At 38.7% G+C, this 121,414-nt stretch overlaps 3 protein-coding genes across 9 annotated transcripts; 2 read left to right on the top strand and 1 right to left on the bottom strand.

Moving 5' to 3' along the window:
* The first annotated feature begins 827 nt into the window (after positions 1–827).
* LOC137287489 (serine/threonine-protein kinase LATS1-like) lies at positions 828–38,351 on the top strand. The gene is made up of 7 exons (XM_067819822.1): positions 828–900; positions 2,525–3,371; positions 25,063–25,177; positions 25,698–28,400; positions 35,250–35,426; positions 35,639–35,745; positions 36,223–38,351. The coding sequence occupies exons 2-7, from the start codon at positions 2,970–2,972 to the stop codon at positions 36,646–36,648; spliced, it is 3,930 nt and encodes a 1,309-aa protein (XP_067675923.1). The 5' UTR covers positions 828–900; positions 2,525–2,969; the 3' UTR covers positions 36,649–38,351.
* A 1,445-nt stretch (positions 38,352–39,796) lies between these two features.
* LOC137288132 (NADH dehydrogenase [ubiquinone] 1 alpha subcomplex assembly factor 4-like) lies at positions 39,797–44,710 on the top strand. Its single transcript, XM_067820539.1, has 3 exons — positions 39,797–40,078; positions 40,724–40,821; positions 43,405–44,710. Exons 1-3 carry the CDS (start codon positions 39,928–39,930, stop codon positions 43,777–43,779), a joined length of 624 nt encoding a protein of 207 aa, XP_067676640.1. The 5' UTR covers positions 39,797–39,927; the 3' UTR covers positions 43,780–44,710.
* LOC137288124 (phosphatidylinositol-binding clathrin assembly protein LAP-like) lies at positions 44,699–111,814 on the bottom strand. 7 transcript variants are annotated; one of them, XM_067820521.1, is made up of 24 exons: positions 111,535–111,814; positions 82,369–82,511; positions 81,494–81,569; positions 79,600–79,720; positions 78,717–78,756; positions 78,066–78,122; positions 74,770–74,881; positions 74,247–74,353; positions 73,776–73,817; positions 72,556–72,579; positions 70,892–70,983; positions 70,401–70,524; positions 67,170–67,470; positions 66,724–66,789; positions 64,109–64,159; positions 63,247–63,642; positions 61,988–62,035; positions 61,068–61,109; positions 59,785–59,835; positions 56,111–56,279; positions 52,991–53,162; positions 52,262–52,318; positions 49,758–49,935; positions 44,699–49,098 (listed from the first exon to the last, which is right to left on the bottom strand). In XM_067820521.1, the coding sequence occupies exons 1-23, from the start codon at positions 111,662–111,664 to the stop codon at positions 49,780–49,782; spliced, it is 2,577 nt and encodes an 858-aa protein (XP_067676622.1). In that variant the 5' UTR covers positions 111,665–111,814; the 3' UTR covers positions 44,699–49,098; positions 49,758–49,779. The 7 variants fall into 7 exon arrangements, with proteins under 7 accessions (XP_067676622.1, XP_067676623.1, XP_067676624.1 ...); XM_067820522.1 differs by lacking the exons at positions 63,247–63,642; positions 64,109–64,159; XM_067820523.1 differs by lacking the exons at positions 63,247–63,642; positions 64,109–64,159 and having other exon boundaries at positions 70,404–70,524.
* Between the last annotated feature and the right edge of the window lie 9,600 nt (positions 111,815–121,414).

Raw genomic sequence — 121,414 nt, 5'->3', positions numbered from 1 at the left:
TCAAACAGTGTAAACATGTTTCTTGTATCCAATACTGTAGACAATTAGTAATTATAGCCAGTGCAGTTATAACAAATGATAACTATTTATAAAATGCCATTTATATGTGTGGGTTTAAAAACAACTCATACATAAGTGAGCTATTTCGTAGAATTTGAACTTAAAATGTTATCAGTCGATGCACTTGCATTCCTTACAAAAAAATGCATACAAAAAAAAATAATGTAGCCACCCTCTTTTATATTAAATGAAATTACAAAATCAAGAAGTTAAAAGGAGACCATAAACGCGTATTGGTTAATAGAAACGACTTAACACAAACATGTATTTTTATTTTGACTAAATCCCGAACCAAAGCATGGACAAAAAACATGAGTCGACAACAGGTCACTTTTCCGCTATTTTGGTGTAGCGGCTCCAAGCGCCCAGGTCATTGTATCAGCTTTTGCCACTTGTTCAGCATTATGAATGGGGAATTTTACGCAGCATTTTCCTCGGCCTATCGCCATCAATACCACGTGGCCTCTCTCACAAGTAGATGGGGCACATGATCACTGAGGAATGTCAACAATGTAGAAAGGCGTGGCTTTGTGTCAATCACGGCGGGCGTCGAGTCTACTATCGCCATGGGGGAATAGGTGAGTCGATTTTTCGCACCTGCTGAGTTACAATGTTTGACAAAAGATAGTTAAATAACACAAATCAAACCTGTATTTGTATAGATTACATGTTTGAGAATGTGACCATGTTATTTTTCGTCGTGTTTGGGGCAATGAAAAAGGTAAAAATCAGCAAATTTGGTTCACACCTGACACCCCTATTTACGGTGACAAGTTAGTTGGTCGTGGCGTTGTTGGGAATAGGAGTCCGCAGGTTGTGTCGTCCAGCGAGTATATTCGCGTAAGTATTTATTGAACAGGAATTGTATAACCGTCAATGTATTTGCCGATTACCATTCTATCGTATGTTCCAAAATCCTTCGCGTTGTAGAGTTCTAAGTCTGCCATCTTGGCCAAAAGTTTCGGGGCATTTTGCGGTACAAAAACAACATGGCGGTGTTCGGTTCAGTGGAGGTTGTTCTGTAGTGCTGTCAAAATGTTTCAAAATATCCCGATTATCGTTCTGATAAGCTTACATATGTACACTTTTACTAGTTCTGCTTTTATACCAATGATATAAGCGCGTTGTTGCTACTTTCCAAAGCGAGCGACTACCTTGTTTCGTTGGCGCACGAAGTGTGAAGTTTGTTGTTGTATCGGCAGTGTACAGGCTATGCTGGGCTCACGTCGAGGTGATGCGAGAATTTCAGGTATGCCTGTTGCAGGAGCTGCTGGCGCCGCACACATCACAGCCTATCTAACACGTTAATGTCAGCCCCGTTTTACGGCTGGAAATGTCGGGGTACATCACGATGTTCCTGCAACCCTTGCAGCGAACCAGTTTCCTGTCCCAGTCTGTTAATGTTACATCACGGGGTGCTCGGCCAGACCAGCCACAACAACGTCCAGCTGACGCACTTAGCATTTTACTCAAATTATATGTTTGCTGCTAGACAACCCCTCAATAGTCAGAACAGGCCAGCGTCATTTCCTTTTCTAACATCGTGTGTGAGAGATAGCCACCGTTTCATCAGGTCAATATTTAACTTAGATAATGTTATATATTTACATTCATTCCGATGATGTCAACACTACGTATGGTAGAGGTGATTGAGTCATATTGTAGAGAAATATTGTTGAATGTGTTCATTGTGATAAAAGATTTGAATGGACGACATTGAATGTGTGTCAACTGTGTTGATACTGAAAGTTAACCACCATATGACAGTAACCTACTTTCAGCCTTCAGTGTATAAACACTGCAACAGCAGGCTGTTATTTCCTTGGTTTCAGTATTTAACGATTATTAAGTGCCTTTCATTTCAGTATGGAGATAGCCCTTGTTTTGGTCTTTGAAATGTCCTTCATTACAGTGTACATGTCATACAGACTAGCTAATGTAATATATATATATATATATATATATATATAGTGGATGTGTGTGCGTGTGTGTGTGTGTGTAGTAGGTATAACATCCTGTGTGTCAGTGTGTACAAACTAGATGTGTAATGTTTTTCAGTGTGTGTTGACTAGGATTATTCCCTATTTTCGGGATATATTGACTACATGTGTCCTATGATTGGTGTGTATTGTCAATGTTTTGTGTATCTTGTTGTATACAGTAGTTATATCCTACCTTTCAGAGCGTTATGGTTAAAATATTGACATCCACTATTAATACTAAGATGGTAAAGTGTTGTGTTTAGTGAATTTGCAAGGACATGTTAGTGATTGGGATAGTCTTGTGGTTATGTTATTGCTGACCATGAGGAAAGTGTTGTGTTTATTTCTCACATGTGTACTTTGTGTTCACAGATGCAATATTTGCTGGAAGCTTGCTTCATTCATAAGTGTAAAGACAATGAATACTGTTCCTCAAACAGTTCTGTCCAGTTGAGATAACTGTATTACTTCCCCTGTTTCAGTGTGCGCCAAGGTGTCTGCAGCCAAGACCGGATAGACCAAGAACGAGGCTGCACTCTGCATGAGATACCACAAGATCCCGGAATGTATATTATGTCGCTAGACAGTGTCACCTAGCGACAAATTCGTAGCCACAGCCCATTAGGGCTCTAATCCATTTCGAAGTTTATTGTTTATTGTTCCTTGCCAGAGGTTTTCAGTTGTGGAGTATTTATATGGATACCATTTCGTCCAACAGCACCATTCAATGTCAGTGGAGGATTTTACTTATGATACAAAGAAAAAACCTTAGTCTGGAGCTGGCGTAAGTTTGATATCCAGTCTCAGACAGTTTTCTGTTGCCATTTCAATACTTGTGTGAATCCAGCCTTCAGTAACCATATATGTACCACATGAAGGAATACACGTCATATTTGTTGGGAAATACTACACATTTGGACATACCCTATGAACCGGATGAGCGGAGAGCGAGCGGTACCACAGGCAGCAGGTAGGCGTCCACTTTTGTCCACGTTTGTCGGAAATAACCGGCACATGCTTCAAGAGATCAGAGACAATCTCAGCCATTTGAGAAAAAACCAAGAGGGAAATGCGGCAGATCTGGCTAACATCAAGCCTGAGTTATCCCAGAGTACACCAAACTTGGTGGATAAAAGTGCTGCAAAGATGACCCGTCTGGATTTATACCACCAGAAGGCATTGGCCGAGATTAGGGATAGTCTTCGGCCTTTCCAGACTGTGAGTGATACCAGTAGCACTGCCAGCAGTAGCTCCAGCTCACAGGCCAATGGAGACATCGATGTCAACAAGCAGATGCTGCAGCAGCTGGTGGCATGTGGGATTGACGAGGTGAGTACCTGCTGAAAGGGTTGTCCCCAGTACATGGTTGGTTTACAAGAACCAGGGCGTATTGATAGTTGGTTTCCAACAACATATGAGGGTTGTTTTGCAAGAACATGTTGGTGTTGGTTTAATGGAATCCTGTTACAAGGGTTGTTCCCCATACATGGTTGGTTGACAAAAACCTGAGAGTATTGGTTGGTTGGTTTCTAAAAATGTCAAAGTTGGTTTACAAGACCATGTTGATGTTTAATGGAACCCTGCTACTGGGTTTGTTCCCAGTGGTTTCTAACTACAGGATAGGATTGTTGTGCTGGAACCCCTGTTAATGGGGTTGTTCCTGAGTACATGTTTGGTTGACAGAAACCTGGGAGTGTTGGTTGGTTTAAAAGACCATGTTAGTTTTGGTTTACTGGAACCCATGCTGCTGGGGTTGTTCCCAAGTACTTGGTTGATTGATTGGTGTCCAGGAACATGTCATGGTTGGTTTACTGGAACCCCTGTTACTGGGGTTCTTTCCATTATTGATCTGAAGTACGCACTTGGTTGACAGAAACTAAGTATTTGTTGGTTACCATGAACATGATGACATTGGTTTTAAGAATATGGCAGGGTTAGCTGGTTTTTAGAAATATGGTATTGTTGCTCATGAACATAATAGAATGTGTGTAAGGTTGAGTGGGTGTGTAAGGTTGTTACCTTGACGGGTGGAGGATATGTGTCAGCTGGAGGGATGGGAATGGGACCTGCTGTAATTAATTAGGTAGCTGGTCTGACAGCATTGTTTGAGTGAGATGATTCAAAAAGCTATAACAGGAAGGATAGGATCAGGGTAGCCATGTACTCTTTTCCAGGTGTTGTTGGATTCCTCAAGTCAAACTGGGTTCTTTATCATTACTGTTATAAATGTTGTGTTTTACTGCTGTTGTTCCCAGAGCCTGCACAACACAGGGGAGGTCACTCTGACTTATTGAAGGCAACATTGACATGGGGCCTCTCTCCATAGTACAATCATATGAGAAGATCATACAAGAAATTTTTTAAAAAGAATTCTGCTATTTTTATCAAATAATACTACTAATGTGTTGTGTATATTACAGACGTCTCTGAATATAGATATGTATTAATGATGAGAATTATGTTGTAATTTACACTGATACGAAATACAGTATAGTATTGATTATGACATTTTCTAGTTTGTAGAGTTTAGATTACTCACCTAGTTGTATTGCTGTGAGATAATATTAATCAAACAGCAGAATGTGTAGAATTACCTTTAATGATACTGCCACACCTTGCCCAGCTAGATAAGCATGGAAACCCTCCCTGTTTAACATCCACCCAGCCTCTTAAGGTGTGGAATGGGGGAACATCAGGAAATTGTATATCTCATATTTAATTTCAGTCCTCTAAAACTTTGAATTTAGTTCGGAAATTTGTTGTAGATATTGTAGTAGTCATAAGAATTTTCTAAAAGTTGATTGTAATAAATAAGGTCAATATGCACTATTCTAGGTTAAATGTGGTGTTGTGATATGAAATGGTCCCTTGGTGATGGGTTTTGAGCCTGAGGTAATGATCAAGTGATGTACACCTTTGGGGGTACATAGATCAACAATACCCCCAGGTCATCCCATAGGGCATGCTGTGGATCCCAGTGTGGGGTGGGACCAACCAGGGACCGCTAGGAGAGGAGACAGTGTGAGATCCAGTTTTGGAAAGACCTTGACTTACCTACAGGAGGTACACAGTTGGACAGTGACCTACCTGGTGAAATAATGACAGTGTAAATTGTGGTCTGCCTATTTGTGGAACAGGACATTTTTACAATGTATATATATGCACCGTGCTGTGAACATAGTTGACAATGTCATGTGACACAGGGTGTTTTAGGAGTTTTTTGTTGTTGTTTTTTAATTTCAATGTTTTTATTGTCCAAAAACCCTGTTACAGGTTTTAGGATCACCCAGAGGATGACTTTCATTTTTAAAGAATTAAGTCTCACTTCTTAATTTGACATTTTCTAAAAGAATGTAAAAGAAAAAAAGAAAACCCATTCACACTCAAAATGTTGCGAGTTTTGATAGAGATCATACTAGCTGTTTTACAGTGGTTTTTTTTATATATTTGGTGATGCTCTTTCACGAAGGTTTTTAGATGATTTCACAATAAATGCTACGTAGGAGGAGTATTGTGATCCCTTTTGTCATGTTTATCAGAAATTTAGGTGCAAATTGTTATGTTTTAGGCAAGGCCATATAAATGTGATGAATACCTTCGAAATTCAACAAGCGGTAAAGAAGATATTTCTAACAAGGGAGATAAGTTTCAATGAAATGGGAAGGAACTGAACTGTTAAACAATGTTTTGTTTCAGTCTGTTGCAGATGTTTGCTTTAAAAATGTTTGACAATTATTACGAGTTATTGTTTTTTAAGATTCTGAAAAAAATATACGCAACCAGTTTACGAGTGGTAAATTTGATTTCTTCTATACGTGTAGGCTGTGTTCAAATCAAGACATTAAGCAGATCCCACCAGAGGACAATTAATTTTGTGTTTACCAGGGAGATCAAAAACAGAATGCAAAATAACTTAATCATTGTTTGTGAAATGAGAATAAATTTTTTAGATTGTATCATCATGATTGTGTATTCTGTAGTACCATTGCCTGACCTGTCTATTTGTAATATGTTGGTTTTAGAGAGAAACTGACACCCTCCTCCTCCCCCCCAACCCCCACAAAACCCCCCAAAACCACAAACACTTAACTTAGCTAAGAGAATTGGAAAAATGTTTTGACATGTGACAATATTCTCATCAGCCATCTCTTTCATTTTGATGAAATGAAAAAAGACAACATTTTATCACTGCTTATTGTACGAAATAGCAATTAAAAGACTTTTTTTGTAGCCTAAAAACACAGTCATTATCTTTTGGTATCTTGCCAGGTTAGAACTACACCTACTTTGAATTGAACGGCAAGACTTTTATAATCCGAGTGGTACAAAATGAAAGGCCAAAATTAATGTTCTGAGAATCTGAAAATAGCACAGTAATCATTTGTTTGCACAAGAAAATAGTGCAAATAAATGTGTATTTTTTCTGTTCCTGTAACCATTTATTTCCTGTAACTGGGTACTGTCATCTGTTTGAATGGTGCCTAATTATTGGGTGTTAGTTGCTGTAACAACCTCACAAAAGATGATGATATCTGATTATCAACAACAAAGTCTGTGATTGTGGGTCACTTGTATCCATGAGTTAGGCAGTCTACAGGTTTTGGGGATCAGGTCAGTGCCACATGTCTTAATTTGTGATGGTTCTGCTGTTATTAAGCTGAATGTGTACTGGTGGACAAGCCTGTCTGAATTCTGTCCCAGAAACGTTTCCATGTTTTGATTGATCATGTCCAACAGTGTTATCAGGAAAAAATATTTCATTTTCTCCAAGTATGGCAACAGTTTATACTGTTTCATCTTTGTGAGTGAGTTGGCTCTTATGCTCCTTTTATCAATGTTCAAGCAATATTATGGCAGGGGAACTCAAGAAATGTACCCATGTGGGAATCGAACTCTGGCCTTCAGTGTCACTGACAAATGCTTTAACCAACTCACCTTACCACCTCTTATCTTTGTGAACATGGTCAGTGATTGCACACTTGTGTATCATTGGTTTTGTAATGAGAGTATTCAGCCATGACACTGAGCCATTGATCACCTACTTGTAATTGTACTATTATCCACTGTATGGATTTGAAGTATTTAATTTTCTGAATTCTAACAAATACCTCAGGAGGTATTATCTGTTCACTGATCCCTTGATAAAGATTTCAGGTGTGATACCGAATTATTTAGGATTTTATGTGTGGTTTAGTTATGGCAATTGAATCACTGGAAGATTGAAATTACAACACTGACATGAAATGCCTAGTTATGACCTCATATATAAATGTTGTTTTTGGATTGGCTAATAGGGAACATAAACAAATATCGAGGGTCATCAACCCATGCCCCCTCATGAACATTGAAATATAGTATAACATTAAACCAATTTTTGTAATGGTCGATATTTTAAAATATAAGTTATAAACGGCAAATTTGACTGATAGTCACAGTTGCAGATAAGCTGTCTTCACGATATACGCACAATATATTACCTCAACCGTATCTATTGTCCTCATATAGTTTTAAAAATTACGAGTGAGCAGTAGTGTGATGACACTGTGCTTAAATAACCTTTGTGAACTTTCAGTCCCTCTTTGTCCTTACAGATCTTTAATTTTTTGTTGAGTGCAGGCTTCACATATATACATGAACATTACAACAGTGGATACTGAGACTTACATGAGTGGTGTGAACTTCACGTGCGACACACCGACAGCTTCGCATTAACTGAATGTTACCATCCCTTGAAATAGTATTGTTAGCATCACTTGAAATAGTATTGTAAAGTATCTTTAAATTATACATCCTTGACATATTTCCTGTAACTGTACTATTTTCAAGGTTTGATAAACATGGATATTAGCATTCCTGTTTTGGGTTAGGAGTGTAAGAGAATACAAAGTTAAAGGCTCCATTCACTAGCAACAATATCCCCAACTGTCTGTCACAGGAAGACAGTTCTCTACTCTCTACATATTCATGCAGTGTCATTATGAAGCTGATCCATCCCCTTTGTTAATAGTTATAGTTTAGAACTTTATCGAGAATGCAATCACTGACAAAGTAAATGTCAGATTTGATAGTGTGCCATGATAGGACTTATTAGGTATGTTAGAAGCGACCAGCTGATTGTGGAATGTGGACTATGTTTATCAGCATTAGCTGATGGATTGTGATAAACACTGAAACAGACTGGGTGTGTCTGATGGTGACAGATCAATCAGTGATGATATGCGCAAATTAGATATCTCCTTAGATTTATACACAGATAAAAGTCTGACCATTTTGGTTGCCTTGGGTGTGGTTTTAACCTTGCCAATGGAATTGTGTCCCTGCTAGCTGTGTAATGTAATATCATTACTGACAGACAGTTTGGTAGTATTCTAGTAAACTATTTTCACACCCCAGATCAACTTTACCAAGTGTTTTTACTCTGTGATTGACCGATTCTTAAATGCTGTGGTACGTGTATGAATGTTACTGCTCTTTGATTCTGTATGGGACCTGATGTTGTGATGCAAGGCAGAGGTATTCACAGATACACATGATTAATTAGATGTGGAAATAGATGTTTATATTCAATTTTCTCTTGCTTGTTAAAAAATTTGATCCAAATAGTCATGTATACAGAGAAATAATGTCCCACCATGTACACTGGGGAAATAACACTATGCCATCTACACAAGGAATAACACCACACTATCTGTACTGTTGAATAACACAATGCCCTGTATACTGTAGAGTAACACTGTCCCACACCACATTTTGAGGGGAATAACACTATCTATGTCATGTTTATTGGGAAATCACACTCAAGGTATTGAATCAGGAACAAAGAAAATAACAGGGAAAAAGGATATGTTGGGCTCATTCTAATTTTCTTTTCCACAACCCAAAAGAGAAACTTTTGCTTTTAGTGCTAAATTCATTTATTTCCTTTGTAGCAAGAAACCAGTTAAGTAGCAGCTAAGTGCTATGTCTATTGCCCGATTGTCTGTTAAAACATGTTCAGCAAATTTGGCTTGCCAAGAAGTTAGTTAACACCACTACACAAGTGATGGAAAGCGGCCAGGGTATAAACATGTTATCAGCCTACTTCCATGAGCAGTGATAACAAATATCTTATCCTGGTGTGACCTGATGTGATAAAATAGCGTACATTCCAGCCTATCTCTTGCCTGGGTTATATGCTGGGATGAAGATGGTTGTAGTGGGATGGACAGTATAATAAAGCCAGGTGGCTTGCACTTGGTCCGCAGGCTACAGGAAGGAGAGGCAGTTCCTTTCTGACAGCTACTGAATAGTCCACATACTGGCTCTGGGTCATTACCAGGAATCAATGGTTCACAGAAAGCAGCCACTCCTGTAACAATGATATATACACATGTACTAACCTAGGGGCAGAAGGACAAGAGTGGTAGTAGCTAGTTTATATCCCACTTTCATCATACTTTTGCTACCATGGAGTTGTTTGTTAACTTTCGTAACTACACTCTGATGGCGTTTCAAACCCCTCCTCTGACCATGTTTATGACTCGGTCTTGTCGAGTACTATTACCAAATAAAGATAAATCTGAATTTCCAAACATGGCTCGGAGAACATCATGTATCCTGAGGGCAAAGCAGTAATACAGTCATTCCATTTGTAAATATGTTTACCTTTGCCTCAAAGTTTATGTTTATGTTGTGCATTGCATAGTTTAGTGAAGCTTCAAAGCTCAGTGGTTCCACCATCCGTATCAATGGGGGTAAGCAGTTTTACTATTTGTTTCATGATAATTAACCCATTTGTTCATTTATTGTAGTAAGTGTATATCTGATATATTGTATGAGCCGTGTTTTGTTGCCTGATGCATATCTGATTTAGATGACCTTCCTTAAAACTGATAATTACTTACTAATCTGAGATAACCATAATGATATTGTGCACTATTTATCAGAGAGGATGTCAACAACCTCTTGACCTGGATCAAGCGTTATTGTGAAAGGGTATAAGTTGTTTGAAATATAGGTTGTGGATGCCCGTCATTTGTCTCTGCTCCTTGTCTTGCTGCAACTCAGTCCTGCTGGTGATGTTATCAGATATGCATTGAGTTGTCACTGATAATCACATCAAATGATACAGTGTGATAACATAGATATAACATGTCTACATTTACAGGGCAACACCTTCCAGCTTATCTGGCTCTTTATGTCAATTATCATTACGATTATCATTACGAGATGATTGGGTTTACATGTGTCAGTAAAAGTCTTGAACATTACTTTTGAAAATATTGTTCAGTGTTCACACATTCAAAATTTAGTGCATCTTACTGAACAATGACAGATATCTACTTCTACAATATATATCATTTAGAGATATCTGTAGATCCAGGAAGAAGAATGTACTTTCTGTCAAGGCAATACTGCGAAGTGTTATATGATATATTTACCAGGGAGTCATGTAGTATGCATGGCATTGGGCTATATATTGTGACTTCACCGTGGGTGAAGGTATGGGGTTTATACAACAGCTGGGAGTGCAGAGGAAGATACTGACTGTAACATTATATACTTGGAGGCGGCCATGACGTCATCCATCCCCACGTTAGCAGGTAGTTGTAGTCAGGTTACTGAAGCTGCTGCTGCTGCCACCAGGGGGCGATATGCTGGATTCGCTTACACACTTGCTGCTCTCCACATGTTGCATGCACTGCACACACATATGTATATCTGAATCTAAATAATAACATCTAGGGCAGATTTACTGCTTGTATGTGGGTCATTCTGAAGGGGCAAGTATGTTTATTAGAATGAAAAGTAATTTATGACTCTGTTATGAGTTTTAATGTGTTAAATCCAGATGGTTTATATATAATTATTGCCTACTGGAAAACAACACCTGCATCTATAGTATTTTGCAATTCGTAACCTGAATAACTGATCCAATTATTGGCCTGTAGTTCACCTCCAGCCAAGTCTGACTCATTTTTATCTGTTGTCATTTTGTCTGCTTTTCCACGGGAAATGATGTTGCAGTGGTTAATGATATGCACTTGAATCTCTGCTTTGATTGACGACATAGATAGAATGTCTGAAGCCCCATTTCTGGTGTCACCCACCAGCATGTATGGGATAACAGCATAGTCCCTCACTTCTATGCTTAAAATGTTAAACCAGCACTGAAAAGTTTGTGACAGAATGTGAAACCCAGTCTGATTATCTGACCCTTGTGGCACATGCGCCATTTTTCCATGCGACAACTACCCAACAGGAAATAGGAAGGCACAACAATTTTGATAATATAAATTTTGATAATATCGGTACATATTTGATCTGAAATGTTTTAAGCCTAGGTTAGTTGTGTGGAGTATTGAATCTCAGGCCCTGTTATGTTCTAATATGCCCAGGAATAAGTTTGGTATTATTGGTATTACTGCTGTGCAGTGTTTGGTTTAGGTGTAGCCATTAGCAGCATTGTAAACATACTTTCTCCATATGAGAATGAAATTACCAGGGTGTGTGTGGCTGTGTTGATGAGCAGGATTGGGAGCAGCGGTAGTAACAACACTGTTTGAGTCGCCACCTGCATCTGCTCTCTCTTAATATTCAGCCATGTTGACAGTAACATTTCTGTTCCTTGTGTGTGGGTTTTATCTGAGAAATAGTCAGTGTTTCTGTCACTCAGGACAAAACATGTGTTTATCAATACGGTATATATAGAGAGAAAGATATGTTGTAATATATGTATCTCTTGTACAAGGCATGTTGGTGTACTTCAAGTGGTGGAATACACGGTCCTTCCTGTGAGATACATTCATGTGTAATAAGTCTTCCTGATTGGAATAGGGGGTTGGGGAAATAAATTTTCCTGATTTTGAAGATTTATGTTTCATGTGTAAGTGTCTCTTGTAGCTATGTAATGCACAGTAGATAAGGTACAAGATAATCATTGCACACATGATCTATGTGGAAACCCTCAATTGCAGCTTTGTTTACAATTGTGTATATGATAGCAGATAATATCTATGCTACCTGATTGATTATTTGTAAAATTTGGCCTCCATATTTTAGTAGGGGCTGAAATATGTTTCCAGTTGACTCCAAATGAACGGCTGATGTCATCTTTCCGTGCAGAGGTTCTTTAGTGTCAAATCTTTTCAAACAGATTTTGGTACATAATGAGGCACATGTTGTTCTAGTGTGGCTTATGAAATACCTGGACCCAGTAACCGGCCATGTGTGACAGTGCCCCATCTGCCACCTTGTGTCCTTTCATCCCCTTCTATCCACCCCCCAGAACATTGAGAAATGTTTTCAGTCATACACAGAACCTGTCCAGCCTTGAGGGGTATTGAGAGTTTTTTGTATGGTATGAGTGAGTCCTTCAGTAGCCTGTTGACTGGCCTTAGTAGGGTGTTCATTGGAGCATGGCCCAGTTAGGGGGGCCATTGTTCAGTTCCACTGTTCGTAATGCATGGAATGTGTGCCCTGGGCTAACACGGGTCACCACCTTACCACAGGAAGTGACTTACAGTCACATTGAGTAAGTTCCGTTTACTTGGTGACTAGACAGTAGAATGTGATGCTTTGCAATAAATATGATAGGATGTAGTACTGTGGATGTGGAGAGTTTAAAGTACAACATAATAACTTGTGTTGATGTTATGAAGGGGTTGTGAAAAGAAGCGATCATTTGTGTGTTTTCATTATGTATAAAGTCGTGTTAACGTTGTCTATCACAAGGTAGCTGTCAGTATATAATAGTCTGGTTTTGGTACGTAAGTATAAGAACTTGGAAATAGCATGATTGGTATATATGCTGTATATCACGAGATAGCTGTCAGTGTATATAGTGTTTACTGCTTAGTGTTATTGGGGGTTACAAATAAAGCATGTTCGGTACATAAATTGTATATCACAAGGTGGCTGTCAGTAAGTATAATATTTACTGCATAGTGTGTAGTGTTATATGAACTTATCATGCTCAGTATATATCTTGTTTGAAAATTGCTAAAAGCAGCATAAAACTATACTTAGTCACTCACTCACTTACATACATTGTATATGACAAGGTAGTTTTCACTATATCTTCTATGTGTAGAAGTTAGCTCCCTTGTCTTTGTAGTGTGTAAGTGTAGTGCCAAGGTGTGACTCAGAGTAAATGGCTCCTCTGCTAATTACCCTCTCCACGGATGGTGGCAGTGGCTACAGTGTCAGACATGGAGAGTGCCTGATGCTTCATACCTGACATTCCATGAAGAGATGATCTGTGCGGGATCTGTGATGTGGTCCCCACAAGGAATGCCTCATAGCTTGAGTTCACTGTACAAAATATGTTGGCATATGGGGAAATGACTGGACATTTACTCACAAAACACTCTTTACAAACACTGTTTAGAAAGTCTACTGGAATAGTGGCTACTGTGTTATTGCTGAAACAGCCTTGGTAGAAACATTGCAGTTTTTGTGATGTTGGAGGGAATCTGTTTATTAATACAGTCATGTTTCATTAATCCTGTTTGTGTGTACTGAAGTATCTGTGGTTGATCTCATTTGATTGACTTTAATTCATTGCTGCATCTAAATACTTGTGGTTGATATGTACCTTCTCACTTGCATGTAGTTTGGCAGCAGTCCCCTTCATTCCATGTGGGTTTTTCACAGATGCCTTGGCATTTCTTCAGGTTGTATTTCTCATCAGAGCAACTGAATTACATTTTGTTTTTAAAGCACAGAAATTCAATTGAGCTCTCTCCACCTTGCTAAAGGACTGTTCTGCTCATTACATGTTAGCGGTTGGGTGAGTTGTATTTGTCATCCCTCTCAAGGAAGTTGGTGAATATAAGGACATTTCATTTATGGTAGCAATGGTACTGCACATAGAGCTTCATTGTTCTAACACAAAACTCTCAAAATGAAACAGATCTAGTTATACCTAGCCAATATATATCCTTCCATAGAGATTAATGGTTCAAAATTTGTCGCCAGCAATCAACCCTGGGTATTTGACAAGTTGAGTGAACGCTTTAATCACAGGGCTACCCAGCACCCTTGAATAATGCTAGAAGCATCATGAGACTTTGGTGATGCACTCTGTTTTATGATTGTTCTAAGGTTGTGTGTACCTTGTAATACCATTATGGAGCAAGTGATATACAAAACAGGCAGGTGATATATTTCTGAGAAGTATGATCAATCTCATCAAACATTATCAGCTTTGGATATGTTTCTTCTTTGTCCGTGTTACTGTCTCAGATGGGAAGGTATTGCGTGTTTCAAGGTACAGTGTTGAGATTGCCCAGCCTTACCTGCTGTCATGCACTACCTGTATCAGGTATGTAGAGATCCAGGTCACCTGGATCAATACTATACAGCATCAATATTGTAGGTGCAGTGTAGGGCTGACATTCCTACCCTACTGTTTGTGTAGCAAGGCCTTCCACTCTCTGAGTTATAGTAACATCTGCCTCTGCTTATGTGTTGCCATGGAAACCTGTTGGCGAGAATTTCTGTCTTTGTTACGAAAATATTTGTGGATACCATTGTTGTTATCCCTCATTGCTGCTTTGTTGGGGGGTTGGCAGAGTTTTGTGGGCAGATTGCTGGAGCATCCAGCACCTGACGGCTTACCTGTAGAGTCCATTCACTTTGTCTTCTGCTAGTTATTGCTTGCTGTCACAGTAGGTTTCCCATCACAACAGCTGTTGACCTACTGGACTTGATCTAATATGAGCTGCTTTCTACCTCCCTTCCCTTCCTACTGGAATATTGGCTGATGTTGGTGGCCATCCCAAACGTACCTGCATGGGTCGGGAGGTGTCCAATACACATTCACAGTATTGGTGGTCAGGTGTCCAGTCCAAACTTGCATATGTGGTTAGGCACCCAGTCCAAACTCACTTAGGTGATCAGGAGTCCTTTCCAAACTCACATAGGTGGTCAGGACTCCAGTCCAAATGCACATAGGTGGTCAGGTGTCCTGTCCAAACTTAAGGTGTGTATTATGAGGTGTCTTGTCCCAACGTGTGTTTTTGTTTGTGTCGTCACACTTACCTCCATGATGGAGGGGTGTCCTTAGGAGTCCTCTAGCCCTGTGCAGGTGCCATTAGCTCACAAACTGTTCCAGATTCCCATAAATCACATGTTTATTTATTGCTATTGGCAGATTGTTTATTTTGATATATAATAATATATTGTATTCTTAAATATCCTAAGGAGTTCAATAAGAACACAGTTAAAAATGCAGGTATAAAACCAGGTAAGAAAGTTACATTTGTACAGTGTGTGTGGAGAGGCAGAGATGTTACTGAATAACCTGCCCTACATTCCACATGTGCTGCCTTGTACATACTCAACATTCCCATCCCAGCTTAATTCCATGTAGGACAAGTTGTACACTACATCGACAGCCTGCTGATGAATATTCCTTTTATTACAATAGAGCTATAAAAATACCGCTATATGTACAGAGAGCATCATGTCAAGTGATAATGGAAACAACTTGTGTTTTCCAAACTGTCCAGGACTTTCTTTCTAATGGAAAATACCATGAATTATTTAATTTTAGCATCACATCTGTGCTTTGCACCCAAGCCTCTGTATATTACCCCAAATTTTCTACATTGTTTAAATAATGTGAATGGCTGTTGATCACCACAAAACTCTAAATTAATTGTTTGCAGTCTAGAACTTGGTGAGTCACTGGTGAAAAGATTTAGCTTGATAACAATGTCTACCTTGTTGTATGTAGTAAACAAAGAATTGTTACCCATAAAATTGTAAACCTCATCATTATCCTCTATGCTCTTAGCTAGGAATTGTTATCTATAAAGTTGTGTACTTCATTATTATCCTCTAAATTGTCAAAAGAACCTGTATTGCTTTTAGTGTTTCATGAATTACCACAAACTCTATACATCACCTCAGAAACTGTGCGTCTTGCCTCAGAGTCACTGAAGCCAGTTGATTTGCTGTCATACCACCATGTATTGGTGTGCAACTATATGCATGAATCCCCTGAGAGAGGTGTTGTGTACAGGGAGTGTATTGATGTTATCCCACCATTGTTCACAGGTCATATTGTTGATTGCTTGTGTAAGATAGACAGCTCAGGTGTGATGATATGCTTGGTTTGTTATCAGTGATGACTGGTATGTGGCAAGTCCAGACAGGTGGACACAGGTTCATGGGCCATGTACAATAAAATGATGCTTGTTTATCATGTTAATTGGCCGTGTTTATGTTATCTTTGTATGTTAATGAACACTGAATTGACAGTTCCAACAGACTGAATCAAGTTATTGAAGCCTGCTTTCTCGAGCAGACGACTGATATGTTATGTTATATATCCACTTGGTGTTTATGGTTGCCTGCATTACATAGAAACATTGTTCAAGTTTCACATGTTAGTCCTAGGCCAAATGTTAGAAAAGTCCCTATCTTTTAGGATCTCTCAGCAGCAGTGAACGTGTTACTCAGTAATTAGTATGACACCTCCCACCCTCCAAAAATTCTTGTTGATGTGGAACTAGCAACAGGAGGTATCAGGTTACTAAAAACTAACTGGGTTCAGTCCACTGTTGAAACAGTGTCCACATGTTCATAAACAAACTGCTTGAGAATGATCACATTGTCTAATGTGTGGTGACAAGCACTGGTGTTCAACATGGTCAAGATATGCAGTATGGGTGATAAGGCTGGGTGTATCATATTACCTGATTTTCATGATATCTCTACATTTGGCCTAGGAGTAATGTATCCCATCATGATCTTGAGCAGCACCATACTGGCAGAATGAGGCATGATTCCTACTGCAAGGACATTAGTGTAGTTGGCCCTTTTGTGTATTGAGTGGCGGGGTGTCACTTGAACAAATTCTTTGCCCTTTCAAATGATAAAATGTTGTTTATTCTTAGCATTTTTGTAGCTTTTCATGTTTACAGGGGTGTAGCTAGGATTCTGAACTTGGAGACATTATAATGTCCATTTTAATGTATGTGAACTTGGACCAGTAACCCTATTTGCAGGATGTTCTAAGGGATACCTGTTAGTTAAGTGGACATTCCTATGGTGTGTTCCACAAAGCATGTGGTAACTTTAGGAGATCAGAACTCCACATTAAACATAACCTTGTAACTGTCATACAATCAGTTAGTGTAACTTTTGTCCTAGTCTACATGGTCTTGGACACTGTTCAGTTAATTATTAACTACTAGGCTGGTACACATCACAATACAATACAGGGGTCCCTTTCACAAAACTCTCGTAAGTCTAAGGTCTCGTAAGTTTTCTCGTATCATTCCTACTTCATACGTTACAGTATAGGAGGTACGAATGCTACGAGAAAACTTACGAGACCTTAGGCTTACGAGAGTTTTGTGAAAGGGGCCCCAGGCAGACAAAGTTGGTCTTGAATGGTTTGAACTGGATAAGATTTGATGGCCAGTCTCGTGTCACTTAGTGCTGCGAGTGGTGACTCTTCAAAGAGAGATTTATGAGCTTCTTACAACACTGAAGACAATGAATGCCAGTCTCCATGTACTGATCAACAGCCCCCTCTCATCTTTATTTGGTCATTATTGTAGGCTAACGGATCCATATGTATATGACAGTCCAGCTTTTGGCTGTTATTAGTGACCCACTATATTTTGCCGCTTTGACATAAGAATGACATTTACACATCTTTCTTCAGGTTTGTATCCTGTCCTATTTTGGCAAATGGTAGTAATAGAGGAGCACAGAGGAGCTGCAAAGTTCCTGTCAAATTTTGATTTACTATTTAAATTTACGGACTGTTTGGATTGGTTATGTATGTCATTTTCTGCACCCGACAATCCTGTTTTGAAGCTGGTATTTGTGTTGTTCCCAACAATCTTGCACTGTAGCAGGTATTTGTGATGTTCCCAACAATCCTGCACTGTAGCTGGTATTTGTGATGTTCCCAACAATCCTGCACTGTAGCTGGTGTTTGTGATGTTCCCAACAATCCTGCATAGTAGCTGGTATTTGTAACGTTCCCCCCAATGGTGCACGGGGAACTGGTATTTGTAATGTTCCCGACAGTCATGCACTGTAGCTGGTATTTGTAATGCTCCCCCACAGTGGTGCACGGGAGCTGGTATTTGTAATGTTCCCGACAGTCATGCACTGTAGCTGTTATTTGATAGTTGAGCATTGTTGCTGGTCTATTGATAGTGGTAAATGTGTGGGTGTTCACTCAGCTCGGATTGATCAGCCATAAGTGAATTATTGTTGGCCCATGCAAAAACATGTTCATTAGTCAGCATCTCACTCTATTTAGGGTGCTGTCATCACAGTGTTAACTATAGTCATATATATTGCGATCTGCTTGATCGAATCATATGACTGTTTATTATCATAATGGTGATGTTTGGCGTACAGTGACTATATATGTTGTGTGTATTTACCACCGGATTCCAGATCCTTGTGTCATGTCTAGCAAACATTCTTGTGACGTACACGTCATTTGTTTATTATATGTATCCAGTGGAATTTGTACTTGGCACTTCCCCTCATGAGAGATCTTCCTGATCAGGTATCTTTTACATGAAACCATGAACATGCTTCTTGCCTCTGAAATAGAATTGGGTTAACCTTTCCTAACACTATTGAAAATCCTGTCATGTTAAGTCACTGGACACTGATGAGTGAATGTTGTTATCTGCTACACTGAAGGATATTTCAGCTGATCTGAAGGATCAAGGTTCAATCTGGAAAAGCAGTCTCTGATCTGGGTATTGATTATACACAGTTAGACAGATTTTTAGGGCTTCCTTTCAGAACAGGTGGTTTTTCAAGTGTCCCTAATGTTGTGTTCATGGCTGGATTGCTTGTGCTGTATTTCTCACCTATGTCCATGGGATAAATAATAAGCCACACTGCTTATTGTAAAATGGGTATTGGTAGGCCATAATGGCAGCTGAGCAGGGTTGATGGATTATGCCAGCAGGTCACTGAGCCATAAGCCAGCTGATTAGGATTATTCTAGCCGTAAGTCACAGAGCCGTAAGCCAGCTGATTAGGATTATTCTAGCCGTAAGTCACTGAGCCGTAAACCGGCTGATTAGGATTATTCTAGCCGTAAGTCACTGAGCCGTAAACCAGCTGATTAGGATTATTCTAGCTGTAAGTCACTGAGCCGTAAGCCGGCTGATTAGGATTATTCTAGCAGTAAGTCACTGAGCCGTAAGCTGGCTGATTAGGATCATTCTAGCCATAAGTCACAGAGCCGTAAGCCAGCTGATTAGGATTATTCTAGCCGTAAGTCACTGAGCCGTAAACCGGCTGATTAGGATTATTCTAGCCGTAAGTCACTGAGCCGTAAACCAGCTGATTAGGATTATTCTAGCTGTAAGTCACTGAGCCGTAAGGCGGCTGATTAGGATTATTCTAGCAGTAAGTCACTGAGCCGTAAGCTGGCTGATTAGGATCATTCTAGCCATAAGTCACAGAGCCGTAAGCCAGCTGATTAGGATTATTCTAGCCGTAAGTCACTGAGCCGTAAACCGGCTGATTAGGATTATTCTAGCCGTAAGTCACTGAGCCGTAAACCAGCTGATTAGGATTATTCTAGCCGTAAGTCACTGAGCCGTAACCCAGCTGATTAGGATTATACCAGCAAAACAGCACCCATTTGTTCATTTGTTCCCAGTTAACCTAATGCTTTCAAATGCCAACACAAACTATGCAGATTTAAATTAACAGTACTCCTCTTGCTGGTTGTAAGATAAAAAAGTCCTGAGAGTCTGGAGATAGTAATGTGAATAATACTGAATACTGATGACAGATGAGCTCATTAACTCCCACCATCACTCACTGATTCTCACTATCTCACTGATTCTCACTCATTCATCACACTCATTCTCACTATCTCACTTGTGACTGTGTGTTTGTGTTAATGCTGCTCTGAGAAATATCCCATGAATGTAATGACATCCGTAATCCCATGTGAAGCACTCTGTCACTTACATTATGAACTCAGTCCAAGGTCTGTGTAAGGTGATGTACGCTCTGTCCATATATTTGCCTTGTATGTCAAGCATTGGTAGCAGTGGACCAGTTCTAGTGCTGGTTTCTCTAATGCTAGACACTTGTTGACCTGTCAAAGTCCCGGGGTGGAATAGGCCTTCAGCAACCCATGCTTGCCATAAAAGGTGACTAACGGAATCGGGTGGTCAGTCTCACTGACTTGGTTGACACATGTCATCAGTTTCCAATTGCACAGATTGAAGCCTATGTTGTTGATCACTGGATTGTCTGGTCCCAACTCAATTATTTAGAGACCGCTGCCATACATGTAGCTGGAATACTACTGAGTGTGGCGTAAAACTAAACTAACTCACTCACTCAGGCAAGACACTTGTTAAAAAACGTTGAATATTTTTAGACCCAAATTGATAGATACAGTAATCTGAACCTATGGTTGTGCCTTTTGCTATTTATAGATTTTTGGCATTTTTATTTTTTTGTTTTTCCATGGAACATTTTTGGTCTTAGTCTAGTGGTGGGGTTTGTTCGTTTCCAGAGCATAACTAAAAAAACGTTCAATATTCTTCTGCAAAACTTGATAGATGTATCATTCAGAACCTAAGGTGGTGCCTTTTGCTATTTACAGGTGTGTGTGATTTATGGTTTTCTCGGTTTTCATGGAAACGTTAGTGTTTAACCTGGTCTCAAAAGTAAGAGTTGTGTTTCGTTTCCGGAGCACAACTCAAAAACCTCCCTAATATCTTTCAGCAAAACTTGGCAGATGTGTGTGGCAGACCCCAATGTGGTGCCTTTTGCTATTTGCAGGTTTTTGTGATTTATCATTTTCTGGGTTTCCATGGAAGCAATTCTGACTTAGTATCTTTCAACAAAACTTTGTAGATATTTGAGGTGGACCACAAAGTGGTGCCTTTTGCCATTTACATAGTTTTGGCATTTTTATTTTTACTCAGTTTCCATGGAAACAGTTTTGACTTGGTCTCAAAATGGAGGGATGGGCTTCATTTCTGGAGCACAACTAAAAAAGCATTTCAGATCTTTCAACAGATCGTGGCAGATATATGAGACAGATCTTGAAGTGGTGCCTTTTGCTGTTTACAGATATATGGTATTTATATTTTTCATGATTTCCATGGAAACGATTCAAACTTAGTCTAAAAAAATATCAAGTAGCCTTCAGATGATTTGTCCTTTCAAATATTTGGGGGCCGGGGGGATATGTCATCTTGTGATGACTTTGTTCATCTTCCCTGAAATTTATTGGGAACAAAAAGCACTTATTGTAACGTCAAACAAGACTTAAGTTTCACTTTCATTGAGAGTTTCATATAGGAACTCCAAAGTGCCTTGTGTCATGACACTCTATCAGACTGACATGGAGTAGTGGGAGGGGCAAGGGTGGCCTACTGGGTCAAGTGTTCACTGTAAATGTGACAGATCTAGGGTCAATTCCTGATTTCAGTACAAAATGTCCAATCCCTGGCATTTTGTTTCTTGAATTTCTTACCATTAACATTTGATGCATACTCTCTCGAAAGATGTGAAAGCACTTCACCCAATCAAAAAGCTGGGAATGAATTACGTTTTTAGTCCCTCCATGCACTAGGACAGCTAATTTCTTACAGTATCACCGAGTCAGTTGTAAACTTAAAATTTCTTTTTTCAAAAGTAGTTAAATGATATATAATAAGCATCACTTTCTTATCTTTGCTGCACTGGATGTGGTATTTCTACAGAATTTGGTATATTGATACTAGGCGTGAAACAAGCATTGCCAATGTACCCATTCTATATCACAGCTTCAGAACGTTTCCTTGAGTTGTGCTACATGCATGCTACAAGCGGCAATTTCTTTGCCCAGAACATACAGTATTGTTTGATGTTGAAATTGTGGCTAGTGAATAGATGTCAGTGAAAATATACAAATGTCAGTTTTTGAATAGCTTGGATTTTTAGTGTAGTAAATTTTTGTCTTGCTTAAGCGTTTCCATAAGTGTAAGCTAAAATATAATGTAAATGCTGCCATAAATACTTATTTTGGGAAGTTAGAGCAGGCTTCAATGGTTTGAGGAGAGATTGAAAGTGGATTTATTCTATCATGTTTAAAGTTGTAAAAATCATTTTGAAAAGTGTCATTTCAAAGCCAAAGTTCTCTCAGTAAGAAAGTTTATGGTTTCTGAATCTAGGCCTGTTATAACTTTTGTGGCATGTCGGCATGACATGACTCAACTTTTGGCCATTTTGTGTATGAATGGGGCTAGATAGCCTGGATTTTACTTTTCCCTTAATTGAATGATAAGCGTGTAATGGTGAGAGTAGAGGAAATGTCATATTGACACAAGTGCATCATGGGAGAGATTGTATAACAGCCAGGAGCTGCAGCTATTTGGGCTGTGTTGACTTTTACATACACTGGTGGAAGTTGCACACTTCTTCACGATGACTCACTTTACCTAGAGACCTGCACCATGTAGACTTGCTGCACTTACTCTTGGATACCTACAATGTACTTGCTACAGATATTGATGAGACATGGAAAATGTAGACTTACTACACCTACCCTTGGTTATATACAGTTTACTTTTTACAGCCATTGATAACCATGCACACATAATGTTGCCTTTTATGATTTTGATCAGGCAAGCTCAATGTAGACTTGCTACAGCTTTTTATGAGTGACTTGCTCAATGTACATGTACTGTAGCTATATATGCTACTGCTTTGTATGATCAGATATTCTCAATGTAGACTTAATGCAGCTCTGTATGATCAGATATTCTCAATGTAGACTTACTACAGCTCTTTATGATCAGATATTCTCAATGTAGACTTGCTCCAGCTCTGTATGATCAGACATACCCAGTGTAGACTACTACAGCTTTGACTATCAGGCATTGTCAATGTAGACTTGCTGTAGCTCTGTATGATCAGATATTCTCAATGTAGACTTGATGCAGCTCTGTATGATCAGACATTCTCAATGTCGACTTACTAGAGCTCTTTATGATCAGATATTCTCAATGTAGACTTGCTCCAGCTCTGTATGATCAGACATACTCAGTGTAGACTACTACAGCTTTGACTATCAGGCATTCTCAATGTAGACTTGCTGTAGCTCTGTATGATCAGACATACTCAATGTAGACTTGATGCAGCTCTGTATGATCAGACATACTCAATGTAGACTTGATACAGCTTGGTAGGATCAGACATTCTCAATGTAGACTTGCTACAGCTCTGTGTGATAAAACATTCAATGTAGACTCGTTTTATATTTGGTGGTCTTTTTTGTAAGTTTAGAGACATTTGAAATTACGTTTGCTGAATTTCTGTATGGTGATAGTGTAATAGGGGTATGTACGTCATCCATATCTCCACAAAAACTACTGTATGGAATTCATTCAGATTACGCATGTGCTGTATAGGGACCATGAAGGTGTGCATCTCATATTTTGATTTTGTATTTTGTTTATTTTTCAATTTTAGTGGCAATTGAACTTCCGTAAATTTTGTTGAATTTCTCTCTGAATATAGTGTTTTATGGGAGGTTACGTTATCCACTTCTCAGATACTTCTTTATGGAATTCATTTAGATTACACATGCTTTGTAGGGACACTAAAGGTGTGCATCTCATATTTTGATTTTGTATTGTATTTATTTTTCCAATTTTAATAGCGTTTGAACTTACATTAATTTTGTTGAATGTTTCTATTAATATTGTGTCATGGGGGATGAAGTCTATTCACTTCTCCACAAAAGCTGCTCAACAGAATTACAGTTTTTTGTAAGTTTTGAAACATTTCATAAATTAAGTCCACGTCCCCTGCTCAACAGGATTGATTAAGCTTATACATGTGTTTCATTGGGACTCAAAAGGTGTATATTCCTTAGTTGCATGGATGTTTATTGAACTTGTTTGGTAAAAATTAATCACGAAAGCACTCAGTGTGGAGGAACACTTCCTACAGCAACAGGGGCATCTGTGTCCCAGGACACAATTTTGTCTTGTTTAAGAGTTGGGATTGTGGTTCTTGATGGGTATTTGAGGGCTGGGATTGTGGTTCTTGATGGGTATTTGAGGGTTGGGATTGTGGTTCTTGATGGGTATTTGAGGGCTTGGATTGTAGTTCTTGATTGGTATTTGAGGGCTGGGATTGTGGTTCTTGATTGTTACCGGAGGGTTTGGATTGTGGTTCTTGATGGGTGCTTGAGGGCTGGGATTGTGGTTGCTGAAGAATATTTGATGGTTGTGTTTGTGGTCCTTTAGGGGTTGGGATTGTGGTTAATGAGAGGTATTTAAGGGTTGAGATTGTTGACTTTGAAGGGTATTTAGGAGTTTGTAAACAGGGTTGAGAACGTTTGAAAGTTGTAAAGAGAGTGAGTCACAGTCACCTACCCACTATACCTCATGTCTGTTTTGGTCTGTGCCACAGGACGTACCTAATTGCATCTGCCCGGACTGACTCAAGTCAATATTTATGTCTACACTCTGCCTTTATCTCTCGTGTCAATACTAGAGATGAATGGATGCAATACTGGGAATGGTGTTAATCATTTTACTGTCAGTTTTTCTCAGGCTCCTTCATGTAGCCACATTCAGATAGACATGTGTCATTGTGCTGCTGTGTCACCCTGCTTGAATCAGGCCTGAGAGTAGTTACAGTGAATGGCTCAAGTACTGGGTGGTGACCATTGTGGGGACACGTTTTTACATGGGAAAATTATCTTGTTGCAGATATTATTTTGTATAATGACAGTATATTTTGTGCTAGTTTTTTTGTCTTCATATTTGTCAGTGATAGGTTCTGGTTTATGGGTTTTTCGTTTCATCTGTATGATATGTCTATGTCTGTAGCGAAATCAAATTTTGGGGAGTAAAATTGTCAGGATCATATTTAAGGATTTAGAAACTAATTATAGAAAGCTACTTTTAAAGTATTTGGTGTATTTTTTGTTTATGAACTTCATACATATCTACTGTTTTTTAATAAAGAGAGAAGGGGAGTGAAATCAGTTGTTATGTGTCTGTGCTATTTGTTGCAGGATATTGCCAGTAAGGGGCTAAAGATGTGCAACAACCGCAGTGTTGAACTGGCAATCGAGAGCATCCACAAACTGCTGTGTCAGCAGAAGGAGGGCAAGAATGGAATCAACAAAGGTAAAGTACCTTGTCTGACTGTTTAGCATTCCATGAAGTAGTCACTTCAAGTAAGCCATGAAGTAGAAGACTTTTTGTAGTTGGAAATAACTAAAATCACTCACTATACTTGGAAATATTATTGAGATGACTATGATGAAAGTATCAGTGATTGTTTTCCTGTATGTAAATACTGATGTAAATCCAACATATGTCATATTTGGGATTTCACTTTCTTAGTAAAGTACAAATTCTAGTACTTTTTTCGGTTGAGTCCCATCCGGGATTTGAACCCGCACCCTCAGAGTCAGGCACCTAATCGCCAGCACACAAAGTCAGCCGCCTAGCCCGCTCAGCCACCGCGACTTCCACAAAAAATCCAGTTAGTGTATGTGGTTCTTTGCATCAGGACATTTCAAAATAGAGTCTAGGGATTGAGAAATACATGTACTTTAGTGTATATTCCTAGATGTAGTAAATGTTGTATTGTGCCCCATACATTGTGTGATGTTGCTTCATTGTGCTGTTTGTGTTTCTACAGTTTACAGTGGGTATAAAGTACATCGGAAACCCAGTTTCTCCAGTAGTCCTGCAGCATCAGACACAGCAAGCGTCCGATCGGACAGCCCAAGTCTCTCCAGTCTTGGCCGTCAGTACCCGGAATCATCACGCCAACAGACTACGATGATGAATGGTCATCAGACCCCACCCCCGCTGCCGCCACGTATGCCAATTGTGTCGCATACCCCACCCCGTGGACAGACACCCCCACCCCCTGGGCCACAACCGCAGTCTGACTCAGGGGGCAGTATGGGACATCCCTCCTCTGTGCTCAGCTCTGGTCAGTCAGGAAACCAACAAGTGGTCATCACCCAGGGCCATGTGAAAGAAATGATTAAAATCATGGGTAGAGAAGGGGGTAATGTAAGCAGACAGCAGCAGCAGCAGCAGCAGCAGCAGCAACAACAACAACAACAACATCAACATCAACAAACCATGTACCGCACAGGGCAGTATATTCATCCCCAACAATCAAGTCAAATCAACAGTGGGCCAGTGACTCCACAGCGCGGCATGAGTCCGGTGCCGTCTGGCAGACCTCCAGTAATAATGCATAATGGACAGCCACAGACTGTGCCGCAAAGTGCATCAGTGACCCAGCAATTCAAAGGTTTAACCATATCGCAGAATGGGGCGAATAGTAGCAATGGGAACACCAGGTTAACTATAAACTTTTCTCCTGGCCACCCGCCACCGCCCTATTCCCAGCCCCAGCCATCCCGCTCCACGGTCGTGCATATTCAGGGCAACCCCACTTCCTCGTCCTCCTCTTCCCATATTCCAGACTATTCAGTGAATGAAACTCAGATAACTGTCAAGAATGGAACATCACAAATGACAGGTGACAATGTGCAGATTCACTTCCCCAAGAAGGTGGCTGCTCCACCAGTGTCAGCAGCCATGCGTGCATTTGATCAACGACATGCACCAATTATTATGCAATCGGTGAAAAGTGAGAAGGTGACAAAACCGCAGCCACAAACGGCCACAGGTCCCATGTCTCCCCCAAGTCAGCCCACGAGCTCGACAGGGGGGTCCTACATATCATCTGTTCAAGCTCAGATCAACGCACACCAGTCTGCTCAACCACCACCTCTGCCACAGAGCAAGAACACTCGCAATGTGGAAATTCAAATCACACGAAACCCTCAAAATGGAGGGCATTATATTCCTGACCAGGTGGCTCACCTTCAGCAGCAGCATCAACAGCAACAGCACAGACCAACAATTAAGATTCAGATTGCAAACAACAAGAGTCAACAGCAGCAACAGCATGTGTACGCTCCCAACCACTGTCAAAGTGTTCAGATCCCTAATTTCGGACATAATTATGAATTTTACTCTCGGTCAGCTTCTGACACCCCTTCTACTCCACGTTCAGATTCTCCTGTGTCGAGGACAACCAACCAGTCTCCTTCTGTGTTATCAACTACTTCTACTCCATCAACAAACTCTGATGTTCCTGATAAGCCACCTCCACCCTACCCAGCGTGGTATCCGTCACACGCACATTTACCACAAAGTCAGCCTCCCATTCCGCCACGCGTTCCACTAACGCCACATGCAAAACCTCCACCACCACCACCCCCAAGCAGTCAATTCCAGGCACATATGGGGTCAAGACCACCCCCTCTTCCTCCACATATGTCTTCCCAGTTTCAGCCAGTGCCAAGTATGTCCCCCTCCTCACAGCCTCAACCTCCAGGGCAATTCATGCCCCAGGGTCATCACTTCTCAGCAATATCGTCACAGACGACACCAGTGGGCATCTCACGCTACCCTCCCCCAGCACCTGCCACGCCCACATCAGACTGCTCAAGTTGTCACCATACATCAGAACAAAATGATGAAACAGACACTGAAACCATTTCCTCAGATACCAGTACTAGTATATCACAAGAAAAACACAGATGCATGTCGCCTATTCCAGAGAGGCGACCAGATTATCGAGAACGTGACCGTTTAAGAAGTGACACTAAAGTGCGGAATTATTCGCCTCAGGCATTTAAATTCTTTATGGAACAACATGTAGAGAACGTACTGAAGTCATATCAGCAGCGTCTTCATCGACGGATGCAGCTTGAGAACGAGATGACCAAAGTCGGGTTGTCCGAGGAGGCTGCTCGGCAAATGAGGAGGATGCTGACACAAAAAGAATCCAACTACATTCGGTTGAAAAGAGCCAAGATGGACAAGTGCATGTTTGAAAAGATCAAAACACTTGGTGTTGGGGCGTTTGGGGAGGTTGCGTTAGTGCGAAAGAAGGACGTAGCAACACTTTATGCAATGAAGACGTTACGAAAGAGTGATGTGTTAAAACGGAACCAGGTTGCTCATGTGAAAGCTGAACGTGATATTTTAGCGGAGGCTGACAATGAATGGGTAGTTAAACTGTATTACTCATTCCAAGATCGGGATCACCTGTACTTTGTGATGGATTATGTTCCAGGAGGAGACTTAATGGGACTGCTCATTAAGTTTGAGATTTTAGACGAACCTCTGGCAAGGTTCTATATTGCTGAGTTAGTTCTGGCAATAGAAAGTGTTCACAAAATGGGATTTATTCATAGAGACATCAAACCAGACAACATCCTAATTGATAAAGAGGGGCATATCAAATTGACTGATTTTGGTTTATGTACCGGATTTCGATGGACCCACAATTCCAAATACTATCAAAAAGGTGAGTTTTCTTTGATGAATTTGATATGTAGTTGTTTGGTGTGTTCTGGCCAGCAGAATGGGTGACTGAGTCATCATAAGTGATTTAATTAGTATTTGTAGAGTTGTATTCTTTGGATATAACTGCCCACTGTCATTGTGGATTTGGGGTTTTTTTGCTCCAATTATGTTTCTAGATCTAATAGCACCATAGCTGTGCTTGTGGATTTTACCAAGCGTGTAAACTTCTGGCCTTCGTCCACATTATGGAGCCACACTTGGGTTTAACTAGAACAATCTTTACTGAAAGAGGGCATTATACCAAACTCACTCAATGTCTCCACTCATTTACTCACAAACCCTCTCTACTGCCTAATAATCAGTCAGGTTATGTACTATATGGTGATTCCCACAGTAAATATCAGTAGTGGTCAGTGACCCTTGTTATGTCAAACAAACTATGGTGTCACAGTTCAAGTTGTTAGAAATGGTGGCATGCACAGACATATACTAAATGCAGGTTTTGCATTCATCAAGTGGTTTAAGAAATTAGTTAACCACCATTTCTGCCATTCATGAGGTCACACTCAACTGTGTCTGGACCTATGAGAACTGCATGCTTGTCATAAGAGGTTACATACAAGACTTGGTTATCCTAGTTGTATCAATTGTTGCTCATGATATCAATCACTGGGAAAGCTGGCCCTAACCTCATTATTTACAGATAGCCATGATGCAATTGGCATATTGCTTAGTGCAACCACACTTAGCAATATTCCAGGAATATGGCGTCAGTCTGTAAATAATCGAGGTAGACCAGTCAGTCTGGTAATCAACATCATGAACATCGATCTATGCAATTGACCTGTGTGGAGCCATGACAACAGTGAACTGAAGCAGGTGTATTTGACACAAATGTTACTCACGACAATGCTGACAGTGACAGTAGCGAGTGTATGGATTAGAATTTCTTTAATATGTATATCACTACATTTCAGTAGGTGTCTTTACCATTACCAAGCTTGTTATCCATACAATTGCAACTTCTTCATAACCCAACTTCTGAAGAAACCTATCATACAGATACTACATGTCACCAGATATACTACTCAAAAGAGGTTAAGGACTGACAGATTCTTGTCACAGTTATTGTGTCATGCCAACCTCTTAAATACCACCCAATACTGTGAAACCAGTACAGGTGTGACAATACAGAAAATCGTGATACAATATGTATTGTGATATCTTGGAATGATATGAATTGATTCGATGCACATCATGATATGCTCTCTTCAGTTATTTTCTTTAAAATCCATATTTTTATATGAAGTAACAGTGTATGTTTTGACATAACCGTCAGTTTCTAGTGATACATATACAAATACATATTAGGATACAAAAAAAAGTAGGAATATATTTATCGTCCAGTATAGTATCACGATTATTGATGCTACGAAATGTCGTCACAGCTCTAGAAGCCATAACCGCCATACTCATATGACTGTTACAGTTAAATACTAATGTGAAATAATAGGTGGTATGCACATACATGCACACACTTTGAAAAAAATGAAAATAATACATCTGTATCATTTTCAAAATCCATGATGTGAGAACTACACTTTTTATTTATTTTGGCCTGAGATCTTACTGACCACATTTTATCTGAGTAGCAAATGAATACTCAGACATAAGTGAAACGTGTAGTGTGGTATATGTGGTATATGTGTTAAAAGAAGACTTATCAATCATGATCTTGGTCGAGATCCATATTTTTGTTATTTGCATGCATTCACAAAACTTTATGTAGGAGTGTATAGTGAGTATGTGAATTATGTCCAGTGATAAAAAAAGGTGGTACCAGTGCCTGTTGACAAACATTCTGAAAATGAAACTACTAAATGGTGCATTTATTTATTCCTTTATGTTAGACTGAGTTGTATCCCAAACAGTTTCTGAAGGGTTTTAGGTGGCTAGCTAAACATGGTCATGAAAATACATTTGATATACATTTTGTGTTTTGTGTCAGTTGAAATTTTTAATGTGAATTCCAGTTGGGACAGCATTGTCAAAACATACTCAAGCCAGCATTGTCCTTACTAGATGTTGTATGTTGGAGAAGAGTGCTTGCACAGTTCTCCATTGTTCTGCTGCTGGCTATTGAAGGAAAGTCAGTATACAATGTTCAACAGTGTAGTACTAATAGCATGTAACACACCCTGCCACACAAACATCTAGTGTTATTAGGGATATTTGACATTATTACCCCTTGTGGATGTCATGACAGCCTTGTAGAGACAAGAGTTCACTTTAGGTCAATGACTGATGTGTGTCAACAGGTTCAGTTCCAATTAATAAGACAGCTAAAATGTTTCTTGTCTTGGCATATCTTGTTGGACCTCAAATTATACCTTCATTACAGACATTTAAAGGTCTTTCAAAGGTCATTGAAGAATCTGAGGTTATATCAGTTTTTTAGTAGATAAGATGCAGCTTGTTGATTGGCTTCATGGTTTACATTTTGAGTGAGTTGGGTTTTACACTGTTTTTAGCAATGTTTCAGCAATATCTGGCACGGGCATTAGAAATGGACTTCACACATTGTACCATGAGGGGAATCAAACCACTAGGCTACCCTACCGTCCCTTACATTTTGTCACCTTATGAACAATAGTAAGAGGTTCCACATAGTCACTCACTCACTCCACATACTCACTGTACTATGAAACCCTGAGTACACCATGTTTTCACTTACACCTCACTCTGCTTGCTAGTCCTTGGGATTCCTTTCACCGTCTCCAAAATTCAGTTTCATTTGAAATAGAATTATATTTTTATTATAGGAGCATTTTCCTGTATAAAATTTGTCATTCCATTTTTATGGGTTTTGTTAACATGTTCAGCATAGTTTTCTTACAAGTGTGTTGCTTGTGTTGTGTACAGTTGACTTAACACAATTGTTTCCTTGTTTGGTCATCCACAGTTGTAAATATAGAATCTCACCCAGGTGTCTTCTGATATCAAATATTTCAACACAAGCTGATTAAAGTTAAAGTATTTTTACATTAATCAATGAATGTTAATACCAGTATATTTGATATCACAGGATACGAGAGTAAGATTTTATTTATCATCCAGAATCATTCTTCATCAGTTTTGTCTGTAAAGTAATGAGTTTATTTGAACACGTAACTGCTGTTGTGGTCGTTGAATTGTGACATCAATAACTTTGTGATGTCATATCATTGTTAGCGTCTTCCTAGTGGTGTGTTTCTCAATTATAGATATCACTTGTAGATCTCACATAAGTGATCTCTACCATGGAAGTCAGTTTTGGATTATAAATATGTGGTTAGTTCCAAATACTTCAAATTAAAATGTACCCTGTTTGCTAGTAGGTGAAATTTAAATAGGATTGGATGGATACATGTGTGGATGAATGGACTTATGTCATCATTCACTGTAGTTCATAATATCATCCACTTGCTGGCCTGGTATATACACAGGTTATTTACAGACCAATTTGATATAGGTGGACTATGGCTGCAGTGTTGGAAAAAGTCTCTTCTGATATCTTTCTTTATCATATCCAAGTCAGTTCAAAGTTTATCTCAGTATTTGTGTTGTGGCCTTCAATGCCTTTTGATAATTAGACAAGTCCAACATGCAGTAGCAAGTTATCCAATGAAGGTTGTTCATATGTGTATTAGTGACTCGTAGACACAGACACCAGAAACAGACGAACGTGACTCCATTCACAGTTGTTTCCCACAGGAGCATATGCAGTTGCAGTGATTAATTTAGTAAACAGTACCTCCACTGTTCATGAAAAACAAGAAGCATGAAACCAGATGCATGTTCCTCTCAACTCTAGCTGACTTGAACGTGGGCTGTGTGAACTCCTGTCATGGATGGGCCTTTGCTGTTTGTCAGCACTGACCTCGTCTTCAAAGCAGTTGATCTGATGAGCATATGTTTATTTCAGTAATAATATGTTACATATCAATGTGTTTTCTTATCTCTTTGGTAGGATTGCCGGAATTTGAAGGTCAAGGTCACAGCCTGTTCAAATAACTTGAAATATTATCATCAGATATTGACTAAACTAGATGTACATGGTCATGTTTTAGGGTAGATTTTTGTGAAAGGTCATGGTTGCTTGATTCATGATCATGAAATATTCATGAATAATATCTGAATAATGGTTCAGTTCTGTAACGCTTGTGTACACTCATTTAGTTTCCTTGAATGATTGATTTATTGCTGCAATATATAGCTTTTGTAAACCTTTGTTGAGTCTCATTCATGAAAATGCAAGCATCACTTGTGATTGTGTTAATATGTATTTACTGAAATGAAATGACTTCATTTTAATGTTTTCATTTGTGTTATTTCAAAATAAAGTCTTGATCTTAAATAATGAATAATTATGGGATTGATAAGAATGAAAACCCCAAACCTGCTTTTATTTCTGAGGATTAGTATTTAAATCATCTGTGTTGAGCAAAGATATTCTGTGTCAAATTTGACCTCAGGTCATAAGGTCAAGTCATGATTTCAAAATGGAAAGTTAGCAGTATGTTAACAGGTTATGCTTGCTTGTTTGTTTGCCTGAAGTCAGTTTCCATTTCTGAAAGGAGTACTCATGTTAAACTGGTGGAGCATGCCAGAGGGCAGAGGAAGGCAGTGGAGATCACTGCACACAAGACTTATCATTTATGTCATGACTGATAGAGCAAGATTGTATTCTGTGTAGATTTTTTAGTCTTGTAAGCTATGTTGTTTATGATTATCTCACCAGCAGTGATTTCTCTTTGTAGGATGTGACAACAAACCTTTCCATATCACCATGCAAACAAATTCCAAGTTCCGCACATCATCTAATTATTAATTCATTCTGACTTACGCCCTGATATGTTTGAATACAGCTAACCATTTGGAAGAGGAATATCAAACTGTGTGAATGGTTTGAATATATATATAGGAGTTGACTGGCCCACACACTCTGGCTGTGACCTCTGGGGTATAACACTTATTTCATCTTAAACATAGGAAATCTAAAATCTGATGATTCTTTATAACTTAACGCAAGCTAAAAGGAACATTTTGGTATAGCTCTATCAAGCGAGGATCAGTATTAGCATCTACAGTGAAATGTAGTATTCTTTGTCATATAGATGTTGTCTATTCATAAACATGCCATCTGTCATTTCTGTTCATCATACCAGCCTCTAAATACAACTCAAAGAAGTTGACACAAGTATTTCAACCTTTGGAAACAAATATTTATGCCACTCAGCCAAAACAATGTTTTACATTTGCAACCATACAATATGCAACCATTAGCATGGTTAACATAGCAGGAAAATACGTTTGAAAATATTTGAGAAAGATGGAAGATCAGTCTATGTTGGGACTTCGGTGTTATTTTTGGTGATCCCAATAAATGTTTATTCCTTACAATTTTCACTCAGTTTCTTTAGTGATTGTAGCGAGGGACAATAAAGAAAAATTCTGCGTACATTGTCATACAAGGCGATAAGTACAAGGTCATTGCACACATGAATCTAAGTTAACTATATATGAAGGCTCACAAGGCCTTGGTAAGAGGTATGTGTTGCTACTAAATAGGGCTGTTTGATTGTCTTACATTCCATCAGTGGGCCTGGTATTTACATGCACTACACTGTATAGCTGTCCACACTGGGTCAAGTATTGTCACAGGGCTGTAACACGAGCAATGTGGGTCAGCTGTAACTGCTGGAGGTCATGCTGACTTTGTTCATAAAGATAAACTCACACCTCAGTACATTGTTTCGTTGCTATATATACGTAGGGATTAAGGTACTGTAAACTTACAAGGGTTCATGTTTCCTGGTATTTCGGAAACCAAGAGGGAGTCATGCCAGACCAGAAATAGTGTGTGGTGTAAGGGAGATAACTCTAGTATTTTTTTAATGTATTAGTGGACTTTTAGTGCAGTATTGGCGTTAAAGTTGTCAGGAACTGTTACATTCAACATGTATTTAACACTTTATTACTTTATATTTTGTGATTAATTTGAGTAGCCGTTGTGTATGTTTGTTTAATTAAAATGATTTCACCAAAGTTGGTAAGAGAAGTTACAGCACTCAAAAGCCTTATATGGACTCTGAATTGTTTATAGAATTAAAGTGATTGCATTTTCAAAATATATCAAAGTACCATAAGGTTCAGTGAAAATGAACAGCCATCAAGATGATATGATTTCACTGGCATTTTGTTCATGCAACATCCTGTGTGATGTGATTTATTTTGTACTTTAGCACAATGTGCTACAATCTGCTTGGAGTTCAGTCATTAGGCGTCACAGGAAACACGTGATTTATAGGTGTGAGACCAGGTATACCCCATTTAAGGTTTAAATGGCTTCATAAACCTACCTAATGGCTTGTGGATTTCGTCAGAGTTGTAAGATCTAAGACCTGCATATCGTCTGGCCACTTCCCACATTGACACAGTGTGATGTACTGGAATACTGCTTGACAGTAGCTTCAAACCCAGCGTACTCACTCATTCAAGCCATCTATATGCATGTAAGGCCATACTTCACTTTACTGTTCGCTCGCTTTCATAGACCTCAGTTTTCATCAACAAGTTACTCATTGTAAGAGTAAAAAATCACTTTTGAGTCATTGCTTTATCACATGGATATCTGACGAGGTGGTGAGGTCACTTGGTGGATGAAGTGCTTGCTCATCATATCAAAGAACTGGGTGCGATTGCCCACATGGGGACAATGTGTGAAGCCTATTTCATATTGTGGTATGTTGCTAAAAGCTGCTGAAGAAAATAGAAATTCCAGACCTGACCAATGTCCTCCTTGTTTCAGATGGCACTCACGCACGCCAGGATTCAATGGAAGTAACATGTAACCTAGACGAGCGGTGCAGGTGTGAAATACTCAAACCATTAGAACGACGTCGGCAACGTGCAAGGCAGCGTTGTCTCGCTCACTCACTGGTCGGAACACCAAATTACATTGCGCCAGAGGTCTTGCTTCGACAAGGTAATGAAGGGAGACAAACAATATTTCAAGATTCTCTTCATGGAATAACCATGGCAATTATAATGAAAATTTTGCTTGATAAAATATAATCATGTGTTTTGAAGGTGACTTTCATGTATTGATCATTGTTATATATTAATATCCAGTATCTGGTAATCAGGGCAACTTCAACCATGTGATAATACTGTTATTCACTACTGCTATTGTTTCAGGTTATACCTCATGCTGTGATTGGTGGAGCGTTGGGGTGATCCTGTTCGAAATGCTTGTGGGTCATCCCCCTTTCTACGCCGCCACACCAGCAGAGACACAGTATAAGGTAACAGAGCTTCTACAATTACTCAATACAAAAAATATCCATTAGGTGTTTGATGTGATTATTTATTGCATTTTGACCATGAATACTTACAAGCAGTTCTTCATAAACACATATTTTGGGGGTCAGATATGAAGCTTTGTCAACTTAACTGTACAAAGTCAGCAGTTGGTTTGGTAATCTCTGTAGGAATTCTTAGCAATCAAATTGTGGCAAAATGTACTGTTTCCTGGAACATTAGCAGATCATGTCAAAATACAACTGAAGTGTTTCAGTAGAGTGTATTTTTGTCCAGTTAATTATATTTTTATTATAATGAAGTGTTTGAAAATCCTCTGTATTAGAATGATCCATAGTTTCATAGTCAGATTAATATCTTGCAATGCATATTAATCATATTAGCTTTGCATGTGTCAAGTCAGTGTTACAGCACCAATGTTGAATATCAAGAAACTCATCACTAACGTTGACTTGTTCCAGGTTATAAACTGGGCTGAGACATTGAAGATTCCTCCAGAATCTAATTTGTCAAGCGCAGCCAGCAACCTTATTCTGCGTCTTTGCTGTGGCCCTGAGGAGCGACTTGGACGGAACGGGGCCTTGGAAGTCAAGAAACACCCTTTCTTCTCTGATATCAACTATGAAGGCCTCCGTCAGTCACCAGCACCGTTCGTTCCAACTATCAGATATGCAACAGACACTTCCAACTTTGATCCTGTTGATCCCGAGAAACTTCGGAATAGTGACTCCGAAGATGCAAAGAGAGTGGACTCAAAATATGAAAATGGAAAACATCCTGAACATGCATTCTTCGAGTTTACATTCAGACGTTTTTTTGATGATGGAGGACATCCGTGTCCCCTCATGAATCCTGATGCAGAGTCCAACTCTCCTGTATATGTTTAGCGTCAGCTAAACTTTCTCGTCTTAACCTAATTGTGATAACTAACAAGACTGACCAAGTGCCTGACTGAGATTCAACATGGCCACTCACAGCAGACGCAAGGAATACTGAAGAAAATGTGATATGAACATATGTCGCTGAAGACATAAGCCACTGAACAGGACTTAACTAGCTACGACACAAACCCGACAAAGACTGTAACCCGTATGATGACAAACGTCCAACTTTCGATGCTGCTGTCCGTGACGCAGCTCTGATGAAAGTAACGCCCTACTTTGAATGCCATCTCCTGCAGAGTATACTAACCTCTCTGCTGTGGACTCCTTGCAACGTCGAGCAACGACCAAGCAGAGAGGGAACTACCTTGGTGCAAACTTCAAAGAAGATATTCATGCAAAAAAAAAAACAGAAAAAAAAGTTAAAACCTGTTCAGTGTGTCGTCTTGCTGTGAGTGGTTCAGTGATATCTTTCCATAAAATGGAAATGTCCACCAATTGACAGGCTAGGGGGCGTGGCTTCCCTTGCCTGTCTGGTGAGTCTGCCTGTTGGGCAGGCAACTGTTAAGCTTCTATTAGTGATATTTGTTATGCAGGTCTTGTTAGAGAGTGACTTGATGGACCTAATGTCTGATTGTACATAGCAGGGCTGAGTGGGGAGCAGTGTGAACCTCAGAATGAGTGCATCATTGTGTTATCGCGCTACAGCTAGATATAAGTTGCCGCCTCATCCTGTCCTCGAAAAACCATCTTGACATTCCTTTGCAACAACTTGAGCTTCCGAGTGTGCCTTCTTCACCCTGTAACTCTTTCAGCGACAAGTCTCTTGTCAGTAAGGACAAATTATATTTCAACATGAGAAATGATTGCTGAAAGAGTTTAATTATTTTTTTATTAAATGCTTTTTCCAGAATTGGACAGATGAGAGTATTATCTGCATGTACCATTTGTCATACCGTCCAAGTGTTAATATTTTTTTTATCCTATAGTTTTTTCCGCGGATCATGTTTGTAAACCTCCCTTAACTAACGTCCAAATTTGCTGATTCTCAAGTTTTTGTAAAGGAAGTTCAATTTCTTGGTGTACATAATCAGCATCGTCATATTATATATCATGCTCTGCACAGGCTGGAAATGTGCAGAAGTGCTCTTTTTGTACAGAATGTTAGAAGCCCAATCTGCTGCATATCTGCCTGTGTGTGCTGGCATGCCGAAGTGTTTGTGTATGTGGCCAGCCTCTGTATGCCAACACAGCTGTGTAAGCCATCAGTAGACACATCTGTGTATGCCGTCTGCCAACACAGCTGTGTAAGCCATTAGTAAACACATCTGTGTATGCTGTCTGCCAACACAGCTGTGTAAGCCATCAGTAGACACATCTGTGCATGCTGTCTGCTTCATGTGCATGCTGTCTGCTTACACATGTAAGACGTCTGCTACATGTGTTTGCATTCAGCCTACACCCCTGTGTTCTGTGTCTGCATACAGCCTGTGTATGTCGTCTGCCTACATGCGTGTGCTTATTAGCTTGTACAGAGGTGGGCAGGGCACGCCAACAAGTATGTTAATATGTACATAGTCCGGCTGTGTGTCTGCCTGGCTGTAGTACTGTATAAAGTGATGGGGAGTAGCCATGGCTACACTGTACAGAGCAGTGAAGAAGGGATCTGTAAGAAAAGGCAATATTCTTCAATAAAATGTTATTAAACAGTACAGTGTTGTTTTTAATGTTCGTGATGAGAGAAGGATCTGGAAGCTGGAGAGGACAAACACACTGCAACAAGTGATTCACAAATTGTAATTATTTACTGTAAACACGCACTAGAGGAGGTTAAAACTGTCGTTGCACTTCACAATCAAATGGAACATTAGTCAAAGTGAAACAGAACTCATGATTAGAAATGTCTTGAGCAATGCATGGGGTAACATTTGATGCTAAACAAATTGATACTATGTCAAAATGGCGTACATGTATTTGAACTGGATGGTGTTTACAATATAGATGACATTGGAATAAGCTGACACATGACTAGGTCATCTATACTTTTTACATTTGTTAAAGACCACTTTTAAAAATGACTTTTCATCCTTGGCAAATTTTGAGTAGTATTGTTTGTAACCTACTTAATGAAAGTAGAAAACAGCATTGGTGTCAGATTTTCAAATACACAAAGTTTTAGCAAAATAACATTTCTGTTAGAATGATCTCATCATCCAATAACCTGAACGATTGGTTCATGACCTGACGCAACATTTATATGACTAGAAGATGTACTGGAAAGAGGGACCATGGATTCATCTAATCTATATTTTCAAAGAGTGAGTTCGTAGCATTTATGCTGCTTTTAACAATACTCCAGCAACATCACGATGGGGAACACTAGAAATGGGCTTCACACATTGTACCCATTTGGGGATTCGAACCTGGGTCTTCATATTGTCAAAGACGACAACACAACGATCATGGTCATGTGCAAGATTTATTTATATTTCCCTCTCAAGAGATACAGCCAAAAGCTTTTTTGACCATGTTCTGTGAGCTTCCTTGTATTAATCAGTCCATTATCTGATGGCAGAACACTTTATACAGTGGATATTTTCAAGAAATGAAGCAGTTACAGATGCAAGAGGAGAATAATGCACAGAAAGCACAATGATTATGATATATTTTCATGATGGATTTAGTGAAGAAGATTATTCTACTATATATAATCGTTTGTTTAGGAACACAATCCCATGCTAACACGTCATTTTTGCTACTCATATCCTGTGTGTATCAGTATCTGTACTCATCAGTTCCTTCTAATTTCATTATCCAACATACTGTCTTCTTGAAACATCTATTTTCAAAATACTGAACTTTCAGCAATGTTCCAGATAGCTCAGTTGTCAAATGTATGCTTGGCTGTTATACATTTTAAGTGTAAATGAAACGAAATCCGAATATTATAAAAGTCTAAACATATTCTTTAGTGGTCTGCAACCTGTCAGTGTCTAGGGTTATCTGTTCGTGGCCATCGACAAATATGGGATAATATGTATTTACATCATTTTCCTAACTTGTCAATGGTTAAATAAGTACTCAGCGTGAAAATTTGTTTACTATTGGTCAAACTGCGCAAGAAATCCGAAACAGCACTGAGGGATTTAATTTTGTAGGTCAAACAGAAGGTCGTCTTGTGACCCGGAAGCAGTCGTTTGACCTCCGAAACGTAAAATGCGAGGAGTCTAATGCAAGCTTTGGCTTAAATATCAAAGGACTCCTCATCACTGAGCATCTGTCAGAATGGGACGTGCAGTTTCGAAGATGTCGAGGCCGTTGAAGAATTTCAACGTTGAGAACAGGGCTCACAGGGCTTTAGACAAACAAACAGATCAACCCAAAATGGCACCCCGGTATCCTTCATCTGCTCAATTACTGGACAAGTTTGCGGATGGTTTGTATCTGCGTCACGCATTTAGCCTTGTTTGCTACGTTACGGTTGCAAGTGCTGCTATGTCATTATGTTGATATCTTATCTCGGTATGTCTAAATTTGGTAAATTTAAGTAGGTCTATAATAGCAATTTGAGCAATTAAAAGCGAAGTATGAACCGAATGAACTGCAGTAGGATAAGGACTGTTAGGTTAAAACTCTATCACCTCCCAAAGAAATGACAACTGCTGAAGAAAAGGTTTGTAAATATTTTGCATATGTATCATCATTCCATAAAAATGTGATTAATGTCACTGTGTCTTTATGACTCTTTATAAGTGGCAGGCACTACCTAGTCTTTATAAAATTTATCACAGTTCAAGTACATCTTCATTTTTCAAGAAACAGTCCATAGCAGCATTGTTGAAATAGATGCAGAAGCATCCAACAGCTGGCAGCGAATCAATAGGCCTACACGCATGGTTCACCCAACAATAATCTAATCTTCCAATAGAGTTACATGCTGATTTTGCACCAGTGTTCAGTAGCTTGGTGATAAAGCATACTAAAGAATATTGTAGAATTGTGAATGCACCAAACCTTCTATCTTTAATGTCTCCACACAGCAGATGACATTTTTCTAGAGACATGAACTAATGATTTTCAGACCATCCTGAATACCTGACAGCTCAGAAAACCAAGTATGGCAAGCTGGTTGACAACATGAGGAAGTTGCAGTTAGACTCCCATGGACCTCCCCCAGAGGTAGGCACACACCCATCAATATTCATGCTTCAGGCACAAGTCAGCAGTCACAAATCAGATTTAGGAAACTGGTTGTTAAGTTTATCTTGTCTATTTTCCAGAACAGTAACATGATTGATTATTTACAGGCTGCTACCATATAGGTAGAATATTTGCTGAGTGTGGTGTTATGGAACTACCCACTAACCAATGATGAAGTTAGTGCTCACTATTTTGTTGATCAAAATGAATTTGGAGACTAAGTCGTAATTATTTTTTATTATTATTAAGTCTTAACTGTTTTTGCAAGATCGGTTAATAATACATCTGCTACAATGGAAAGAGAAAGGAACTCAATGTATGTCTTTCGATTTTTCGCTCATAATTCTGACCTAATTAAAGGATTCTTAAAAAGGCTAAACACTATGCATTTTTATTACATAATATCATTCAAACATAGATATATATCACATTTGCACCATCCATTTATGAAAAAAGTTCTAAAAGTTATGCACCAGAATGAAAACCACTTTAGCGGTCATCTGTGTGTGTGATGTCATACCTGAGAGTCCGTTCAGTGTGTTAACATTTCATTAGCGTGTGCGCCATCAAGTTGAAAGTGACACGAAGTACAATATTTTGAATAACACGTTGTTGTGGTTATGTATTGGAAACTGACAACTGCACTTCAAGTTTTGATGATTATCCATTTGTGTAAATAACACGGGTATGCATTTCCTGAGAAATTCTGTTTGACATAAAGAAAGGCATAGATTGTTTACTGTCGTCATGCAGATTTTGTGAACCCCTCCACGAACAGTCATCTGTGTTTGTTACATTTCTTGAAGAAATGCCATGAAAGACCACAGTGCTGGTGAAATATGGATACGGAGAGCCAAATCTTTGTATGGATGCTGTATATGAGGCGTTCCTTCCAATAATCTAAACAAACAAGTGGCTTGCATACTGGTCTGAAGTAGTCTATTCAAAACATAGTCAGGATCAACTGGTGGAATCGTCATCAGTATACATGTTGGTCTTGCTGCCAGAAATACTTTCAAACTGAAAAGGTTGTATGTATGTGATCTTATCTGTATGTCATCCAAATAAAGGTTTGACTTCATGGATTGATATATTTGCTAAACTCGAAGCAGGCTTCTGTAAGCGAACATGTTTGGTACCACTGTACTTTCCATGTGTTGATATAGCAACTCTTGGGTATGATGTCATGCGATCAAATGACCGGCTACCTCATGAAAATCTTAAATGGCGAAATGCTTTCAATGGAGGGGCGTTTTAGATTCGCAATAGAAGCTGTATAATGAAATATTGCTGTTTATACCTGATTTTTTGTGTATGTCATATGTATCTAGGTGATCAGTGTGTAGTGGAGACCTTTTTAAAAATCCTTTAGTCTATTATTATGTTTTTATGCACTTTGGAATTTCCATTTAAAACTTCAAGGAGTTTTTAGTGCATTTGAAAAATTACTGTAGTAGCAAAGCATTATGTTAATTCCCTATGTCATAAATATGTAAATAATATCTTACAATAAATACCAATAGTGAAAGGGTTTGTGAAACGAACTGCTTTATGTTTTCTGTCTCTCATCACCGTCTCTCATCAAGTGTCTATGGTGACACTTACACCATAAATGACATGGATTCAGTTCAGTGTCACAACAAATGAATGAAAACGAACAAAACCAAGTATTCTAAACTACATCCAACATTTCTTTTGTCTGTATGTTTGGGTCAAAGAATTGTCATAACACCAGGGTATGTAATTTCCAGCCATTTCAGTCAGGCTACAGGGCCAGTTAGATGTAAAACTTGCCAGCCCTTACCTAAATTTACCTGCCCAACAACATACTTATATACATGTCTGAATTTCAACCTGACTATCGGGCAGGTGAATTTGAGAATCTGTCAGTCCATGTTGAAAATAAACCACCCCAGGCTGTCAGGCACCCAGGTATTTAACACCTTACACACGCGTATCATGTCACACTTAGTTAAATAGGAGCAGAGAGACCTTGGTGACAGTGTTAGTACTGTTACACACTAGATATTGGACAGTGCCTCTTTAAACCATACCCACGTATTCAATAAGATCTAGTCCAGTGGTTATCGAGTGCTGAGTTTGAGTAATGTATCTAAGTAAGTACCTGTACATAAAATTCACAGGCATATTGTGAAGCTTTTGCCAGCCCACTATGATGCCATGTCTTGTTTTCATGGTACATTGTACTTATGTATATTGGCTGAAAAATTAACACAGTTCTTATCATTTAAATGTTTGTTGTTCTTAAATGAAGGGCCTTCTCCTTTTTCCTCTAACATCTGCATCTATGAGCTGCTAGATCTTTCAGATGAATTATCACTTGTGATAAACCATTGACAAACATTGCCGATTAACAACCACTCAGTGTCGCACATTGATGGTGTCAGCAGATAAGATGTTTACTGTGAAAATAAGAGACGTAACCATAGCAATATTTTCTTGACACTTACACCAATGAATTAACGATATGGCTTTGTGAATTCAAGTGTGCTATATATATATTTGAAAATACAAATGTTCTTTGTGATGTGTTTTTTTTAGATCAAATCAAAACCCCGCTCCATGCCTGAAAGGAGAGACAAGTTGGAGGACCCAGAGTTTGGTTTTCTTGAACCGGAGAGAATTCCTGAAGGGCGGACATCTATACGGCATGCAATGCAGTTCATCACTGAGCATCAGACAGCTCCGCAGAATTACACCTCATCTCATATTGCACGTGAATACAAGCTGGATGAAGCACACGTACAACAAATACTTAAATACTTTCAGACTTTCCATATGCATTTGCCTAAATCTTTGCTGGACAAGCATCCTCGTTTGTTGCATAGCATGGGTAAGAGGGAGCCTGTTCAGATAAAAGGTGGAGACAGTACAATGTTGAATGCATCTTCGGAGGCGGATGGCACCAAAGTATAATAGTGGTTGTGTGTAGTAATAGTGTGTGAATCTGAAGAGTATGCTCCCTGGGATATGGTGAAAACAGGCAGAACTCATCCCATGATTGTGTTTGATTTTCAGAAAATAAAATAGTGGCCATTCTTTGGTTCTCCGATTTGTGGTAAACAATGATGCTAAACAGTGATAGCTTGTGGGTGGGTGGTCAAGATAGTTCATTGATAGAGAGATCAAAATTAACACTGTTCTCAGGAATTTGTGGAAGCTGTGTTGGTTGTGTACCTTTTAATGCCTAATGCATGGATAAGTACACTGTATGCTTATGACTTTCCCCATGCTGTCATTGACATATTTAGTCTTTCCTACATCAGTTGATGCGAACTAGATATAAATGACAGGTTTGTCTCCAGAATGTTACCCTTTCACTTTTATAGCTGAAACTGCGCCAGTGTGAAGTTAAATTTTAACCTCGTCAAAAAAGTTACAACAACCCAAATCGGGTTACTGTGAAACTGATATGTTCTCCCAGTTCCCATCAGGTGATATTTCTACTGCCAGTCAGTGTGAATGCTTCTTGTTACAAGAAGTGGTTAATCTTAATCAGGGTCAAGATTGCCCCAGCTGTCCAAGACACAGAAATTCCATGTGCAGTTTTCTCCTGTAAGAACAAGCATCATCGAAATGTTTCCAATCCTGGATTTTTAAGCACTATTCCTGCGCTTGTTTTTTTCACTGAAGTGGTACCTATCTGAGATCTGCATCACTTCTGGTTTTCCTCTGACATGCTGCCATACAACTGGAATATCGTCCCTGGCAGCACACACAATCACATTACTAAAAACAAAACAAAGTATGTGAGGAGGCAATCCAAGAGATTTTCACAATTGCCCCCAAAAGATATTTCAATTCACTATCAATTGCATAAATAAAAAACAAACAGTTGTATTTCTTATATATTTATTTTCACCTGTTGTGACATAGTTGCCTACAGATGCTCTATACCTTCTGCTCTGCCATATAATAATGGTTATCACATACACAAGTGACAAGTGACACCACCGTTGCAGAATGCCTGAGCATCATACAAGGGAGGTAACTCCATGCTACCAATGAGGACAATGGACTAAGGGTGATTACGCTATAATGTTATGTTGGACAGATGTCTGACCCAGGTCCTCTGGTGGCTTGAAGACTGAACCAGAGCATTCTGGAGATGTACAGTTAAAGCAGCACTGGCTAACTCCACAGCTGATTTGGACACAATATCAAGCAGGAGCCTGAGACGCTACTAGGACATTAAGTACTGATACACCTTGGGCCTACTGGACCAGTTGTAGGATTATTTCCTGAAATTGAGACTGGTAATACTGCATCAGGATCGTGTAGGTTCAGAACAATTAATGACCTTGATGGTCTGAACACACAGGAGCTGTGCTAATGGACCCAAGGCATATATTATTAAATACAAAGACCAGGTCTAAGACATCAAGTACTAGTGAAGACCGATTTCTGTGAAAAAGTTACAAAACACAAGTTCCCAATATAAGAATTTCTATGAAGGTTCAAAGACTATTGGGAATAATTTTGTCCTACAAGACAGCTTAAGCTTATATAAATGTTGGATAGAAAGGTTGTCTACATACGTTCAATGACATTTACAATGGAGATATAATACATCCTTGGCCAAGCGATGAAGTAATCAGCATTCACCTGAATAATTTCTATGATAATAGAAGCCCCACAGTGGATTGTCTTTCAAAACCGTTCCAACCTGTGGCCATGATATGCTTACCATGTTTCTCCTGAACAGACAAACCTCACTGAAGTAAAAACAAAGAAAAGGACAATGTGTCCTGAGAATTGACAGCATACAGAGTCTCATTAAAGTCACATCTTAGAGCTCCCTACTGCTCCAGTAGAAACACTGTAGCTAGAATGAGCACAAAGATCTGATTTCTTTTTGAGATTTCAAAATTCCAGCGACATGAAAACTAATGGTTATACCACAATAGATCTTCAACAGTCCTAAAGATCAAAACACAGTCAGGTCATCCCTGAGACGGATAGTTACATGAAACAAATGACATGAAGCAAGCTAATGCCATACAGTAATGCCTAGTGGAATCTCTGCCATGCACTGATACTCTAAGACAATCCAGGATCCCACAATCTGGTGTAGACAGACAATAACAACAATGTGCCTCCAAGAATCACCCTTGCCATATAGAACTATGATATGATCTTCTATTTAACTAGTACAAGAAGTACCCTAATTCATGATTGTTAAATAGGAGCTGATATTAGTATTATTGTAGATAATTTATGACATATAAAGTGTAGCAGACACACACAACACTACACTTGAGTGGCACTATATGCAAAATACAACAATCCACAGGCCTCACAAGTGAAGAATACAGAGCTTTACTACTAAATCTTTAATGCAGAAACATTGTAGGTTTAACATGAACTTATCCATATACATATATATATATATCAATCACTGTATGGCATACAGATTGATCAAACCTTCAGCTGATCATAAAAATTCATGAACTATGTATTGGTTCTGATGAAATATCTTCCCATAAATATCTGAAAGAAATTCAGTTTTAGCAAAACTACACAATACAATATTACGCATATTATATACTCAAAATTTGCAAAGGACAAAAGTGTTATTTCCTTGTCAAATGTTGAGCAGTATATATCCATACTGCAACCACTACATAAAAGATGGTGCTGTGTGTGCCGTCACTATGGTGTCTCTTATAAATTACGCTTCCTTCAGTTACTCTGTGCATGAATAACAACTGACATTCTGATGACCGGAACAAGAATACATTAACAGCAGGCAAAATGTCCCTTCTAACAATCACAGAGGAGAAACGTGTAATAACAACAAAAACAACATAATGATCCTGCAAGGAGAACAGGTGCCCTGATTGGCTGGCCATGTAAGTAGTTGGTAGCAATACTCTGGCTAAATAGTTATGTAGGATGAGAGCAACCGTTCTGGACAATATATATAACGTAATCTAGGACACTATTCTCGTTAACACTTACTAGGAGGTATTTGATAACGTGATCAAATAATAATTGGTATCAGTTAGGTCAAGTATATGATGGAGAAGTTACCCTAAGATTAATATTGTTGATAATTTAAATCTTTGAGAATATCTTGTATGAGTTACTCACAACCCTTTATCCATGCTTGTATAAGCATAGATATCTTCATCTGACGTAAGGTAGTAAGGTTTCTGTCATAAATGTCTGGTCTAAGACAGGGTCCTCTCATTTCATTGGTTTACAATATTATACAATAATCTCAAAATGACATATATACATAACTCTGGATAGAGTTCATTCTAAGTTGGCCATAAACATATGCATATGGTTACTGCTCTAACTTGGGCAGATCTACATTATTTAAGACTAAAATAAAATTAACAAAATCATGCAATTTATTCCATATTTTAAAATATATTTTACAAAAAAGCAAAAGCTGTGTGAACTATTGCTTAAAACAACCATGATACAGAAACATCAACAGAAGTAAGTGGAGCTTGCATACAGGGGGATACAAGAACTCCTCACATCAACAGAGGCAATAAACAGTGCATGGAGTTTGCATGGTGATGCAGGAACCTCCCATGTCAATGATAAGTGTTTGGGAGTCTGCATTATAACCTATGACAACACCCCTCATTCGGTAAGACACAGGACTAGTGAATGTCTTCTGCAGGCCTTATGAAGTCCTTTGATTATAAAACAAACATCTTTGAAGATAATGAAATGCATTTTCAGGGTGATTAAATAAATCAACTTGTGTGGCCTCAACAACTCAAGGCTGATACTCGTGATATCTGTTCATTCATGGGATGATAAATGAATGTGAATTGAACAATTGAATAGTTTAGCCTATGTATATTTGTGTATACCTCCTGCAGATAGTGCTGAATGACACATGCTAGTTCAATGTTGGTACATGCGTCGACAGTGATGGTTCACATGTTCACTAGACACCTGGTTACATAGAATGTTATAAACCATCACTGCTGCTGAACACATGGTATCCGCGCACATGTGGTAATTTCGCAGCTGACATTGGAAAAAAAATGACATATCACACACATCTCAAGACAGTCACATTTCTTCTACATACCCACTATGGTGCCTTGCTTCAATGGCACCTTCTCAACTGTTTCTTATGGTCTAGCAGGAAAAGGGGAGACAACTCCTAAGCAGGACTACACACAAAAGCTAGTCCATCACTTACATACATAAGTACTGACAGTTTTGTTTTGACAGCCTCTATACATGAAAACATATATATTAATATATATACACAGAAATTAATATAATTGCCATCTTTGATTGATGATAATTTTTGATAAACTGTGCATGAAAGAGGATGACGTTTCAACTTTTTATGTACTAAACATGTATGACGTTTGGTTACTCAACTGTGCAACAAAGTGTTATATTTGGCATTGATATTGTGGAAAAGTTTCTTTAAGTTAGAATTGTTTGCATTACAACAAAAGAGATCTTACAGTTTTCACTCCAGAAATTAATTAAATATCTCAATGTAAAAACATTCAGATTCCCTGAACTGGTCATTACACAATAACCAACATTTACAATTACAGGTTTTGCCTACATGTTGTGCTGCTTGGCTAGTGACTGTATCGTGCATAAAATACAGGGGTGTCATGACAGTTCCCAGAAAACACATCTGTCCTTGTATATTGATACTTGACATTTGTGACGAATCAAAAGTACCATAGTGAAAAGCAACTTGAGAAGTTTGATGTAAAAAAATTATACAATCACACAAAATTGACCATATGTTACATAGAGGTTTGAAATAGCTCTGTACTAATCATCAAAAGGATAATTATAGCCAGACAGTCCAAATGTGTGCATGAAAGCATTATACTGTTACTTCACACTGTATAATGAGGTAAATATAATGGCTACATATCTAAAGCCGAATGTTGCGTTAGATCATGTCTGTTCTGCAAGCGTATCATGACACCCCTAGTACAGAACGTGTAGAGTGTGTCACAGATACCACAGTTGACCATGCTTCAAATGTTGACTAGTTACCCGCCTACCTATACAATGTATCCTCATAACTGTACACTATGTTGGGCAAAAGAGGGGTGGGAACTGGACTCAGAGCCATCTAGTGTACACTTCTAGGCCGTCACACTACTTGAGATAGTCATAGTAGGCCAAGGATATTATCTTTGCAACATCCACCAATATGTACATAAGTTCACAGTCTATGTCATTTGTACAACAAATATGTTCATCTTCTGGTCTGTTGTCAACCTGAAAATAAAAGAAATAATCAGTAAGAAGTATGAAGAAGAACAGTCTTTAAACTCAATCAGCTTGAATAAACCATGAGCCAAGAATATGGTGCAAAAGTCAACAAACATGATCAGATCAAATAAGGATTTGAACTCACAATCAGAGACCTCTGGCACACATAAGGAAGGGTTGGTTGCTTTGTTGCTTGATGCCGCACTCAGCAATATTCCAGCTATATGGTAGGGGTCTGATCCAGACAATTGAGTCTGGACCAGACAATCAAGTGATCAACAACATGAGCATCGATATGTATATGTACTTGGGATATAATGATACATTCCACCAGTCAGCAAGCTTGAATACCCAATCCTGCATAGTTGCACACCTCAAGAAATGCAACTTTGGAATGTGAAGTGAAGCACCTTTCATCAACGGAGATAACAATAGCCCTCTTAACACTGTGACGACATGAAATGGAAATAGTGTTACAATAATAAAACAAAATATTTATGAATTTAAGTGCACCTTGTATTCACTACTCGACATACATTACTGATAAGAAACATTGAATAAAGGTAAAGTTCAATCTGCAGAAACTGAATGCAGTGATCAAGAACTGTATCTTCTCATATCCTCAAAGATCAGTTCCTACCAGACTTAATATCTTTATTGTTTACCTTGAGACAAGCAAGCTGGGCCTCACAATGCCCCAAATGGATCATTCATATTGTTGGATTGTGGCATGGGTGGGCGTGGCTGCTGAAATCCCATTGGCTGCATCCCTGTCCCATACATCTGTGGCCTCTGTCCCATGCCCATGTTCATACCCATCATCTGAGGCTGCTGCCCCATGCCCTGAAACAGCCAGCATGTTAACTGGTGGTACACTGATATACTGGACGTAGTCACCATGAAGCATATACTCGACTGTAAGCCTCTCTGGTGCCTTTACTACACATAGTGACTGAGTGTGTGAGTAAGCATGGGTTTACTCCCCTTATAGCAATATTCACGTAATGTTACGATGGGGGACACCAGAAATGTGCCACTGGCCATAGAGTGACATGAATGCACATGCTTGACAATAAGACTTAAGGGTGGCTAGGCTATAGACAGAATGTCTTGGTGAAACATGTCCTTGACAAATACTAGTAGTTAAACCTTGCCAACCCCTGCACATTATGAGATGTATTATACAGAAAGTAATTTTAAAAGCTGCATATAATGTGACAGTCACACTGATGCATTCACTCATAAGTGTGCCTGTACTAGACAGATGAAGCCCTGTACATTATAGGGTGTATTAGACAGAAAGTCTTACTGAAACCTTCCCTAGACAGGAAGCCCCTATTGATGAAGCCCTGTACATTATAGGGTGTATCAGACAGAAAGTCTTACTGAAACCTTCCCTAGACAGGAAGCCCCTACTGATGAAGCCCCGTACATTATGGGGTGTATTAGACAGAAAGTCTTACTGAAGCCTTCGATAGACAGGAAGCCCTTATTGATGAAGCCCCGTACATTATGGGGTGTATTAGACAGAAAGTCTTACTGAAACCTTCCCTAGACACGAAGCCCCTATTGATGAAGCCCTGTAGATTATAGGGTGTATTAGACAGAAAGTCTTACTGAAACCTTCCCTAGACACGAAGCCCCTATTGATGAAGCCCTGTACATTATGGTGTGTATTAGACAGAAAGTCTTACTGAAACCTTCCCTAGACAGGAAGCCCCTATTGATGAAGCCCCGTACATTATAGGGTGTATTAGACAGAAAGTCTTACTGAAACCTTCTCTAGACAGGAAGCCCCTACTGATGAAGCCCCGAACATTATAGGGTGTATTAGACAGAAAGTCTTACTGAAACCTTCCCTAGACACGAAGCCCCTACTGATGAAGCCCCGTACATTATAGGGTGTATTAGACAGAAAGTCTTACTGAAACCTTCCCTAGACAGGAAGCCCCTATTGATGAAGCCCCGTACATTATAGGGTGTATTAGACAGAAAGTCTTACTGAAACCTTCCCTAGACACGAAGCCCCTACTGATGAAGCCCCGTACATTATAGGGTGTATTAGACAGAAAGTCTTACTGAAACCTTCCCTAGACAGGAAGCCCCTATTGATGAAGCCCCGTACATTATGGGGTGTGTTAGACAGAAAGTCTTACTGAAACCTTCCCTAGACAGGAAGCCCCTATTGATGAAGCCCCGTACATTATGGGGTGTATTAGACAGAAAGTCTTACTGAAACCTTCGATAGACAGGAAGCCCCTATTGATGAAGCCCCGTACATTATGGGGTGTATTAGACAGAAAGTCTTACTGAAACCTTCGATAGACAGGAAGCCCCTATTGATGAAGCCCCGTACATTATGGGGTGTATTAGACAGAAAGTCTTACTGAAACCTTCACTAGACAGGAAGCCCCTATTGATGAAGCCCCGTACATTATCGGGTGTATTAGACAGAAAGTCTTACTGAAACCTTCCTTAGACAGGAAGCCCCTATTGATGAAACCCTGTACATTATAGGGTGTATTAGACAGAAAGTCTTATTGAAACCTTCCCTAGACAGGAATCCCCTACTGATGAAGCCCTGTACATTATAGGGTGTATTAGACAGAAAGTCTTACTGAAACCTTCCTTAGACACGAAGCCCCTACTGATGAAGCCCTGTACATTATAGGGTGTATTAGACAGAAAGTCTTACTGAAACCTTCGATAGACACGAAGCCCCTACTGATGAAGCCCTGTACATTATAGGGTGTATTAGACAGAAAGTCTTATTGAAACCTTCCCTAGACAGGAAGCCCCTACTGATGAAGCCCTGTACATTATAGGGTGTATTAGACAGAAAGTCTTACTGAAACCTTCCTTAGACAGGAAGCCCCTACTGATGAAGCCCTGTACATTATGGGGTGTATTAGACAGAAAGTCTTATTGAAACCTTCACTAGACAGGAAGCCCCTATTGATGAAGCCCTGTACATTATAGGGTGTATTATACAGAAAGTCTTACTGAAACCTTCCCTAGACAGGAAGCCCCTATTGATGAAGCCCCGTACATTATAGGGTGTATTATACAGAAAGTGGTATAGGATAATAACAACCAGCTGACAATGTCATAAAACCATTTACTCCATTACCTCATTTTCCAAACACAGTTAGAGACAAAACATACATACCATCATGGGCTGACCTTGACCCATTCCAGGCTGCCCATAGCCCATAGGTGCTCCCATCTACAACAGAAATAATGGAATGAGTGTGTTTGGTTTAATACTGCCATGAACACTAGCCCAGTTTTATCATATCAGCCAGTGTCAGCTTGATCAGAGATGATATTCTGAAGTATGTACCGACAGACCTTGAAACAAACACTGAGGCTCATTGTGAGATTCAACAGACAACCACAGGTTCATGTGCGCAAGGGATACAAGTCTGGGACCTGTTTCACAAAGAGATTGTAGCACTACAACTGTCATAAGTCTATGTTAAAGTAAATGTGTTACAATCACCTTAGCGCAACAATCGCATTGTGAAATGGGTCCCCAGGCTCTGTTCCTGAAAGCGATTGTAGAGCTATGACTGTTGCAAGTCTATGTTAAAGTGTGTTACAGTTATCTTAGCACGACAACTGCATTGTGAATTGGGGCCTGGACTAGCAACTTGCACCAACCCAACAATGGATTGACAAGATCAAACCACACATATAACAATGTCAAGTTACTTCCTGACAAACAAGCTCATGTAATGTAGTTTGCTTTGGGGAATGTATCATCAGAAAGTTCTTTTCCAACAAATAATATATGTTTTACTTGAGGACCTATAGTAATCTACACTGACCAATGAGGACAATTGGGTCAAACTGCTATCAATGAAACTACTTATTGGAGTTAAACACAGAAACAAACCATTGGCTGCTGAAACTGCTGCCCCATTGGCTGGCCCATAGGTGGTTGGTTCATTGGTTGCTGACCAATCCCTGGCTGGTTCCAAGTGGTCGATGCCATTGCAGACGTCATCTGCCAGTTGGTGCCCCCAGTCAGCTTCTGCTCCCCCTTTGGCTGCCACTGATGCTCAGCCCTTAAGCGCAACAGCCACAGTTTACGCACAATACACATCTTACACACAGCCTTAGTCCATCAAATATTCATATTTCATGAGGATGGAGATGTATGAAGCTAGTTATGCATCACAGAAATGCTAAGATACTGTTTGTTATTGAACACCAGCAGAGCGTAAGTTCACCATGTTTGTTGCCAACTGCTGTGCTCTGCAGCAGGGCTGTTATGGTTCAACTCCCGCTCTTTTCACAAAGCACTGAGGCGATTGTAAGTCACTGAGGTAGCTTTAATGCAACGTTTAAGAATGGGTGTTGAGGTTAACCATAGCTAAGGTTGCTTGATGAAAGGAGACCCTAAACCAAACTACTTCATATTATTTCACTTGAGACCAAATATTTGTGATTGTTAACCAATCTTCATGTTACCCGGGTATGAAACTCCCAATAATTCCAACCAGACCACATTGCTGGTTAGATGTAAAACTTACCAGTCCCCATCAAAACTTACCTGCCCACAAAATCAAGTCTTTGAATGTCATTTAGAAGTGAAAATACATAAGAATGAAGATTTTTATGGATATCAACTCTTTATGAGAGAACACAACGTTTCGGAGTTAATGCTTACTCCTTCATCAGGTGATTGAGAAAGGGATACAGAGGTGTATTTATATGTACAGGTAAAACAATAACAAAGTAACAAGTGGAATGAGTTAACGAAAGCTAGTATAAACAAGCACTGATGGGAAGCCGATAGTTAAGATAACAATGATGGAAGCCAATGGTAATGCATTACAGTTGATTGGATATGTTTACATAACATGATTGGGGATAAGGATGGAAGCCAATGGTGATACATTACGCATGATAGGATGATGTACATAACACACGATAGGGGGTGAGCATGTTTACATGAGGGTTGGTGATGTACAAACACAAGTATGTACTCGGGTAGATAGGCTATACATGAATTACATAGATAGAATGTACACAGGTAGATGAGATTAATTTATCAATAAGTCCCAGGCACTTGGTAGGTACACTCCTTGGACACCCAGCTCACCATAGACAGCATCATCAACCTCGCCCACAGCTGCTTTGACACCTCCTACTTCACATTCAATGGTAAGATATACAAGCAGATCCACGGTCTCCCCATGGGCTCACCTCTTTCTCCTCTCATTACAGAAATCTTCATGACCTCCTTCGAGGAAGCAGCCCTCTCCACAGCTCCGTTCCAGCCCCTCTGTTGGTACCGCAAAGTCGACGACACCTTCACCACCATCGCCTATGACAACGACCCCAATGAGCTCCTCAACCACCTCAACGACCAACATCCAAGAATCAAGTTCACTATGGAGACTGAGACCAACCAACACCTGCCGTTCCTTGATGTATCCCTCCACACCACAGACGATGGACTTAGAACCTCAGTTTACCGCAAGCCGACGCACACCGACCAGTACATCCACTACAACTCCTGCCACCACCCTCAGATCAAGCAAGCTATCATCGCCACCCTTACCAGACGTGCCAAAGCCCTCTGCCACCCCGATGCCCTAAACAATGAACTGGACCACCTCAGAAAGACATTCACCACACTCAACGGTTACCCTCCCCAGCTCGTCACAGCCACCATCAACAAGACCCTTAAGGACCGAGAACCCCGCCCCAAACCTTCTCCATCACCCATCAGAGTAACCATACCCTACCTTGGCCCCATCAGTCATCAAATATCACGCCTCATCAAGACCAAAGCCAGCATCGATGTCACCTTCTCCAGTGGCAAGACCATCAAGACCTACCTAAAAGCGGTAAAGGACCCAGCTGTGAACACCCTAACCCGAGAGGATGCATCTACCAGATCCCTTGCAACTGTGGCGACCTATACATTGGAGAAACGCTGAGACCAATCAACACCAGAATGAAGGAACATCAGACGTCAGTCAGGAAACTCGACCAGAAATCGGCCATCTCTGAACACATTCTCAAGAACCCTGAACACTCAATTCGATTGGAGGACACTAGGATACTATCTACCAACAACAACAACTGGCGCCAAAGGAAACTGCAAGAGGCCATCGAGATGCGGAGACAGAAACCAGCCATCAACCGCGACCAAGGAGTGTACCTACCAAGTGCCTGGGACTTATTGATAAATTAATCTCATCTACCTGTGTACATTCTATCTATGTAATTCATGTATAGCCTATCTACCCGAGTACATACTTGTGTTTGTACATCACCAACCCTCATGTAAACATGCTCACCCCCTATCGTGTGTTATGTAAATCATCCTATCATGCGTAATGTATCACCATTGGCTTCCATCCTTATCCCCAATCATGTTATGTAAACATATCCAATCAACTGTAATGCATTACCATTGGCTTCCATCATTGTTATCTTAACTATCGGCTTCCCATCAGTGCTTGTTTATACTAGCTTTCGTTAACTCATTCCACTTGTTACTTTGTTATTGTTTTACCTGTACATATAAATACACCTCTGTATCCCTTTCTCAATCACCTGATGAAGGAGTAAGCATTAACTCCGAAACGTTGTGTTCTCTCATAAAGAGTTGATATCCATAAAAATCTTCATTCTTATGCCCACAAAATATCTTCATATGTACATTCTTACATTAGTGTTGGGTAGGTGAATTTGAAAATCTCTCAGCCCGTGTTGAATATAGCCAGTCCTGGGTGGTCAGGCAGGCAGGCATGTATATCGGACCCTGATTATACACATCATGTTCAACTCATAGTGTATCTGAAATAATCCTTCCCAGCAGTATTTCCTGCCACGACAGCAGCCTACAAGTAATCTAGTCTCTACCAGACAATCGAGTGATTGACAATATGTCTAACAAATCATTCTGTATGGGTATAATGACACCTGATCCATTTCAAACACTTCATGCAACAACAGGTTCCTTGGCACCAATTCACACAAGAATCTCAGGACTTACTTCTTGACCTGCTGCGCTGGGCCACCGATATGGAGGTTGCCTGCAAGTGAGGAGAGGCTGCTGTCAAGGTCCCCTGCCAGGAGCTTGGTTGAGTCGGTTTTCTTTTGATTACTGTCTGATTGGTTGGGCTTGTTGTGTGGCTGGAGCACCTCGCCAAATGCATCAAAACCTACAAGGAATAATGTTGTGCTTTAGAATATACCTTCTGTTGACCATGTAAACAATGAAATTACATGTGGTAAGAAATTAGTATCAAGATAGGTTACAATTCATTATTCTGATGAGACAAAACACATTGTTATGTAAAGGACACCATAATTTTTCTACATTAATATGAACAAGAAAATATACCATGAGAACAAAATCCTTAAATTTTGGAAAGAGACTGTCTTTAAATGTCAGTAAATACTTCGGACAGTTCCTGTATAATGCTATGAACAAACAATGTCACGTTTCAGTGAAGAAAATCATAAATTTTCATGTTCATAATAAACATGGCAAACACCATGTCTAAAACAGTATGCATGTGTGTCTGTGTACAATTTCTCAATCGATGATACAGGATACATAAAACGAAAGGAAATCTGAAAAGAAATGACATGCTTAAGGTGTAACAGAAAACACTGACAATCACAAGCCTATCATGGATGCACATTAAATACCATCTGGACTTCTAGTTCTAAAATATACACAAACTGTAAAATGTGCGGCAAAAAATTTAATAATCTAAGTAACATAATAGTAATTAACTGTGCAATAGAAAACTTATATTCTTGAGCTGCTTACAAAGGCACTGCAGAAGGGAATAAAACTTTATAAATTCATTCTTGGGTGTGAATGAACAGTCTTGTATGCAGCACCCAACAGCATCTCGTTTGTTTGTGGACTAACACTCACAGGTGACGATATCACAAGCAAATTGTAGTCACATATCCTCTGTAACATGATATATACTGAACAACAAAAGTTGGGGAACATGAGAGATTGGGGGATAATAGCATAAGTATCAAGTGCGCAGACCAAAAGATTAGAAAATATCCCCAAAAATATATGTGATCCGAACTTATTGTTCAGTTTGTATATTGTGTGATCATCATCCACACATCTGGGATCATACGAATCACAGTCCAATGCACCTTTAACACCAATCGACTTGTGATTTTCCAGCATTGGCAAGGTAAGTAAGCCAACCTAACTGCCCATGAACACTCATCACAAACATTCTGCACACAATGCAGGCAAGATAAATAGAAGCAAGATACAGGTAAATTACTATTTAAAGGTCACATGCAACCAAAAAATCAAACATAATTAAAACACATTTATCAATTATTCATGACATATAATATACACGGTTGCTTTTAAAAAAACAAATAAACACAATTATAAGCGTACAATCGCGATTCAAAAGTGCAATATTTTGTACTTCGGCTTACTTCGGCTTAGACTACTGCTCACGACCTCAGTATGCATACTGTTTCAAGCTCCGCGAATCTATTCACTGCGCATGCGTTATGGACGCAGCGCAGCACAGCTGTTGAAACCAGTTTTCCCCCCAGCGCTGGGGGGAATTTAGTGAAACGTTTGAACTCCGATTTCGCGGGCTTTTTTTCATCGTGTTTTTTTCAACTTTATAGATTGAATTGGCATTTTTTATGATTTGTTTCGGTAATTGCATACCAAAAGGTACCAGAATCTGCAAAGTTGTGTTTTACGTTGCATGTGACCTTTAACATAAATGCTGTCACATCTTGTTACATAGGGTTTGGGCACAAACCATTGTATCCAAGCTCTTTAACAAGGATGGTTGAGTTTTGTTTATGCTTAGGTTCTGCCTAAACTTACATATTAAAAGGCAAATAATTTTCATGACAACTTCTTGTTTATTATATGCCACAGTGTTTGTCCATGATTGGCACAAGTGCAAACTATTAAAGTCTTCGACAATAAGACAATTACAAACGCAGCTGAACAGGGACCAGGGAGTGTACCTACCCTGCGTCTGGCAAGTTAATTAGATGATAGTGGCTTCTACCCACATCTACTAATCACATATAGAAACTTTTCCCTTGCGTAAACAATATATCTATTGTCTGTAAATCTCATTCTTTCATCTCATGTTCCTAATTCAATTTATTGTATATACATGCAACACTGACTTCTTGTACAATGTAGTATGCATACTCATTGATGTATCTTGTTTGTGTCCATTCACCTGATGAAGAGGCAAGGAATAGCCCAGAAATGTTGTGACATAGAATAAACAAGAAGTTCTCATGCATATTATTTGTTTTTTACTTCCATACCAACTTCTAGATGCCGCTCAAGAACCTAAACTTAAATAAGTTTGGACACAGGGTACATATTCTAGCTTAAACACATACAGGTGTACACCTAAGGCCACAAATACAAACATCTGTTATTAAGACTTATGGAATTGTCAAACAGAGCTTCTTGATGTAACATCTGACACTGAACTGCCATGAAAAGCCAACAGGAATATATGAGAGTCACTGAAAACCCATCAAGTGTATAGAAATGATACATGGCTGTCTTGAAAACCTACAGGTGTGAAACCCTACGCAGCTGGTGTAACCATTCACAGGTGTAACCAAGAGGCACCAAATACCCACAGGAGTAAACAAGAGGCAATGAATATCAACAGGTGTATACACATGGCTACCTTGAATATCCACAGGTGTAAACACCAGGCATTGAATACCCAAGGGTGTAAACAAGAGCCACTGAATACCTACAGGTGTATACAAGAGGCAATGAATACCCACGGGTGTACACACAAAGATACGTGGAATACCAAAATACCCTTTTTTCCCAAATATGCCACCGAATACCCTCAGGCATTATAAACCAAGGTACTGGACATCAACAGGTGTAAATGGAGGCAGTGTAACACCAAACAGGTGTAAACATGTGGCTTCCTCCCCCACAGTGAGGTACAAACCGTCACTCAAAGAGAAGTGATGTACAGTACCATGTTTTTCTACACAAACTGTGCACATACAGAAAAGAAACAAAATTCAAACTTGATAAAGAGGAAAACAATAACAACCTCAACAATATACTTAAATATACATGTACTCATCATAGTAATCACTAGAAAATATAATTCTACAAGTTCATCTCAAACAGTCAAACAACAACTCTGATCTGAGCTCTCCTGACAAACACGGTAATGTACCGTAGTGTTCAGTCTACATATTCAGCGCAGATGTACAACGGTATCTGGAAATCTAAATATTGTCTTCAATGTCATAGCATATTATGCCAATTTGTACAAGATCAAGCATGGACCAGGTAAACCATTCAGGCTACATGAGATTCAATACCAGACACAAAGATAAGTGTCACAGTTGAGATCCACGGTCCTTCCATCCTGAAACTGCTTTTTTAGGACATTCCTGTAGACCATGTGTGTCCACATGCTTGGAATGTCATCCAAGACAAGTGGACAGGATACTCAGAAGCTTCATTTGTCAACAAGTCTTATCGTTCTCAGTTTGAGTGTTTGAGATGATACAGGTAGGTTCAATGGACAATTTCTCCCTGTCAGTATGACCAACAAAAATATCTACTCTCTAGTACAACATGACCACACTACAGACAAATGTACGGACAGACAAATGACGGACAGACATGTCGTCCCCTTGTCTTACCGCTGCTGTCAGATAGTCCAAGGGCAGGGCTGGTGCGCCCCACTGAACCAGCTAAACAAACAAACATACATGTGTAAGGTAACACCGTGCTCCCTGTACATACAAAGTGATATTTCAACTCGGTACTATCAACTGATGTGGGGATTGAACCATATCTTGTGAAAGAGTGCACTGCATTCTTGTCTCGAAGCGAGGGTTCACCATTCAAATGCAGAGGGAAGTAACAGTCCCCTGAATCATAAATCTGTCCATGTACATCTACATACACTTTAGAATGTCAGACAATACAAATCTTTGCAATATATATTATAATATTCATGTCAATTTGGAGTCAAAATGATTAATCAAAGAGACATTCAATGAATTACCTATTGCAATGGAACTTTCAACGTCATTGCCACATATAAAGACTTGTACTTAGAGTTTTTTGGGCCACTTTGAAGGGAATTCCAACAAGATCAAGGTGTGTGAGCTTCATGTGACCAAAACAATACGGGAATGACCACAGGTTTGGTGCTGACAAATCTAATGACTAATCAAAAATGATTGGAACCCACAATATTACTTGTAGACAAACCACGCAAATTTAAAACCTTTCTGATAAACTTGACCAAAGTAAACGACTGATTATCATTTTCATAATTATCATATCCCAAACATAATGGCATTTCTAAATTGCATCTAAGACTCACTAACATTACTACCTATTAATGGTGTTGACTCTGATATAAGAAATCTCATGAAAACGCCAATGGATATCTTACTCCCATGAGAAAAATGAAATTTCATGGCAATTTAATTATATCTCATCTTTTACATCTATTACTGAGAATTATGATTCACCTGTAAACCTTCAGTAAACCGTGACATGTTTTTGAAGAAAGATCCAAGGGGGACTTAGCAAAAATGTTCTCCATTACTTGCCACACCCCTTTACTGAAAATATGCCCAGCCATTTCAGAAATCCTTTCAAAATGACAATACAGTTAACACAAGGTGAACCCTTTATCAAAAACTTATCTTTGTGCTGTGACCATTGCATGACGTTATGCTAGTCTCAGCTTGAGATCCCTTTGAACAAGACTGTGAACATGTGAAAGGACAAGGGTGTATAAAGTACTCCACAGAATAAAGTCAGAGAATGAAAGCACGAATCAACAGATGTATTCCCTTGATGTGTCACTATTTTGGCCATGCAATACCAGTCATGGCAGGGAAACAAGGTGATGGTGAAGTGAAACAAGAAACAAAAAGATGTGTTTTGGAGAATGTTCCTGGTGTACCTGTTTCCAGATAGGTGGGGGTTGTGCTTCGAGGGAGGTGTGCTGCAAGCAGACAGGACAGCAGGTATCAGAAACTGGCAGCCAGACACAGACAACAGGTGTACCAAGAAATGGGAAGAACATTCCCTGAATCATCTCAGGAAATTGTATTGAGAATTAGTGTTGATCAAAGATTCCATTTTGATACAAAGATGAAAGGTTCCCTGAACTGAGTTCTGGACATCTCAAAAAGAAGTAGCATTAGTGATTGATTCAATTAAAAGGAAAAAGATAACATTTATATTGAAAAGGATATCTCATGATATCATAAGAAAACATTTGTTCTGTGTCTAGTTAGAATCCCGCTGAAAGACACAAGATATCATTTTCCTTCAATTTAAAATCTCAGTCATAATTATTTAACAACACTGATCACAGATTGCAATGTGAGAAGATAAGAGACATCACTTTCCCTGAATTGTGAACTGGTTTGGGAAACAACTTCCAAACTGGGGTATATACAGTTATCACAAATTCGGATAAAAGAGAGCAAAACAATATTTTTTCTTAACTGGTATGTACATCACTCAAAAGAAGTTAACAACCATACCGTTTTTTCACAGTACGATACCATGACATGTTCACATAAAGATACTTATATTAAAGACACTTATACTTGTTCTTATACTTGTTGTAGCATATATCAGGCCAGGCTGTAACTGATTATATATCCAGCATGTATCAGGCCAGGCTGTAACAGATTATATATCCAGCATACATCAGGCCAGGCTGTAACAGATTAACTCAAATCATACATAAAAAGATAAGCTCTTAACTTCTTTTGAGTAGAATATACATCTGACTACAAGGTATCCAGAAATGTTTGCATGTGTACCGTCTGATGCATGATGGGAAGGGCTATTCAACAACACTGTACTAACCTGGGCTAGGAGAGGCGGGTGACAGGCCACACTCGCCTGTAGCAAAACCTACAAGTTAACCAACACATTAGCAGATCTAACTACACAATGTATATATGCCAGGTTCAACAAGCTCGCTGGCTACATAACAAACAGGTCACTCTTCATTTACATAAAACAAAGCATGGTTAAGAATAATCCATGTTCAGCTGAACATTATAGGAAAGTTCAGTTTCAGCCATAGATATTAACATGAAACTGTGTACCCAAAAGGGTTGAATTTAATGTTAGTTAAAATCAATTGAATAACTTTATCATATTTGAATGAAGACTATCCTGATTTGTTTAGTTTGATTAAACTTTGAAGAGCATAATTGCATATTTTCCTACAGCTTTAAAAATAAACAGTGGATAAATACTGTTTGACTGAGCATCAGACATCTTCCAGCTATTCTCATTGACTGAATACACATTGCAGATCTAAGAACACACTACACATCTAACAGGTAGAAATAACATCACAAACTTAGGGATCTAATTTGTCCAGAAATGAACCAAAGGAAAATAATATCAACCTGATATCTCCACTAGCTAAGAAATAGTCATGCTGTGTATTATAACCAATAAAAGATGTTCTATGTCTCTATAAAGTGTCACAAAATTGTGATCAAAATTTGTGCTTTAGTATGTGAGTACATTTTCACATCTCAGTCACCAAAGTTATGTATGACAGTAACACACATTTGTGTTATACTTCTGGTCGAATGACACGGATTTTGACTGACCATACTGACTAAAGATTTGTACAAATGGACAAAGCTTTGTCGTACAAGACCATACATGATAGATACACAGTCAGAACACTTTTTAAACACTGGAACTTCACGACAGTGGAAATGATAGGCACATCATATTGCAATCTGTAAGAAATGAGGTAAACAGAAGGTATGTAACTGCTGTAGATGCTACTGAACCGAGTTGTATATATACATGTCTAAACAGCTATAGGGAATCTAACTACACTTGCAGATGACCACCTCACATCGGTACACACAGGTAGTATACACAACATTTACTCTTCAGATCCATAGAAAACACACACTTTGACATTTTGCCAAATAGTGAAAATTGTTTTACATGTAATACTTGTGGACCAATCAACATGTTCTGAGAGTCTCAGGTGTTATAAATGATTTATACACTGACTGATATACACACACACGATGTGTTACATAACAAAGAGACAAATACTGCCTGATGTATGGAGGCTGATGGTCTACCTGTGGGACTGACACCACGTCGCACAGGCCCAGGAGACAATGCCGGGCCACCAAGACCTACCATCTGGCTTGGGTCACCCATTCCCATCCCCATCCCTTGGCCCATCCCCTGAGAAGGATCACCCATCCCCATGTTCATCCTCACTGGAAGAGGAGACCCAGTCGGGTTCATCCCCATCCCCATAACTGGACTAGGGCCTCTTCCAGTCATGCCAATCCCTATTGTTTGACCGGGACCCCCTGGGGCCTCCATGGGCATCCCCATAGAGCCAGTCTGCAAGTCTGGTGCCCCGGACATATCTAGTCCTCCCAGGCCAAAGGACGCAGGTTCCGTAGTTCCCGTGGTGTGACGCGATGGATCCAGAGGGTCAAGGGGAGAACCAAGGTCAGCCCCAGCTTCACGCAGCACAAACAGCAAGGTCAAAGGTCAACATCAAGCTCAACAGGTATGTTGCTCCAAGATCATAATAATTCACGGCATTGCACTAGAGGAGCTTACAAGACACACAGTTGGCACATAGGTCCTCTTGAAGCATATGTCACAGGCTGACACGCAAAAGTAATGCCATTCAATTCAACAAAAACTTACCAGACAACAAGTATAATGGATAAGGGTGAAGGTTAATATGTTAGAATATGGTGATGTCATGTACCCTTAGTGTGTGCGTGTGCTTGCCAACACACTGTACGTGGATGGAGTAAGGACCTTTGGGTAAGGCAATACTGTAGATGCAAAGGGAGGGAGAGAGAGAAGAGAGAGGGATGGAGCAAGGGTGGGGCGGAGTGTTGTGTGATGATTCTACTCTCACTGTGCCTGTGCCTGTGAGAGTAGGGTGAGGTGGTGTGTGTGCAAGGGGTGTACCTGGTGGTGCCGTGGTGTCCAGAGGCGGGAGTGGGTGTGTCTCCAGGCCCGCTGTTAGTACACCACATGCAATGAGACATGCATAGGTTAAAACATAAAAGCATGGGATCACAACATTGCCAAATTTTCCATGATCAAAACATCTATTTATTTCCAACAAAGTATGCGTTGTTTTTAAACTGGATCAGATAATAAACATTTTTAAAATTTGGCCTTTTTCATACTACTCAAATGGAATAGTTGTGATACCATTGGTATTAAATAGCACATTTAAAAGACAATGTTAGAACTGTGAAAAGCATGCAATAAGTTAGAGAGGCACGTTAAGTCCTATGTGAGCATGAGAATTGAGAACAGCACAGGGCAGTAAATCCAGATTAATTTTAAGAATAGATAAAAATTACAGTGCAAATAATAGAGAGAAATGCAAATAAAAATGTGAACAAAATCAGTTACCAGGTACAATGTTTCTGTGCAGAGCAACACAAGGTATTTTTGGTGTATATAAAAAATTCTGTGACATACTCTGTTATATTCTCCAACACACATACCAACTGATACACAGGGTCTTGTGCAAAATTTCTTCCAATATATTTTCTTAATAAACACAACAAAGAAAGACACTTAAAGCTGTCTTCAGATTGTGTTGTCCTATTATGTGGTAACATCTTTGAAACACTGTCAGTATGTATCTGATGTATCTCCATGTGCTAAATGTCGTCACGCAGGCTTTTCTTACTGCTGCCTAGGCAGGACATCCTGTTTATTCTTCAGTTGGCATTCTAAAATTCTAAATTGGTCAGTCAGTCATAAAGCATACAACTCTATGGTAACTACTTTTTGTTTAATGCACAGAAAGTCATTTTGGAGTAGTCTGTTTGTAAGCTACAAGTTAGTTTGAAAACAGTGCAAGAATCTTCACTGAAATGTTGCTTTATGCAATAAACATTAAACTGTTTACCATAAAGTTGTGTGCTTCATATCTGAGTTGTTTAGTCATCCTACTGATGTGCTGACTAGTCTAACACTACAGTGTTACAAAGTCTTCCTACTATTGTGTTTTACATTCTTTCAATATAGAGTGGCTTAGTCATCCTCCTGATGTGTTGTACAGTCTTATAGTATGGTGTTGCATAGTCTTCATACTTCTACTATCTATGAGAAGAAAAATAATGCTGCATAATGATGCCATTTTGTGTCTGTGAGTATTCTTTAAAATCTGCCCCTGTAGCAGCATGGGCCCAGCTTGGGTGGTTTTTAGGAAAGGTCAACATCAGTTGAGGTAAACTAATCTGTATGAGTACTGTAAGTAATAATTACAGATTTGTTGAAAGTATCCACTGCTGATGATCACTGACATGGACTCAGGCCAATGGTTAGGTTTCTTTGCACTAAAAAATCAGTGTGCCATACTAAGTAGCTTAAGATTTGCTATACAGAGTTAACCCAAGAATTACCGTCACAAACATGTGGCCTAATGCAGAGATTGTCTCATGGGAAGTTATAGTGTTGATTTCTAAAGGTGTTCCAAAATTTACACAAACTGTCACATGTTTGGCTACACATGCACTTATGAAGAATACTTACAGAGACAGATTAGTCCTAAGGTGGTCAGGGAGCACTTATTGCTCATTTTGAACTGCTAATGTTGTATGTGAGTATGTGGATGACATTCAAAAAGTGTCCAAGTATCAGTGCAAGCATGTCATCTACTTGTGTTAATTCCAGCCTGATATGTGCAACTCAGAAGCCATGTTTCTGTGTGTGTACTGTACATACTGAATATTTCTAACCTGGGGCTGGTCAATGGTGTTGTACACTATGTCTACACTTTACAGTTGTACAACAGGGTGTCTGTATCATGATCTAATGGTGATTTTACAATCAATTTCAACCCCAATCTATCAATATCAATTGCTTACAAGCTTTCACAAAAAATGCAGCTTTTTGTTGTGAACTAAAGTATTTCGAGTAAAAATTTTAAAAACAAGTCTCATTTTTGTCTGTTTTGAAGGAGAATGTTTAAGTGTCTTCATGTATTCATGATCATAACACTGAATATCTATATTACTCCTGTATTTGACACAATATTTTGATCCCAATGTTAGTGTAAACAATCCTTCACAATGTAAAAGTAGGGAGTGACTGGGCCTTGTTCTGCTTATAGCAATATTCCACTGGCAATCAGACTTCAAAAATGACTTAACGCATTGTTCTCAACATGATAAGCCATTGCCTTAATCATCCCAACCAACCCAACTTATATAATCAGGTAGATTAAAATCTTAACAGGTTGGAAACCATCAGTCAGTTGTCATTAATGCCAAGCTATTCACCTATATTCTCCGGTACACACGCCTTCTATTCACTGCCTATCATAACAAGCAAGAGTTAATGGAGATTCTTGGGCAAAAACACACATGGTTGTTGACTGCGACCTGTTCACACATCCTGTCAAGACAGTCAGAACAACTCCATTATAACATGAGGTAGAAAGCGGTTTGCGGAACTGAGCTTTGCACTAATGCCAAATTCTACTTTCTCCTACTTATGTGATAAAAATGGTTTTAAAAGACAGCTTTTTACGCACACTGGCAATGTTTTTGCTATCTTACCTTGTGGGGTACTGGTGTTGTTGAATGCTTTTGCAAAGTCAACTTCATTGCCAAAATTGGCTGTATCTGAAACAAAATCAAATCAATGAGAATCTATTGCTACAAGCATGAAAACAGGGTGAGTATGGTCCTTATGCCACTTTTAATATTTCTGCAGTATCATCATGAGGGCAGAGTTGAAAGCATTTCTGCGGTTCTTATTGTTGAAGAAAAAACTGCATTGCACATTTTTTGCTGTATGTACTTATACAAGTCAGTGATTTGAAAGAATTATACAGGATTTAAACAATAACACACTGGAGTCACAGGGATTGTGAGAGTCACAGGTTTCATGCATGCCAAAAGATGCAACACACATGCACAGAGTATGGCAGCATCTCAAACCGCTAGGCCAAGACTACTGAACCCAGTAATGGTGTGACAAAGCTTGAGGCTATGTAACATACTGTTAGTATTCCAGCCAGTGTTCATTGCAAAGGGGTTGTTTTGTTGATGCTGTTGTCCACCATATGCTGTAGCCATTACACTCTCTACATTCTGTGCAAATGGGTTGGCATTGAGGCTGAGCAAGTCATCGCTTGGTTTTCCATTGGTTGCAGGGCTGGACGATGCTGTTGGTGAGTTGGGCCCAAATAAGTCCACTGATCTGGTCGTCGCTGTCCCTGCTGTGAATGGGTTTGACTGGGTGGTCGGCGATGAGGTTGGCGTGGTAGTGGAAGTTGACTGTAGTTCCTTCATTCGCTGCTCCTACAATGCACAGTTAACTTAGTCATTGAAATCAATAAAGTAAAAATATTGTAACTGACCTTTTTCAAGTTCTAAGGTGAAGGAGAGGTGACTTATCTTTATAAATATTCCACAACATAAAATGTCATTCAATATCTCAAAACACAATTTCAAAAGATTCAGTAGAGAACACGTTACCAACAATGCACAAATGTGCCAATTTAGAATAACTTAATGCTCACAATACATGGCAATATAACTACAATATGTGTATAAACATAGAAGGTAACTCATTATACATAGGTTGAAAAATAGCCTCTATACAACACTGATAACGTCTTATACATAGGTTGACACCTGGCCTATACACAACACAGGTAACTCCTTATATACAGGTTGACACCTGGCCTAAATACTACACAGGTAACATCTACATTGGTTTACACCTGGCCTATGTATGATAGACAGGTAACTTCTTATTCATAGGTTGACACCTGGCCTATACACTACACAGATAACTCCTGATACATAGGTTGACACCTGGCAACTACACAGGCAACTCATTATGTATGCATAGGTTGCTACGTGGTCTATGTGCTACAAAGATAATTCATTATATATAGGGTGGCACCTGGCCTATTTATTACACAGGTAACTTATTATGCATAAGTTACTAAGTGGGTTTAATTGACCAACTATTCAGTTGGAGATGGGCGATTCAACTCTTTTTATAAATAACAAATTTTCAGCCATAAGCATTATGCCTACTGAGACACATCTCGGTGTCCTGGGTACCCCATTAGTATCTAGAAACATTTTAGGCAACTCAGTGGGTGAGTGTATGAATATTGTGTACACAATTGTGTACCAAAATGGGTCTCTCACATTGTATCTAAGGCAACAGAAGAGAAAGCTGTATCTACATTCTGTGCTCTACAACAAATATTTACACTGAAGCACTAGAGAGGTCATGCAGAGTCTACTGAAAGCAACATCTACACATAAAGGAAGTGTGCCTAATTTCCATGTTAGAGTTTTAGAAAACAATTTAAAACAGAACCAAAAACATGCTCTAGTAATGAGCCAGAAAACATCAATTTCTTTCACTTGCATCGTCACTTGTTTGCTAAGATTCTAAATGACTACTGCAAAAAAAGATCAATTTCCCTAAATAATCTTCATGCATTTGTTTTGTCCATACTGCATGTCATTCCAGCAATAAATATAACGAAAAGTGATACAAGACAAGAAAGAATCAAATGTTTACAAACTTAAATAGATTATCCTTTACTGTAAAAATGGCTAACAACTGTAAGCAAGATCAGGTTGTTGGACATGATATATATTGACACTCTGGAAGTATTGTAACTACAACAAAAACTCTAGTAACGTCCAATTTATGGCACCAACTCATCCTCCCAGATCTAGGGAGTCTAATCTTTGTTCTGCAGAACATTGTCTGTGTCCTTTGTTACAACTACAGGCATGTGAAAAGAACATGTGAACAACATGGATGTTAGTGAAAACACAGTTAATGTTAGTCCAGGGTGACCACAAACCTCTCCACACAACCTGCCGGCTTCAACTTATTTCACACCACTGCCAGCCCTTTGCCACTGCTTAATGTATCCATAGCAATTTCTTTTTCACATATTTAATTCAGGAGACATGTTTTGTTGTATCCTTCTAAGAATTAAATACTGCATGTTAATGATAATATGGTTTTGTCAGATATGCAATGATTACGTAACTACAATCCCTGGCTTCCTCTCAGATGCACAGTGATTGCGGTAGGTTTCATACGAGTGTGTGCAGAAATACAATTACCAATATGTCGTCCAAATCTTTAGCGCATGAAATTTTCTGTACAATCCTGAATCATTTTCAAATTCATTGTTTGACTATATGTTGTGGTCTTAAGGTACTCTTTAGAATTATGCAGATCAGAATCTATGCATCCAAAACAAGCATGCAAAACATTTTCTGCGTGGTTTTATTACTTTTTTTGCTTGAAAAACGCATGTTTCTGCGTCAATGCGAACACTGATGCATACCCCAAAGTGTTGCAAATAGGAGTTTCAAGCATCAGAATTAGTAGTTTGAATGCAAAATTAGTACTCAACTAAACACACAAAAAAAATTAATGAAGCTTTAATTTTTCCATCCAGTTTCATATAAATGAACAGAAGGAATGGTCACATGGTTAAATCATTCCAATAGGATTGTCATTTTCCACTGATACACAAGAAGTGGGTCAAATCGCAGAGGTAATGAAATCAGCATAAGATTTATGAACAATTTCGCTAAAATTACGTTTGTCACGTATTGCAGTTATAATATGTCATTAAATTTGATGAATGGAAAGTAAATGCATGTTTTATCAATATTATATGAGTGTTTGTTTAGATATATCTGAATTTTCTAGAATTTCATAGAATTTCTAGTACAATTGTATTGGTGTAGTTGGAGACTAAATTTTGTATTGACTATGATATATCTATACAGGTTGGCATCTCTGCTTCTTATGTATCATAATGGTCATAATAATGCAAACATTCAGTAATGTGAGTAAGGTTCCAGACAACTTCTTAACATGAAACCTAACACATGTCCTACAACTGCAGCAACTTAGGTATTTAGTTGGTGCACTATGTAAGTGGAAGGGAGTTTTAAGCCAAAGGGAGATAATGACAGTGGCAGAGAGCTGTTTACATCTGGCTGATGGCAGTTTGGTTGTACAGGTCACTGTACATAAGCGGCAGCAACAGCAGCGACGATGACGACATGCCAGTTGAGTCCATGCAGGAGGCATCTACGTCAGTCGACACTGAACAGCAGCCTTGGCAGGCGGCAGGCAGGCATACGGCGAGATCAGGTTAAGAGTAGCAGTAGAGAAAGAGATGTCCAGTTGCGATGACCGTGGTGGTGTCAAGCTTATATGAAACACTTACTACCTTCAGCTGGTGTAGACGTTGGTTCTCCTCATCTAGGATCCGCTTCTTTTCATCCTCGCTTACATTTAACGCTGAGCTGTTGTTGGAGATAGTTGATAGTGCAGATGCAAAGCCTGCTGGTCTGTAAGAAATAGTAATAATCAATCAGAAACCTCGTCCTTGACATAAATATCTTGGTTTGTGTATACGAATGAGCAAAACGAGAGGCCAGTGGACTTATTGGTGTCATGGAACCACAAGGACAGGTCAGCGGACTTATTTGTGAAGTGGAATCACAAGGACATGTAGACTTATTTGTGCTAGGAAATCTCCACAAGGACAGGCCAGCGGACTTAATTGTGTTGTGGAGTAACCAAAAGGACATGTAGACTTATTTGTCCTAAGAAATCTCCACCAGGACAGGCCAGCGGACTTAACTGTGTTGTGGAGTAACCACAAGGACTGGCCAGTGATTGTGTCTTGAAGTGTGTAGAGGAGGTGTTTCTTACTTGGAGGTGGCATTGGTGGTGGTGACAGATCCCTTCTTTCCCTCCAGAGACAGGAGATGTTGCTCTAGGGCATCGAGGAGACTTGCTGGAGCCTGAAACATACAACCCAGGTCAACACACAACTCACAAGTTACACCGCGAGCATCCACAGCATGAAGTAATCATTCCGGTATGTTTACCACAGAAATGTCTGGAGGGCTAGGTGCCATAATGTGTCAAAGTTACTTATGGCATTACAACATTCTGTTAACGGAGTTAAATTTCTTAATGTAACAACACATTGTTCTCTTAACATCATATCTGAAAACACATTACTTCATTGCCTGTTAACACTGCTAGATCTGGTAACATCGTAAGACATCTTGTTAACACCAATAGGTCTGGTAACATTATAAGATTTAATTTTCTGCAAATATCTTAACGATAGGGTTCACCATTAACATAGGCATGGAACCCTGTTAACATCACAACACACCATTCTGTGGCATGGATATCACAAATCGTACAGCATGGTCATATAAATCCTACAGTATAATGCTACATAATGGGCTAGATGTAGTCAGTTGGTCAGCATTGATGCACATTGTCTATAGAGTGGCAGTACACAAAGCAAATACTGTGCCATGCATTACAAATGGTTTGGAAAGAGTACTACACTTGCAGCAATGACATGATGGTGTAGGACTGGCCAATGGTTCCTCCACCTGAGCATGCTGGGAGATTACAGGCACAGGAAACAAGTCGGTTATCATCTAGTATTTGCTAAAACATGGATACATGGTACTAAATTTTAACCTGCTTGGCGGAAGTACTTTTTAATTTGGTTAAGATGATGAAAACAATTGTTTTTCAAGAAACATAATTTCTGAAAAACAGGTTTAGTATTTTAGTGACAAGGTATGTATAGACTTGACAACTGGATCACAATCTTCAGTCAGACAACAGTAATATGTTTTCATTTAGTGACATATGCACATTTTTGGGGTGGTGGGTGAGCTGTTTAAGGTGCCAGGCTAGTGATCCAGCAAGCTTGAGGTGCTAGGATCGAGCCCACCTCTGACTGGGCATAAAAAGCCTCAGAGTCAACTTTGAGTGCAGACTCTTTCAGTGTTGTCACAAACCCTAGTGTACAGTAAAGATATAATAACAAATATTTCTTCTCTTAAAAACATTTTATGTAATATTTCTTTCTGCACAACAATTAAAAAATAATGTTTTTAAAGAAAAAAAAAAGTAGTTTATACATGCAAACAGAGAAAAGTCCTTTTGAAGAACTTGATTCACTATATATATCTGCAACTTAAGTCACTAGTACTTAGCCTTGTCTAGTAAAAGCTTATTTGAGAATGATCTATTTTTTATATGGAGCTACAAACCAAGTTTGGGCTAGTAGTCTCAATAGTTTTATTCACACTGTCTATAGGACATCACCCTATATTTTACCCATAGAATACTCTTGCATGCTATACTGCTAATGCAGCACAAAGCCGCTGCATATACACATAGTTGCAGGCTGTTGAAATGGGCATAACTCACAAGGATTCAAAGATGAGATATTTAACAGAGCAAGACTGAAGCTGAAATGGACAGAACAAGTTAGTAAAGGGCGTTCCATCTTATGGATACAACTGGATTCTAACTTGTTTCACAAATCTAACACTTACACTTTTCGTATTGTTCCTCATTCCCTGAGAAGAAACAGAAATAAACTAAAAATCAAACAAAAAAGACAGGAGACTGGCAACACAGAACTGAACAGGCATTAACATCGAACTCATAGAAAACATTTTGGGCCTTATTCTGACAAAATTTTCAAGAGAATTATTAAAAAAAATTATATTTTCTCTTTTGAAATTTTGATCAATGCTGAACTGTACGAAAGATTGGAGAAATAATGATTTGACCTCAGTCTGAAACTGTTCGAACAATATAACACCTCCAGCTTTTGAAAACATTACGAAAGTCATTTACCAAAGACTAAAGTAATGATTGTAAGATTTGTATCTTGCCTTTCAGTTTCTCTTCAAATCTAAATAACTAAATGTTCATGTTTATCATTTGGAGCGACTGTTACAACTTCTGTTATTGTAAAAGAGAGTATCACTTCTGAGTAGCCAGTGTGAACAAAGAACTAAAGAATCATAACAATTCTACTACTAGAGTCTACAGTGCAAGAGACAGTGCAAAGACGAACAAAACGGACTATTGAAAGAAACTCCTCTAAATGCAAGATCTAAGACGTTAACTAAACTACACAATGTAAGACAAAAATGATCCAAGGCCTGAAAACAAGTCAGTACTAAACACCTGTAACAATAAAGAATACTATTCAAGGTTATGAAAGACTGATAACCTTCGTAAAACAATAATACATATGGCCCAAATATGCATATATATTATCCAGCTGCTCAATACAGCAGCAAGCCTGTACTGCTTGATCTGTAATCAAATGTGGACAATACTGCATCAATGCTCCCAACTCCTACTGTAGATCATCATCTTATATTTTCCATGCTAGGACATCGTGCACATTACAGCATCCATTACTGCCTGTGTAAACCAAGCATGTGGTGTCAGTAACAAAAGCAATGGCTGTTTGCCAAAATGAACTGAATCGTATAGATGAATTCACATCATGAATTGTACTGATGTGCATACATGGGTCACACAAGACACAACTCAGCATTTGCTATTGACCATGTGGTAAAGTGACATATAACAGGCTTCCAAACTTCAATAGGTATGGCTTTCTTAAACTCACTTACAGGATTACAACCTGGACATGTTATACAGATGAATCAGAAGTGAAATAATGACAGACAAACACTTGGTGTCAGACATGTTTGACAACTGGCAAAAGCCTGTACAAGTCATGAATTCCTACCTTGGCCAGATCAGGAATATCCCCTCTGTCAATACCAACGTTCTGGGGAAGAAAAACAGAGCAGTATAACCAGCGCAATACAGAAACTACTGCAGAATTCTGCTAAGAATGTGTAAGGTTAAAGCAGTCAACATTCAAAGATTAACAACTGGAATGTTCAAGATGGTTGTTACGAAGATCTAATTGATGCCATAAATTCCAGTATCTGGGGTTAAGATTTCATCTAAGTAAATTCTGATCAGAAGACAGAAATATTGGCCACACAAGTCGTCAATAATACTGGGAATAAAGACAGGTAAAAATGTAATGTTGCTTCGACATTATATTAGTGAATGAGTGACAATGGTTCTTCTATTACACTTTCACACTTGTAAGATGTATCTTTTTAATGTTATCCATAGGATCCAACATGAAGCGAATATCTGTAACTGAAAGTTGACACAGAAAACAAAATGTAACAGGTAAAATTACCTCAGCAACTTTGAGGAATTCAGACACTTTGTCCATGCTGACTAAAAACTTTTTGTAAATGTCGAGGCCTTCTTTACACTGCTTCTTGTTCATGTCAAAATATTTTTCTGAAAATGAAGAATTTTGTTTACATTAATTGTCAGAACAGAGCTACAACAAAATCATTCACATAAAACTGAAATAATTGAATATTTACAAAATAACAGATGTTTAGTCAATCATTATGTCAGTCTAAGTAAACTTAGGGTCAGTATCATTCGTTACACTACTATACTGCGTCTAACATAAAGAATCCATGTTGTCATGGTATCAGGGCACAATGCCACAGTATCAACCAAGTTCCAGAACCTGACTGATATCAGATCCTTTTGATAACGTCTTACAACCAGCCACTCTTGTCCCACACAAACAGTTTACTAATGAGGGGAATAAACAGCATATAATCATACAATTCAGAATCCTTTTGATACAGGTTTGTATTACAACATACTTCTACAACTTAGGTTTGCATCAAGTTCCTCACCTAAAAGATTGATGATTCCGTCATTGTAGCATGCAAACAGTCGTATGAGGTCTTTGAAGAGTAACATGAAGCATGCGTTAATCACACCATTTGTCAGCTCGTTTGGCGTACACTGTGGAAAAAATACATCACATATAAACAGGATGGGAATAACAAGTGAACTGAATGTTGCATTTGGCCTACTTTTAGAATAGAGCACCACAAACTTTAAAAATGTGTCATAATACTCTTACATAATTTCAGGTGATTTTGTTCCAAAGCACGTTCTCGAAACAATGCCCTATGACACTGGCATAGCAACATGGTTGCCCAGCTCAGCGAGTGTGTATAAGCTCAGCTCACTGTTTCATCTCTACTAGCTATGTCATGGCATAAACCAAACGATGTTGAGAGTTTCCAAGAGTTGTTTACCAGTTCAAATGATTTTTCTTTCTTTCTTAATACGCTGATATTTATTTGTATTAAGAGCTGCTGAGGCGTTATATTTTGTGCATTTATATATATTTTTTTTAATTTAGTAAGAATGCTTTACACCAATCTCATTCTGCCATATTCTAGTATTCGCAGTTTTGGTCAATTTCATTATTTATATATATTTCATATTTATGTTTCAACATAACTATTAGGATGAAATGGATTATAAATGTGAACTAACATACATATATATCTTTTGGAGTTTTTCGAAGCGTTACTACTGCATTACACTAGACACATCAGCCATTTTCATGCCAATTCGATCAATATATTCTATTCATTAGAATTTTTTGAAGGGTTAGGGTTTAGGGTTAGGGTTAGGGTTTAGGGCTAGGGTTAGGATTAGGTTATGGGACCTAATCCAACATAGTAGGTAGATGTCTGGTGTAATGCATGAGTACTATTTGGTTTTTTCCTTATCATTTTTAATGCCTTTTTTCCAAACAAAAACGGGAGACCAAACACGTCAAAGGTTAAGTACACGATAAGAAATTTGGGGCTAATGGAAAACGGTCTGGAACTTGAGCTAAAGGCACTTTCACACGCTGCATTTGTTAAACAATGATTCAAAGGCAAACTCACCCTTGTGCTGTCACCAGACGTGCTCGTGCCTCCGCCATTTCTTAGCGCGATCAACATTATCATTACTGTGCTCCCTACAACTCTTTTCTGTCACAAAAGCACAGAATGATTTTTATAAAAAAATATCATTCATGCATGCATTGTGAAATCAATGTCTTATGCCTGACGCCAACAACCATTTTCAGTTTGAGCCATTATCATTCCACACCACATGGTATCTTGTAGACTACAGAATAGGATGAGTGTGCCAAATGGCATTGGGGCCATTCAACTGTCTATAGATTAAAATCACAAGACACCAAGTCTACCAGTAGCTTTTGTAATTTTCCGTGGCCTATTTGACTTTTATATGACTCACTAAATTTTCACGTTGTGCACAATGTGAATGTAGCTCTGTTAGCTGTTCGGCTAACAATCCAAAGGTCATGTGTTCGCATCCAATGGATTCTCACAAACTTGTTGCTTGTCTTAGAGGCACGTGACCTACAGAACGAGATTTTGTGGTGCTGTATTCTAAAGGTGCTTTGTTGCATTCAAATATTGCAAGTTTCCTTATTAATAATTGCACGCAAATGTAATCACTTATCTATTTTCTAGTGTAATAAATTATCTAGCTAAACATGAACAAGTATCTATCCCTGAGTGCCAAAGTGGGGATCTTAAAGTGAGTGAGTATTGTTTTACACCACTTTAGGCAATGTTCCAGCAATATCGCATCTAGGGACATGAGAAATTGACTTCACACATAGTACCCATGTGAGGAACCAAACTGGGGTATTCGGCATGATGAGGGAATGTTTTAACCAATAAGCTTCCCCACCGCCCTCGGGGTCCTTAGAGAGCAATTCTTAAGGGTGCAACATTACACCATGGATCTACAATATGAATCCGCACAATAAACCTTATCTAACTTAACAATGCATTATATAACAATCTACTAAGCAGATGTGACAAAAATTTGGACATACTTCTTTTAATACATCCCAGATGGGTAATAAAGCCTGCCAAAGACTAAGTCCTAGGGTAAACACTGGACCTTTGATCAGATCATAGCATCTTGATGATAACTAACCAAATGACAACAGTCTAATTCTGATTCAACAAAACCATTCTAGCTTTGTATTTTGTGTAGCAAGCCACACATCATAGTTATTACAAAACAAACCATATCCCTATAGACTGAGTTAGCAAGTTTACAAAACAAACCATATCCCTATAGGCTGAGTCAGCAAGTTTACAAAACAAACCATATCCCTATAGACTGAGTCAGCAAGTTTACAAAACAAACCATATCCCTATAGACTAAGTCAGCAAGTTTAGTTTTACGCCGCACTCAGCAATATTCCAGCTTTATGGCGGAGGTCTGTAAATAATATCCTTATAGAGAACGAAATAAGAGTGAGTCAACATGAATAGGCATCATACAGCCAATGTGGAGAAATGAACCTGGTCCCTCTAGCTTTTTGGCAAGATGAAAGGAAGCATTAACCACTACGCTATCTCACAGTCCCCTTAGTGATGACACTATGAAAAGTTTGACTACAGACACCTGCCATTATGTTCCTCATTAACAGGAATAAAGATGTGGGGGAAGAAGGAGCTTCCTGATTTCAGCTTGTGACATAAAATACAACAGAGGACATCTGGAACTTAACAGCGGGAAATAGAGATCAGTGAGTCAGTGTTTAACATGACTGACGATAACCTAACGAGGGCAGGGTTGAGAGATGCTAACAGAAAGCTATATGTGTCAATACTTCACCAATCTATATGTCATATGGATGTTTGGCTAGTTTTAGTTAATAATGAAATGAGAAAACTAAAAAATCACAGGCAAATTAAACCTTCCTAATGTTGAAGCACTGTGTGTGAGAAGTCATTGTCTGTCAGACATTACCAAACAGCACACTGCTTTGAGCATCTCTAATGATTGACACTGGCACTACACTGTAAATTCTTCATTTGTATTCACTGGAGATAGAGAAAGGCTGACCATGCTTACCACTGTGAAGGATCAAACATGAATCATTAATAGAAGGCGAAAAGAAGCAACGACAGTCAGGAGAGTGAGTGAGTTGGTGAGTCTAGTCTTATGCTTTCAGCAATATTCCAGCAATATCATGGAGGGGGGACACCAGTAATGGACTTCACACATTGTACCCTTGATGTGATGAGCAAGTACTTTAACCACTAAGCTTCCCCTGCACCTGCTGACAGTCATGCAGCAAAAACATACTCACGTCAAATTCTATAAGTGCATTCAGTTGACTCTGAAGGACTGGCAGCGCTTTTAAGAGCTGGAAGACAAGACAAGAATGAAACTAAAGACAAGCAGATAATTGCACGGACAAGATTAACGCTTTATACAATTTAACTACTAGTTTTTATCTGATACAGTGTTAGCAAAATAATATGTCAAGCTAATGTTTTGGGCATTATTCTCATTCTAATCACAATACTCATTCTTGGCTTCATGGCATTAATGCTTTTTTTTTTTTTTGTATAATACCATATTCCAGCTGTGTGAAAAATAGAATTCGGACAGATCGCAATGGGTATGTGATGTGTCAACAAAGGCAGCAAGCCTAACCAACCGTTAGTTGCCACCTTGACCACATTACCAAGACAACATTCATATTTTGAATACCATAAACATAAATTCAAGTATGTGAGAAACTTTTGTCAAACTTCAAAGTCCATCTCATTGGATATGGAACCTGTTTAACAAAGCAGTTGAGGAAGTGTGACTTATAATTTAAACTGTAACACAGACTTGAGAAAGTCAGAGATACTCTGGGCATAGTTTCCATATTCACTGTAACTTCATATTAAGTAAGTATATTTCTTGCTTATTCTTTTCCAGGCTTTGTGTCCATTGTGACTGTCATTACCTTTTCTGAGTTCATAGTTCTGAGTAGGCCATCATCCTTCCTGTGAAAAACAACAGCATACTTTGAAAAAATCAGAAAATTGACCACAATATCTAATGCTGATAAACCAGTTACCATGTACTATAACACATAAGATTTCACTCACTAAAACCAAAATTCATGGATCATAAAATGAATGAGTGAGTGAGTGAGTGAGTGAGTGAGTGAGTGAGTGAGTGAGTGAGTTTAGTTTTACGTCGCACTTAGCAATATTCCAGCTATATGGCGGCGGTCTGTAAATAATCGAGTCTGGACCAGACAATCCAGTGATCAACAACATGAGCATCGATCTGCGCAATGGGGAACCGATGACATGTGTCAACCAAGTCAGCTAGTCTGACCACCCGATCCTGTTAGTCGCCTCTTACGACAAGCATAGTCACCTTTTATGGCAAGCATGGGTTGCTGAAGGCCTATTCTACCCCGGGACCTTCACGGGTCTCATAAAATGAGTGAGTGAGTTTAGTATTATGCTGCACTCAGCAATATTCCAGCTATATGGCGGTTGTAGGTGTATAACTGAGTCTGGAGCAGAGAATCCAGTGATCAACAGCATGAGCATCGTTTAGCACAACTGGGAACCGATGACATGTGTCTAACAAGTCAGCGAACCTGACCACCTGATCCTGTTAGTCGTATCTTACCCTGGTCCTTCACGGGTCAGTAAGTAAGTGAATGAGTGAGTGCATGAGTGAGATAGTTATAATGCCACTTTGAACAGTAATCCATATACATGGGGAAAAAGTATTTTATGTGGAGAAATGACTTTATCATCAGTATTACGATCATAGACATGGCCTGACTGCAAGATGGTTTTGATATGCTAGGAGATGAGGTAACTTACCCACGCTTTACTTTACAGAAATCAAAGGCCATTTGTCTGTAGGAAGTGGCCTTCTCATTTAAATATTTAGCATATCTTCTGATGTATGTCGACATGTCGTATCCCGTAACAGAAACCATTCCTAGAGAATGTAACAATTAAATATTAAAGAAATTGCTTCCTATCAAATAACGCATTATTACTCTTTATTTGCTCATCTTTGTAAGTTCGTATCTGAAAACAGCAATCGAAAAACTGGTATAAAACAAACTACACAAACTTACAAAATAAAACATAAATGGAGATAAATGTTGCAGGTCACATTGTAATAACAATCCTCATACACAGCTCACTGAATAACTTGTACTTGAGGTTCATCATGAACCATTGCAAAGCAGATAATACATACACTGTGGGAAGCTTTGTTTACTTGTGTATCAATACCATCAGTAACATTCCTGCTATATTACTTAAGTCTATATACATCAAGTCTAGACCAGACAACCCAGTGATCTACATCATCAATATTGATGTATGCAGTTGGGACATGATGACAACAAAGTTAGCAAGTCTGACCACCCGATCCCATTAGTCGCCTCTTACAACAAGCATGTGTGGCTGAAGACTCATTCTAACCCGGATTTTCATATGTCTGTACTGTCTGCTGCAAAATCATACAGATAAAATGGCAAATAAACATTTATTGGCAAGCAAAACATTGTCACAAATAGCTTGAAAATTAGTCACTTGTCCATACAAGTTGGTATGATTTTGTAGTAAATGGACTATAATTAACGTTAATTACAAAAAATTGCATAAGGATAGATACATGCAATGTTGACACCAGATCACTGCTTGCTGGACCCCCTAATAAACCTTTGGATGTTGTATTTCTCATCTCATCTTGGTCAGCTTTTATGGATCTCAGATATTAACTTCTCTTAATAATGAATTGTAAAGCTGTTTGATAAGGACTTCCTGTATATTGTACTTTGAAATATTTAGTGTTGTGTATAGAAGCCAAGCACAGAAAGGAAGGAAGTGCAAGCAGAAGTTGTTCACCTAATGGTTATCTCCTAACTGACAGACACCCATTTCACAGACAGACGATTGATAGACACTAAACAGGAAGATGACTTAACAACATATGTCATATTTGGGTTTTCACTTTCTCAGTAAAGTACAAATTCTAGCACTTTTTTGGTCCAATCTGGGAAAGACCCGCACCCTCAGAATCAGGCACCAAATAGCAAGCACCACAAAGTCAGCCGCTTAACCCGCTCAGTCACCGCAAATTCCAGAAAAATGGGAGTCCGACAACTGGTAGTCTAGACTGTGTACTTCGTGTACCCATCTGATAAGTGTGAATTGACACGGCTCCCACAGCCGAAAGCTATGATTACATGATGCCATGTAGAAAGTGGTCAAATGCAATACGTCATATTTGGGTTTTCACTTTCTCAGTAAAGTACAAATTCTAGCATTTTTTCGGTCGAGTCCCATCCGGGAATCATGTCATCGTGTAATCATAGCTTTCGGCCGTGGGAGCCGTGCCAATTCACACTTATCAGAGGGGTACACAAAGTAGACAGTCTAGACTACCAGTTGTCCGACTTTCATTTTTGTGGAAGTCATGGTGGCTGAGCGGGTTAGGCTGCTGACTTTGTGTGCTGGCGATAAGGTGCCTGACTCTGAGGGTGCAGGTTCGATTCCCAGATGGGACTCAACCAAAAAAGTGCTAGAATTTGTACTTTACTGAGAAAGTGAAAACCCAAATATGACATATGTTGCATTTGACCACTTTCTAAATGGCATTGGGTAATTAAAGATGACTTGAGGTAACGCCTTTGGGTATAATGAACAGTCCACTGTTTAGTAACACCCACTGTACACATATAGACATGATTGCCCTCACCTTGCATGCCAGTCTTGTCATGGAAACTGCCAAGGTTGAAGGTGCAGTTATTTGAAGCCAGGTACTGGGTAAATCTCTGCAGAGAGAAAGTCAATGAGTGGGTATGGTATAACGCCACTTTGGACAGTTCTGCAGTTAGAAAATGCCATGTCAGCAAAGCATTTTGTGTGACAAGACGTTTGCAAAATGTAGAGAACTGATGCAGAAGATTCACAATTAATTATTTTTACCAAATATCTAACAAGTAAAATAAGGTTTCATGTAAGTAAAATAATTACATCATAATGTTACTGTTCAGTACAATACTACATTGTGAAACTTCTTGAGCAATAACTGGGGACCAATGGACAGCTTGTTCTGTCAGCCATTGCAAAACCATGAAGTTTAATACGAGTGAAAACCTTAAGTAATTTTTGTCCAAGATGGTGCTAACATACCAAGAAACATAATTGGTGTTATCTGGTATTTGACCCAAGGAGGACATGAGTGAGTGAGTGAGTGAGTGAGTGAGTGAGTGAGTGAGTATAGTTTTACACCACCCTCAGCAATATTCCAGCTATAAGACTGTGCCCTGTAAACAACCAATCTGGACCAGAAAACCCACTGGTCAACAGCATGAACATCGACCTACGCAACTGGGAACTGATGATGTGTCAATGAAGTCAGCAACCTGACCACCCGATGATGTTAGTGGTGTCGTACAACAATCATAGTCGCATTTTATGGCAAGCATGGATTCCCGAGACCTATTCTAACCTGGACCTTCTGGGTCCCCAGCTGATGTAACTCAAAGTGTGGAACATTATACGACTGCCCCATTCAATACCAAAACTGCATTGTAATCCCACTGGGAGGTGTCAAAATGTTCAAATAACCTCGTTGCCATAGTTCATGAGATTGTGGATTGTGATGAGTGACTTGTAGACCACGATCCAGTTTGCATGTTGAGTTCGCTCTATCAGGAGGTCGGCCAGTTGGGGAATCGACACGTTTGGTTCGTTCGTGCATTGTAACAAATCTGAAACAAAAATACCACAAATTAAAAAAAAAGGAATAAGCTAGAGTGCCATGAACTGCTAACAGAGGAGGATTGAACATGACAGATTCATAGCAACTAGGATCCCTTATTATTTCTGGGGCTAAAGTGAGCATGAATACTGAGTGAGGGAGTTTAGTTTTACACTGCTTTTAGCAATAATCCAGCAGTATCACAACATGGGACACATGAAATGGGTCTCACACATTGTACAGTCAGCAATGGCCTGTTTGCAAATAATCCTGGACCAGACATACTACAGGGCCCCAATGAACACAGCTTAGATAGTCAGGGTCCATAAAGAGTTTGTAGCACTCCACCGCTCATAAGTCCATGACAGAGTATTTGCGGATTGGTACCTAATCAGCCAGGTCAAAAATGAGTGAGTGAGTTTAGTTTTATGCTGCTTCTAGCAATATTCCAGCAATATCACGGAGACGGACACCTGCAATGGGCTGCAGACATTGTACCCATGTGGGGAATCGAACCCGAGTCTTTGGAGTAATGAGCAAACACTTTAACCACTAGGCTACCCCACTGCCCTTGTCACAAATGAAAGTTAGTGAGTGAATAATTGATAGCAGCTTCAGCAATAATCTGACTTTATTTGAAACATGATTGAATAGAATGTAGTTCAGCCTGAATCTGAAAAGAGGGGAAGATGCCTTTGCACAAATGACTTCGATGGAGATTCTGGATATTTTTGTTCCTTGTCATGAGATACAAACATAAATCTGTCCTGGTGATCCCTGGCATCATAGCTATCTGCCTGCAACTGTCACCACTAAACCCCATCTAAACTGACTCCTAACACAATCATGGAGCATGGCACGAGGGATGCATTCTCTGCGTGGGTGATATGAATAAATACTGCACACCTTGTCAAAAAAAGATTCACATCATTAACACAAGTACACATAATCAGAGGTGTTTTGTTTTAGAGTGAGTGAGTGAATAAGTTTAGTTTTCGGTCCTTCTAGCAATATTCAAGCAATATAACAACAATGGTCACCAGAAATGGGATTCAAACATTGTACCTACGAGGGGAATCGAAGTTGGGTTATCAATGTGATGAGCGAACATTTTAATCACATCATCCCCCTTTTTTTCTTTTTTAAAAAAAGGATACAAGTCATTTTTTGTAAACCCAAAAAGTGAATTGTCAATATTCCGTGATTACTTTCAACACTCAACAAGCAGGAAGTATACATGCACTGAATCTGAAAACATATGTGCCCATATTGGGGGAGAAGGATATGTTTGAGTGTGTGAGAAATTATTTCCAGCTGTTTGGCCTGTATGAAATCATCATTGTCCCAGCACCATGTTACAAAAAAGGAATTCCATGCTTTCATTCTTCACATGTGTTTTTAAGCACAGCCATTCCATATGCTGCATGAGTGGCAACTCACATGGCTGTGGACAAGGCACGTAGGCCACTACTGTAACACCAAGACAAGGCATGCCAAGAACCATAACACCATGGCTGTTGACAAGGCACATAGGCCACTACTATAACACCAAGACAAGGCATGCCAAGAACCATAACACCATGGCTGTTGACAAGGCACATAGGCCACTACTATAACACCAAGACAAGGCATGCCAAGAACCATAACACCATGGCTGTTGACAAGGCACGTAGGCCACTACTATAACACCAAGACAAGGCATGCCAAGAACCATAACACCATGGCTGTTGACAAGGCACATAGGCCACTACTATAACACCAAGACAAGGCATGCCAAGAACCATAACACCATGGCTGTTGACAAGGCACGTAGGCCACTACTATAACACCAAGACAAGGCATGCCAAGAACCATAACACCATGGCTGTTGACAAGGCACGTAGGCCACTACTATAACACCAAGACAAGGCATGCCAAGAACCATAACACCATGGCTGTTGACAAGGCACGTAGGCCACTACTATAACACCAAGACAAGGCATGCCAAGAACCATAACACCTTGGCTGTTGACAAGGCACGTAGGCCACTACTATAACACCAAGACAAGGCATGCCAAGAACCATAACTATCGGGGTGGGGAGTCCACCTGCACAATGTGATTTTAGCGCTATGATGTTTTAGTCTGTGGTAGTGCATGAGAATTACAATCACTGTAGCAGGAAGATCACATTTTGCAACTGGGCTCAGTTGACACGAGGCTGTGGAGTAGCATAAGGTCCACTCGTCAACCGAATTTGATTCCCCACATGGGTACAATGTGTGAAGCCCGTTTCACATGTCTCTCATCATGATATTGCTGTAATAATGATGACAGCAGCATAACCCTTACTCACTCATTCATGGGAGACAGGACATATAGCCTATGGACCATATCTACTCCATTGATATCACAGGAACAAGGTTGTATATATAGTCTGTATCATATGTCAGTAATTGAGTAACTACAACCATATCCATGCCAATCAAATCACAGGAACAAGGTTGAATATATAGCCTGTATCGTATGTCAGGAATTGAGCAACAACCATATCTACTCCAATTATATCACAGGAACAAGGTTGTATATAGCCTGTATCGTATGTCAGTAATTGAGTAACTACCGTATCTACTCCAATCATATCACAGGAACAAGGTTATACATATGGCCTGTATTGAATGTCCGTAATTGAGTAACTACAACCATATCCACTCCAGTCATATCACAGGAACAAGGTTGTATATATAGCCTGTATCGTATGTCAGGAATTGAGCAACAACCATATCTACTCTGATTATATCACAGGAACAAGGTTGTATATATAGCCTGTATCATATGTCAGTAATTGAGTAACTACAACCATATCCATTCCAATCACATCACAGGAACAAGGTTGTATATAAAGCCTGTATCGTATGTCAGGAATTGAGCAACAACCATATCTACTCCAATTATATCACAGGAACAAGGTTGTATATATAGCCTGTATCGTATGTCAGGAATTGAGCAACAACCATATCTACTCTGATTATATCACAGGAACAAGGTTGTATATATAGCCTGTATCGTATGTCAGTAATTGAGTAACTACAACCATATCCACTCCAGTCATATCACAAGAACAAGGTTGTATATATAGTCTGTATCGAATGTCAGTAATTGAGTAACTACAACCATATCCACTCCAGTCATATCACAAGAACAAGGTTGTATATATAGTCTGTATCGTATGTCAGTAATTGAGTAACTACAACCATATCCATGCCAATCAAATCACAGGAACAAGGTTGAATATATAGCCTGTATTGTATGTCAGGAATTGAGCAACAACCATATCTACTCTGATTATATCACAGGAACAAGGTTGTATATATAGCCTGTATCGTATGTCAGTAATTGAGTAACTACAACCATATCCACTCCAGTCATATCACAAGAACAAGGTTGTATATATAGTCTGTATCGAATGTCAGTAATTGAGCAATGACCATATGCACTCCAATCATATCACAGGAACAAGGTTGTATATATAGCCTGTATCGTATGTCAGGAATTGAGCAACAACCATATCTACTCTGATTATATCACAGGAACAAGGTTGTATATATAGCCTGTATCGTATGTCAGTAATTGAGTAACTACAACCATATCCACTCCAGTCATATCACAAGAACAAGGTTGTATATATAGTCTGTATCGAATGTCAGTAATTGAGTAACTACAACCATATCCACTCCAGTCATATCACAAGAACAAGGTTGTATATATAGTCTGTATCGTATGTCAGTAATTGAGTAACTACAACCATATCCATGCCAATCAAATCACAGGAACAAGGTTGAATATATAGCCTGTATTGTATGTCAGGAATTGAGCAACAACCATATCTACTCTGATTATATCACAGGAACAAGGTTGTATATATAGCCTGTATCGTATGTCAGTAATTGAGTAACTACAACCATATCCACTCCAGTCATATCACAAGAACAAGGTTGTATATATAGTCTGTATCGAATGTCAGTGATTGAGCAATGACCATATGCACTCCAATCATATCACAGGAACAAGGTTATACATATAGCCTGTATCGTATGTCAGTAATTGAGTAACTACAACCATATCCACTCCAGTCATATCACAAGAACAAGGTTGTATATATAGTCTGTATCGAATGTCAGTAATTGAGCAATGACCATATGCACTCCAATCATATCACAGGAACAAGGTTGTATATAGCCTGTATCGTATGTCAGTAATTGAGTAACTACCATATCCACTCCAATCATATCACAGGAACAAGGTTATACATATGGCCAGTATCGAATGTCCATAATTGAGTAACTACAACCATATCCACTCCATTGATATCACAGGAACAAGGTTGTATATATAGTCTGTATCATATGTCAGTAATTTAGTAACTACAACCATATCCACTCCAGTCATATCACAGGAACAAGGTTGAATATATAGCCTGTATCGAATGTCAGTAATTGAGCAACGACCATATCCACTCCAATTATATCACAGGAACAAGGTTGTATATATAGTCTGTATCGAATGTCAGTAATTGAGCAACGACCATATCCACTCCAATTATATCACAGGAACAAGGTTGTATATATAGCCTGTATCATGTGTAGATGATTGAGTAACACATTAAGACCATATCCACTAAACCCTAATCATATCACAACAATTTACAACAACAATACCTGCTCATGCCAATTTTTGGAAAGCAAGTTATTGGTATGATTATATCTATTACTGGTACTGATCACTGTCAAGATATGTCATCTCAGAAACATAAAACATGCCTTCTGAGACAGCACTATGTGGGCATGGAAATCAATAGAACTGTTAAGTTTAAATAGGCAATTCAAATGTGCACATTAAGAAATCAATAATCATTACTACATGTAGTATTGGTGACAGTGACTCTCTTGTTCAATGTTGGAGTAATAAAGGTTCAAATACAGTTTGATTGTCAATTCTAATGACAGCAAGGTCTCATACAAAGACTCCTATTAATACATGCTTGTATCTCAAGATGAAGAATATGAGATGGGTGTAGTCACTACTTGAAGAAAAGGACAGTTGTGGACAGGAGGTCAAGCTGCAATCAAGCACTCTCTCTTTGATCACAGGCTTTATTTGGATAATCAGCTCAGTAGCAGAATATGGTGATGAAGACATCACAATAAACCGATCCACAAGTATGGTGAATCTAGAGGAAGTATAAATGCTAATGTCAGCCATTGTTCCTATCTGTCCTACAATCATATATCAGTCCAATAATACCACAAAACATGTACACAAGTGAGTGAGTTTGCTTCAATGATTCTATGTACAGAATTTCAATTACATCATCCTTTCTTAGTAAAGTACAAATTCTGGTACTTTTTGGAGTACTTTACTAAGATAGTGTAATCCATAATACAAGATGTTACATTTGACCACTTTCTAAGTAGTATTGTGGAATTTTAGCTTTCAGACATGGGAACCAATTAACACTTATCAGAGAGGTACACAAATCCGCAGTCTAAACAACCAGTTGTCTGACGTCAACTTTGGGAAGTTAGAGTGGCTGCGAGTATGAAGGATGACTTTGTGTGCTGGCTGGCAATCTGGGGCCTGAGTATGAGGGTGTGGGTTTGAATCCCAGATGGGACTCAACTAAAAAAAAGTACTAGAATTTGTACTTTACTGAAAAAGAGTAATCCCGAATATAACATATGTTATAGTCTAGTCTTGCCTCTGATGGGTGTAGACATATGAATGCATACATATCTGAACATTATGTACCTCTAAATCCATCTTGCTCCTGTCGCCATTCCTACAAATTGCTTTAGTTCTTCATCTGTCCAAAATATGTTACCATAAGATGTAAACATTCAGTTTGAACAATTGCAGTCTTCACAGGGAAGGTTTGGCCTGTTACATCCATACATGTACTTAAAGCATGTACATGTTATTAATATTTCAGTTCAGTTGGACGCTTTTCTTTTCACATCATGATTCAGTCCATGACACTTAATTCACTACGCAATTAAATATCAAAGGGAATTCTCAATTTCTTCAGCAGTCATTCAATACAGGTGAAAATGAAAGGTATGTGACGGGGTTGGTGCAATTATTTTCTTAAATTCAACATCTCCTCATACGTTTTCAATGCACTTGAAGTCAGACTGAAGGTAAAATTTATCATTCAGGACCATAACAACTCCATTCGATATTGCAAACAAGGAACACAAAATTAATTTTGAATAAAGAAAGGTTGTTATCAAGCAGGAAGATTGAATACTTTCATGGAAATTCACTGACTTGGATTTATAAAGTAAGTGAATGAATGAGTAAAATACCATAAATTGATAGCTAGGGTGTAATGCAAGGTCTTACAGGTAATAATGTTTATCTTAAAGTCTTTACAAGGTAAACTTTATTATTATTATTAACACTGAATTTCAAGCCTTCTTCTTCTCCTGGGTGCACCCTGTATACCCTTAGATAAAATATAACCTAAATCTTAGTATGTGTTCACTGCAAATAAAACTGGATTGGATGAACTGGATGTATGGTCCTTTCCTGCCATCTTTAACTACTTCCTACTGCCAATCATATTTGAGTTTCATGTGCGTTGCTGGTCACGAGTAACACGCTACATTATTCATCATCTACTGGGTGCTATTGATTCTAAACGTATCCAGAATGGCCAACACTTGGGCTGCTTCACGCAAAAACAAACGTTCTCATTCTTATTGATTCATGAAAACTTGCTTAAGGAGATTTCAAATTCCTTGTCAAGCTGTAAGTGTGATGGGCATGATGGTGATACTGCTAAATTAAATGTCTCCATGGTGCAGCAGTGAGACTATTTTTTAACTCTGTGCATTGTTGTAGATAAAAGCTCTAAACATGCGGCGGCTTGGGTGAAACCCAGCATGTACACAAATCGATTTACTGGCAGTAAAATTAGGCAGCATTGCCGAGGCAGATCAATGAGGCTTGGTTCCAACTGAGGCTGGTCGGCTCTTGCTGTGGTCTTGGCCAGTGATGCTGTGCTGAGGGTAACTTGACCAAACAAGTGGCCTCAGTTCCTTTTTGAGTGAGTGAGTGAGCTTTTCAATGTGGTCTTGATCAAAACCATGCAGAGGGCAAGCTGATGAAATCATTGGCCTATGGACTAAGAGGATGCAATTGCAAACAGTGGAGAGCAATACCTTTGCCCTGTTATGGAAGCACTATGGCTTGAAGAATGGAAACCACCTGCTGACAGCCTTGGGACTTTCTTTCACACAGACTGGACACAATCCAACAGCACTCGAAATAGAGGAAACTCAAACAAATTTTTGTTTTACAATTATACTTTTGAGAATCCCCTTTCCACTATTTGCTTGAGAATAAAGTAAATATATTGTTACTTGAGGTAGAAAAGTAAAGTTGTCGAAACTTGTTATCTGGGGGGCGGGGTGTGTGTCGGTCTTGCATTATAAGAGCAAATTGATCCAAAACAGGCTTTAGAATATGAATTATTAGTGTGACATCAAAATAATAATTGATATGTATCAAAATATGAATTAATAGTATAAGACACATGAATCATGGATTGTATCATGTACAGCTTGACTGCAATGTACCAGTGCTTCAGTGAACTGTGACATTACTCTAATACCTACTAGGGAGAACAGATAGTATAACTGATGGCATAGCAACATGGCTGACTGAGCAGCTACTAACATCTTTCATGCCTTGTCTGTTGTTGACATGAACATGCAGTCTCCAGTCAGTCCTACTGACTTTACTCACCAGTCTAAAACGCTGTTTACTAATTCAGATAGAGTTGGGTAACAACAACTACATAAGACCACATTTTCTGCTCTGAGAGATTAAACCAATTTATGGCTTGGTGATTCGGTTCTTCATACAGACTGGACATGTACACACCCATGATTGATCTTCAGAAATCGTGACCAATCAATTGATTCAACATTGATTATAATCATACTGATTCATCAGAACAGCACCAAACATTGGTCTAATTACCTGGTCAGGGGATATGGTTTGAGGGAAATACGCTCAATAACCACATGGTGACAAACCTATTAGTGGAATAAATCAATCATTGTTATAGTGTTAACTGTATTGGGCTTGTGAACTTATGTTCCTGCCCTCAGATGGTTCTGTTGGCAGTTGGCCATCAATGGAAGTCCAAGGTGACCTAGTTCCTGGTGCCAAAGTCATGTCGCCATTGGTTCTATCTGTCCGTCTTTTGCATCATCTCCACTGAGACCTGAAACCCCTCAACAAGCATTGATCAACACGTTCATCAACAATGATTACATCGCATGAAAACGTAGCTATTATACTGTAATGATAACCAAGGCTCACAATGAAACTGATTTGATGATTATGTAGGATCAATCTGTTGTATTATGCATGAACTGTGACGAGTGCTGTATCATCAGAAAGGCTACAGTTCATGGTGGAGCAGCAGGAAGTCTGATCAGACATGCATAAGACCGAATATCTTCATCGAACAGTCTCACAAAATTAATACTCTACGCAAGAGAGAGTCACTTTATAAGGGCTGCCTATAAAAATGTTTATATCCATGATTTAACTATGTGTGTGTTTCTAAGATGTATTTTAAACTCTGGAAGAGCTCCGAATAGCTGTCACAGCCTTATGCACTGATCACCTTCACTCATCACACAGGACAGGGAAAATTATCAGTGGTGACGAAGTGACAGTATGAGACACCCAATAACTATCTGGTGAAAGAACAAGCTACACAATGTACATGTAATAATGCACTGATGGAAAACAATTTGAAACAAATGGAAAACAAATTTTCATATGTTCTTTCCCATTTTTCAATGCATGCCTTGTATTACACTGGAGGTAAAACTCTCAGAATAAATAATGGGACAGTTATACTTTAATGTGTTCTATTATCTATTCCAATCAGTATTCACCTACAACCACACAATTATAATTGGTGGTACAAATCTTGAACAGTAGAGTGAGCCAAATATTTTCTCTTGTATGTCTCCCTCCAACCTTGGATATCTAATGTACATTTCAGTGTTTGCATCAGGACTATTATTAACTGCGATAACTAGGCAGATATAAATTATAACCTTGATAAGTGTTATTAATGTCTAGTGACATCATCCAATTGTTTCTGTTCGTCATAGCATAAGCTTTTCATACTGACCCTCCACAGAATATCCTTCTGTTTCATGGGATATTCTACTGGTATTTCCTAGGTCTTCAAGAAGATTATGCCTGTAGAGTGGCTTTGAGTCTATATGACATTCATTATGATATTCATTCTTGACGAAATGTGAAGAATCATATTAACTCCAACAACAAACGTTACTTTTATTTCAGCAAGTTGCAACTGAGGTACTGATAAATCACAAAGCTTTTATAGTCTCTTTTTCAATTCATTAATGTCAGCATGAGATCTATTACATCCGTTTCCTATGGTTTATGTAAAGTATGTTGAAACAGAAACTGTTGAAAAAGTATCATTTTTGTTTTAAAGCAAGTTAAAGTGCTGAACAGTTGTGCTGGTAAATAAAGTAAAAAAAAATTTTTTTCTACTTTCATGTATCATTCAAGCATTCCTGCATTAGTGAACACAAGAAATGGACATGACAAGTCGACCATTCTTACAGATCAACAGTGTTGTGTCCAGTAGAAAAGGCATTCTCTTGTTGCATGGAAAATCAGGGTTCAATACTTTATATGGGTACAATGTGTGAAGCCCATTTCTGATGTCTATGCCATGATGTTGCAGGAATACTGCTAAAAGTAGCCACACTTACACACCTATTCATAGATAATGGAATCTTACCCAACAACTAGCACAAAAACTTAAGCATGAGGTCAAGTTTTAACTGCACATTCTTAACTAGGCCATATGCGTAGACATAAGTTTTAGTTGTTACACTTGATATCTGGTGCTTAGTAAGAGGATCAGTTAAGGAATAATAATAAAATATTTTCTCACAATTTTACAAGAAGGAAATTTAGGTAGGTTTCATTTTTAAGCTGATATTTAGTGCAATGCACTGTAAGGGACAAAAGACCCTTAAGGACAAGGAACACAATGTCAATTTTCTTGTGTTGAAGGATACACTGCCCAGCCATGTTAGTACACATGAATCAGACCACCATCACTTTAACTTCATCATATTCATGTCACACATGAACTGTTTCACATTTTGCTTAATCAGCACATAAATATGCACAATTTATAAATACACTGGTATTTAGCTGTGTATAAATTCTAACAGTTCCCTCCATAACAGTTAGATGTGTCTCAGTCGTGAGTGCTAGTGTTTTGTGTGTTGTGCAACACCTTGCACGGTATTGCCACACAACCTACAGCCAATGAGGAATGGTGGAACTACCTGATCAATCTCTAATGCTGCTGATTGATGTGATGGTCAACATATCACAGGCATACGTAGCAGGCAAATATGATGTGGTCTGGGCCAGCCAGCGAGTTGCAGGGAGACTGGTCGATATGGCAGACAGAGACCACTGTTATCGACATTTCTCACAGTCACTCAATCTCATTACTATCAAACCAACTGTTCATCACTTCATCACTTAGGACTCTTCCTTAAACTTGGGTCAGCATATTTCTGATGGTAAGTTGTGGCCCTTAGCCTGCACCATAACACGTACTATCAAGATCACAGAATGCATGTCACCATATGCTAATCAATACTGACACACACAGCCATAAAGTAGTATGTGACATTTGTTGTGAAAGTGTAGTAAGAAGGATAGAAGATTATGGAGGTTCTTTCAACATGTTCAGTTCTGTCTTTACTCTATATATGTCTGTTCAGTAAAATGTTACACACCAAATAGACTACTTCAGTCTGAATTAGATCAAAAGTAAAGCATTTAAGGAGTATCAAGCTTCTAATAGGAGCAGACCTTGCAGAATATAGGTCCCCTTAATTTTAGACAGCTGGCTGTATCGATGTCGACGATGTCATTTTGACAATTACTTCACATTCTGTGGAAAGCAAGTGTGTGTATGAATGACCATGGTTTTATAATATTCCACAATTTCCAATAATACTGTTGCAAGGACTGACACATTGTACCCACCTGAGGAATCAAACCCTCTGCTTCAGCATGACAAGCGAACACTTTAACTACCAGACTGCCCCAATAGATAGCAAGATACAAAAATAGATGAAATCATTTCTTAAAGATTAATCTTGTTATCAGGGAATGGGAAAGGGAAGGTTGCCAATGGGCCATTTTCAGAATTATTAGCCATTTTCTGAATTTAGAATGGGCCAGTGCCCTTGTATCAATAGTGAACTTTCTAATTTTAATGGGCCATTTTTCATTCTAATGTGCAAAATGCCCCATTTCCCCTGCCTTTCCCTGTGTTATGTATTCTGAATAAACAATGAAGTCTTTTGCACTGTCATTCTGTACATAATTTGAGATAAAATACAAAAAAGCCTATTTACATTGATCCCACTGTTCCAAGAGACTTTGCTATTATAAGTACATCATGAAGATGTGACAGTACTATACAGGGGCAGACCCAACATTTAGGTTCATGTACATTTGTGAAAGCATGCCAGGTATGTTCGCGATGTCAGTGAATCTCTCTGTAAGTGCCTATACAAACATCACAACCAGCTGTTGCACTTCTTTCATCATGAACCAACAATCACTGTCATGTATGGTATTTGTTCAGTCCTGCCATTGACCAGTGGCTGTGAGTGGTTGCTATTCGTTTCATCCAACTAGGCTTTATAAAGTCGTAACACACTGGTTCCCTCAGTACTCATGCCATCATTCACACCGGCAATTCATAGTCTCCTCCAAGTGTTCAATATATTTTTACTCGTTTGGATCCAGTCTGTTGGGTATTTTCACAGTAATGAGTACATATATTAAAAAATATTTCTGCTTGAAATGTTTCATAAATTCACAACAGTGATATTCATGTCCAGTTAACAATATGTGAGATATAGCTCAATTTTTTAGGCATTATTCACTGCAATCTCTTGCAGGTACTTGTGACCCCTGTATCTCATCAAGCAATGAAGAAATATGTACATATGTTAACATGATATCATGTTACAAAGGGTAACAATGCAGAATGTATATTATTCAGCCTTCTAAATTGTTCATGCATATTGAAATATAAGAAATGTTATAATTATAAGGTGATTTCTTTAATTTAGGACTCTTAATGTTCTACTACATACTATGATTCACTGCAGTTGCGGATTTACTCAACAGACACTCAAATAGTCTGTCATTAAGGAATAGATTTAATAAATATATTTGTGAGCTATTACATATGCAATAAAATACCTCATGTATCACAATACTACTGAATTATTCTTCTAAGAGTTCTTCATGGAATAACTGTTACAGGTAACTATTGGAACATCATGTCACTAATATTTACCCATGTAGGTAGATATGTAATATCCATTGATAAATGACAGCCAGTGTTCATTTACACTTCATGTTCAGAACAGAACCCTGCTGTTCATGAAGATGGCACAATGGATAAGGTGGTCAAGATTTCGCACTTGGCTAAATGCATTTCAAGAGCAGACTTAGATATTACCCAGCCCCAACCATACAGAAGGAACATAATAATGAGAATGGTGAGAATCTAAATAAAAAACCAAACATGAATGCAATGGTCAAAAAGGTCCATGAGGATTACCAATCCTGTAAAATTAAAACATCACAAACCTATAACGAAATACTCAACAGCTCCTTAAAATGGAACTGTGAACATGTTAGGTTAATGTGGGAAAAAGCTGATAGTGATTCATGTAAGGACAGGTATGGTGCTATGAAACTAAGAATCACAACAAGGCAAACTCAAGGTCTAAACCCATGGTTCAAAGGGAAGCAAGTATCATGGCACCACTGATAGATGGTCACTGTCAAGTGGGTATGTGTGCATAATGTTAGCCTCACCCCATGCCTGCACTAATTGCTGAACCCATTTAAGAGGCAAGTCTTGAGAAGTGGACATTACATGTCAGGACCCATCTGTTATTTATGTTTTTTCTTAAGAAATTGTCATAAGTATAAATTTTGGCCTTAATGACTCCCTATACTGAGATAGCATGTTCTGTCATAAAGTAATCATTACAAACCTGATAACACAGCTCACATTCTCTTTGTTGACAACACCTGACAGCTGACATACATCTCTATCGCTTATCTAGTGAGTTGCATACCCATCAATGTAGTTCTAGAACCAGCTTAGTAAAGTTGTCCTACCATCTCCAATCTACACACACTCAATACTAATACTGACATACCTTGGGCTATTTCCTAACAGGACACATTTAGCTTTCAGCCATATTTACAACATGAAGACATTTCCTCTAGAGCTGATCTATAAACATGATAATGACATTTAATTCATACATGGTCTTAAGGTCCGGTAGGTGATTTCATAACATATGTACATTTCAAATTCATAAAATACTATCCTGTGATCCCAGACCAGGTTTTGTATGTACAACAGTGTGAAGGTGGGCGTGTCAGAATCCCCCATGTGACAGACACTAGTGCTTGTCAATTAGTACTGCAAGTAGTCCCCTGCTTCTACAGCCTGTATGACTAATGCACTATGCTCATCAGGAAACCATCTACCACAGGCCTCATCTGATCACTGACTGGCACGCAGCAAGGAGCTATTCACTTAAAAGGGTCGCAAATGACAATGTAGATAGCACTGACTGTAACAAGCAGGTTCCTTTGTGCTTTCCTCAGCCATGTCAACAATCCTGGCAATGATTGAGGATAAATACATACATTTCTTGTACAAAATGATCTTTTGGGGAACAAGCAGGAATTCAATGTCATTTATGAAAACTTCAAAATTTCAAAAGTAAATGCATCAAGGCCAATTTATGTTACATGTGTAACATTTCTAAAAAGGTGCTGTTTCCCAGCTTTAACACTTGTTGTGTCTGGAATGTATTATATTTTGAACCAATATCATTTGGAATCTCAAATTCGTTTGCATAAAAATATCCAACAGAAGCCATGTCTAGACTTGCTTACTTTCATATGAAAAGAAACACACAGAGACACATACATCTACCTTTTCTTAACATCTAATCATGCCAAAGAGATTCTCATTAGACATTTTACAGTTTTGCACTTTTCAGAACAACTGAACTACGTACACCAAATAATAGCTTCTCATTATGTATCAAGTAGTAAAGTTGAACACTCAGGATGCTAACAAAACCTTCACAACTGAACACTGCTGAGCCCAGTTCTTGAGTTTGAATCTGGAGCAGGCAAACCATTTCCATGTTAATTGCCACAATTAGATCCACCATAAACCATTTAAAGAATTGAAGTAAAGTTAAAAGTACAATCATGACATAAGACAGAAATGTGTATACATCTCTGCAGATTTCTCCCATTTCTTCCTGTATCTACTTGATACAAGGGCATAGTTTGCAATGAAGAAGCATCTCATTCTGCTATCTGATTCTTAATCTACTTTAATGTTCTACACAGACTGTTATTTTCATGTATTTTTCTCAAAAACCATGCCATATTAAAATGTACAATCTACTACTAAGTGACTGTTTGCATTCATTACTGATTAAAGGGCTAAACCATTCGGTCAGAATGTCAAAGTGTCTACAGTCAACCTGAAATGTTGTTGTTTCAAGTTGTGTAAGTTTTGGGATGTTGAAGTTTTGAGAGGATACCAGGAAGAAATCTGCCCAAACAATTCATTGGCACCTCAATATTTAGCATGACTTGGTATCTTCAACAAATATTCATTCTTAATTTAAACTGGATTCAAAAGCTCCATGAATTAGTACAAAGAAAGATACACTGCTGGGACCAACAACTGTACCCCCAAAACCATAATCCTTAAAACTATCAACGGAGCATCACTGCCTCTTGTCTTTCTTTTACCCACCTCAACTTTCAAAAAGGCAACAAGACTGCCCTATGTGTTGCATATTTAGTTCAATGCATAAACTATGAATAAGATCCAATGTGGGTCTACACAAGGCTGTGTGACAAAAGGGATGATTTCAACTTTCCAATAGTCAACTTTCCTTTCATACTGAGCAATATTCCAACAGCTCCTGTCTGTGGTATTTATGTTTCACAGCCTTTTGAGGTATAATCGAGCTCTTTTTATCAAGATTTCAAAAGTATGTCATGCAACTCATGTTCAGAAGCTGTTCAATCAAGGTTACAACATTCAAGGCCCCAGAGCTTTCAAAATGTATTACGCTCTACATGTGGAGCAAATTTGATGCATCTGTTGCAATTCCCTCTTTTGACTTCTACTATACGTTCTACATTTTTTAAGCTTAACAACTGACTAGCCTTGGCATATATTTAGAACAGGTGCCCCTGCTGAGGCAGGATATGCTCACTATTTAGCAAAGACATGGTATCATCACTACTTTTAGTGTGATTCATAAAAACATGTTCATGATATACTTCGAATTGTGCAACTGACCTTGCTTTCAGCAGAGATTTTGTTTGGATGTTGAAATTTTTTTGTCACTTAAATTTGGTGAGTGAATGAGTGAGTAAGCATGGTCTTACTGTGCTTTCAGCAAAATTCTGATTGCTAACTACAACATCAGTTACTAATCTATACCTACCTATGTGTTTGCCTTAAAGAAGTCACACCTTTAACACTACTGGCAGGATTTACATGCTCAGCAGTGATACAGTGATACTCAGGCATATAGTCAGGACATATATGTTGGTTGCTTGGTTGGTTGCTTAATGCCACTTTCAGGAAAATTCCAGCTGTATGGCAACAGTCGTAAATAATTGTGTCTGGACCAGACAATCTAGTGATCAACAGCTTGACCATCAATCTATGCAGTTGGGAGTCTGGCAACTGATCCCATTCATTGCCTCTGAATATACGACACATGGGTTCTTGAAGACCAACCTTAATCTGGAACTTCACTAGGTGGACATGTTTGTAATGAACAGGAAACAACATAAACTCCCAAAGAAAGCCAACGGTTTGTCAAAGGAACTGTCCATCAGATGTATCTCTTCCTTGAACCTTATTTATTATACAATCCTATGTCCAACACAACTGTCCCAGGAGCTTAACAAAATGTTTCTACTCAGAGGACAGTATAGAACTCAAACTATAGAAGACACATTACACTGAAATCTGTACCATGACAGCATCATACATTACACAAGATTACTCTGGTTCTGCAAAACAATTTCTCAACACCATTTGCTTGCAGCAAGAGCTGGAGATTTCATCTCTTTACGCCAACTTCGGAAGGCCTTTCTGCAATAATGCTCTGGAAAATCAATACAAGTACTTGGCAATTTAAGTTGGACGAGGTAATTCTATCATGACTTGCGTTTCCCCTGAACTCTCTGGCATATACTTCTATTCGTCACAATGCTTCCCATTTTCAGGACCTTACTGCATAAGGGCACAGTGCAATCACAACCAAAAACCATATCCATCACAACCATACAGTTACTTCAGAGTAGACATACATTTGCACCTTCATTGATTTATCTCTTAAATCGTATTACAGGTATTGATTCTAACTTCACTGACCAAGTTCTTGGCCCAAACAACATCCACAGTCTTTCTACCAATACTCACATATCTGAAACCCAATGAATATTGCATCTTGACCAATTAGTGAAATCCTTTTCCACAAATCGATATTTAGCCAATCCTTACACAGCAACCATCTGTTCTAGTGGTTCATATTACTACCTCGGAGTTTATGCTTAATATCTGCAATAACGTGTCTCTTGTGAAACACAAGACAAAGATTGAAGTGTATGGCTGTAAACACCATCATTCTAACTAGTGCAATCTCCAGTTCACACCACTGTGTATCCTCACAACCCATACACACTTATCTGGAAACACAGCTCTCATTCACTCCCATCTCATCCCCTGCTCGCAAGCAGACCAGCACAGACTGGGCAGAAATTACTGTGACATCTCAGGGTTATCAAACAAGTGCAGGTAGGAAATAAGTGCCGAACTAGCAGCACCAGATGTGTTGAAGAGTTTCACTGGCCTGAAAGTACACACAAAACACAAATACCAACCCTGATATAACATGATTAACGATTCAGATAAACCGCTTCTAAAACACTTACATAGAGTTTGATATGATTGTAAGCTAATTTGGGTAATGTTAGAGCAAAGATTAAGATAGTGCATTATGTAATGCAAATGTTCAAGGCCGGAATAAACAGAATTAACAGATCCTCACCCTTATTCTGAACCAACCAACCAACCAACCAACCAATCAACCAATCAACCAACCTACCAACCTACCAACCTACATATCTACCACACAAGGTATGGGTATTGGTTTAACTATGATATAGCACTGTTAAATTGATGATAATAATAATAATCATGTCATGGCGACATGCTCTGAGCACATAGTGGACATTATACTCCCAGATAGCCCAAGCTGTCTGTGAGGCACTAGAAGGTTAGTACTGGCACCCATATGACTTATCCCACTGGGTACCCATTTACTGAGTGCGCGAGTTTTGTTTGACGCCACACTCAGTAACGCTCCAGCTATATGGCAGCAGTCTGTAAATAATCGAGTTTGGACCAGACAATCCTGTGATCAACAGCATGAGCATCGATCTGCACAACTGGAAACCGATCACGTGTCAACCAAGTCAAAGAGCCTGACTACACAATCCTGTTATTCTCCTCATAAGACAAGCATAGTCACCTTTTATGGCAAGCATGGGTTGCTGAAGGTCAATTCTACCCTTGACCTTCACGGGTCTCCAATTTAAAAGGCCACGACAAAGAAGATGTTCTGCCTAATGAACCTTGCAGTATTCATGCTATGTAATAAGTTCCTGGTTATATGCTACACTATGTGTAAAACACTATGTGTAAAACCTGTGAAGACCTGGTTTAGAATTGATCTTCAGCAACAGTTCTGCTTGTCATAAAAGGTGATCAACATGATTCACATCATCATGTCCTGATTGCATGGGTCGATGCTCATGATATTAAAATTATTGCTACTGACGCTGCATTGTCTGGCCCAGACTTTATTTTCATTTTGCTCAGCATGGCATTAAACAACAAACAAACAAGCACTATGCATAGAGAACTTTCATACAATTACAAATACTTCTGAGTGAGTTTATAACCAGAAATTATTTCACTGTTGCAAACATCTTAAAACTAAAGGAAAGAACTGAAGACTATGCCTCCACAGCAATGACTCATCTGGAAACGAGGACAAAATCAGTGAGTTGCGATTTGATGTTCACCTGATTTATACATCTCCAGCCATGGAGATTCAAGTTTATATCTTGTCTTAGCAACCTAGTCTTTGTCCCAAACAACCAATGTTGGTAATGGTTTGTATGAGTGACTGAGTTTAGTTTTATGCTGCTTATAGCACTATTCCAGCCAAATCACGGCAGGGGTTTTCACACATAGTACACATGTGGGAAATCAAACCTGGGTCTTCGGTGTGTTGAGCGAACGCTTTAACCTCTAGGCCACCCCACCAACGCCTGGCTCTATTGGACAATCATACAGAACAGTAACGCTAGGACAATTGCTTCTTTGTCATTAAGCCCGTCAATAGACAGTGTGGTGCTTAGCCCATAAAATCAGTCACTTGATCCTCTGGAACAGAAACCATTACGTAGAAGTTGCTGTTGTACAGACCGAAGTCCGCTGGGTACTGCATAAAACACATGTACAAAATTAGAACTGAATGTTCATGGTGTCAAAATCAAGCACTTAATTTACAAGGACTGTCAACAGACAACAAGCTGTTTTCAAGGATGTATCAAACAAATCTAAAACAGAAGCACTTTCTACTGAATGCTCATTGACAACATGCACTTTAGGCCTTAAAAAAAATGATGTAGTTCCGATTACCCAACCAACCCTTGAATTCTGGTGCCGACCCTATCTTTTTTTTTCAGCAGTATGAAAAGCTTTCAGATACCATCGTCTTTTCCCAGCACCGATGGACATTGGTCATTCTGATAGATAAAGTTGAGAAGTTGACCACAAATGTGCTTGCCCTTATTTTCGTCAAATGTGATCATTCAGAAGAAAAACGACTATCGCTGACTATGTCTAGTGATACGATGCTGCAGGCATTTGAGGAACACCATGGCTCTTTACCACAAGGAATGCTTTTGAGGTTCTTATGTCAAGGGATGTTGGTCTACCAGAGAAGAAAAATCAAGGATGGTACAAACCACAAAATACTGTAAACTGTCTTATTTCTGCGCCTTTAAATTTTCACAAGAGATGGTTACTAAACCTTTTCACACCTTCTATTTTTCGTGAGGTGCTAGTTGACATATATCAGATATTATATCAGATATTAGCCAAGAAAAAGACCGGTCTCATGATGAGCATGTGATCTTGTTACAGAGGGCGTCTCTGAATGTTTTTGCACAACGCAAACCATCGAGCTGTTATAAAATTAACAGATTTGCAGAGTGGTTAAAAAACAAATATAATTGATTTCAAAACTCATCCTTTTTAACTGGGTGTCAGAGGGTCAGTAAGTGACATGTGATTGAGCCATGTTAATCCAGATTGTGACACGTGATTGAGCAATGACAAGTATTGTTATTGTTCTTGACTGATCTGAATAAAGTGACTGATATATATATATATTATCGTGTGTTTTTATTCTTTTCTCCATGAAGTCTGACGCGAAACTCCCAAAAATTAAACGGTTGCGAAAATTTGGCTGTTTACAGTAAATGATCAAGTGTTGAAGGAATCCCGTTTAATTCTAACATTTACAGTTACTTAATCAATTTATGTCTGAAACATTTCTCTACTAACCACTCTTGGCAAATGACATCAATCGATAATGGAACGCTGAACGTTTACATCTGATAAGAATGCAGTTTACAAATGAAAAAATGTATCCTTATTTGTGATTGATCAATTTTGTTAAAGCTGTGGCATGACCCGACCAGTCAGTGAATGTTTGAAAAGTATGAATTAAGTTTATTTTTTCTCATCATAACCAGTTTTCTCTGCAGTATCTGCTGCGACCGCAGTACACACAAGCATACACTCCATGTTTGACATTTGTGTGTATCAATCTGGCTCCTTCGAATTAACTACATGTCAGATTGCTGTTTTAAGTAGCTCTGGGTGATTAATTATAAACATCAAAATATATATGTTTCTTAGAAAATACCAAACAAGTGTGGAGCCACAATTTACCTAAACAGTTCAACCGATACTGTGGTAGCTGAGTGCTACACCGACTGAAAGCTATACAGTACGTATTGACTTACTTTTCATTCGCGTCGAAATGATACAGTACCCACATGACTATGATCAAATGGGCCTAAAACATGACCAGTAAATGTTCTGTAATCTAAACCAGTTTATTGTGCTTTTGCATATGAACATGGCATCCATAATAGCTCACTGAAAGCAGTTTCGTTGTTGAAAAGGGTCTCTTATTTCGTGCATCATCTGTTGAAGCTTTGTGAAGTTTTCGACATTTATTTATTTTAGTTGTGGATTGAAAGTTGGCATTTTTAGGAAAGATGAAATATTTAATGGACTTCTGGATGACTTGGCTGAGAGATGGTGTATATGTCCATGTACCAGTTGATATTGATTTGACTCAGTTTCATTGTATGTCTCTTTTTGCAGTGTTCCAGCAATATCACAATGGAAGACTCCAGAAAAGGTTGTTGATTTGAGAAAAAAAATGTACAAGAGTGTCTTGCCCATATGTCAGTCATGCCTGACAAAGGATAGCTCCCTTTGTAATGCATCAGTTGGGGCATAAAACCTAATTTGACTGAATAAACAATTAGATTAGACAAATGTGTTCCTGGTTTGGTCTTTATTACTAAAAAAAAAAAAAGAAAAAGAAAAAGAAAAACCCCTACCTACCTTCTCTAATCTTTAGAGAGGTGTAATTGGAACCACAACACTTTTTTTATTTGGCCTAAAAATGAATGACAGAGAAACAGTGAGATCTAATTAGGAATTTGAACAGTCAAGAGTTGGGGATACCGACCCAGCGGTATTAGCTACAATTTGCTCTGTAGATTTGCTTCCCTTAGCTGTTGCAAGATGAGCAGGCATTGGTGTCAAGTCCAATAGTCCTTTCATACCACACCACAGGGTACTGCGTACATAAGAAAGTACATACATATCACATTTTAATCTGCACCAATAACCCTTTACACCAGATCCTATTTTCAAATTGGAGCTGATCATTTCAGTCAATGATGAGTTATACTTATTCAAATACTGCAGAGCCAAGCTCATTGAACATTCCGTGCTTGACAAGCTAGTAGTAGCACCATCATTGTCACATTGCTTCCTTTCTAATTATGACATAGTTCTAAAGTTGAACCACTCAGGGATTTACAGGACACAAATTCCAGTGTCCAATATGGACAAAATGCACAAGGATGCAGAAAAAGTCCAAATAGTTATTTTTTTCAAAATGTTGATCAGGTAACAATAAGTTATCACTGAGTCTGCTACTAGCCGAGTTATGTTATCATGTGCAGTATATTTACTCTGATCATCGTGACACACAATACAATACTGTCACTGAATTGCAGCAGTAATACAACACAGTATCAATAATAATATTTAAGTGTCTGAGATCCCCCATTTTGCAGTCCAGGACCCCTGAAAATTAAGAGGATGAGTCCCAGGGACCGTCAAATACAGGACTTATGGTAAATCCCTGGTCACTGGTCAGCAGGCAGCATCTTATCAAAAGACAACTTCATCAAGTCAGTTCAGGTAATTTAAGTGACTAAATGACTGAAAAAGCCATGTTCATACTCTGAACACATAAGGAAATTAGTATTTCCCTGTAAATCTGATGCTTGAAAAGAATTATTTGAAATTCTAATTATACTAGGCTGCAGGACCTGTTCATTTCTTTTGACATACCGAATATACTGTAAATTATTCATCACACTCTCAATTCAGCCTGTCAAATCTCCATCCAGACATTCAACCAATATCCTGGTATTGAAAGACTGAAACTTTAAATTCTTAATTTTTCGAAATTCTAGCACAAAAAGAAATCCCATTATCTGTTGACTTCTCAGGTTTCTAATTAAATTTCCATCCCAGACTGACAACTGACCCTAAAAGGTAGTTAAGGTTAATTTATAGACATGATTATCATGAAACATTACTCTTTCAACCCACAGAACATACATGCACGATACACTTCTCTTTCAACCCACAGAACATCAACATACATGCACGATATACTTCTCTTTCAACCCACAGAACATACATGCACGATATACTTCTCTTTCAACCCACAGAACATCAACATACATGCACGATATACTTCTCTTTCAACCCACAGAACATACATGCACGATATACTTCTCTTTCAACCCACAGAACATACATGCACGATATACTTCTCTTTCAACCCACAGAACATCAACATACATGCACGATATACTTCTCTTTCAACCCACAGAACATCAACATACATGCACGATATACTTCTCTTTCAACCCACAGAACATCAACATATATGCACGATATACTTCTCTTTCAACCCACAGAACATCAACATACATGCACGATATACTTCTCTTTCAACCCACAGAACATACATGCACGATACACTTCTCTTTCAACCCACAGAACATCAACATACATGCACGATATACTTCTCTTTCAACCCACAGAACATACATGCACGATATACTTCTCTTTCAACCCACAGAACATCAACATACATGCACGATATACTTCTCTTTCAACCCACAGAACATACATGCACGATATACTTCTCTTTCAACCCACAGAACATACATGCACGATATACTTCTCTTTCAACCCACAGAACATCAACATACATGCACGATATACTTCTCTTTCAACCCACAGAACATCAACATACATGCACGATATACTTCTCTTTCAACCCACAGAACATCAACATACATGCACGATATACTTCTCCATCAACCCACAGGACATCAACATACATGCACGATTTAGTTCTCTTTCAACCCACAGAACATCAACATACATGCATGATACACTTCTCCACCAACCCACAGGACATCAACATATATGCACGATATACTTCTTTTTTAACCCACAGAATATCAACATATATGCACGATATACTTCTTCTTCAACCCACAGAATATCAACATACATGCATGATACACTTCTCTATCAACCCACAGAACATCAACATACATGCATGATACAATTCTCTTTCAACCCACAGAACATCTACATATATTTTGAGAACAGTCCCATCTCTCTCTCCCCACGCATGCATGCACATACACAATATATTGTAAACAACATTTTAACACAGTTTTTACTGAAAAGTATCACAAAAGGTTGATGAACATGGTGTTAAGTGAGCAAAACAAGTAGTAATACATCGTGTGTATTGAACAAGAGTACTGCAGGGAGAGTGACCTGTCACCATAATGTACCAACGTGCTGATCAACAACACAAACCAGTACACAGTGTTGTACCCTATCATATCTTGCTGACTACAGTCGACATGTTCAGTATCTGACATGGCGTGATGTGGTTAGTATCCATCCACTCAGACCTACTTAATCATTATCAGATTGTACCTATAAAATAAATATACCAGAGATTAACTCACTAAGTTCTGTCACTCATATATGAAAAAGTCAGCCTCCCTTTGACATTTGCCACCTTTGACGAAATCAATACTGATAAAGGCAACCTGTCATGCACTGAATCTACAGCAAACTTGATTACAATGTTTGTTTTCATGATAAATCTCCACATACCTAAAAGACCCCAAAAATGCAACACTCCCCGAACACAAACACAGCTTGTTATAGTACACTCAAGCTCAATATCTTCTGTAGTATATGACTGCACCTTAAACTGATTGTAACCATACTGGATTCTGTGGCAGAAAAGATCACTCCCCTGACTTTTGCTCATCAGAAACTAGACACTGGTTGGTACTACTATATGAAACGTATTTGCAAATGACCATACCTAGATGACTTGGTTGTCTCTCTTGCTGGTTCACCTTTTAAAGATTTTATCACATGAACACTGCATTGATAAACATATGTGGTTAACTGCATATTCACTATAGTATACATAACGTATCTGTATCAGGTCAACTGTTCATCTTATGATACAAAATCAATGACACAGCAAAAAGGGCTGATGCATGTGGCTGAATGTTCATCCCAATTATTGATTAAACAGTATTCAGCTATTAATCAAATGATGATAAAACTGAATATAACACTCACAGCACAAATGCCTAAAAACTCTATTCTACAAACAAGTGACTGTCAAGGCCTGATCATGTTGATGGCAGCTACTGAAAATCAATATCATCACATGTAACTCTCCTGTACATTCAGCTGGAACTGGCTATCGACTGTTTAGATGTCTTCTAAAGAGTCATTATTCAGGAAAAATACACCCAAAATAACTCAAAGCAGTCTAAATGTAGTCCAATAAACTTGGTATCCTGATCCAATACATGTATGTATACAAATGAAGATATCATACAAAAACTTTTTTCAAAAAGTTTTTTACAAAATGCGATGCATATCTGCAGAGGAAACTTTGCTTAAAAGTTCAACATTAGCATGATTAGGAATAAACTGTATAAATCAAACCAGTACGCTGATATAAAACCATTTATTCTGCAATCTGATAATCACTTCAAAAGATTTTGCCAAAACTGATAATTATGTTGAAAGAACTTGAAACATTGATTGCAAAGACTAAAAACAAAGCCAATAAACACACTAACAGCTCAAGCAAGAAGAAGTCTGTTCAAGAGGCTGATTCAGGTCATATTAACTGTCCTCACCAAAATGTCAAGATGTAAACCCATACAAAAAGAAATGAGTAAGAAGCCATCAAGGGACTGCTACACAAAATATCACATCCATTTGTGTGCAGTGCCTTAGTTGTAATAATGTTCAATTTCTATGATTACAAAATATTTCAGCATTGTTCATCATGAAATATAACATCAACAGGTTAATGTTTTGCATTATCTCCATAACATAAAGACCTGCTGAATTCACATTAAACAATGGCTGGCAACATTCACTGCTTCATCATGGTCGTGACTCATGGTCACATTTCTATAATAAAACTGTCCAACAATGTGTTGCAGGACTGTTGCCTGGAACACAGCCTCAATGACACACTCAAGTATTTATGCATCACCATATTTCACAACAAATTTCATTGGGATGTTACAACATAAAAGTCAGGGAATGGTGTCAAATGCCACATTCAGACATTCAACCTGCAATGGGACATCAACATTGATGAAATGCTTGCTAGGTAATAAAATACCATCAGCATACTTTTCATTTTCCATTCAAATATGAGAGGTACTTCCTGTATCTGTCCATAATCATAATGATGTTAGGTGTACAGTAATCAATACAATATGTACTTGTCATCAAGTAAAATACCCTTGTGCTGTTTCACATGAAGAAATGATTAGTTTCTGTCTCAAAAATGAGTTAAAAACAAACTTGCATCACCAACTGAATTACTTATAAATGAACACAATAATTTTTCTAGGATGCGCGATTGCGCGATTTGTGCCAATAATGATGAGATCGCGCCTCATAAAAACAAAAGAGCACAAACTGTAGCGCATAGCAATTTGCTCCCTAACTACCTTTCAAAAAAACATATGGAAAAAGCTTTAGATTGACAAAGAATGACTTTTTAAATTGGGAGTCAGCCATATAGTCAAGTTCGAGTGACAACATGTAAACAAAACAGAGTAGCCTCCCCTGGTTAAAACCAATATCTTCACTGGGGAAACAAAATTCCATTCACATCAGTATGAAAATAGATTTTCGATGAAGTTATGATTGATTAATCAATTAAGTGACTAATTAGACTATGAACTCTATACATAGTCCTTGTGCACAGCACTTGCAAAACACAGTTTCGTCGATCTTTTTTAGAACATCAGTTCGTTTTAGCTTCATTTTCGAAATCACACAATATTATCACTTGAAGTTGCCGACGACAAATGAATACGAAATTCTTATTTACAACAGTTTGTGGTAATTTGGCATGAATAATGCCATCCAAAAGAATGAAAATAACTGACTTTTTTGCACAAAATACCACTGAGAAAGCAACAGTGTCCGCCATGTCTCCCCAGACTGATGCGTCTGTTAAGGAGACGTGTGAATCGAATGGCGAGCAAAACCCAAAGACTGACACCGGTTCCTCCGAGTGTTTTTCAGAAAAAAATGGTGGCAAGAATGGCCATGTCTTTCTCAAAATGAGCTTGGTGCTATGATATGTGACTATTGTAGCTAATAGTTTCAAATGAGCAATAGTTTCACTGGTGGTGGCTGCAATAACTTTTGTACATCCACACTATTTTGAAAGACGGTAATACAGGTATTCCCCCCTACATTTTCCAAATCCCCCCTTCTTTTTTTGTAAGGGGGCGAGAAATCCCCCCTAGATTTTCAGTTCTAGAATAGATACTGATTTTGGAACTATTGTCATGTATGGTCTTGAAACACCTGATGATGCAACATATCTTCAAAGATGTCATGTCCTGAAACCTCAATTCTTAGAAAACTCACTTCATTAACTGATATGTCATGACTGAATATTTCTGGAAGTCTCCAGGAAGTGTATGTTCATGATTTGCTAGTCATCACTTCAAAGAATTAAGCTGCATCATGTTATACAAATCTGCAATAACAATCTGGATAGAAAATCTGAAAATGACACTAACCAACTTTGTTTTATGACTGCTCGTTGGTAATAAAGAGATCATCAATTGTGTGATATCAGCCAATTCCCAACACTAATTACTACCGAGCAAAGGGCAGAGTAACTACAGGTACCACTGTTTCACATGATATGTTATGATTAAGCAGAGGATCAAGCCAGTAACCTTCCTCTACCCTCCTCCGAAGCTGTCAGAGCAGTACTGATATCCAAGCTGATGAGATTATTCCATCTCTTTGGCTGAACAGACACAGTCAAGAGTTAAACTTAGAATAATGTCTAAAGTATGTGTTCCAAGATTTTTTCATTGTGATTACTGTTTTGCAATTAGGATTTAAGAAAAGACACTAGAACCAGTTCTGTTATGGACTGTTCATCTGTTAAACAAATACAATTACCTTAAACGATGAAATTTTGCAATTCACTGAGACTGTTAACCAACAACATGTACAAATACTGGTAGTTTGCACCTATTCATAGAATATATGTTTACATATAGATGTAAATATAATATTGTACCATTGTAAAGGTGCCCTTTTGGACATCTGTCCAAGAAAATACTTACAGTTTATAATAATTTCTCTAAATACACAGTGATGTTTAGAAAGTATTCAAATGCAGCATGTTAATGTATCTGGGGCAACACTTTCATAGTGGAGTACAGATTCTTGTACATTTGGGGGTTGAGTCCATCTAGGATTCAAACCCATACAACATACTTAATCACAAGCTCACAAAATCAGCAATCTAAAACACTCAACCACCACATCTGAGAAAGCTTTCTACCTTCCCAATTACACTGATAATACCCTTTTGCAATTTCAGAATCTACAGGTTAATTGCATAAATTATACTGTTCAAGAACCATACTCATTGAAGCTACATTCATAAACAAAGTCTTTTCATGCCAAAAGTATAATTAATATTGAAATGTTGAGTGCCCCTCACAAATTAAATATAGACAGGCATATCTTTCATTAACTGTGCCATTATAACTACTTCTACTGTGATGCTAGCACTTTATAGAAGGATTACTGGTCTTGGGGCATCATACGATCCTTTAGCCTACTTAATACACCAAATGAAATAAGAGGCATTGTATTGCTTGGGTCAAGAGAGTCTATTACACTTGGATGTCATAACGTATGGTATTGGTGTAACAAGTATATCTCTACATCACAATGACTGTATGCTTCACTTCATGACTGAAATAATGCTAATCCTATGTCAAATATATCATGCAAATATTAATTGGCTCATTTATAAATGTTACATGGTGTATCAATATGGCAAACAATATCTCAAAAACAGACAGACATAATAAGAATGCAAACACACATTTAGTCACTGCCTATTGTACATTTGCACATCAAACTTGACTCCTAACTTACCTCTATATACATACAAAACATGCTTAACATTTTAAACTGGAAATGAGAGCTCTGAGAATATTGCAACTGATATGTTTACATATTATCTCTGCTGAAATATGCTCCAAGTTGTCAAATGAAAGCAAGCATCAAACTATGCGAAGATAAAAAAGTTCTATAAAAAGTTCTATTTCCTTCTCAAACAGGATCCATAAAATCCTTGTCATCAATGATATGTATTTATTCAACTGAAAACAAGAATTTACTGTACGAAATAAACAGTTAATATACAGTACACATTCCACTAAACTGGCTCTGACACACCCCCTTGTGCCACTTGAATCACACAACCATCAACCATCAATGCAAACACGTCAAATTATGACTCCAATTACAAATATGTTCAACATACTGAAATCGGCAGACAGTGAAATAATTTTAGTGTAAATAAACATTTACTGAATATATATACATCATAAACCATATGACATGTACAAGAAACACTACTTCCTATTTCGTTTGACAGCCAAGCGTGACATTTCTGACAGTTCCGAGAGGCGTGATTCTGTACAGAACATACACAGCATTATTTCAGTGTGACATGCCATTATTGTGACGCTAAACCAGATGCATATAGTATAAAGTAATCAGTGCTTTGCCCTTGCTACCACCCATCCGAGATGCCAGTATGTGCAATACATGGCCTAGTGAGGTGGCAGGGATCCTCCTCCCCTTGGCTTCTGGCCGGACACGCACCTGCCCTACACCCCCTTTTTCGGCATTACTAATGTAGACACTCATGAAAATTAATTTGTGCTTCCATATGAAATCGTGGACAATGAAAAAAATATACTCACAATCAAGATGCTTTTTCTTTGGTCCAATGATTTCTTCTGTCGTTGCTTTGCAGACGGATTTTGCCAACCCTTGACCGGCAATGCTATGCCTAGCCGCCTGAACGCGGTCCATGATGCTCTGGCCCGACATTGTTGCAATTGCACAGACAAAATCTGTCCAAATGTATCAACAGGGCCAGGTGATTGACCCTTATTCCCGTGTAATGTTCTTGTGACACCTTGCTAATAAATATTGGGGGTGGTAATCTCTCCTTGTTCCCAAGATGGCGGAAGAGGGCTGTATTTTCATGTATCACGTGATCAGGAGCATTCATTGTTTTTGATTGAAAATGAAGTAATCATATTTACATGAGATGGTGTGGCTTGCAACGGTAATTTGAATGCCATTTCGTTTTACATGTCGTGATAACCAGACAGTTTAGGTGTAATTACTTTGTCATAATCATCGGTCATTTTATAAGCATGTTTTGTGTAGTAGTTTTCACCCTGTAAGTTAAAAGCACACGTAGTGCTCTCTGAGGGAAAAAAGCATGCTATAAAATGTATGATTCACACATCTTTCAGTCACATCGGTGAATAGTGTTTGAAGAAAATAAAAAAGCATATTTTAATGATTACTCCTATGTCCATAAAATATGTCATAATTCTTCATTGCTCCTATATGAACTTCTGTATAAACTATATGTGTTAATTCTGGTGGCACCGATACCGTTTGACACCTGCTCTTACGTTCACCCAGTAATTATTCTATCCACTCTCTTTGTCTCTCTCTCCATCTCACTGTGTTTGTCTCTCACTCCTACCTGGCATACACTTTTAAAACATCTCAGCGACTTCGATCTTAAGTGGCATAATAATCATTGCACGTAGATGTGGGACATCGTTTATTCAACCGCCCTATGTATACATATGTATGTTTTTTTACTGAATGATAAAACAATCGTGCATTTTTGCTGAAAGTACACAAGGTTCGCGACGTGACCGCCTGCATTGACCTACATGTACAAGAGGCTACAGGAAGGAGGTGGAGCGATGGCGAGAGATAGGGCTATTTCAGATGAGGTCAAGAATGGTGTGGCGGCATACCCTGTTAATAACGCCTTGTTGAGGAAAACATTCACGCGGTATTCGTGTTTTATACACAACACAAGAAAACAATGAGTGTCATTATGGTCTGATGTCCTAATGTACATGAAACATGACAAAAGCTGGAATATCAGGTATCTCTGTTAAATATCTGTAAACAGTATAAGATGGCAAGTCATGATCTTTAATCCTGGTTTTTGGGGGAGGTAAATCATCATCATCATCGTCGTCGTCGTCATCATGTCTGTAAACATGTAACCCTCCATGTACATGATTAGTTTGATCATTTTTGTATACTTGTGTACAGATCTATTTTTGACAGTGTAATTAAAGAAACACTACTTGTGTACTTCAAAGTTACTTATGCTGAACCTTACTATAGAGGTAATCTGAAAACATGTAACACTCCACAACAATGTTTAGTTTGATCATTTAGTATGTTTTGGAACAACATGATGTTGATAAAGTGACTATAGAAACATTGTACTTGTGTATTACTGAACTACCTGCACTGTACTAAGGATGTAAAGTCTGTTAAACATGTAATAAATAATATACACGCTTAGTTTGACCATTTTACATACTTATGAACAGTGTGATGTTTGACAGTGTGATGTAGGGTACACTGTACTTGTGTATTATGAAGCTATTTGTATTGACACTGTACTAGTGACTTAAAACCGGTAAATATAATTCTGGGAATAAAAGCAGGAGAAAAACATTTACATGGGCCGATGGCCTACAACCTGAAATAAACTTCTCTATACATCTTTTTAAAAAAATCATCATCATCAACATCAACATCATCATCAACATCATCATCATTATCATAATCATCCTGTGAGAGGGACCCAGTTGACTCCACGGTGAACATCGTCATGATCGCCGGCGTTCAGATGACAGACTGCAATATGGTCACAGCTAAAATCATATATTGCTCGTGAATTGATGTAAATTCGAATAATGAACATCATATATATATGTGAGTGAATGAGTTTGACTTAACGCCTCTTTTAACAAATAACATAACGGTTGGACACACGAGAAATGGGCTCCATAAATTGTACCCATTTGGGAATCGAACCCGGGTCATCAGGGTGACGAGCGCACGCTGTCACCACTAGGCTGTTCCACCGCCACACATTATGTATACAAAGATAGAGATAAGACTTTCGCGATTTCAGGTTTGTACCAGAAATGTAGATGAATACTGCACAGACCCTCATTTCCTTACCTACAATTACGTCACGGAGACGCGCCGCTCTGATTGGTTGAAATTTCGTTTGCGGCCGAGAATTGTGCACTGTTGACAAAAAGGTCGATTTAAGTTAATTAAAGGTCGAAATGAGTAGTTTTAATGGCGCGGTTTCATTTATAACTATGTCACCAAGTGATTTTATATTTGTACCCTACTAGAGTGTATGTGATCTTAAAGTTTGATAAGAGAAATTTGCACTTATCGTTATCTCGACACACACGGAACTGACCATTTTCAATTATCCAAACAATTTCAAAGCTGTTTACAGTATTCACTCTTTTACTGACTCTTATATGTTGTTTAACGCCGCAATGTTCCAGTTGTGTGACGAATCAAACTTGGACCAGACAAGCCAGTGATTGATATTTTGGATCCAGAAGTCAGGAAACCGAATTCGGCTATCAGTTCAGAGAAACTGCCTTTTACAGCAATTATATGAGTTTATGCAGTTTTTAATGAGATGTCCTGTTCAAGTTGCTAAAACAATGCGTCACAATCCTCGTGTCAACATTTCACCACGGTATTGTGTTGACTGACAGCAATCGTGACTTGATATATGGTTATAATGCACAGTGCCACTACCACCTCTATCGACCGGATTTAGACCCAACACTGTAATCAATTTTCGTGAATGGGTGACAGAAACTGTGAATGGGATTTTGCCAGTTATCAAGCAATATATCAGGTAAATGTCCATTTCCTGCTCAAGTGCCGAAATTATATCCGGATCCTTACTATTACGGTGGGGCCGTGAACATGTAAAAGATTTAGAGCTCGGGACTTTCATCACAAAGTATTACTTTGAATACACAGTGCCATGTACAAAGTGTCGATTAGGTGCCTGACTCTGAGGATTTGCGTTCGAATTCCTGATGGGACTGAACCCAACAAAAGTACAAGACTGTACTTTACTGAGAAAATATCATTCCTAATATAACATTGTTATTGCTTTGTTTCTACTTATTCCCAGCCAGGTTTGACTGCTCCCACAATGAGTGAGTGAGCGAATGCTGTAACCACTAGGGTACCTCAATGTCCCTTGTTCCCACAATGACCGCATTTCCGGTCGTGGACCTTTACGTTATGACCTTGAACACTCAGTCAACGTAGTGGTTACATTGTGTTTGTTCGACCTCACCCGTTATCACTGTCGGGTCTACTCGATTGCGTTATGTTACTTACATCCACAAGACTCAATACAGATATTACACACGCCCCTGATATCGCATAACTGATATGATATCATATATCATAGACAGATTATACCAGGAGCAACTCTGCCCTATATAAGTACATCAATAATAAATCATGCATACAGTGAAACCTGCCAACACCGGCACCTGACTAGTCCGAATCACTGTCAAACCCGGAACACAATTTCTGTGACGCCCTTTTATGAGGATCTTATTACCATTAAAACATTGTCTAATCTGGCATCTATCTTGTTCCTGCGCGACTTTCGGGTCCCAAAAAGCAATTTCAACTGTAATTAACACTGTCTAAACCGGCATATGCATTAGGAGTCCGTTCATAATTTAAGGTTTGTGGAGTTGCATGTACAATGTGAAACACAGGTCACATTGACGTTTCATCATCTACATTTATATTTAAAAAACATTATTTCCGAAGTACATCAAAAATTAATTTACAGACTGTTGCCAAGTCATTTCCATCTTTGAGAATGTTATGAAATAAGCCATACAATAAATAAACTACGACTGTGACATCGGCATCAATGCAGTCAAATACCAAACATGATACCTGTGTCAGGAAATCATAGTGTTCAATGATAGTGTGATGCCTATTTCTGGTGTCAAGCGCCATGACATTGGTGAAATATTGCTTACCATGGCGCAGAATCATCACTTACTCACTCACTGTTCAATTATAGCTTATCCCAGGAATTGTCATCAAGAGTATTTTAGCTTGGTTTGGACATATTCGATGCCATTTATACAATAAAGACGGGTTGTCTTGACATATACGAGACTATGTCAGTGCATGGCCATGGTATGACTCCAGGACAAATTGGGATGTAATGAGACGAGATATAACTGCATCTAAGTATGCATATTATACTTAACTGACACATACCGACATAATCTCCGAGTAGTCGCTAGTACACAATTTAGTGAAGTGCAGTCAGTTGCACCAGACACAATAGTTAGCGATTCAGGGGAGGAAACTCTTTACAGCACGAAGCTGTATCGGCTGTGGCGTCTCCAGGGTCAGGTTAGCTGTGAATCCGAACTAAACGGCCAGACAAATGAAATTACACTTGTTGACACGCGATTTGACCACAACATTTAAAACGACGACTGAAAACAGTCGTGACAAAAACACTACAAATTTGATATTCAAACACATACCCATCATACCCATGTTATTTCTGTTAACGCTCTAACGAACATTGAGACATAATGATGAACTGACGGTCATATGAAACTTTACCACTGTAAAACAAATTGCCAAGAATTACATTCAAACCAAAACAACACAAAGCACATTGTCTAAATATCTAAATACAGTACTGAAAGTTATGCACAACTATGCATGGATTTTTTATCTTTTCAGATAATGTGGAAGACACCTGGGGCAACAAAAACTACACGTGCAGTCAAGGAATGTAAATGAAACAGTGGGTTCGTGAGTCAACGATTCAAACACACCACTGTGATGCCACGACTGACGCCCGAACCGGTGTAGTACAGATAGGAGCCACCAAAGGCCACATTGCTAGAGCTTTGGTTGTTGTAACTGAACTGATGCAACCTTACATAGAGAACAGACAGATCAGAGGGGTTAAGCAGGGGATAGACTGAGTGAGTGGGTGAGTATGCTTTTACGCCGCTTTTCGAAATATTCCAGCAATATCTCGGATTCCAGAAATTGACTTCTACACATAGTACTCATGTGGGGAATCAAACCTGGGCATACGGCGTGACGACCGGACACTTTAACCATTAATCTACTTCACTGCCCCTTCCAATGAAGAATTAGCGTAGTTTGCATCTCCCGAATCGAGTCCTGCCAGCAACGTCAGCAGCAACGTCTGCATTGTGACATCATGTTGAAGTGAGTGAGTGAGTTTTAATTTTACGCTGCAGTCGGCAATATTCCAGCTAAATGGCGGCGGTCTGTAAATAATCAAGTCTGGACCAGACAATCCAGTGATCAACAACATGAGCATCGATCTGCGTAATTGGTAACCGATGGCATGTGTCAACCAAGTCAGCGAGCCTGACAACCCGATCCCGTTGATCACCTCTTACGACAAGCATAGTCGCCTATTATGACAAGCATGGGTTGCTGAAGGCCTGTTCTACCCCGGGACCTTCACGGGTGACATCATGTTGAAGGTGACGCCGGCCTCAAGGAATGGTGAATTACAGACCTTATGCCAGCTCTCGTATTCCCTGATGTCAGGATGCTCTGTATATTCAGAGGTCCTGTTAATATGAATGGACTTGTTAAGTTTGATTGAAAGTTGGTTTTTGTCCAACTCAATTTGGACAAACGCCACGCCATATGGGTTACTGCAAGATTGTCATTGGAAATGGAATTTCTTTTCGAATGTTTATCTCTTCAATACATTTTATTTCATACTTCTCTCTTTTGTGTTTTTCAAACTTGACTGATTTATGGTATAAACTTTCTGGAATCCATTTCACATGGAATATCGCTGTTAGCGCTTATGGTAATATTTCTGTGATATCTCGGCTTTTAGCACTTTTGGGTGCATTGCGATATATCTGCGATATTATTGGTAGGGCACATCAGCCCAGCGTAAAGTATCTGCCAGAGCTCATCGTGATATAATCGTGATATTACTGCTATAGGTCACCGTCATATATTTCTCATATTACCGATGGCGACCTATGCTGTGTATGTGTGATATCACTGAATATTAGAAATCGAACCTAAATGTGGCGAGAGCTGGAATCGAGCTGGGGGCTAGATGAACACTACCGACACTGGCGCACACGCAGCTATAACGTAAGTCTGGTTTGGGTTCTTTAACCCTTCTTTGAGTATAGAATGATCAGTGTCGGTTCACAACCATGTGCTCTTTTGTTACTTTCACATGCGCGGTGATTACGCCCACGGCCATCCTACAAAGTTGTGTCAAAATGACATATAGAGAGATGAACAGTTATTTTTAAATTAGTATGTTGAACAGACCCTAAATCAAATATATCCAAGAAAGCCCATGCAAGTCTATAGATTTCCACAGTTTAGTTTCAGGAATTTTCTGAAAATGAAGTGTCAGGGCTCCTTTTCCTTTATATATATATATATATATATATATATATATATATATATATATATATAAACGCTGCTGACATTTTTTCTGTAACATGTGTTCATTTCAGAGACTACTTGTTAGCCTGTTTGTAAATCAGCCTCAAATACCAGTATGAATCATTCCACATTTACAACAGAATGGACCTTTTACATGCACATTACAAACGCATGTGTGTAATCTATAGCATGTCTCACAGTCCCTGAACCCCATTATTTACCCTATTGCTTAGTCTTCTCTGCAATGCTAAAGTCCTAAATGAAGCAAGTCTAGATTTCCCCAAGTTTTCCTTAACTCACCGTGGCTCCTTTTCAGTTTATTTGTTACCATCAAAATATATATATTCAGGGACTAAGCGTTAATCTAGGGGGTAATGGGATATGGGTGTTTGGGGGTGACAAGGGAACGCTTTCAATGCGAGGCTGTCCCACTCTCCCTAAACATACTCATAGCGTATTTCCTTATGCATTCCAATTCTGAATGCTCTTCACAGACTTACTCACAGTGTAGACACCACTCACGAATATACACACAGAGGAGCGGCCTCTGATATTTTGTTAGCTAAATAGTTTATAAATGATGGGTAAGCATTGAATTGTTCACAGCCGAGGACCATAAAACATTACATGGATTTAACTGAACTTTCGTAAACGAAATGTGTTTTTTTCCCGCTGCTGCATTATTAGGGCAGTCGTGTCACATGCACAGCACGTGAGTCAGGTGTATGGATATTCCTCTGTCGTCACGAAATACAAGCAAGTGTGCTACTAACACTACACTTATTTCAAGTACCTGAATACATCTGAATACCTGTGTCGATCAGGTACCGCGTGGGTGTAACTGACGGGGTTTCCCTGTGCATTCATAATGATATCAACACGCAAACACCTGTTGCAGATACATACGTCATCTGTTCGTCATGCACATGACTATTGTCAAATAACATATTGAATAGTGAGCACTTGTAGTTTGTACTATAACCCAGTGGATTCGTTGTGTTGTTTTATTAAATGTGTTGACATGTTTCTCCTTGCTAAATGTGAAACATTAGACACCAACTATCACTCTGATGAGGGAACTGGTTATATTTCTTTATTCTGACAAAGACAAACAGTGAGTATCCGGTCATGATTTTAGGCCGCTTTTAGCAACATTTCAGCAATATTCCCGTTGGGGGGGGGGGGGGGGGGGGGGGGCAGTTAGCATCTCACGTTGTGTCCTCGTTGAGAATCGAACAGTTGAGGCTTTAACCAAACCGGAGTGTCTGAGAATGATTTTACGCCGCTATTAGCAACATTCCAGCAATATCCTCGCTAGGTAGGCACTTAGCGTCTCACGTTGTGTCCTTGTTGAGAATCGAAAGTTGAGGCTTTAACCGACATACAGTATAACTCATACAGTAACTAGCTGGATTACCAGTCGTTGTGTAGTAGATATATTTCGTCGTTGTAAATGTAACACAGATATAAATATAGTATCCATATTAAGGGAAGGTGAGGATTTCCACGATGCTGTCATATGTTTTGATAGTGCCAAGATATGGACAATATAGACAATGATTGCGGTAGATTTCTAGAGAACTGAACACGCTGATGTAAATTGACTGTTATCTTTCCGAACACTGAAACAAAGCCATTGTCATAGATACATAATTTACCTCAACAACCAAATGCTGATATCATGTGTGTGGAAAACTACGTTTGGTATGTTTTTATTTATTGAATGTGAATTCTAGATCTAAGATCATAAACTTCGACTCAAATCGCTAACAGCATGTAATTAGTAGCGAGTGGGTGATTGAGAGAGCTTTTACGCCGCTTTTAACATTATTCCAGCAAGATCATGTACGGTGGGCGACACCAGGAATGGGCTTCGCATCTTGTACCGAAATATAGTTAACTTAATCTCTCTTGCTAAATACTAATCATATGCTAGTAATGCGTACAGTATGCTAAAGCTGGACATTATCTCAATCTAGATAATGGTGGGATGGTGACACTACAGGCGGATCCAGGATTTTAACTTTGCCATGAGCTGAAACCAATTTGAGTTCACTCGGAAACATGCCGGGAGTTTCTGTATAATTCTCTCTGTATAACTAAACAGAACATCTGTTTAAACCGATTCAGGTAAAATTCTGAATTCTTACTCCATGATGCTTTTCCTGTCTTTTTCATCTATTTTTTTAAATACATTTGTTCTTACCGTTATTGTTGTTGTTTCAATAAAGCAAGAAAATATTTTGCACAATCAGACATCAGCACGTGAGAAAAACACGAGGACGTAAGTGGTGCCCTTAAGTGCAACAGACGTATTATTTCTGTGACACCTCGTGATTGTCAAACTGTTAACGGACGGAACGTGAAACAGAGTGACTGATCTTTTACTTCCTGCAGACAACAAAACACAAAGAACCCACGTGGCCCACATGTACAGTAACACACATGAGTACAAAAATTAGAGTATGTTCAGTAGAGGTCAAATTAGATTATGTTCAGTAGAGAACAAATACACAGTAGGCATTGCTTGTAGAAGCAGTGTTCGCGTTAACGCAGAAACTTTATTGCTACACAAACAAAAACAATACTTTTGCGTGCGTGTTTTGACGCATAGATTCTGATCTACTTAATTTAGAAACAAAATACCTTAAAACAACAACATATAAAAATGAATTTTGAAGTTATTCTGGATTTCAAAAAAAAAAATACACAAAAGATTTGGACTAATGTACATATTTACACATTTACTTCTGCGTGCACTCAAACAAAACCTATCGCGAACGCTGAAGAAGTAATTACACCTGTACTGGCTAGAAACCAGTCATCGCCACGTACCACTTATCTCCTACACCTGACTCTAGCACTTGAGAAGACAGCTTTGTTTATACTTTCGTAGCCTGATTTCACACACTGAAGCTATGAGAATTAAAATCACTGTAAATATTTTACATTATAGACGTTCCAAATATGAATCTCCTCGGAACACTAGACGTCACGTGACCATCAGTGTGAATTTCGTAAATGATGAGAATTGAAAGAAAATCATCCTGGATATGTTGTGAATCTATGACATTACAGTTCACTCACAAGAAGTGCAGAATTTAGTTTGTCTGAACATACCCAAATCGACAACACTCAATCATTAAACTCTAAAATGACCTACGTTTCCGTCTTCGTTTTTGTTATGGACTCGGCAGATGAAAATGCAGACTATACTGACAAAATATATAACTG

Source organism: Haliotis asinina, chromosome 6 (assembly GCF_037392515.1).
Source record: "Haliotis asinina isolate JCU_RB_2024 chromosome 6, JCU_Hal_asi_v2, whole genome shotgun sequence".
In the NCBI taxonomy this organism is placed as follows: Eukaryota; Metazoa; Mollusca; class Gastropoda; order Lepetellida; family Haliotidae; genus Haliotis; species Haliotis asinina.
The sequence above is the reverse complement of the archived record's forward strand: the minus strand, read 5'-3'. Positions and strand labels throughout refer to the sequence as shown.

Excerpts from the sequence above, each read along its gene's own strand:
- LOC137287489 (XM_067819822.1), top strand. The coding sequence starts at position 2,970 with ATGAACCGGATGAGCGGAGAGCGAGCGGTACCACAGGCAGCAGGTAGG. Across the intron at positions 28,401-35,249 it reads TTCCAAATACTATCAAAAAG|ATGGCACTCACGCACGCCAG; the intron begins GTGAGTTTTCTT and ends TCCTTGTTTCAG. Across the intron at positions 35,746-36,222 it reads CAGCAGAGACACAGTATAAG|GTTATAAACTGGGCTGAGAC; the intron begins GTAACAGAGCTT and ends GACTTGTTCCAG.
- LOC137288124 (XM_067820521.1), bottom strand. The coding sequence starts at position 111,664 with ATGTCGGGCCAGAGCATCATGGACCGCGTTCAGGCGGCTAGGCATAGC. Across the intron at positions 63,643-64,108 it reads GGACACCACGGCACCACCAG|CTGGGGCTGACCTTGGTTCT; the intron begins GTACACCCCTTG and ends TGCTGCGTGAAG. Across the intron at positions 52,319-52,990 it reads AGCAGTTTCAGCAGCCAATG|ATGGGAGCACCTATGGGCTA; the intron begins GTTTGTTTCTGT and ends TTTCTGTTGTAG.
- LOC137288132 (XM_067820539.1), top strand. The coding sequence starts at position 39,928 with ATGGGACGTGCAGTTTCGAAGATGTCGAGGCCGTTGAAGAATTTCAAC. Across the intron at positions 40,079-40,723 it reads ACTGGACAAGTTTGCGGATG|ACCATCCTGAATACCTGACA; the intron begins GTTTGTATCTGC and ends AATGATTTTCAG. Across the intron at positions 40,822-43,404 it reads CCCATGGACCTCCCCCAGAG|ATCAAATCAAAACCCCGCTC; the intron begins GTAGGCACACAC and ends TGTTTTTTTTAG.